Source organism: Malania oleifera, chromosome 6 (assembly GCF_029873635.1).
Source record: "Malania oleifera isolate guangnan ecotype guangnan chromosome 6, ASM2987363v1, whole genome shotgun sequence".
NCBI lineage: Eukaryota > Viridiplantae > Streptophyta > Magnoliopsida > Santalales > Ximeniaceae > Malania > Malania oleifera.
In genome coordinates, this window is record NC_080422.1 from 67,913,081 (window position 1) to 68,057,259 (window position 144,179).

At 36.1% G+C, this 144,179-nt stretch overlaps 1 protein-coding gene across 5 annotated transcripts; it reads right to left on the reverse strand.

The window, feature by feature from the left end:
* Positions 1 to 7,442: 7,442 nt before the first annotated feature.
* Positions 7,443 to 68,013, reverse strand: LOC131157573 (autophagy-related protein 18b). 5 transcript variants are annotated; one of them, XM_058111834.1, is made up of 12 exons: positions 67,793 to 67,984; positions 67,329 to 67,402; positions 58,843 to 58,916; positions 58,610 to 58,719; positions 42,114 to 42,205; positions 41,351 to 41,463; positions 37,032 to 37,151; positions 36,328 to 36,473; positions 12,996 to 13,109; positions 12,026 to 12,091; positions 10,812 to 10,867; positions 7,712 to 7,838 (listed from the first exon to the last, which is right to left on the reverse strand). In XM_058111834.1, exons 1-11 carry the CDS (start codon positions 67,954 to 67,956, stop codon positions 10,846 to 10,848), a joined length of 1,095 nt encoding a protein of 364 aa, XP_057967817.1. In that variant the 5' UTR covers positions 67,957 to 67,984; the 3' UTR covers positions 7,712 to 7,838; positions 10,812 to 10,845. The 5 variants fall into 5 exon arrangements, with proteins under 5 accessions (XP_057967815.1, XP_057967816.1, XP_057967820.1 ...); XM_058111832.1 differs by lacking the exon at positions 10,812 to 10,867 and having other exon boundaries at positions 7,443 to 7,838; positions 67,793 to 68,013; XM_058111833.1 differs by lacking the exon at positions 10,812 to 10,867 and having other exon boundaries at positions 7,443 to 7,838; positions 12,996 to 13,103.
* Positions 68,014 to 144,179: the final 76,166 nt, after the last annotated feature.

The following is a 144,179-nucleotide window of genomic DNA, read 5'->3' on the forward strand; positions in this document are numbered from 1 at the left end:
CCTAAGTATTCTTAGGAAGTTTTTCTAATAAGCCTATCCTAAGAAGACTTGTTAAACCTCCGAGTGTTGCATTCTCATTGTAATAACTTAGGAAGTCTGTATCTGCCTTTGGCTTGCAAAATTATTTTCAAACGTATTCAAATATCTTGTGGTATTCATATTGATATTCTTGTGAAAAGATATTTGTGTGTGTTATATTAATCTTTGTGGCAATATCCATTCAAATCTATATCATTTGCTGAAATACAAAGATTACATATATCTTGCAATCCAAGCATATACATATTCATGTGATTGAGACATTCTATTGATTGATATTCTTGAGGCTTGTTTGATATTCTGTGTGAATACATTTGATTGAATATTTTGAAATACACAAATTATTATTGATACTCTCACGTACTCACTACACTGATAGAAAACATCTTTGAGAGTTAAACTACCTAGACCACACTGATCTTACATTATTAAATCATCTGTGGTGTATGTGATACTGTGCGCATTTGTGGTACAAATTTGCTTTATGTGAAAGCACCCATACATTGTACCTTTTGATTGTATATCTGAGAGATTCTATACATGGCCTGAGGGGGCAGTAATCTAGCCCGGTAAGGATTGGTTAAGGTTGAGGTTAGCCCTGTGATAATTTGACCTAGTTTGTATAGGTGTCGCTCCACCCGTTTAAGTGAGCAAATTATTGTGATAATCCTTGTATTGGTTAGCCAAGGCGGGGACGTAGGCAGTTAGCCGAACCTCGATAATATATCTGCGTGTCATCCTCTCCTTACTGCTTTCTAGTGCTTGTGTGATTATTTAAACTGCTTTATTTAATTTCTGATATATTTACATTATTTGCACTAGATTGACCATAGGCTTGTGAACATACTGCTGTTAGGAGGTATACCTAGGAGATAAATTTTAAAAATACCAATTCACCCCCCCCCTCTTGGGATCACGATAAAGCTAACATTCGACATTGTCAATTTTGATGGATCGAAAAATTTCAGACTTTGGCAGAGGAGGGTTAAGGACTTATTGGTGCAGAAAGTATGTGAAGGCATTATACGGGAGGCAGCCGGAAGGCATGGACGACATGAGTTGGAAAGAATTGGAAGCGAATGTTGTGGCGACTATCAGGCTTTGTCTTGCCGATGAGGTGATGTATCACGTCATTGATGAGGAATTGCCAGTGGCAGTTTGGTTGAAATTGGAGAGCCAGTATATGTCCAAGTCATTGATGAGCAAGTTGTATCTTAAGCAGAAACTATATGGGTTTAAGATGGCATAAGATTCGAATCTAAATAAACACATCAACATATTCAATTAGATCATAAGTGATCTAAAGCGGGTTGATGTAAAGTTTGAGGATGAAGACAAGGCGTTGATGTTGTTGAATTCCCTACCTACATCTCCTACGTATGAAAATCTGGTTACGACTCTGACATGGGGGAAAAAAGTTTTGGAATTAGACGATATCACGAGTGCTCTCTTAGGCTTTCACCCAAGGAAGAAGGCCAACGATGAGAAGGGCTTGTGGTGAAGGGTAACTAGGATCGTGGGAGGAGCAAGTTTCAGAATGGATCGAGTAATAATAAGGCTTGGTCCAATTCCAGGAAGTGGAAGGATGTATGGTTTTTCAAGTGCAGGAAAAAGGGGCACATAAAATCGAAATTGTACAGAGAGAAAGAAGAGGAATGTAGAAAATAAAGAAGGTTTGATCATTAAACTTACTAAATGTATTGGAAGAAGGAGACTTAGGGAGTGATGATGGTGATATGCACTCAATTTCTTTTGGTTTAGATGGTCTCATGGATTCTTGGATCTTAAATTCAACGTTCTTTTTTCATATGATCCCAAACAAAGACTAGTTCACCACTTACAGTTTGGTAAATTCTAGTTTTGTTCTGATGGGGAATGATGCTTCATGCAAAATTTTCAGAATAGGGAACATCAGAATCAAGATGTTTGATGGTGTTGTGAGGACGTTATATGATGTTAGGCATATACCGGAGTTAAAGAAGAATTTGATTTCATTGGGCACTTTAGATTGTAACAAGTTTAGTTACAAGTTTGAAAGTAAGGTAATGAAGGTGAGTAAGGGTGTTCTAACCGTGATGACAGGACAGAAAGTACCAGAGAATATCTATATGCTGCTAGGGTACCACAATTGTAGGTGGAGCTACAACTGTAGAATCTGAGTCGGATAGTATTGTCTTGTAGTATATGCGATTAGGGCATATGGGTGAGTGTGGAATGATGGAGTTTCATAAGAGAAATATTTTGAAGGGGGTCAGATCATGCAAACTCAATTTCTACAAGTACCTATGTGCTTGGGAAACAGAATAGGGTGCAGTTCATGACAACCATGCACATGGCCGAGGGAATCCTTGACTACATTCATTCAGATGTTTGCGGGCTGATGGAAGTAGCATTACGAGGAGGGCATATGTATTTCATGAGCTTTATTGATGATTACTCACGAAAGGTCTAGGTGTACTTCATGCGGCACAAGCCAAAGACATTTACCAAGTTCAAATTATGGAAGGCTGAAGTGAAAAACTAGACCGGGAGAAAAATCAAATGCCTTAGGTCAGATAATGGAACTGAGTACATTGATTCGACGTTCATGGAGTTGTGCTAGCAGCATGGCATAAGGACACATTTCATAGTAGACAAGATACCACGACAAAATAGTGTAGCGAAAAGGATGAATTGAACCATAGCTGAAAGGGCTCAATATCTCACGTTAAATGCAGGGCTCGTGAAAAACTTTTGGGCATAGGCAGTAAATATAACGTGTGTCTTGATTAATAGATCACCAAGGACAGCACTAGATAGGAAAGTTACAGATGAGGTGTGGACATACATCGAGGTAGACTACTCTGGTTTGAGAGTATTTAGATGTCTAGCCTATGTGCACGTGCCTAGTGAGGAGAAATCAAAGCTTGAGGCAAAGTCTAGATGGTGCATCTTTCTAGGGTATCAAAAAGGGGTGAAAGGGTTCAAGCTATGGGATCCGAAGGCAAACAAGGTGGTGATCAGTAGAGACATGGTCTTTGATAAGAAAGTCATGTTGCAGAGTACTCATAAAGAAAAAGAGAAACAGATGCTAGAAAACTGCAGCAGTAATGAGCATGTGGTGCAGGTGGAATCAGAGACTCAAGGTGGAGATGACAATATGCAAAACTCAGGGAGTTCTAGCTCAAGAAACCAGCAGCAATGCAGTATAGCTGTAGACAGACCCGAATGCATATCAGGCCATCGCCCAAGTATAGATTTTATGATTTGGTGTCTCATGCACTTATCACTAATAGGAAGGATCCTACTACTTTTTAAGAGGAGGTGCATAGTTAAAAGGAAAGTAGATGGATGGGTGCTATGGTAGAGGATATGGAATCACTACATAAGAACCTGACATGAGAGTTGGTGGAGCTTCCAGTAAGGGAGAAGGCGATAGGATGCAAGTGGGTGTATAGAAAGAAAGAAATGGTATCAAAAAAATAAGGAGAGAATTTCAAGGCTCGGTTAGTAGCAAAGGGTTACTCACAGAGGAAATGAGTTGATTACGATGAGATCTTCTGCCCTGTGGTTAGACACACTTCCATCAGGGTAGTGTTGGGATTGGTGGCGCATTTCGACATGGATTTGGAGTAGCTGAATGTAAAGACAATATTCCTCTATAGTGATTTTGAGGAGTTGATTTACATGGTGCAGCCATAAGGGTTTAGTCAACGTAGATAAGAGCACTTGGTTTGTAAACTGAAGAAATCTCTTTATGGGCTGAAGCAATTTCAAAGGAAGTGGTACAAACGTTTTGACTCCTACATGATCTAGATTGGCTACAAGAGGTGTGAGATGATTGTTGCATTTATGTGAAGAGTCTTGAGCATGGGTCACTCATTTTTCTATTGCTTTGTGTTGATGACATACTGATTGCTGCAAAGGATATGACTAAGGTAAATCAATTGAAAACTCTGTTGCGTAAAGAGTTTGACATGAAAGATTTGGGTGCAACCAAGAAGATTCTTAGGATGGAGATTCGCAAGGATACAAGTGCAGAGAGATTGTGGTTATCTCAGGGTTGTTATGTGGAGAAAGTGTTGAAGAGGTTTAGTATGGTTAATGCAAAATGGGTAAGTACACCATTAGCAAATAACTTTACGTTGTCTACCACCTAATGCCCAAATATGAACGATGACGTTCGTGACATGCCAAAGGTCCCCTATGCCAGTGTAGTGGGGTGTTTAATGTATGTTATGGTATGTTCAGCAGATAACAGGGTGATCCTTCAGTGGTAGGATATGTGGATGCTGACTATGCAGGAGACTTAGATGATAGAAGGTCTACCCCAGCGTACATATTCACCCTTGTGGGAGGGCCTATTTGTTGGAGGTCCATGGTACAGTCATTTTTTGCCTTATTTACTACTGAATTGGAGTATATGGCAGTGGCTGAAGTTGCCAAGAAAGTGTTGTGTTTTACAGGATTGGTCAATGAGTTGGGAATTCAATAAGGTGGAGTTCAGCTACATTATGATAGTCAGAGTGTCATCTATTTGGCGAAGAACCAAATGTAACATGCGAGAACTAAGTACATAGATGTGCGATTTCACAGGATCAGGGAACTGGTTGCTTCTAATGAACTATTGCTTAAGAAAGTTCACATGTCTAAGAATGTAGCAGATATGTTGACAAAACCTGTTACAACAGAAAAGTTCAAGCATGACTTGGACTTGATCAACATCTCCAGTTGCTAGATGGGAGGCTTCCTAACCTACTGTCTCAGGTGGAGCTGTGGATTATGCTTTCAGGTGGAGTTGCGGGTTATGATTTCATATTTCTCCTAAGGGGTGAATATTTTCCAAGGTAGAGATTCTTGGAATTTGTGGCTCATATTGAGTGGAACGCATTTATAGGAAAAACATGGTGAGCAAAGAACAAGGAAACTGAGCCGTGGAAGAAATCGTCGACAGTTACATCGACGGTTTACCCTTAAGGGAAAACCGTCAACGATTTCAGTTTGTGCAGTTCAATCTCAAAATTAAACCATCGATGGTTTTGCTGAAACCGTCGACAATCTTGTTTGGCACTAATTTTGAATTTTGAATCGTGAAGATCAATAGGTTGGGGATTTCGAAGGATTTTCCTCCGCGGATTGCTACAACGGTACTTAGGAAACTTCCTAAGCCTTTTTTACGTGTATGGTTAGCATATAAACAATATTATAACCCTTGTTTGGTGATTGATAGTGAAATTCAGCTGCTTGCTCCCGTGGACGTAGGCACATTGCTGAAACATGTAAATTCTTGTGTTGTGTGTTTTATTGCTTTGATAATTACCTGTGTGTGATTGTGTTTCCATATATTATTCATTGTTGGTTGTTGCATTGCTTGATCCAAAACGGTTTGTTGGTTTTTCACTTCGCATTGGTAGTTTTACACAACAAGGAGGGTGTCTAGACCTGGATTGATGGTGGAATATTTTGAATGACCAAAGCATTCAAAAAAATAAAAAATAAAAATTGGCAACTTCGGGAGGGGGGGCGCTAGAACAGGCACTCCCCCTCACACCCGACGTATTAAACATGAGCATGTTCACAAGAATTGAATACAAAATATGTAACAACCCATATGTAAGCATGAACAAAACACAAGCATCATAGACAAGTAATGTGATTTATCTTATTACATATACATGGGAACATGTGTTTCACAAGGGAATTAAGTAGATTAAACACATTTATATTAATTACTGATGAACAATCATTCTATCATGAAGAGTTTTATTTGCAATTCGTACTGAGTTAAAAGATAAGCCTTACACTACTAGTGACCTAATCGTTTCCTACTAAATGAGCTGGACAAATGGTCGAAGGCAATTATAAGGCCTTGGGCAAGCTTCGCTCAAGAAACCATGTCTTGTTCTTTTTCTTAACACCAAGGCCTGTTGAAGAAAGGTTGTTGACCTTGTTAAATATACTCTTGCACTGTGACATATATGAATAAATAATTAGTGTCATGTTTATTTGGATGTATGCAACTTTTACAAGTTCTTCTAGTCGGGTTAGGTTGGCCAAAAGATTATTGTTGCCATACCAACCTCAACTAGCACAATATTTCTCAAATACCAATGTTGGGGTTTCCCTTGATGGAAGCTTGTTTCTAGTTCTATTATCCCAACAAATTCTAGATAACTCGTACACAACTACCTTGGAATTTAATTAATTTATCATCAAAGGGAGGTAAGGATGATTTTGTTTGTGACTATCCTGTGTCCTGACTGGTCTAAACTAAATCTATATAGAAAATGCATAGTTGCAATACTATCGGTGTAGATATTTCTCTTTCCCATCTAGTGGGTGAAGGGACCATTAGAAATTTTTCTATAGGTAGTCACCATCTTCAAATCATGATAATTCAAAGCATATTTTTAACTTGGAGGGGGAGGTTAAATTGCGTGGAAGTTCTTTAGTACAATATTTATTCTAAATAATTTGGTCTTGTCACTCACAAACCACTTCCAAAGTACTTTCACTGTTATTACCCCAACCCATCAATAAAAAAAAAAAGAGCAAAAACATCTCTTACTACCTTTAGCTTATATATATAATATTAAAGTATATCATAACATTGATAATATAATACTATTGCATAGTAAAATTTAATGTTATGCTATTGCTTTATTATATTATTATTTAATAAAATTATAAATAACTATAAAATTTTAAAATTAATTCCAATATTCTAAAGTAATTGTATTAATAATTAATATTTGCTATTGTTTATTAACAGAGGCAATTTCCTAGCAGCATCATTCTGATGACAGTGGGAGCCTCGAGAATAAATTCTTTTACATATAAATGTCATGTTCATGACTTTGGGGCAATAATTAAAGAAAACTCATGTATTTTATTATTGTTTCTGCGTATTTTTTATTGCTTAATAAAATTACCTTTTGCCCATCAAAGAAAAAAAAAGGCAGACAATTGACCATCATCAGATATATACCATCTCATAATACAATTTAATGGGGAGAAAAATATCCTAATGAAAGCAGGAAAATAGAATGACAAGGTAAACGCAATGGTAACAAGTAACAAAAATTTCTGCTTTGTATTGAGATATTCAGGTATACGTGACATCAAAAGAATTACCCCTCAGGCAGCCAAAAAAATTTATAAAAAAAAAATCCTCTAAAAGGTTTATCCCTTAAGCAGAGGGGGGAAAAAAAAAAACACACACACACACACACAGAAGAAGGTTTAAATGCGTTCTTTCACAACGTCAGTAGGCATTTCAAATCCTCTCCACAGCTATCATCTACTATCAAGGCCAAGCAATTCAAAGGTATAATGTCTTCTGTATTTACAGTGTGCCCCTCCTTAGGCTTTTTTCATGCTACCAACAGCATTTTTGGTACAGAAGAATAGAATGGAATTAGAGGGAACAAAATAAAATTTTATCTCTTGATTTGATTACTCTTTATTCAAATTGTATTCCATTCTTTTCTACCTTGTTTCATTGCACAAACCAACACATGCCGTAAAAAGTCAGCAATTGTACAGAGAAGGGGTTGAACAAACGAGAACTTAAAAGCCAGCTAAATGGTATTCTTCATTGATCTAGCAACTTGTGAATTATAATCACACACTTCAATGGACGGGGAAATCGGGACAGGCGCGAAATGCAGGATCGTGTTCATGAATTGCTGGCATTACCTGGGATCACTCCTAAAAGATTGAATTCACGCTCCAAACTCCACGAGGACTCGTTTTGATGGTTGACAAGGAAGCTGTACTCCAAGAAGTAGCCATTATAGGTGATTATGTATATACTGGCTCTGGAAAAAAAAAAAAAAATGAAGGGAAAACAGAGAGAAACTTGAGTTGGCAGTAAGAGTAACATTTAATAGTACAGATAAATAAATGAAAATTGGCAAGAAAAATGACAGTTGAGAGAAGCAAGCTGACAATTATTGGAAAATGAGAACTCTAAAAAGTTCATGAGATATCCAGGTTCCATATTATCTTAGGAAATTATATTTGCAAATTTTTACCATCCCAGTGAGCGCAACTAATGCCACCATGCGAGAAAGATATGAGAGGGCGGTTCCTCCGCACAGGAATTTACAACCCACCAATCACACAGTACCACATAAACATCTGCACCCACATCACAAAATACCTCACATACATGGTTGCAAACACAAAATGGCATGTGTGATTGGTGGGTTGATGCGGAGGGGCTCTCTTTCCAAAATATTTCTCATGTAGGTCATCAGCAAATGATATGGAACAATAGCTCAAGCCAAATTTAACTTGCAAAAACTTGGGTTACACTTAGTTTGCAAAATGGATAAGATGGCATTGAACTAACCAGATATAATAGTCTACCGAGAAAAAAGAAAAAAGATAAAAAAGATAAAAAATGGTAGTCCATTTTTAACCCATTACCTTTTACATGTCCCAACAATAGAATAGACAAAGAATGACTATTCACAAAATACCTCGAACATTGGTTGAAATAATACCAATTTTTACAATGTCAATTGTACAAAATAGCATTGTCATTTTAATTGGACAATGGATATACCATTCTCAATCTATTCTATTATGTGAACCAAGCATAAAATCAATGGTAATGGAAATGGGAATCAACACAAAATTGAAAATTGTAATCATTTCAATGATGCCTAATGAGTCTTAACAAATGTATAGACCATGTGTTTGCATTTATGGACTAGTGGTCTTCACATTTAAATGAAACAGAAATAAACAAGAACAAGTCTTCCACGAAATTCTTAAGTCAGTTTGAATAACATTAGTGTATTATCTAAAAGGTAAGATATCAATTTTAGTTTTCAAAAAAAGACTAGGGCTATGTTTGGGAGCATAATTTTCGAGCCTTGAATTTGGGTTCGTAAATATGGATGAAATTCAGCACACTTTAAATTGCATTTTGTCCAAACCTGCACAAACCCAAATCTGAGATTTGAACTCCAAGTCCCAAACATAGGTCAGGGGATAAAAAAAACTTGATTAATGAAGCACATAAAGTGAAGAAAACATACTTCCTACATTATTTTTTATTTTACCATAATCATCTACTTGTTCAAATATGATGCATGACAAGTAAGGGAAAAAATCAGGAAACTTGATTTAGGTCAGGGTTTGGTAAAGAAATTGGGAATAAGTGAAATTAAGGCTAGAAAATTAGGAGTTCAAATCTGGTTTGGAGGTTAGTAACATAAGTAACAACGATAAGAAGACAACATCACACTAATAGGTTCAGCAATCACTCCTAAGACAAGAAGTCTCACTTTCTAGGGTCAAAGCCTTGGCTAAGATTGTTCAATTATGTCTCATACTTGTCAAATTGCTAACAGGTAGAAAGCATAAGATTTTAGCATGGACTTTGTGCTAGTTTTGCCGAAGGCAATTAAAGATCATTATCCTGTGTTAGTCGTGCACAATTGGTTTTCTAGGGCATATCATTTTATCCCTTGTTGTAAGACCTCTGATTCTGTTCATATTGCTAAAAATTCTCTTCAAAAAAGTGGCACATCTACATGGTCTTATGCTTACTGTTATTTCTCATTGTGACACGAAGTATATGAGCCATTTTCTAAAAACTTGGAATGGTGATGTAACTGGTAAAGTCACTGAGTTGGTTAGACCAATGATGTTACAGAGCATGCCACCCACACACACATGTATGTGCATACACACGTCTGAAAGAGGTTTTAATGATGATGGTGGTGATGATGGTGACTGTCATCATCATTATCATCATAAGGCAAACAAATATTAAGAGACGGTTTGATTTCATAAAAAAATTTTACTTAAAGGTAAGAGTTCAATTAATTCATAAAGATAATAAAAAAGGAACTGAGAAATTTTCATTGAATTCTAAAGATAAAAAGTTAAGAATTTAATAAATTATATATATCAGATGTCTGATATACATTATTTGTTCAGTTAATAATCAAACTAAGAGGGGTTCTTTGATAGTGCTTCTACTGAATCTTCAATTCTTCACCAGGTCGTGTCTTCAATTCCCACTAATGGCAGAATTGAAGTATTTTTTAGTGAGGGACCGGGTCAACTCCCCTAAATGGGGCCAGGTTAGGTTGAGTCACCCAAGTCCAGGTGGGCTGACTCTGGTTTGCATTATTTCCAGTTTCCTGGCCATACCCCTGCAAAGTGACCAGTTCCAGTGCAACCTGGTTGGGATCAGGTTTTAAAAAACCATGATATGAGCTACTTCTAAAGGTCTTTGTGGAAGATAATGAATAAAAAGCCTCATTTCACAAGTTCTTTCCACACAGAGGCCCAACAGAAGCTGTCAATTGAAGTTTAGGTAATTTCAAAAGGTTCTTTCTGGGAGATCATGCAACCAATCAGGTTTAAAATCTACCCTAGCTAAGTTTATATATAATAGCTCAGTTAATAAGTCAATTGAGACTGTTGTTGGAATTCAACCTTGTAAGCCATAGATTTGATTCCAATACTGTTCGAGTTGATCGGAAGATTTTGTGCCATATTAAGAAGATACATGATGAGGTGAGACAGAAAAATGCAATAGTAACCAGTATTACAATGCTCAACTCAAAAGTTTTCTGAAGTTAAATGAAGGGAACATGTTGATGGTGAGAATTAAGCCCAATCATTATTATTCATAGGGATAGTATAAGGATATTCAACTGAGAAGTGCAAGGCCTTAAAAGATTCTTAAGAAGATCGGCACTAATGCATGTGTTGGACCTGTCTGATGATATGGGAACCAATCCAGTCTTCAATGTGGAGGGTCTTACCACATATCATGGCCACTATGAGGATATTGATGGGTTAGAAGCGCCAACTCCACTTCCTACAATTCCAAAGTTGATGAGAGAGATCAAACATGTGTTAGATGATCATATTGTTTCAATCAGAAGCAGTGGCTGCTAAAAGTTTGTTGTCAAGTGAAAAGGTGCAAGTTAGATTAAACTTGGATTACTCAGACAGAATCTCAACAGCTTGACCCAAAACTTATATTTCAAACTCATCACAGCTGAGTTTCATCAATATGGGGAGGGAATAGAAATCAGCAATCAAAAGTCCAAAAATGAAACAAAATAAGGCAAAATTCTCAAGCTCAAGGCCAATTTGATGAGATGATGGGGAAGAGGCTTGACTTTGGGAATTGAATTGAGTTTTGAAGTGGAGCACTGTTCACTGTACTATAGCTGGAGCACAGTTTATGCGTATGGTAGCAAAATTGTTCACAAGGGTAGTTTGGGGTTATTTTATTTCACTATCCTAGGCTAAAGGGTATTTGGGGTCATTATTTTCTGTTCTCATAACCTCAATACAGCACCAGTGAGTTAAGCGGCTAACCCCGACATGAAGTATCAAAAATGAAGTCAGATATTAAATATGGCAGACAATGTCATACAGGAAAACATTTTTCTAGTCTCTAATGGAGGTGCATTAATTTACTATCTTCAATGAGAAGGCTTACGTTTGCAACAGTAAATACATCTTTAAGATTTGAAATTTATCAGACTTAAGAACTCATGATGTACGACCCATTGCTACATCAGTTCACAAATTATGCTTCTGGAAAATTTGTTTGCCACGGCTAGTTTTATGGTTCAACCAAACTGCATATTTCATGACTCATAAAAGAAGTCCCACTGGATCACATGGCTCTATGATATTACCATTCCTTTCTAGATAACAACTAAGATCATGCATAACACATCTTTCAGTATTTTCGCTGAGCTTCCTATTTGATTGATTTCCAAAATCAATTTGACAATAAAAAACCGCAGATCAATTAGAAAAAAGACAGAAGGAATGGGTGTGAGGAGAGAATGGGTGATAACAAATTTTCAAAAGCACAGCAAATATCGACAAATTCTAGTAGAGGAAAATGCTTTCAATCAGGTGAATTGAAGGAAAATAATTCATGTAGCCAATCCCACCTAGTGGGACTTAAGGCTTCTTCTTCTTGTTTTTGTACAGAAAATATCAACAAACTCACCTACAAGTACCAGATCCAGATGTGGATGTGTCAGAATCTTTGGTCACTTTGTGAATGACTGCATAGCTGCATCAGTAAAAACTTACATAGATTAATTTGCAAAAGGAAATAACTGCAAATGGGGATTTGTACATCAAAAAGTAAAATAAGAAATGTCCATATTAAGGTTGGTCAAGATCTGCAGGCAATCATGATTCATGATACACAAGAAAGAGAGGAGTTCAGATCAAACTGACAAACAATATCAAGTATCAAATCTCATGCTAATTTCTGGGCTCCCCAAAGTACACCCTAGAGTTTTGTTGTAGTTTGCAATTAAAAAACTTTTCACATTGCTTCTTAATAGTAATTGAATCTCTCTAAATCCAAATTCATATGAAGAAAACAAGAACTAAGGGTGTGTTTTGAGTACTTTAAATGATTTGCTTATCCCTAAACACTATAAGATTTTTACATGCACTCACACATGCACAAGGAGTATGAAGGAAATTTTACAGAAAAAAAAAAAATTCTTTGTACAATATGTATGGGAATTATGTCAGAAATTCATTTTTTTTTTTTTTTTTTAACATAACATTTATACTTTTGGGAACATTTTTGGTCATTTTCTTGATGTCTGAACATCCATTTAAAGGCAAAGGATTACTTGAGTAGTTTTACCACACACAAGCAGAAGCATCGTTTTCTTGACTTCAACTTTTTGCTCTTTTACAGAGGTCAGAATATATGCACTTCCGCATTAAGCACTTATTTTTCAAATTCTAAAACAGCATTCATCAGACCATTTCTTCCCCACAACCATCCAATAACAGATGAGCATTTGATAAAGCTGAATCCCAGTGAGATGTCCAAAGTATGCATACTCTAGAGTTATTCTGGAAGCCCACATGCTTACTGTTACTGCTATGATGTTTGTAGACAGTCCTTAGTGTTCTACTAGCAAACAAATTTTGTTAAATAACTGCCTCACCTTTTGACTTCTGCTGGAACAGCATTATGAAGCACATGATGATGAGTCAGATCCAATGCATCATTTACTGATCCAGGCATGATTGATGCAAGAAAATTACCTGATCTTCTGCTTCTAATAAGGATAAAGACAATAAAGGAGTGATCAGATTTCCCACAAATGTAAATTAAACATAGATAAAAGACAAAAATGGGTGATCGCCAATATGGATTTTGTGCATGCAACATCAGAATAACAGTATATATAGGTTTAGAAATAAAAACATCAATAAAGTGATTGCCAATAATCGTTATTGCAGTGCAAGAGTACTTCAAAGGCATTGTCCCCTAGTGTGTGTGTTGTGTTTTAACAGTTCTGTGACTGCTTCTCATCAACACTTTCACTGTCCTTTTCCTTGGAGCTTTCGGAACAGGCTTTTTCATATTTTTGGAGAAGACTAGGCCAGCCCAGAACTGCAGAAGATCTGTTGGTTCTCTTTTAGACGTTTTAGGAGTAAGGTTGCAGGTCAGTTGTGTAGTTGGGCAGTGTTTTCTGTTTTGTAGTGGATCTGCTTGGAATGGAATGCACGCATTTTTACCAGAAAGGAGCTGAATATTTCTTTGCTTCGTGCTTTGGGCCAGGATATGGTATAGGGCATCTCTATGGGCTTTTCAGCAGGATGTTTTAAGGGGATGCGTTTTTCAGATGAATGGTGGAACCAGAGAGTTCTTTTAGTTTGATTATGTTTTCTTCTCTTTCATTTTTTTCAGAAGGATTTCTCATCCTTCTGATTGCACTCTTATTCTAATAATATCTTCTTTTTAAAAAAAAAAAAAGCATCAATCAGATCAGCTTAGCAAAATGAATGACTATTTCTCTTTGGAAGGGGGGAAAATAAGGCAAAGGAATAATAAAAAAAAAAAAAAATTGAGTGGGTGGATAGAAGATTTTGGTCATCACACAAGGAACAAACCCTAGTACTCCAAATACAATTCATAACACTCAACCCTAATAAAAACCTTACAATTACATATTTGTAGTCCTAATATGCTTAGGAACCCAGCAAATAAAATTAGAAAAACTAAATAATACTAGGATACCTCTTCCCTAATAAATAAAACCCTAGAATCTACTAGATCTTTACCCAATAAAAAGCTATTATAGAAAGATGCTAAAATAAGAAATCCTGAAAACTATTAACTTACAAGATTGTCTAAAAATCTTCAAAATGCCAAACATGATGAATTTGTGTCGCAGACCTTAAATCTCACACTGCATCATCCTCTCCCATAACAACAACAATAAGCCTTAAGTCCCACTAGGTGGAGTCGGTTACATGAATCCTTTTCCGCCAATTCACCCGATCGAGAGAATTTTCCTCTCTTAGATTAAGAGCTATTAAATCCTTCCTCACTACCTCATTCCAAGTTATTTTAGGCCTACCCCTACCCCTTTTCATGCCAGAAATTATAACAAACTCACTCCTTATTACAAGCATTGCACTAGGCCTATGTTTCAAATGCCCAAACCATCTAAGCCGCCCCTCTCTTATCTTATCTTCAACTGGTGTTATGCCTAAATTATTGTGTATGTGCTCATTTCATACTTTATCTTTTAATGTTATACCACTCATCTACCTTAACATTCACATTTCAACAACTTTTACTTTTTGTACATGTTTCTTAGTTGTCCAACATTCTGAACCATAAAGAATAGTCGACCTTATAGCCGTCTTATAAAACTCTCCTATTAATTTTAAAAGTATTCTACAATTACACAACATACCTGATGCACTCCTCCATTTTACCCAAACTGTTTTATTTCTATGTACTACATCTTCTTCTGTTTCCCCTTCCGTTTGCATAATAGGTCCAAGATATTGAAATCTATTAGTGCTAATAATTTCTTGATTATCAAGTTTAACCTTCTCTTTACTGCTACTCCTTACATTGCTGAAATTACATTTCATATATTCTATCTCATTCCTATTTATCCTAAACTCTTTAGACTCTAATGTAGCTCTCTAAATTTCCAACTTAGATTCCACTCCACTCTTACTATCATCAATCAACACGATATCATTTGCAAACAACATACATCAAGGGATCTCATTTTGGATATTCCTCGTAAGTTCATCAATCACTAAAGTAAAAAGATAAGGACTCAAAGTAGAACCTTACCGATTGTGATTGGAAAATCTCTAGATTCCCCTCCTACAATCTTAACACTAGTCACTACTCTATCATACATATCCTTAATGACCTTAGTATATCAACTACATATCCCCTTCTTTTCTATAACACACAAAGGACTTCCCTCGGTACTCTATCAAATGTTTTCCCTAGGTTAATAAAAATCATAAGTTAGTCCCTTTTCTTTTTCCTCAACTTTTTCATTAAACTTCTTAAAAAATAAATAGCTTCTGTTACTGATCTCCCAGGCATAAGACCAAGTTGATTTTCTAAAATCCTTGTTTCTAGTCTTATTTTATGTTCAATTACCCTTTCTTATAATTTCATTTTATGACTTATAATCTTAATTCTACGATAATTATTACAATTTTGAATTAAACATCGCCCTCTTTTTTTTGTATAAATGTATTGACGTACTTTTCCTCCACTCTTCTGGCATTTTCTTGGTTTTTATAACAGTGTTGAATATATTAGTTGACCAAATATTTCCTTTATCCCCTAAACATTTCCAAACTTCAATTGGTATTTTATCTGGTCCTATAAATTGTTCACTTTTCATCTTTTTTAATGTCATCTTAACTTCAAGGACTCTAATTTTGCAAATAAATCTCCTATTTTAAGTCTTCTCCTCATTTCACTTTCAAATTCAATCGATCAATTTTATGTTCATTAAACAACTTACCAAAATATCTTCGCCACCTCTCTTTTATGTCTTTTTGCTCTAACTAAGACATTATCATTCTCGTTCTTTATACATTTCACATCACCTAAATCTTTGTATTTTCTTTATCTAGCCCTAGCAAGTTTATAAATGTCTTTTTCTCCTTATTTTGTATCTAATCTAGTATATAAAGTATCATAAGCTCTATGTTTAGCTTCAATAATAGTCTTTTTTACATTTTTTCTAGCATCTCTATATTTTTCAAGATTTTCTATATTTATACAATTTTGCAATATTTTATACCAATTTCTTTTTTTCTTAATAACTTTCCAGGCTTCTTGGTCCCACTGGCAACATTCTTTACTATCCAAGTATCTTCTATTTCAACATAAACAAAGAAATTCAAATGAGCAAAGAAAATTTAAATATTTCAGAAAATGATGACCAAGAAAATAAAGGTATTAACAAAATAGAAAAGGTTTATACTCATAAATGGTTAACGGAAATCAAAATTATCATTAATCAAGAATTTGTCCTAGAAGCAACCGCTCTAGTTGACTTAGGAGCAAACTTGAATTGCATTCAAGAATGCTGAACAATTAAACGCAGATAATCAAATTAAAATGGGGGTTAAATATAAGCTATCAAACGCTCATATCTACAACAATGATATTTGTTTACAAACTTCATTTATCATTGTTAAAAATCTAAGTCGACTTCTTATCTTAGGAACACCATTCCTCACCTCGATATATCCCTTTGCCACAAATCAAGAAGGAATAAAAACTAAGATAAATGGTAAAGAGATTTGTTTCAAATTCTTTAACCCAATAAGGGAAAAGAAAATCAATAGAGTCAAAGATAATTCAATAGTCAATCTTATTCAAAATAAGAAAATACATTAATTTTCTAAGTAAAGAAATTAAAAATAAAAAGATTAAAGAACGATTACAAAATCAAGATATTCAAAAAAGAATAACTCAATTAACAAAAAAACTTGAACAAGAAATATGTTCAAATATTCCCAATGCAATTTGGGAAAGGAAAACACACATTGTTGAGCCACCTTACGAAAAAAATTTCAACAAAAGAAAAATTCCAACTAAAGCTCGACCAATTCAAATGAATAAGGAATTACTCGAGTATTGCAAAAAGGAAATTCAATCTCTCATTGAGAAGTTGATAAGAAAATCAAAGTCCTCCTGGAGTTGCTCAGCTTTCTATGTTCAAAATCAAGCAAAAATAGAAAAAGGAGCACCAAGACTAGTAATCAATTATAAACATTTAAACAAAATTCTTCAATGGATTAGATATCCAACTTTTAATAAAAAAGATTTATTAGGAAAACTGCACAGTGCAGCAATTTTCTCAAAATTTGATATAAAATCAGGTTTTTGGAAAATAAAAATTGCTAAAAAAGATAAATACAAAACAACTTTCAATGTTCCTTTCGGACAATATGAATGGAATGTCATGCCCTTTGGTTTGAAAAATGCCCCCTCGGAATTTCAAAAATATTATGAATGATATCTTTAATCCTTATACTCAATTTGCAATTGTCTACAATGATGATGTGGTAATCTTTTTCAGAACCAATAGGTCAACACTTCAAACATCTAGAAAAATTTTTCAAAATTATCAAATCCATTGGATTAGTTTTATCTAAATCAAAAATGAAACTTTTCCAAACTCAGATAAGATTCCTTGGTCATGAAATTAATCAAGGAACGATCAAGCCTATCCAAAGAGCCATCAGTTTTGCTGACACAAGAATCAACTACAAAGGTTCTTAGGATGCTTAAATTACATAGCAAACTTTTTCTCCAACCTTAGGAAAATAGTCAAGCCTTTACTTCAAAGATTAAGAAAGAATCCTTCTACCTGGACAAATGAACACACTGAAGTTGTTAAGAAGGTTAAGACTCAAGTAAGAACCCTGTCTGTTCATAACATTCCACACCCTCAAGCCCTATTGATAGTTGAAACAAATGCTTCAAACAAACATTATGGAGGTATCCTAAAACCAAGATGGGAAGGCAAAAAAAGAATTGTAAGATTCTATTCAGGTGTATGTTTTGACCCTTAATTAAATTATTCAACTATAAAACAAGAGATTTTATCAATTGTTTTATGTATTCAAAACTTTCAAGATGATCTTTCAATAAAGAATTTCTTTTAAGAGTTGACTGCAAATCGGAAAAAGAAATTTTACAAAAAGATGTTCAAAACTTGGTTTCAAAACATTTTTTTTCCCGATGGCAAGGAATTTTGTCTAGCTTTGATTTTTTAATTGAATTTATAAAAGGAGAAGAAAACTCCCTTCCAGATTTTTTGACTAGAGAGTTTTTGTAGAACAATGAGCGCCCCGAATAAGCTAAAAGGGACAAGAACGCCCAATTCAAAATTCTGTTCAAAAGGAGATTATGCCTGATAATCTCAAACCCGCCTTCCTCTTCAAAAAGTCAAATTCCTAAGTCTCAATTTCCTCAAAAGAATTTATTAAGTTTACCTTTGATATCTTCCCCAAGATTTCAAATCCTTGAAGCAATCGAGCAGTCCCCTCCTCAATCTCCTTCTTCAAACTACCTTCAAGCTGCCCAGAAGACAAAAATCTCTTCTTCATCTTCTAAGTTTCCTTCAACTCCAGAATTCTCTTCAAATTTCATTAAAGCCCAATACATATCAAAAGAGCCTATGATCATTGTCTCGATCATAGAACCTCACTATTTTGGAGGATCAAACACCTCCATTGCCCAGAAAATTCTTCTTTTAGGACTTTCTTTTATTCTAGATGATTTTTTGAAAACTCAAAAATTCTATGGATTCATTCTTGGGGATTCAAACCCAATTACTTTGAAAAAACATTTTAACAAAGACGATTTGAATTGGATTGATTTCTGCACAATTCGAATTGAAAAGGTTTTAAGCCCAATGGATTGGAACATGTCAATGGCAAAGCAAAAACCATTTTCAGTGACGTTCAATCCCCAAGGATATTCTTACTACGACTATCAAAAGGCTTGGTATAATGCCTTTTATATTTGTAGTTTCAATCATTCTTGGTTTTTCAACTTTAAAAGAGAGCTTCAAAAAACAGTTTCAATTTGGTTTCTCGAATGGTAGATCTATTTCGGCACAACAGAACAGATCATCCCGGAGTTTGCCAAGCCAGGATTTCAATTGTTTCAACAGGCCATGAATTTAGAGGATAATTCTTTGGCATCTTTCAAATATTTTTTCTCAGCTTAACGTTCCTTGGATAGTTTGCTGGGATTTTATCAAAGTTCAAGACCACAGCTTTGCTCTCTCATTAGCAAGACAGTTTAAGATCAAATGGTGGTATAATTTCAACGCCGAGAGACTTCACTCCAATAATGTCAAAAATTGGATCAACCAAGTCAAAGGTTTGGCCGGGTCATCTTCAACAAAGAAGCAATCTAATTTCCTCACTAGACGAAGCCTGTTCGTAGCCAAGCTGGCAACAGCGGAATCAGATGAAGAAAGTGCAAGAATTTTGGAAGAATTCAAGAAATCTAGTCCTCAAAAGACTCATTCCTCATCAGCAGTGAATGATCCATTTCAAGACTCTCAAGATTTGTATGAATCGAATATTGATCCAGATATGTTTCTGTAATAATTGCAAGTCTCTTCAAATTATTTTAGTTGTTCCAGGCATTTGCAAGCGGATCCCAACCATATAGGGATGTCAGTCACTTCAAATTATTATTTTCAACTTTTGAAGATTCCTCTTTATCGGTAGACATAAAAGCAATGGTCCAAATTCATCCACTTCAATTATTGGATAAGATCGCCATCCAATGCAATCTTATCCGATCTCTTTATTATTATAACTTGTATAATGTTGTCAGGAGGGAATCTTTTTCTGCTTTTTCTCCCTCTATATATATTGTGTCATTTGTAAGTGAAGGGCAAGTTTTTTTTTTTTTTTTTCCTGAGTGTTTGGATGAACTAGAAGAAGTTCCTCTCTCTTATGTAATTTTGTAAGTGTATTAAGTTTGTGTTTCTTTTATGTAATCTTGTATTGTATTCTAAAATTTTAATCTTGTATTGTATTTTAATCTTATTTAAGTTTGATTTTATTTTCTAAAATATACCCTTAAAAAATATCCTGGGTAGAAAATGGTATGAGAGCCAAGTTCTATTTTCCTTGTTAACAAATTCATCTACATTCAAACTACACTAGATCGTCTAAGTTTGCATCTATCTGAAAGCCTCAAGCTTTGGTGTCTAGCATTGGTCAGCCAAGGAAAATCTGTTGGTCAGCCCGTTTGGTTTAGGGTGGTCTCGGTGGTGGTCCCATTAGAGAAGTTAGGATTTGGAAAAATGCCTTCTTAGATAGTCAACCTGTAGTTCAAATCAAAATGGATAAGTTAATTAGGAAACTAATTAAAATTTCTAATAGTAATAGAAGTGAAAATAATATGAAAAATATAGAAAAAATTGATGAAAGACTTTATGGACCTAGAAAGGTTGGGTGTGGAGATGGTGGAAGGAAATTACAAGGCGTTCATTGTTAGCCTGGTTATGCAACCGACCTTACGGAAAAGGATCTGGATAGCTCAGACGAAAGATACAAAGCTGGTAGAAGTTATGGAGGGAGTGCAGAATGGATTGAAACCAAATTTCAATATCTCAGATGACGGGGTGTTGAGATTTCACACCAGGATATGCGTACTGAATGATGCTGAGATTAAACGGGTCATTTTAAACGAGGCACATCGCTCGCTCTATACAGTGCGTCCACGTAGCACGAAGATGTATAGAGATCTACGAAAATCTTTCAAGTGGTCCAACATGAAAAGAGAGATCGCCCATTTCGGTCAGCAGTGTCTGACATGCCAGCAAGTGAAGACCGAGCATCAGAGGCCAACAAGACCATTGCAATCACTTCTCATCCCTAAGTGGAAGTGGGAGCACATTTCCATGGATTTTGTCACAGGGTTGCCATTAGCACTTTATGGACAGAATGCTATTTATGCTATTTGGGTAGTTGTTGACAAACTGACGAAGACTGCCCATTTCATCCCGGTTAAAGTCAATTATTCCATGGATAAGCTGGTAGAACCTTATGTTCAGGAGATTGTCAGATTGCATAGGGTGCCAGTGTCTATCGTTTCAGATAGGGATCCGCAGTTTACTTCCCGATTTGGAAGAGTCTACAGGAAGCGTTGGGATCTCAACTCACGTTCAATACTGCTTTTCACCCACAGACCGATGGTCAGTCAAAGAGGACCTGACCATCCAGATTCTAGATGATATGTTGCGGGCGTGTGTACTGGACTTCGGGGGTAGTTGGATTAAAATATCTGCCGTTGGTTGAGTTTGCACATAATAACAATTATCAGACTAGTATCGGGATAGCACCGTATGAGGCACTATATGGTCGAAGGTGCCGATCTCCGTTGTATTGGGATGAAGTTGGTGAGCGGCAGATGTTGGGGCCAGAGCTTGTTCAGCAGACTTCTAACAAGGTCAAGCTCATCAGGAAACAAATTAAAGCAGCACAGAGCCGGCAGAGGAGCTACGCAGATATACGCCGACGGGAGCTAAAGTTTGATATAGGTGATGCTATATTTTTTAGGATTGTTCTGATGAAAAGGGTGATGTGATTTGGCAGGAAGGGCGAGTTGAGCCCTAAATACATCGGGCCATTTGAGATCTTGTAAAGGGTCAATCCGGTGGCGTATAGGATCGCATTACCCCCAGCACTGTCTAGGATTCATGATGTGTTCCACGTGTCCATGCTGAGGAAATATGTTTCAGATCCTTCACATGTGATCAGTTACAATTCTTTGAAGCTCGGGACACTTTAGCATATAATGAAATACCGGTTCAGATTCTAGACAGTAAGGAACGGGAGCTACGTACTAAGAGGATTCTGCTTGTGAAGGTACTTTAGTATAATCATGCAATTGAGGAAGCTTCATGGGAATTAGAGACAAAAATACGCCAGAAGTACCCACGGTTATTTAGAAGGGCTCAGCGTTAAACAAGTAAGTATGACAGCTTAGGTAAGTTTGGTTTTGCATATAGGTTGTTTAGAGTAGGTTTGTTTAAATTATCGGTGTGTTTACGATTTTGGTATATGGATGGTCTTAGGGAGATTTTTATATGGCTATTGTAATCTCCTGAGACATGGTATGTAACCATGGTATTCCTCCGCCATAAATGAGGGTAGGTAATAAACTTGGGATAGGGCTGCTATGTGAGTGGCATCGGCTCTTCCTAAAGTCGGATCAGGAGATCATTAGTAATCCAGTGAATGTGATGGGAGTCGGTCAGCAAATTTCAAGAATGAAATTTTCGTAAGGGGAGAATGTAATAACCCGAATAGAAAAAAATAAAATAAAGAAATAAATAAACAAATAAATATATTGGAGGAGATATTTTTAGATATTTATATATAAATATCTTGGAGGAGATATTTTAAGTTACTTAAGGGCTAAGTTATATTTTTATTATATAACTCTCATTTCCTCTCTCTCTCTCTCTCTCTAAGTCCCCCGGATCACTCACAAGTTCTCCCCGATTCTCTCTCTCTCCTCCTGGCTCATGGGATCTTGTTTTCAGGCCTCGCTCCAAAAGTTAGGGTTTCATTTTTCAAGAGTTCCGAGTCGTTTTTCGGGAATCAAGTAAGGGGATTATATTATGTCAGTTACTTTTGCAAGTTTTAACCAATTGAAATACTGGATATGTTTATATATATATGGTTACGGCTTTTTCGAGGCTTTCGAGCCTAGGGTTCGGTTAAAAGACTTTATTTTCAAAACCAACCAATTAAATTCGAATATGATATTTTTGGATTAAAGTACTGGACTTTCTGAATGTTTTCATCGATTGAAAATTTGGGGTTTCAAACTGTAGGCTTGTTTTAATACGAATCAAAGGCGGTAGGGTTGATTATCTCCGTTTTTCCAGTACTTAACTACGTATCTATATTTTAGTAAAATAACAACTTGGAGATACTCATACCCCTATTTTCAGCAGTGTCTATTCTCTCAAGTAGTTATTTTATTTATGATTTAGCAGGTGAAAAATTGTGTGGCATGAGTATAGTTTTAATTGGCATGAATGAACAGGTTTTGTGTAATACTGAATTGTAACAGCTATGAGCCGAGATTAGATATGATGGCCAGGTGCCGATGTTAGTAAACAGTATATGACAGATATTCCACAGAATTACGAACAGTTTATATTTTATACAGTTTTATGAAAATGAATTATGATTTCAGTTTTAAGATGTAAATTGTCATATATGATTTTAGAGCCCTATGAATATGATGTTATGTTATGAGCACAGTACCGTAGCTATATGTTGGGAGATACTGCAACCATCCGTCTTAGAGAGAGTGTTGGTATTGGATAGTTGATTTTAGAGTCCTGGGGAGTACTCCCCAATGTAGAATTCCGGGACCCATCCGATGCAGAATTCTGAGTGACTCTCCCGATGCAGAATTTTGGGTATAGGGTAGGCACAATTGTACTTACTACTTAGTTATAGCCGGCCGGTTATATGCTAGGTTCAGCCCAAGGGCCGCATAACTCGTCATGGGAGGAAGCATGTCGTAGTAGTATGTGAATGCGTGACGACACTAATTCAGCAATCCAGGTTGTATCTTCTAGGCATATATGGGCATATTTACTATAAAATGGGCTATATTGAGCCAGAAGTATTTTATTATGAAATTATGGGTTTGCCGACAGATATATTGCAATACCGTTTCTAGAATGTCAGTTAAATGTATTTAAATGTTAACAATAATATGTGTACACAACAACTCATGCTAGCCACACACTGGTAATAATATAATCTGTCTTACTGAGAGGTGTCTCACCCTATCATACAAATCATGTTTCAAGTCCTTCAGGGGATCGAGTCTAGCGTACTGTTGGGCTACTGTTAGACAATCGATAGATATTGTCAGAGCTGGTGAGACATAAACAGTAGTTTTGTTATTTTGTGGATTGTAATAACAGGATATGGAATTAGTTATGTATGTATGTGGGAAATAGTTAGAACTCTGGTAAGTGTTAGATGTATTAGTATGTAATTTCCGCTATGTATGTATATGATGATTAGAATGGAACACTCGTTTCCCCTTATTTGGGCGGGTTGTATATGTATGGTATCAGAGAGACATGTATGTTATGTTTTTGTAGCATTCCGGACCCACATAGAGGGTCGGGGTGTTACAAGTGGTATCATAACAAAAGATTCTTCAACAGAAGAAGAAATGCAAAATTTATCAAAACAATTTAAGCAAGTTGAGCTTGATTTACCTTCTTCTAAAAATAAGATTGAAGATTTAATAGAAACAATATCTATTGAATCAGAAAAGTCATTTCAAACTCAAATAGAAGAAATTCAAACCATCTTTAATGGAGAGCCAAGTATTAACAAAGTACATTAGCAAGGTAAGAATTTCTATCATAAACCTACCCCTCCAAATCTTCAAATAGAAGAAAGACATTTTGTCGCTCATGCAAAATACAAGGGCGACACCTACTATGAATGGAATATTGATGGTCAATCTAAGCATCAAATTCTAAACACTCTTTCAAGAGATGATTATGGCATCATCGGCCTATAGAATCAAAAGTAATTCTAATCATCAGATTGCAATTGCCTTAACTATAGGATTCACTGGTGGATTAAAATGATGGTGGGACAATTATCTCACAAAAGCTGAAAGGAAAGAAATTTTAACAAAAGTTAAAATTGAATATCAAATTCAAGGAACTGAAACTGTAACTAGACAATCAGAACATGCATTTTCAACTTTAATCCTCGCCATCAACATCAATATCAAGAAAGAACTTCTGAAATTCTTTCCAATTTATCTTGTAGAAAACTTCAAGATTTTAGATGGTACAAAGATGTATTTTTATCTAAAGTATTTTCTAGAAGTGATTGCAATCAATCCTACTGGAAAGAGAGGTTCATCTTGGGACTTCCCATATTGTTTGCAAAGCAAGTTAGAGAAAGAATTAGGAACAAATATGAGGGATCAATTCCATACAAAGAACTGACTTATGGTGCAATTATCAATTATATAAACCAAGAAGCATTATCTTTGTGTACTATTATTTGAGATTGAATGTGTCCCTTCAATATTGAATATCCCTTTTTGATAATAATTCAATATTTTCACAATTATTTGAGATTGAATGTGTTCTTTCTACAATTTTGACAATTGATTTTGATTGTGGTTCAAAGGAATCTTTTTGATATATTTTTTCTATTTGAATGTTAGGAACATTCCAATTTTTGAGATATCTTTCAATATTATCTATTGAAAGGCAAAGTTGATTATTCAGAGATTGATTTTCTATTTGATCAAGTCTTTCATCAATTTTTTCTATATTTTCCATATTATTTTCACTTCTATTACTATTAGAACCTTTAATTAGTTTCCTAATTAACTTATCCATTTTAATTTGAACTACAGGTTGACTATCTAAGAAGGCATTTTTCCAAATCCTAGCTCCTCAAACGGGGCCACCACTATGACCACCCTAAACAAAAAGGGCTTACCAACAGATTTTCCTTGGCTGACCAATGCTAGACACCAAAGCTTGAGGCTTTCGGATAGATGCAAACTTAGACGATCTAGTGTAGTTTGAATCTAGATGAATTTGTTAACAAGGAAAATAAAACTTGGCTTTGATACCATTTCCTACACAGGATATATTTTAAGGGTATATTTTAGAAAATAAAATAGAAAATAAAGTCAAACTTAAATAAGATTAAAATACAATACAAGATTAAAATATTTAAATACAATATAAGATCACATAAAAGAAACACAAACTTAATACACTTACAAAATTACATAGGAGAGAAGAGCTTCTTCCAGTTCAGCCAAACACTTCGAAGAAAAAAAAAAACACTTGCCCTTCACTTAATAATGACATAATTTATATAGAGGGAGAAAAAGCAAGAAAAGATTCCCTCCTGACAACATTATACAAATTATAATAATAAAGAGATCCGATAAGATTGCGATGGATGGCGATCTTATCCGATAATTGAAGTGGATGAATCTGGACCATTGCTTTTATGTCTACCGATAAAGAGGAATCTTCAAAAGTTGAAAATAATAATTTGAAGTGACTGGCATCCGTATATGGTTGGGATCCGCTTGCAAATGCCTGGACCAACTAAAATAATTTGAAGAGACTTGCAATTATTACAGAAACATATCTGGATCAATATTCGATTCATACAAATCTTGAGAGTCTTGAAATGGATCATTCACTACTGATGAGGAATGAGTCTTTTGAGGACTAGATTTCTTGAATTCTTCCAAAATTCTTGCACTTTCTTCATCTGATTCCGCTGTTGCCAGCTTGGCTACGAACAGGCTTCGTCTAGTGAGGAAATTAGATTGCTTCTTTGTTGAAGATGACCCGGCCAAACCTTTGACTTGGTTGATCCAATTTTTGACATTATTGGAGTGAAGTCTCTCGGCGATGAAATTATACCACCATTTGATCTTAAACTGTCTTGCTAATGAGAGAGCAAAGCTGTGGTCTTGAACTTTGATAAAATCCCAGCAAACTATCCAAGGAACGTTAAGCTGAGAAAAAATATTTGAAAGATGCCAAAGAATTATCCTCTAAATTCATGGCCTGTTGAAACAATTGAAATCCTGGCTTGGCAAACTCCGGGATGATCTGTTCTGTTGTGCCGAAATAGATCCACCATTCGAGAAACCAAATTGAAACTGTTTTTTGAAGCTCTCTTTTAAAGTTGAAAAACCAAGAATGATTGAAACTACAAAGATAAAAGGCGTTATACCAAGCCTTTTGATAGTCGTAGTAAGAATATCCTTGGGGATTGAACGTCACTGAAAATGGTTTTTGCTTTGCCATTGACATGTTCCAATCCATTGGGCTTAAAACCTTTTCAATTCGAATTGTGCAGAAATCAATCCAATTCAAATCGTCTTTGTTAAAATGTTTTTTCAGAGTAATTGGGTTTGAATCCCCAAGAATGAATCCATAGAATTTTTGAGTTTTGAAAAAATCATCTGGAATAAAAGAAAGTCCTAAAAGAAGAATTTTCTGGGCAATGGAGGTGTTTGATCCTCCAAAATAGTGAGGTTCTATGATCGAGACAATGATCATAGGCTCTTTTGATATGTATTGGGCTTTAATGAAATTTGAAGAGAATTCTGGAGTTGAAGGAAACTTAGAAGATGAAGAAGAGATTTTTGACTTCTGGGCAGCTTGAAGGTAGTTTGAAGAAGGAGATTGAGGAGGGGACTGCTCGATTGCTTCAAGGATTTGAAATCTTGGGGAAGATATCAAAGGTAAACTTAATAAATTCTTTTGAGGAAATTGAGACTTAGGAATTTGACTTTTTGAAGAGGAAGGCGGGTTTGAGATTATCAGGCATAATCTCCTTTTGAACAGAATTTTGAATTGGGCGTTCTTGTCCCTTTTAGCTTATCCGGGGCGCTCATTGTTCTACAAAAACTCTCTAGTCAAAAAATCTGGAAGGGAGTTTTCTGCTCCTTTTATAAATTCAATTAAAAAATCAAAGCTAGACAAAATTCCTTGCCATCGGGAAAAAAAATGTTTTGAAACCAAGTTTTGAACATCTTTTTGTAAAATTTCTTTTGCCGATTTGCAGTCAACTCTTAAAAGAAATTCTTTATTGAAAGATCATCTTGAAAGTTTTGAATACATAAAACAATTGATAAAATCTCTTGTTTTATAGTTGAATAATTTAATTAAGGGTCAAAACATACACCTGAATAGAATCTTACAATTCTTTTTTTGCCTTCCCATCTTGGTTTTAGGATACCTCCATAATGTTTGTTTGAAGCATCTGTTTCAACTATCAATAGGGCTTGAGGGTGTGGAATGTTATGAACAGACAGGGTTCTTACTTGAGTCTTAACCTTCTTAACAACTTCAGTGTGTTCATTTGTCCAGGTAGAAGGATTCTTTCTTAATCTTTGAAGTAAAGGCTTGACTATTTTCCTAAGGTTGGAGAAAAAGTTTGCTATGTAATTTAAGCATCCTAAGAACCTTTGTAGTTGATTCTTGTGTCAGCAAAACTGATGGCTCTTTGGATAGGCTTGATCGTTCCTTGATTAATTTCATGACCAAGGAATCTTATCTGAGTTTGGAAAAGTTTCATTTTTGATTTAGATAAAACTAATCCAATGGATTTGATAATTTTGAAAAATTTTTCTAGATGTTTGAAGTGTTGACCTATTGGTTCTGAAAAAGATTACCACATCATCATTGTAGACAATTGCAAATTGAGTATAAGGATTAAAGATATCATTCATAATATTTTTGGAATTCTGAGGGGGCACTTTTCAAACCAAAGGGCATGACATTCCATTCATACTGTCCGAAAGGAACATTGAAAGTTTTTTTGTATTTATCTTTTTCAGTAATTTGTATTTGCAAAAAACCCGATTTCATATCAAATTTTGAGAAAATTGTTGCACCGTGCAGTCTTCCTAATAAATCTTTTTTATTAGGAATTGGATATCTAATCCATTGAAGTACTTTGTTTAAAGGTTTATAATTGGTCTTGGTGCTCCTCTTTCTATTTCTACTTGATTTTGGATATAGAAAGCTGAGCAACTCCAAGGGTACTTTGATTTTCTCATCAAATTGTTCTCAATGAGAGATTGAATTTCCTTTTTGCAATATTCGAGCAATTCTTGATTCATTTGAATTGGTCAAGCTTTAGTTGGAATATTTCTTTCGTTGAATTATTTTTCATAAGGTACCTCAACAATGTGTCTTTTCCTTTCCCAAAATGCATTGGGAATATCCGAACATATTTCTTGCTCTAATTTTCGTGTTAATTGAGTTATTCTTTTCTGAATATCTTGATTTTGTAATTGTTCTTTAAGCTTCTAATTTTTAATTTCTTTAATTAGAAAATTAAGGTCTTTTCTTATTTTGAATAAGATTGACTATGGAATTATCTTAGACTCTATTGATTTTATTTTCCCTTATTGGGTTAAAGAATTTGAAACAAATCTCTTTACCATTTATCTTAGTTTTTATTCCTTCTTGAAGGGATAGATCAAGGTGAGGAATGGTGTTCCTGAGATAACAATTTGACTTAGATTTTTAACAATGATAAATGAAGTTTGTCTACAAATATCACTGTTGCAAATATGAGCGTTAGATAGCTTATATTTAACCTTCATTTCAACTTGATTAGCTGCATATAATTGTTCAGTATTTTTTTCAAAATACTGATTTGGTATAAATCCTTCTTGAATGCAATTCAAGTCTGCTCCTGAGTCCAATGGATTAGTTTTATCTAAATCAAAAATGAAACTTTTCCAAACTCAAATAAGATTCCTTGGTCATAAAATTAATCAAGGAACGATCAAGCCTATCCAAAGAGCCATCAGTTTCGTTGATAGATTTCCTTATGAAATTAAAGACAAGAATCAACTACAAAGATTCTTAGGATGCTTAAATTACACAGCGAACTTTTTCCCCAACCTTAGGAAAATAGTCAAGCCTTTATTTTAAAGACTAAAAAAGAATCCTTTTGCCTGGAAAATGAACACTGAAGTTGTTAAGAAGGTTGAGACTCAAGTAAGAACCTTGCCTGTTCTTAGCATTCCACACCCTCAAGCCTTTTTGATAGTTGAAATATATGCTTCGAATATAGGTTATGGAGGTATCCTAAAACAAAGATGGGAAGGCAAAGAAAGAATTGTAAGATTCTATTCAGGAGTTTGGTCTGACCTCAATTAAATTATTCAACTATAAAACAAGAGATTTTATCAATTGTTTTATGTATTCAAAAATTTCAAGATGATCTTTTCAATAAAGAATTTCTTTTAAGAGTTGATTGTTAATTGGCAAAAGAAATTTTACAAAAAGATGTCCAAAACTTGGTTTCAAAACAAATTCTTTCCCGATGGCAAGGAATTTTGTCAAGCTTTGATTTTCAAATTGAATTTATAAAAGGTAAACAAAACTCCCAGATTTTTTGATTAGAAAGTTTTTGCAGAACAATAATTTATTCAAGAAGGATTTATTCCAACTCAGTATTTTGAAAAAACTATTGAACAATTATATGCAGCTAATCAAGTTAAAATCGGGGTTAAATATAAGCTATCTAACGCTCATATCTGCAACAATGATATTTGTATACAAACTTCATTTATCATTGTTAAAAATCTAAGTCAAGTTGTTATCTTAGGAACACCATTCCTCACCTCGATCTATCCCTTTTTCACAGACCAGGAAGGAATAAAAACTAAAATAAATGGTAAAGAGATTTGTTTCAAATTCTTTAACACAATAAGGGAAAAGAAAATCAACATAGTCAAAGATAATTCAATAGTCAACCTTATTCAAAATAAGAAAAGACATTAATTTTCTAACTAGAGAAATTAAAAATAAGAATATTAAAGAACAATTACAAAATCAAGATATTCATTAAAGAATAACTCAATTAACGCAAAAATTTGAACAAGGAATATGTTCAGATATTCCTAATGCATCTTGGGAAAGGAAAAAACACATTATTGAGCTACCATACAAAAAAGAATTCAACGAAAGAAATATTCCAACTAAAGCTCGACCAATTCAAATGAATCAGGAATTGCTCGAGTATTGCAAAAAGGAAATTCAAATCTCTCATTGAGAAGAAATTGATAAGAAAATCAAAGTCCCCTTGGAATTGCTCAACTTTCTATGTCCAAAATCAAGCAGAAATAGAAAGAGGAGTACCAAGACCAATTATAAACCTTTAAACAAAGTTTTTCAATGGTTTAGATATCCAATTCCTAATAAAAAAGATTTATTAGGAAGACTGCACAGTGCAGCAATTTTCTCAAATTTTGATATGAAATCGGGTTTTTGGCAAATACAAATTGCTGAAAAAGGTAAATACAAAACAGCTTTCAATGTTCCTTTCGGACAGTATGAATGGAATTTCATGCCCTTTGGTTTGAAAAATGCCCCCTCAGAAGTTCTTTCTTGATATTGAATTGGATCGCCAACAAAATGCTTCATGATGGCGAGGATTAAAGTTGAAACTGCGTGTTCTGATTGTCTAGTTACAGTTTCAATTCCTTGAACTTGATATTCAATTTTAACTTTCGTTAAAATTTCATTCCTTTAAGCTTCTGTGAAATAATTGTCCCACCATCCTTTTAAACCACCAGTGAATCCTATAGTTAGGGCAATTGCAATCTGATTATCATAATTACCTTTGGTTCTATACGAGGATGATGCCATAATCATCTCTTGAAGAGTGTTTAGAATTTGATGCTCAGATTGACCATCAAGATTCCATTCATAGTAGGTGTTGCCATCATATTTTGCTTGAGCAACAAGATGTCTTTCTTCTATTTGAAGATCTAGAGGGGTAGGTTTATGATAGAAATTCTTACCTTGCCAATGTACTTTGTTAATACTTGGCTCTCCATTAAAGATGGTTTGAATTTCTTCTATTTGAGTTTGAAATGACTTTTCTGATTCAATAGATATTGTTTCTATTAAACCTTCAATCTTATTTTTAGAATAAGGTAAATCAAACTCAACTTGCTTAAATTGTTTTGATAAATTTTGCATTTCTTCTGTTGAAGAATCTTTTGTTAGAGTATTGATTTTTGATGTTGATGCTTTATTAAGATCAAGGCTTTTTAGTCTATTTTAAATTTCTTTGGCCCATTGTACTTTTTGAAAAATTTTGTATACTCCAAGATTTGGAAATGGAAAACAAAAAACAAAAATGCATATATTAAGCCTACAAATCATAAAAACAAAAAAGCTCCACTTCTAACCAAGTATTGAATAATAAAAGAAAATAACAAAAGAGGAGAGATCTCACTGGTGGCTAAAGCTAAAAGGTAACGACAAACGACTGAAAATACTACAATAAGTACTCTTTGGCATCGAAAATTTGATGCTGCTAAGGAAAACCAAATGAAGAATATTGAAGCAACGAGGGATTGCAAAAATTGTTCAATCTAAATTCAAGATTGGCGATGGAGTTTAGTAGTATATGGTGCTGATATAACCTCTCATAGGGCACACGCCCCCTCCCATATAACCTTGATCAAAGCTGGACCTTTTTTTCAACACAATCTTGAGCTAAAATTTGCAAACTTCTGTATTTTCAGTTGAAATTATATTGACTCAGTCCTTTGGAAGAACTCTAAATTTGGCATTCCTAAAGAGAGAAAAATATGTAAGTGCGAAAAAAAATAAAAAAAAATAATAAAATAATAAAAAGAATTTTTGATTTCTTCACTTCCAAAAAAAAATAAAATTCACGAAGTGGGAGTGTATATGTAACTCAAGATATCAGATTAGACAAGTTGGATGACGAAGAGGAGTACAGAGAGAGAGAAGCTCCGCAAGATGCCAAAGAAACTTGTAAAAGAAACCACCTTGAAAATCACCTAAACAATAGAGAGTGAAGGAAGAGAATGGAGGGCCATGGGCAAAGTCCAAGATGTCAAATTTCTTTGCTATGGCAAGCGAACGCCAAACCCAAAGGAAAACTCATACAAGAACATCAATGAAACATCAAGAGAAATCAAGAAATGTAGAAGATGTAGCACTTGAGGATGTGTTCTTTGAAGAAATTCAAAAATATGTCAACTATATTCTTTTAAATTGCTCTTTTAGCAAATCTTTGTGGGAGCAGGTTTATGCATTTTTTGTTGAAATTGGGTGCAAGCAGGATTTGTTGTCAATGAGCTAAATGCTTTGGGAGGGAAGAGAAGCATAGGAATGGAGCATTTGCAATAGAGCTACTGCTGTAAAAGAAGAAGAAGAAGAAGAAAGAAGACAGTAGAAGGGTGAAGAGGAGAGCAGGACAGAAGAGGAGATCAAAGGCAGAGCTAAATGCATCATTCTCTCCCAATTGATAAAAATTCAACCTCAAATTAAACAACTTTCTTTCTTTTTTTGAAGGATGCTTAACAGAAGAATCAAGCAAATTCTGAATGACATAATCCCAGGCTTAAAAACTAAATATGAATGCAAGTGGGCAGAGTCATTGAAGACAAACTTATCAGGAATGGCAAATTCCATAATGCAATCTCACTTGCATCTTCAGCCTTGAACTCAACTGATTTACCCTCCACAGATGGCTTAATTTCTGCAATTTCCACCTCCTCGAGTTCCTTCATGGATTCTTTGGGCTTAGATGTTAACTTTGGCATGTCCTTTGTGCCCTCAGATCTTTTAGAGTTCTTTCTAGTGGATAGGCTCTCAAATACATAGTTGAGGAATCATACATGAATAGGGCTACAGAATCACTATTATCATTCACACTCTCAAGTCCCTCATCTTCTAGCAGCCTATCTAAATGGGCTATTGCCTTTATCAATTTACTGCTAAGGTCTCCAACATCCCTGCGCAAGCCTGTGACTTCATTATTGAAGTATTGTCCAACTTGATCACACTGCTCTTCGGGGACACAAACAGAGTCTCTTTAGTCCAGTCCTTGGACATCATTGTTTTTTTCTCTTTTTCTTTTTAAAAATGTTTGTTTTCTTTTTTCTTTTTCTTTTTTTACAGTGTCCATCTTGTTCTATCAAATTAGCTCAGACTAGTCCACCTCAACTAACACATTCCATTCAGGGCTGGTCATTTCAGAGTACCAGTTTAGTTTAACTCCTTTTGCTTCTTCCACATAATTCTCTATCAAATTAGCTCAGATTAGTCTGCCTCAACTAACACATTCCATTCAGGGCTAGTCATTTCAGAGTACCAGTTTAGTCTAACTCCTTTTGTTACTTCCACATAATTCTCTCCCATGAGGATAACAATTATTTGATGCAAAGAAGAGTGAGAAGTTATACATGATTTGAGGCTCCCCACACAGTGGTGAGGAAGAATGCAATAACAGCAACATGGGACAACAGTGAAGACAATAATGGGGTCATTGCTATTTGGGTGACAATGGATACTGCTATCTTCTCTGCTATTTGTGATGGCAATGACGAGGCAGCAATGGTTTATAGCAAAGACAACAATGAGGATGCCACTGGTTGATTCATTGTGGGGATCGGGAGAAGCTCACGATTTGTATCAGCAAGGTTTGTTGTTGTATGACGGAAATGTCAGTGGATTGCTGAATGAGGGCCACGGAATCATGTGGTGATGGCTTGTGGCGGTCGTGATGGCACTACAATGATTAATAGTTATGGAGAAGATGGTGGTACAATGAATAACAATGCAACATGGCAATAATATCAGGTTGACATAGGTCCTGAGTCTTCACACGAGGTATAAACACTAGGTGTCATTTCGTTCATAGGATCAAAAGAATTCCCAAGGAATGACATTCTCAGGAATCTCACTCCTAGAAGTGGGATGCTGGCCTTATGGGAAGACTTTGGTTTTATTTGTGTTGTAAGTTTCCTAGAAATGTATATAGAATGCCCATGCCAGTGTGGTTCAATAAGGGAATCCTATCATACCCTTGACATGTGAATGAACAACATATGACGACTAATCACATTTTCAGCACAAAAACCTACTAATAACATGTAACAACTTAAATCCATGTTTTAAAATTTTCTACCATCATAAATAAAAAATAATGAAAGCATAATAATCCAATTAACCAAAATAATCGGTTCAATATGGTCTCAAAATATTATATGTTATATTATAAAACAAGAATACTTTCAGGGTTTGGCAGCATCAAACATATCCCATGGAATGACTTTCTCAAGAATCTTTGAATATGAGATCCCATGCCTCATCGTAATATTTTTGTTTGGTTCGTGTTGTAAGATTCCTAGTACATAGGCATGTTAGTATTTGGTTCAACATGAAATCCTAGCAGGCATTTCAAGAAGGTAACCATTATGCCCTTGGCATGTGTATTAACAATAACTATTTCAATTATACACCTACTTAAATCCATGTCCTCAAACTTTCAAGAATCATAAATTTAAAAAATTAACCGCTTAAAAATCCAATTAACTTAAATAATTCAGGGTAAATATGGTCTCCAAATTTTAACCATTATATTTTATTATAATAATATTTTCATTTTTATTAATAATTTATTATTTTAAACATAATAATAGTGTGGTATAATATATTATGGGGGGCATTGATGTTCAATCAATCAAAATAGTGAAGGCAATTTGGTCTCAAAAGTAGGATTCCCATGAAAATTACCCATGGAAGAGGGTGGGAATGGGATGCCAAAGTTTTGGGGCAATCCTTCATTCCTAACGATGCTAAAATTCCTGCTACGTTAGATTCCAATGCGTAAACAAATGTGAGAGTTGGCATCACATTCTTGGGAATGTTGAATGAAGCTGTGAACAATATGCCCTTGAGTTTTTATTGATTCCTATTTTTATTATCAATAGTAGCATACAATAATAGTATAATACTATGTTATATGGGCATTAATGTCCAACCAATTAAAATAATGGGGGCAATTGGTCTCAAGAATACGTATCATGCGAATGGGATTCCTAAGAAACTCACTTATTAGGGAGATTGCGAATAGAATTACATTTTGTGGGAACCACTCACTCCTAGGGAATATGAGATTAACACCATGTAAGATTCCAAACCAAAAACAAATGCTAGAATATGATGTAATACATATCACAGTCCCAAGATTGTTGAAAGATACCATGAATCAAATGGCACTAATATCCAAATTGAATTCATAATATTCAACTCCAAGTAAAAGCCGTTACAATCACATATCTATAGGCCTAGTATGCTTTCAAATCAAGCAAATAAATTTAAGTAACTTACATACTAGTACTACTAGTATACCTCTTTCGTAATAAATAAACCCTCTACTAGATTATTACCAAATAAAATACTATTGTAAAATACAGTATAAATAGGAAATATTCTTAAAATTAATAAATTGCAAATAAATTTAAGTAACTTACATACTAGTACTACTAGTATACCTCTTTCGTAATAAATAAACCCTCTACTAGATTATTACCAAATAAAATACTATTGTAAAATACAGTATAAATAGGAAATATTCTTAAAATTAATAAATTTACAAGATTGACCAAAAATCTCACAACTGCCAAACATTATGAATTTGAATTACAGGCCTCGAAGCTTACATTGCATGAGAGAGAGAGAGAGAGAGAGAGAGAGAGAGAGAGAGAGAGAAAGAGCTGATCAAAATGAGAGAAAGAAAGAGAGGGGGTGAACAGGAAGAAGGGAGATCAAAATAAAGGAAGAAGGGTGATCAAAATGAGAGAGAGATGGGGTGGCCAGGAAGAAGGGAGATCAAAATAACTACCAACTTGGAAAGAAAAGCCACTAATTATTGTGCAACATATCATAGCCTAGCATACAAAAGCTGCAACATAAACATAAGTGAACACAATCAAATAGCAGAGGCAAACATGATAACAACTCACACCTAAAAAAAAAGACACTATTTGCACCAGAAATAGCAACATTTCACAAATGTTTCAGAAATCAGGGAATAAGTTTAAATAGTGTTCTTTACCTTTGATTTATAGTAAATCCCAGTGAAAAAACATGAACAGAACCTGAAGAGCTTGTGCCTAGAAGAATATCTGGAAATTGCATGGATGACCCAAATGACAATGAAAATATAGTTGAAGGGTATGTACCCCTGCGGAAGCTATACGACTGCCAAAAACAGAATAGTCAGGTTGTGCACCCCAAGTAAAGAAAAATAATAAACACTACCACTCTATGGAATCTAGTTTTGTCCAGCAGAATCTAGCTCAAGAGTTTAGGAATAAGGGGGAAGTAAAAATGCAAATTATTATGCACTACATAAAACTTTAGCTGACGGATGGCAGAGGAAGGCTAGTCCTGACTCCTGCCATTTGATTGGTCCATTCACAACTAGTACTATGCCAATTACTAATAAATTCAAAATTAATTTAATATACAAGACATTGCTGGAATGTTTACAATGTTTTTATGACCATCATGAATGTTAACAAAGAACAGTTATGAACAACCACCAAAGTACACATTTGTACATTTGAATATCAACAAAAATCATTAAATGGCAGGCCTGCTCCCCTGTCACCATCATGCACTGCATGAAGCTGTGCCTGTGCCTGTGATTGACAGTGCCCATTCAGGCTTCCACAGAAAAAGTCAAAAGCACTGTGGGACATTCCAATATGCAAAGCCCCATCAAATGCACACTGAGGTATGTCTTATGACTCTTACCTTAGTTGCTTCTGAAACCAAATGAACTCTAATTACAGTTCCCTGTTCAGATGCTGTTGCTATGTACATCCCATTTGTAGAAAGGACTACTGCAGCCAATGGCGAGCGATGAGCATGTATCTGTAATTCAATGCATTTTAATAGAATTATAAAAGAAAAGAACTTGAAATGTCAATTGTTTAATATAAATTTAGTAAAAAGAGAAGAATCCAGAAAATATAATTCACACATGGCAAAAGCATGAACCAACTGGCACCTAAACTCTTTAAGGTATACATTATACTTGATCCAGGATTAAAATTAAATAAACAAAACAGGAAAACAAGAATTGGAAAAAATAAAAAATAAAAAATTCGCTGACCCTAGATCCATGATGTTCAAGGAAGGAAGATGGAGAATGGTTGGAGAAGCAAACTGTTGACCAAATCATGGACAATTTATCATCTGAGATTAACCGTAGGTGTCTGAGAAACATTTTCTCCTCCCATTGAAAGGTAAACTATGCGTTTATTCCAAAAGCTCTGAGAAGAAAAAGAGAAACGATGGGTTAGTTTATGAAGTTCGGCTCTGTAGAGGAAGCAGAGAGGACAATCAGCCAATCAATCGAAGCAATGGAGCAAAATTACAGCACAAAATTCTTGCAGTTAAATGGCTGATTTTAGGTGGAACAAAACGCAGCTAAGAAACAAAGCTAAGGATTTGCGGAGAACAGAGCACCCAGAAACCAGACCTGAGCTACAACATAAGTTCTTTTGCTAAAAATGTGCTAGACTACCAGCTAGCAACAAACTGAGGGACTATCACGGCAACACAGGGGACAAAACGGAGGTATCCAAGAGGAAAGAAAGGAAATTAAGTGGTTAATTATGAGATCAAAGAGGAAGACTTAAAATGGCTAAAATGTCAACAGTTGGAATGTTTGGCATGTGGTCAATTATGATTCGAAAATTTTTCAAGAATTTTATGGTATTGCGGTAATGCCTGAAAACATAAATTCCACTTTCATCTCTTTAATTTCCCAGAATTTATTGTTTCATTAAGACAGAGGAGGAATACAAGGGCATTTTAGGCATTAACCATTACCACTTTCATCAATTTAATTCCCACTCTCATCACTCCTAATGAGGTAATGCCTAAAATCATAAATTCCACATTCGATTTGAAGAGTCAGGGACATTTTAGATGATACTTTTCTAGTTTGCAGTCAGCGCTTGTAGACGTGAGACAAATTTTGGATGCTATGCCTGTAGCTGATGAGGTTGTTGCACATAGTAAAAGTAAGAAGAAAGTCTAGTATTAAAGTAGATTTTTAGAAGGCTTATGATCAGGTGAATTGGCTTTTTTAACAGAGGTTTAGACCGGCTTTCAACTGAGATGGAGAGGTTACATTAGTGATTGTTTTCCTGCTTCCTTTTCACTAATTATTGTCGGAGCCTAGGCCTTGGTTTTCAGCTTCTAGAGGGGTAATGCATGGGGATCCATCACCTCCTCTCTTGGATTTTTTAGCAGAGAGGGCAGTGTATGGGGGTTAGTTCAGGGCCTTCCTGTGGGGAAAGAGGGTGATTACATCACATTTGCAATTGTCTGATAGCAACTCTCTTGTGTCTGATGATAGGTCTTATTGTAATATTTTTACAATCTCAGTGTCAGGGTTAAAGCTTGATTTGTGCAAGTATCATTTAGCTTCTATTAACTTGTGTGTCTTGATGTGGCTTCTAGCTTTCCCACTCTTGTGGGCTGTTGTATTCAGCAACGGTTTGTGTTCCTTTGGTGGGTGATTCTCACTCTCTGGTTTTGGGATCCACTTATAGCTAAGGTCTCTAAGCATTTGAATGGTTGGAAGGATGCTCTTTTTTCTTTTGGAGGTCCTATTACTTCCGTTGAGGCTTGTCCTTCCACAATTCCTCTTTATTCATCATATATATTTAAGGTCCCTATAAGAGTAGCAGCTAGGTTGAAGAGGAAAACGAGGGACTTCCTTCAGTTGGGGTTGGGGAAGAGAAAGAATCATCCAGTGAGTTGGGAGGTTGTTTATTGGTCTGGGTCTTTGGGATTTGGTGTCTAAAAACATTGCCCTCATAGGTAAGTGGCTCCGGCATTTTCCTTTGGAAACTAGTTCTCTTTAGTCTAAAGTTATTAAGAGTGAATTTGGTTTGCGTGCAAATGGATGAGACGCTAATATTGGAAATAGCATTTTTTATGTAAGTCCGTGGAAATTTATCTCACAGATTTGTACCTTTTTTCAATGGATGAGATGATTCTTCAATGGAGATTACTATGGCGTGAGTGGTCAAGGCTTGCTCTCATACCAAATAATGAATAACAACAGTAGCGATTACTGTCAAGAGAGAAAATATGGTAAGAAATATAAAGGAGAGGGGATGAAGAGGAACGCAGAAAAGAAGAAAAGGAGAAAGAAGAAGATACAAGGGGTGGAGGGAAAACTCACGTGAACTTCCAACTTCAAATTCACCAAATACTTGCTACAGCAACACAAGCAACTAAGATATAGAAAAACTAAAATAATTAAAATTACAACCCCCTAAGACACAAAAACTAAAACAAAACCCCATATAACGTAATCCAAATTAATTATGAATAACAACAGTAGTGGTTACTGTCAAGAGAGAAAATATGGTAAGAAATATAAAGGAGAGGGGAGAGGAACACAAAAAGGAAGAAAAGGAGAAAGAAGAAGATACAAGGGGTGGAGGGAAAACTCACGTGAACTTCCAATTTCAAATTCACCAAATACTTGCTACAGCAACACGAGCAACTAAGATATAGAAAAACTAAAATAATTAAAATTACAACCCCCTAAGACACATAAACTAAAACAGAACCCCATATAATGTAATCCAAATTAATTATTCCAAAAGCAATTGGACTGGGGAAGGGAGCGAATAATTCCTTAATCCAATTCTTCTGAATTAGCCTCGAACAAAGGTCCATCCATGGTCCAAGCGAGAATACTGTCTCATGGTATAATAGGTTCTTTATCTGATTCTGAATCAGACTTGGCCAAATAATAAACCCTCCGAGTCAGACGATGCATGGCTGATCAGAGTTAGAATTTTTACTAGATGCATCTGGAGACTCCAAGCTGCCCAATCCTCCAGATACAGCCATTCTGTTCCCGTTATCCTGCTCCTGAAATCAAGATCCCCATGACCTCAAAAAAAATCCAAGAAATAGGCAGAACAAGACTTCCTCCCAAGACAACCCTTGGTAATTAATAAGGGACAGCAGTAAGAGATACTGCCAACATAAAAAAAGAGGAACAGAAATAGAGAGGTGAGGGAAAGGACAAGAAGGAAGAAAAGGAGGAAGAGAGGAGGAAGAAGAAGATACGAGGGGTTGGGGAGAAGACTCACATTAACTTCCAATCTGTAATTCAGCCAAAACTTGCTACAACAATACAACCGACTAATATATAGTAAAACACAAAATAAATAAATTACAAATAAACCCCTTATTAAATAAAAAAAAAAGTCCTGAGACAGATAAATTGAAAACAAACCCCATGTCAAAATAATCCTAATTAATTAAACCTAAATCTATTGGGCCGAGGACCCACTTATTTCTTAATCCAATTCTTTTGAATCAACCTCAAACGAGGGTCTACCCATGGTCTAGCTTTTGTTCCATGTCATAACACTTTTGCTGCCATTGTAAAAATCCATCTCGGCCATAATTTAGAGCTTAAAAAGTTGAATGGCATGTCCTTACTCCTTCGTCACAATATTCTACTTGTTATGGAAAGAAAGAGGTCGGTAACTTGAGGAGGCTAAAAAACAATGATTGTATCAGTGACCTATAGAAGTTATTGTGATTGATCATCTCATCGAACTTGCATACAAGTCATTGTTATCGTATATACATACATACATACATACATACATACATACATATATATATATATATAGACACACAAAATCTTAAGATTCTTAACTAATAATGGAATCAGGAAACATGCATAAAAAAAATCCAAATACAAGTAGTTCATTATGCAAATTTTTGGTTGCTGCATTTAATGATGAAGATATAGATTTTCACCTCAATAAGAAACATCCTTGTATAGGCTCACAAACTCAAGACAAACACACTGCACACAAATGATTCTATCTTTTACAAATTTTTAAACATTAATGCTCACTAGATCAGACTACAGAATGTATCAAATAGAAAGCAGAAAACAAGGGAACTTGCATTACTGGAAAAAAAAAAAAAAACAAAACAGCATACCAAAAGAGGTTAAACTCATTTCTAACTGCATATTAAGCATGTAATTATAAAGAAGAAATATGAAACGTCACAACCTCACAATGTGAATGAAGCTCCATAACATTGTACACTAGAACAGATCCCTCGGTAGAGCTCGCTGGAAGAGCCAAAAAGCAACCATCCAAACTAGGGGAGAAAGCACAAAGTCCTGAGAGAATAAAATCTAAGTGACCATCTCATATTGAGTTAGTCAAGAAAAAGTAAGTGCTCGTTATTAATCTATTTCTTTAATTCTATGTCGGAATGTTGATTAATAGTCACAATATTATTCTAACATAAAAAACTTCATGATAAACACTTTACCCACCTCCAACTTGAAGTTAAGATAAGGGAGGGACAACTAAAATGGTTTAGGCACTTGCAATGTCGACCACACAGTGCGCCAGTGAAAAAGAGTTAGTTACTGTAAGGGGCAGTAAAAAGGGTAGGAGTAAACCTAAAATAACTTGGAATGAGATAGTGGATAAGGATTTAGTAGCCCTGAATTTGTCGAAGGAAATTGTTTATGATATCATAAATTGGCGGAAAAGGATTCATCTAGCCGACCCCACCTAGTGGGACTTGAGGCTTGGTTTGTTATTGTTGTTGTTGTAACTTGAAACTAAAAACTATTTAAATTGTGAACCATGCTCTCTCTGTGTCACATATTCAAATCCACCGCAGAATTAGCAGCCTAGAGAAGGGGAGCAAATTTGACTCAAGCATTGGGAAAATTTGAATGCCATAAGTCCACAAGATAACACCCCTAAACTAATTTTCAAAGCTAATATAGGTAAACAAGAGATACTTCAACCTTACCTTTTGAATTGGGTACAGTATCGATCGTATCTAGGATAGCAAGACTGTTTAAGTCATATATGTATGCCTTTTCTTGCAAAACAACAATAAGTCTGCATTTATCAAGATTTTATATCAATATCAACAAGGATGGAAAAATAATTAAAGTTCTTTGGCAGAAAGAATAGTATGATCAATGAGAGTAGCCATTAGTTGGAAAAATTGACTACATTGTTGGGATGAATCTAAACTTCTCTAACACAATCAAGTGTGATACTTTGGCAATTTTTTATGCTGATAATAAAGAATACATATTAGAACCTTTTGCTGTTTAGCTTGAAAGCATGCCTACAGTCTAACTTTGTGACATAAAAGAGACAGACATTAGATTCTTTTACTGTTCAGTTTGCAAGCATACAATGGCCTAATGTTGTGACACAAAAGGAGAAATTAAATACTAGGATTTACAATATTGACATGAAATATAAAAGTCAACCCTAGAGCAGGAAACAAGTGAAACCTTCAGATGAAAGAAGAGCCTAGCAGAATGGAACTCCAGCAGCATAGTGGTGCTGTTAGGTTGACATATCCTACCCCTCTGATGAAGCTTACTTCATTTCATGTGAGTCTGCATTATTAAAAAGGGAGCTCTCCTCATGTATTTCCTTGGGAAAAAAGAGAGAGATTATGATTCTTTATTAATATACGACTTGGAAAATTATCCTTATCTCATTTGAATCTACATTACAAAAAAAGAGAGATCTTCTCATGCATTCCCTTCAAAAGAAACTATGTGATGTAGGACAAGTTACAAGAAGCCAAACCATGCATTGACCCTTGTTGGAGATTAGCAGAGAAGAATAGGACAAGGATTGTGTGTTTAATAAATTGGTTTTATTATATTTGTTTAGTATTAATTAGTATAGGGATTATGTGTATTTTGGAGTTGTTTGTAATATTTGTATAATATAGGGGTTTGTTTCGGGATATATGAGTAATTTCATGTGTAGAGGCTTCCTTATAAATGTGTGCAAAAACCATATTGTAGGCAATTGTTGATGGATTTGAATTGAATTGAACATGTGTTTCCCCATTGTATCTCCTCTCTCCCCACTTTGATGTAGGACGGGGTGGGTCGACCTAAGTCCTATTGATTCAACCCTCACAAACAACCACATACACTAAATACACTTTAAATTAAGAATTCAATTATCTGAACATAAACACCATAAATCATGTTATAGCTCACATGTTTAAGGATTTTGAAAAGATGTATGATGTTGTTCAAAGATAAGTCCCAAGAGTTCTTTCACAGAGGAATCAAGTTAAATGCGGAAAGATGCTATTTCAATATTTCAAGAATAAAGTTCTATGTCTAGCAAGCAAAATTCTCACAATTGATTTTAAACTAGCAAGTATCAATATTGAAGTCAATGGATTCAAATGTGGTATTCAAGTATGGAATTTCAGGCCTTCAAGCAAAGTCTTCAATATAAGCAAGGGTTTACAATATATAGGAAGGATTCAAACACAAGTACTAAAATTACCAAGAGAATTGTTTGGATGACTTGACGTTGTTCAACACAAGTCTTAGACCACACTAGAAAATTCCTTGGAACAAGCTTTGAAATGTAATGATAGAAGAGGAACTGCTGTATGCAATGACCCAAATGAATGTTGAATTTACCAATCAAAATGATGGTTGACTTGACAATATTCTACACAAGATAGAACTCTCCTGAAGTCCTTCGTGCAAACTTTGAAATGTAATATGTATGCTACATTGGAATGGTGGATTGTTGGCCTTGGGCGTAACTTGGTGGTGGCCATGTGGGTGATGGAGGGAAGTCGTGAAAGTGGGATAGGAATGAAATCGCTAGATAGGATAGTGGTCTCTCACCACCTGATCTCCGAGGGGAACGATGTAGTCTCTCACTACACAATCACAAGGATTAGACAAAGCTTAACAAGTTTCACAAAGGAAATACCATTTTAATTCAATATCAATATTTTTTCTCTCTTTACATAGTTCTTACAATGAAGGGGTATATATAAGCTAGCATGGGGAGACAAAGCATTAATAAGCTTAGCTAGCATGGGGGGACAAAGATATTAAACAACTAACAATTCTCACACAAGCATGGGAGACACAAATAATAAAGACACCAACTTACTAGACACACTAATCACTCTTACAAGTTACTAACAAAATAAATACTCCAACTTTCTAGACATAATAAATACTAACACAACTTACAACACACACAACTTACTAAGACATGCACATGCAAGCAAGCAACTTGTCTTGCAAAGTTATACATTAAATACAAAACAAAAGTCAAAGGGAGGCCCAATTCAGTGTAGGGCCCAATGGAGCTGTGTGGGGCCCACATGGGTATTGAAATCGGACTTGCTTTGGCATCTCTACTGGGGTCTATCTCACACTGAAAAGTCTTCAAACATTATCAAAATAATCATGATCTGATGTGGACATCTGGAGGTCGTCCATGTGTCAGCATATCAGCAAAGGAAACATGGACATCGGGAGGTCGTCCACGTGTCACTAAATCAGCAAAAGAAATAGGTAAGGCATGCCGATCCCCATCACCCTTCCCCTTCCTTCTTCCCTTCTCTTCTAATTTCTCTCCATAGCTGTAGATCCTTGATGCTTCCCCTGCATCATTTGGTATCTCAGCCTAAAATCGATCTCCATTCTTCCACTTCAATCCCCCATCTTCCCCTATCATTCTCCTCCCCCCCCCCCCTGTGTTTCTGCCTCTGATTTCTGTTCTCTCTCTTATCTACCCTGCTATAATCTCAGCACTGTTCAGCAATTTTTTCTCTCTCCCTTACTTGTTCTTCTTCTTATTTCTTTTCATTCTCTTCGTCACTGCTCTGTCTCTAATTCTCTCTCTGTTCTGCTCATTTTTCTTCTCTGTTCTGTCCTGCTGTCTTCTCTAATTGCAGCAGTTTCTATCCAGTTATTTGTCCCTTCTTCTATCTTCTTTCTCTCTTCTTCATTCTATGCTTCTCCCTCACTGTTATATCTCTTTCATTCTGATAACTGGTTCTCTGTACTGAAAATTTCAGGGGGGAAAAAACCCGTTCTAAAATTCCAATCAAGTCCCCATTTTTGACACCCTAATTTCCAGCCAAGATTTGACACAACCACCCATCCCACTGAAAACAGAACCTCTCAAAACCCTAAACCCAAAATTTTCATCACCCTTCGGCCACCACTGAAGCCCCACACGCCAGCAAAAAATTTCCAGCCACGGCCCCTCTTGAATCCCTAAATTCCCATGATTTACTTATTACACAACCACCACGATTCACCTGAAGCTCCATTGCCTGAGGCTTGCCGAAGGCAACTCACCACTCCACATGCCAGTGACGCGCATGTGGAATTTTTCCCCTTCTCTTGCAACATGCAAACTCGCAAGAAATCAATTCCAGCCTTGAGATTTTGGATTTTCTCTGCAATATTTTGACCTGCAACAAGATATTTCAATTGTGGATCTGCTGTTTTGCAAGCAAGCGTAATAATTTGATACAAAAAACGAGAAATTGCTGTTTCCAGCACCAAAAATAAGGTTTGTTGCTGCATTTTGTGAATTTTCTAAGTGAATTTAGTTACATTTCAGCACGACAATCAAGACTGCATGTGAATTGAAGAAGGTTCTTGAGAAATTAGGAGTTAGGCTTTTGGGTAAATAGTAATAACTATCACAGAATTAACATTATAAGTCATACGATCAAACTGTGGGAAAAAGGTAATTGAACAAGGAATAAGACTGAAAATAAGGGTTTCAAAAAATCAATTTGGTTTTATGCTTGGGAGAACAAAAACAGAAGCTATTTATCTTTTAAGAAGATTGATGGAAAAGTTTAGCGAAACAAAGAGGGACTTGCATATGGTTTTTATTGTCCCAGAGAAAGCCTATGATAGAGTACCTAGGGAAGTTCTTTAGTAGATTTTAGAAAAGGGAACATGCAGTAGGTATACTAAGGTCATTAAGGGATGCAAGATGGAGTATCAACTAGCGATAGGACTGTAAGAGGAGAGTCTATAGAATTTCCAATCACAATATGTTTTCATCAAGGTTCTACTTGGCCCTTACTCTTTTGCTTTAGTAATTCATGAAATCACTAGGAAAATCCAAAACGAGATCCTTTAGTGTATGTTGTTTGCAGATCATATTATATTTTAAAGTAGTAGATTGGAATCTAAGTTAGAACTTTGGAGAATTACTTTAGAGTGTAAAGGTTTTAAAATAAGTATAAATAAGAATAGAATAAATGAAATGCAATTTTAGTCACGTAAGCAGGGGTATTGGAGATAAGATTAATTTTGAAAATAAAGAAATTAATGGTATTAGTAGATTTCATTATATTCGATCTATTATGCAAGCGGAAGGAGAAATTGAAGAGAATGTGATACATAGGGTTAAAGTAAGTTGGATAAAATGGAGGAGTGTGTTAGGAGTGTTGTGTGATCATAGAATACCCTTAAAATTAAAAGGGAAGTTCTATAAGACAGCCATAAGGCCAGCCATGCTCTATGAATCAGAATGTTGGGCAATTAAAAAATATGTACAAAAATTAAAAGTTTCCGAAACGCGACGTTGAAATAGATGAGTGGTATAACATTAAAAAATAAATTAAGAATAAACATATTCGCAATAAACTAGGCATAGCACCAGTCAAAGCCAAGATAAGGGATGGTCGGCTTAGATGGTATGGGCATTTGAAACGTAAGCCAAGCAGCACACCTATGAGGAGTGCGTTAGCTATTGCTTCCGGTATAAGATAGTTTGGAACCAATTATAGAGATTTACTTTTCCAAAAAAAAGTACTAATCTAAAAAAGTACGTATCTAAAAGTAATGAGAGATTACACATTATAATTACTTTTTCAAAAAAGTACGTTTTGCAAAAAAAAAAAAAAAATGACCTTTTCATAAAATATTTACTTTCTTTAAAACAAAGTAGTTTGGAAAAGTAATTTTTGAAATAAGTACCTATTTAAGTGTAAACCAAACACTACTTATTGACATAAGTACTTATAACTTCTCTGAAAAAGTACTTATTTTTTAAGACATTCCAAACGGGGGCTAAAAAGGGTAGTGGTAGACCTAAAATAATTAGAAATGAGATAGTGAGAAAAGACTTAATAACTCTTAAGCTAGCAAAGTAAAGAGCCCTCAATCAAGTGAATTGGCGGAAAAGGATCCATGTAGCTGACCCCACCAAGAGGAGCTTAAGGCTTGTTGTCGTTGTTGTTGTCGTTTTAGTTGCAATATATATATATAGATAAACCCAGGAGCATGGTGACAACTTACTAGGAAAATGAATGGCTTTTGTCACATTATGGGCATAATATCAAGACATTCCATACCTTTCCTAAGTTTGGGAAAAAAATCACAAATTCATTACTGATGGATGTGATTTCTTGAAATGGAGTCACTCGTATGCAACTTCATTCGGAACCTCATCCAAAGCCTTATGACACATTTTAGATTCATAACACTAGTTCAAATGTTTGAGTAATATGTTTGGTTCCTATCCAAATGGATGGCTATTTTGATAATGTTTGATGTGATATATCATATCTATGGCAATTGGACATGTAGTCATGTACTCCTTGATTCCCTTTGGTTGGATGATTTAGGTGTGACTTAAGAGCATGAAACACATACATCTTCCACTATAATGGGACAAAAATCATTTTGAAGTCCGCTCTAGCAATAAACCAAAACAAAGAATCAGTCACAATTACTCAACTCAAAGACACTACGAGCAAGGAAATGCATGTGTTTGAAAACATCCAAAGTATCTCAAACATTCCTATTGTTGAGTTTGTAATCCCCAATATGTTCATTGATGCAAATTCTCAATTCAGGTCCACAATGCTGCCAATGGATGTGGTTTCTTGTATCACCCAAGCACTAGCTTTCAAAGAATCCAAGTTTGCTTCTAACTTATGATCCTCTAGCATTTCAAAATTTGGGACCAATTTTTTTCTAACTGGGGGAGATTTGATGTAGAACAAGAAGCCAAACCATGGGTTGCCCTTGTTGGAGATTAGTAGAGAAGAATAGGACAAGGATTGTGTGTTCAATTAATTAGTTTTATTACGTGTTTAGTATTAATTAGTATAGCATTATGTGTATTTGGGTGTTGTTTGTAATATTTGCGTAATGTAGGGGTTTGTTTGTAATGTATTGTAGTTTTAGGGATATATGTGTAATTTCATGTGTAGAGGCTTTCTTTTAAAGTGTGTGAAAGCCATATTGTAGGAAGTTGACGAATTAGATTTGAATTGAATGTGTGTTTCCCCCTTGTATCTCCTCTCTCCCCCTTCCTTCTTCCCTTCTCTTCTTCTAATTTCTCTCCATGGCTGTAGATCCTTGATGCTGCCCTGGCATCACTATGGTTATTCATCAGACTACGACTTGGATAATTACCACCAATATGAGAACTAAGTCAACGTGCCCATAAGATCCATAACTAAGGATGAGTTTGACCAATGCATTCATATTGCTCAAATATGCTTAACAATGAGAATATTCATTATCGGCTGTCAATCGCTTGAGTAGAGGTTTCTAATCATTTTCCTATTTTGTTAGAGCCTTGCAAGGTTAAGTGGGATCTTATCCTATTTTTGGTTTGAGAAAACATTGTTAGATCATCATTCTTTCACTCTTTGGTTAGGAATGTGTGGAGTGTTCAGTGAGGGGTTGGGAGGGGTTTAGGTATATGAAGAAGATTAAGTATCTTCAAGACGTTTTGAAGAAGTGGAATTTAGAAGTTCTTGGTGATATTAGGGTTAAGAAGGCTAGTTGCCCAACATTGAGTCTTTGTGTTATCAGTTACTTGGTATAGTTTTACGCCAACAAGCGCGAGTTAGTAAGAGTATGGTGGTCGTTGTGATGTACATAACATAATATTGTAAATTGTTATTGATCATAGTTGTCAAATCAAGATTTGAACAATGAATCTAGATTCCAATTTGGGGAATCGAGAATTGAGAATTAAGTCAAATCGCAAAATTTAGTACATATTTTCAAAATCGATTCTAAATGACAAGCATATATTGATTTTACGAACAAGCAGCAAAATAGTAAAAAGCATTTAAATTTTAACAATAAAAAAAAAATTCATACTTCATGTGTATCCTTTCCCTAAACAAATGAAAAGGGAATGAGTCACGAAATATTAATAAAGAAATGAACCTTATGTTGTTTAGGGGACAGGATCGAAAAAAAAAAAAAAAACTGAACTTTTGGTGCTCATCAACAATTTTTAAAAGATGTTATTTCATGCATATTCTTTCTCAAATTAAAAAGACAAAAATAATTAACTTAACAAATGATAATAATTGAACGAACTGCTAAAAAACACAAACTAATCATAACAACACAACAAAACAAGAGACCCACCTTTACTGGTGAGTGTTCTGCCCCTTCTTCTCAATAGCAGAACACTACTCTTTCAAGAGTGAAGAATGGTTTTGTGAAGGCAACATAAGACCTAAAGTTCCATTCTCTCCTCTTTTTCAGCACAAAACTAAAGTAGACAAGGAATGGAAGATACTTGGTAAAAATAAAGAAACAAAAAAAAATGTTCCTAAACCATTTGGTTCAGATCGATTCATTATATTCATAAGGTCACTCTGTGTCCAATAAGTTCGGACATATAATTGCAATTGAGAAACCGTTGTGCTCTAGGGAGAGATTTTCACTGAGGATTCCAGAGGGTCAGGAAGCCTCAGGTTTGCGGATTTTCTGCATATCGCTGAAAGGTGACAAAGGCAAGATGCATCAAAATACTAAGCAAAATCTGGTTTTTCTAGCAGAAACTGCAGATCTTCATACATAGTGAAGAGCAAGGGAAAGAGTCTTGTGTATAATGGGCATCCCAATGAGCCTAGTTATGCAGAGATGGTGAAGAATGGAGGTTCTGATGATCGGAGATCGGAAAATTCCAGCAGCAATATTCAGGAAACACATCAGGGCAAAGCATTGAATTGGTAAGTGTGCATTTGGGAGGGAGAGAATCTCGGGCAGTATTCAAGCCCAAATCTGATTTAAATTTTAAACAATATCCTCCTATGACTAATGGATCAAGTTATGGGCCAAAGGCAATTAAACTTGAGAACAATTGTTATATTACACATTTTGGACCTGGAGGCCTGATTCTGAAGCATGTTTTCCCCATAGGCCCAAGGAAAGGAAAATGGGTTGGCTTAGCTTGGGTGGAAAAAGAGAAAACCCAGATTTGATTGAGGGGTTCTCTCGATTGATGGGGATCTCGGTCTACAAAATTTGAGGAATACAAATATAGCCACAGAAGGGACGTCGGAGGTGCGAGCAAAAACACAGGGAGGGTGATTGTGCAAAACTGGATCCTGGTAACACTCCGCCACTCCGGAAGTTTCATGGAGAGACCTGCAAGAGAAAAACTGGAAAGGTGTTTCTATTCCTTCAACTCATCAGAACAGTGCAATGGAAATAGATCTATAGAAGAATCTACAGAAAGTGAAAACTGTGAAGATTATACAAGGAAGGCTGGGGCTACAGAGAATAATTTGGTAGCCAGAACAACATCAAGCAAGGATATGGGCAGGAAGTCTGGTTTGAAGAATATAGATTCTAATGAACAACGATGCAGCCATACGGTGAACTGAAAACACAACAAGTGGATCCTATCTCCAATTGTGATACTAAAGTGGAAGATTGGTATGAAGAAGAGAACATGTTACAGTAACAGATTCAGGAATATGAGGAATTCCACGGTCCTAAGACAGGGGGAACCCCTTTCTCCTTTTCTCTTTATTATTGTGGTTGATGCCTTGAGTACAATAATTCAGAAGAGGAGTTGATAGAGGCTTGGTGGAGTGGCTTAAGGTAGGGCATGGGGATTGTATCATATCACATCTTCAGTTCACAGACGATACTATCCTCTTCCTCTTAGCAAACTTGGGTGGCTTCTCTAATTTGCTAGCTATCCTACATGCGTTTACGAAAGCATCCGGAAATTTCTCTAAGAGTGGTTTGGTGGGTCTTGGCATTAATGTGGACCCTTCTGTTACGCTAGCTGGTTGTGCCTCTTTGACTGGACCTATTACTTACTTCGCCGTCCCTCTAGGTAGCAATCCTAATGCTGACTCTTTATGAGACCTTGTTTTCGAGAGAGCGGCTTGGGGACTGAAGGGTGGAAAGGAACATTCTTCACCTTAGGGGGTTGTATTACTCTTATCCATGTGTGTCTGTCCTTCATCCCTTTGTTTTATCTTTCTCTTACTAGAGTTCTTGTGAGATTGGCGTGGAAGCTTAGAAATTAATGAAGAATTTGTGGTCAAGCGGGGGAAAGGGTAGCAGAGATCATCTTCTTGATTGAGAGACTGTGTGTACACCTAAAAGGGAGAGAAGCTTAGGTCTTGGTAATTTGGGGTCCAAAAACATTTCTTTGGAGTGCAAATGGTTATAGTGCTTTCCTTTAGAACCTAATTCTCTTTAGCATAAGGTAATTTGCAGTAAATTTCATCTATTACAAAATGGGTCGGATGCTAAAGTGGGAGTTAATATTACTTATTCAAGTCTTTGGAAGTTTGTGCCTCAGACTCGTGTTTCTTTCCTTCCAAAATTCCAATATATGGTGAGCAATGGGGCATGAGTTTGTTTTTGGGAAGACCATTGAGTGGGGGAGATGTCTTTGGCTATTACTTTTCCTCTCTGTTTCAATTATCTAATCTTCATGATACCCCTATCTCCACTATTCTTCTTTTGCAAGGGGCGGATTTTTCTTGGTACTTCCATCTTGGGAGAGACTTCAATAAGAGGGAGATTAATGAGTTGGCTCCCTTAACCAGTTTGCTCAACTCTTTTCATGTTCATTTGGGAGGTGGCAAAAGAGTTTGAAGCTTAGGTCCTTCCACGGATTTCTCTTGTAAATATTTTTCTCCTATTTGACTCATGACTCGAATGCCATACTTCTGCTTTGTACTCTTTGAACTAGAAAGCTAATGCTCCCTCAAAAATCAAAAGCTTTTATTTAGAATGATACTTCCAAGGATCAATACCAATGAATTGATTCAAAAGAGAAGACCTAAATAAGGCCTTGTTACATGATGTTTGTGTCCTTTATTTGAGTGGAGAAACTTGCTAGCATTTGTGTGTTCACTGCCCTTTCACTTTCGCTGTTTGAAATAAATTATTTGGTATATTTGGTGAAAGTTGAAAACTAGGTTTGCCCCCACAACTTGAAGGTAGCGTTTGGTTCATAGTAGGAATCGAAATAGGAATTAGAACTAGAATCAATTGGAATCGGAAACGGAATGTCAGATTCCATTCTATTAGTGTTTGGTATATATAGACATAAGAATCGGAAATGAGTCTAATTTATTAACTATGACATTATAGTATAAAATGTTTATTCAATTAATTTAATATGGAATGAAAATATTATAAATATATAATTATATATAATATCACTTTATTAAATTACATAATAAATATTTTTTACAATAAAATCATTTTGATAATCATGTACTTGATTATACTTTGCATATTATACTTTTATTATTATTTTTGTTATTAGTATTTTGTTTTAAATATATTATTAACATTACATTTTATCTTATATTTTACAATTATTATACTTTAATATGTAATTATTAAATTTAATAAAATTTCACATATTATAATATTACAACATAATTTATATTTAATATAAAATAATATAATAAAACAATAACCACAACATTATATTTCATTAAACAATTGTATAACATTCTTTTGTATGTCATATCATTATTAAATTTTACTATTATATATTTGTATTAATGAAAGTAATAATTAATATTTTATCTAATCTTAAGATTATGCATAATAATATAATAAATAAATAATCATATCACAATTATACCATATGTTTAAATAATTTAATACAATTCTATTTTTTTTATGCATTATAATATTATTATATACATTATAAATATTAATAATAACGGTTATCATATTTTAAATTAATAATATTATTATTTATTTATATTTAACAATATAATAATATTAATATTATTTTTTAGATATATGTAATATGTGTTATATTCATATATTATAATATTATAACATAATTTATATTTAATATAAATAAAAATATAATAAAACAATAACCACAACATTATATTTCATTACACAATCGTATTACATTATTTTGTATATTATATCATTATTAAATTTTACTACTATATATTTGTATTAATGAAACTAATAATTAATATTTTATCTTAGATTAAGATAATATATATAATAAATAAATAATCATATCACAATTACATCATATTTTAAAATATTTAATACAATTCTATTATTTTTTATGCATTATAATATTATTATATATCATAAATATTAATAATAATGGTTTTATTAATTTATATTAAGAATATTATTATTTACTTATATTTAACGACACCATAATATTAATATTATTTTTTAGATTTATGTAATATATATTATATTAATATATTATATTATATTATATTATACTATATTATATTATATACTCGTCTGCACATATTTATTATACAATAGTATTATATTCTTTTGTATATTATATCATTATTATTTTTATTATTATATACTTATAATTGATGACCATAATTATTTTATTTTGCTTGTAAGATTGTAAATAATAATATAATAAATGAATAATCATACTACAATTATATCATAATATTTAATACTATTCTATTAATTTTTATATGCTATAACATTATTATATATAATAACAAATATTAATAATGATGGTTTAATATCTATATTAAAATATATTATTATATATTTATATATAATGACATCATAATATTAATATTTTTTTTTTAAATTATGTAATATATATTATATTATATAAAAAATATCATATTATGTAGGCATGTGTGTGTGTGTGTATGTATGTATATGCATTATAATGAGTAGGGTAATAAATATTGTGTCTTCAAAAATTGGGATTTAATTTCAGAGTAGAGACAAGAATCAAAAAGTAGGCAAAAGGGGGAATCCCATTCCTAAATGAAATGGGAATCAGAATGAGATTACTAAACAAACATTAAGAATGGGAATCAACCATTCCAATTCCGATTCCTAAAGTTGATTCGTAATTACCAAACACCACCTAAGGCTTTTTGTACTGTTACTTCTAGGTGTTTTGGCAAGGGAAAGGATAGGAAAGCCTTGTGGCAATGCACTATTATGGCTATCATTTGGTGCGTCCGGTTGGAGAGAAACACTAGAATCTTCAAAGGTGTGAGTACTTCTAACCACTTGCTTTGGAATAGAGTGGTTTATCTTGTATCACTATGGGCATCGGCCAGTGTCTTTTTTCATCATGTTCTTTGGAAGATCTACAGCGGGATTGGTTGGCTCTGCTTCATTGACCTGGATTTTGGTTTATGCTTCACTTTCTTTGTAATTAGTTGCTTTTTTATGTGAAGGGAGGATTTTTATTCTCCAAGTTCTTTCTTTATTTTGTCTTTTGTCTCTCTCTTTTAAGCTGTACATTTTTTTATTAAAAAAAATATATATTCATAAGGTGAATCGATAGATTTAGAAATGATTTAGCTGTTTCTAGATTAATTATGTGCAGTGCTTTTACTGTATCACAGTAGTCTTCCAACAATTCCTTGATGGAACTTCTTGTTGTGCATGGGATCCCTCCAATAAATCAACACATTTCGAAAGCTTGGCCATCTCTATAGCCACCTAATTGGCAATCTCAACCTGCACCTCTAGCAAATCAATTCTTTTAGTATTAGAGTGCAGCATGGTTCTCCTACCAATGCTTCATGCAATCTCACAATCCAAAGGCAACCGAATCACGAAGCATGGAACTAGCTGTAGCATTCTGGCTTAACTAGTCTAACGAAAGTAAACCGCAATTTCACTGCATGAACAAATTCACAACCATCGAATATAGATAAAGCAGTAGTGGTAAGAAAACATGTATGTAAACAGGAGTTGTGCTGCAAACCGTAAAGCAACCTAATTCATTTGTCATATCTTCATAGGCAAAGTGTGTTTAGTGAGGGAGGCAAGTAAGATAAACACATTTTCAAAAGCTAGTGAGTCATTCAATGATTGATGAGCATTTGCCCTCCCCTAAATAGCCTTTGATATCATTCCCACTCCATCACTAGGAAACATCATGTGGCCAAGAAGTCATACTCACTATTTTCACTAGGGCATTACCTACTCAAAAGAGTAAAAGATACACTTGGTTTCTTGGACACAACAACTCAATGACAAAGAGCATCCTCCAAATCTTAATGCTACGCCTTTGATTTCTTGGTCTAATTATCAGCTTCTATTGACCTTCCTTGCCCGCAAAGGTAAATGCACTTGTACCTAGCATCAAAATCTCTAATTTTGTTTTATGATTCCTTTTCACCCTCCTATTACTGTCTTACTATATAGATTATTTCCTTTTGTAAAGTCTATATGTGAAAGCCTTATCCCATTATGGGCGGATGGTGCCATGGTTAAAGAGATGTGAGCTTTACAAGATAATGATACTGGTGCCTTTTCCTATTGATAAGTCTATAGTTGGATGTCACTAGGTGTACACCATCAAAGTCAATCCATGGTTGTATGGGTCTTGAAGACCTGGCTCATTGCCAAATGGTATACTCAAGTGTATGATTTGGACTATTTTAACACATTGTCCCCAGTCGCCAAACTTACATCAATCTGTCTATCCTCCTTAGCCAGCACTAATAATTGGCCTTTTCATCGCGTTAGATTCGAGAGTGCCTTCCATGCCTTCCTACTGAACTTCAAAAGTAGGTTCTATATGGAGCAACCACATTGCTTTGTTGCAAAGTGAGTCAGCATCAATTTGTCATCTCAAAAGATCCTTATACAATGAAGCGATCTCCCAAAGCACAGTTTGGTAGGTTCAATATAGTAATGCTTGAGTTTGGCCTTCTGCAGGTAGGATTTTACTCATTGTTTATGTGGATGACATTCTGATTACACGTGATAATGATCAAGGTACCTAGAACCTAAAGATATTTCTGTAATAAAGTTTTAGACAAGCTTTGGGACCATTGTAATACTTCTTGGGCACAGAAGTATCCAGATCTCATACAACACCGTCTTGACACACAGGAAGTATGTTCTAGATGTTTTAGATGAGACTGGTAGTTGGGATCCAAACCTGTGAAATGCCACTTCCAGTAAAACACGAGCCTATCTGCTTCCAGCTCATTACATTTTATCTACCCATACCACCACACACTACCTTCCCCACCCCTTCCCCCCAACCCCCCGCGCTCACACACCATTCTAGCCTGACCTTATTACCGTGAAGTATCTCCTCACTTTTACATGAATTGCAGGCATGCTACCTAAATGGCTTACTTTGGGCTTTATTAACATCATATTGGACCTGGTCATGAAGCAAGCTTGGCTGGCCCATCCTCACATTTAAATTCCTCTACACAATAATTAAGCATCCCAGCAAACTCCACCTCATCATCATTACGTGATGCCCCATGGAAACCCTAGCTGCAGCTGGAGCAAATGCTTCCCATGGCATATCATTGCCCACCAACACTGAACCACCAATCTGCTCCACCTTCATCTCTCTACTGCATCTTGCCCCTGGTAATTTTTTATCTGCTGTCACGACCTGATTCTACAGGGGAGCTTTTATTGTTCTTGCTGCAAACCCACTTTTCCATGTTCCTACTGCAGACCTGAACAAACAACACCTGTATCAGATATTACCTCAGCCAATGAACGAAATTCTTGCTCAATTCTCTTCCATCTGACTCCTCTAGATCCAACTGGTATAAGCACAGAAAAATGTTCCCCATTCCAGCCCAACCCCAGCTCCAAAAATTTACCACTTTTGTGGATCTAATCGCCATCCAGTAAACCACCCTCCCTATCCTAAACAACTTCCCAACCACCCAAAACCTGAAGAAAAACCATCAGAGAACCACTTTGCTGTCACCTAGAAATCCTCATCCAATAATTTTGAACTGGGTTATGCTCAAGACAGAGAGAAAATCCCCTTTCCCCCACTTTATCCAAACTTGGATCAAAGGATTTCCCTTTTGTTAGATTACCACTTTACCTAAAAGCTTAAGCTATTGAGTGGTGGGGCAACAATATCAAGCTTTAAGAGCTTCAATTTGGACTGATTGCTGCCTGGTGGCTCCTGCTGTCATGGTATCAGCAGCCATAGCAGTGAATAATAGAGATCAAGTGAGCTACGAGAGTGAACACATGATTAGTAATCGTGAGCTATTCTAGTCTATGTTATAAAAAATAAACTATATTATTTTCTTTTATTTTATTTCATTTATAGTATATAATATATTATATTATAATATTACAATAAACTTATTATATATTTTCATTTAGTTATATCATAATATTAATATTATTTTATTATGTTGTGTAATTTATTATAAAAAAAATATCTTGTATGCTAGTATTTTATATTATAGTGTAATATGTATATGCATATATAAATAATTTTTTATTGATTCTAGTGTATTTATGTGCATGTGTATATAAATATATGCATCTGTACAGGTATATGCAAGTGTTTGTATGTATGTACATGCATCCATACATGCATGTATATACCCTGTGCGTGCTTGCGTGGAAATGGATATATTTGTGTCTATGCATGTACTTAGAACAGAATAAGATTGTAATTTTAAAATTTCCTACAAGTCCGGTAGAATTAAAAAGTGGGCTAAAAAGGGAATCTGATTTGTGTATGAAATGGGAATCAGGATTCCTGCAAACTAAACATTAGGAATTGGAATCGGAATCAGAATCAGAGTCAAATTTGAAATTGATCACTCTGATTCAGATTCCTAGAGCTGGTTCTCCATTACTAAACGCTACCTAACAATAAGATGGCAATGCTTGGTCACAAATTTGAGGAATTATGTAACGTTGCGATTGGCTAGGAGAGGATTGATGATGAGACTTCTTACAGTTCATATCATTGGACAGCTATCTCAAAGTTAATCTAGAGCTAGAAAGGTCATGAATTTCAAGACGGTTATCTTGCAAAGGAATGCCATAACAATAGAAGGACCAAGTTTGCTTACTCCATGAATTCAAAATAGGGAATGAAAAAAATGTTTTTCTTTCCCTTATGTGTAGGATGAGCAACATATTGCCAGGAAAAACTTAAATAGCTCCAATAAGAAGCACATATTCAAACTTCCACCTGCCAAATTCAGAGAAAACAATTCTTACTCGATCATCCCCAATCCTCATTCTTTAGATGCTATCAATGTACTAGAACGTGAGTTGGCCTCTAGTTACATGTGTTTACTTCAATATAAAAAAGAAAAGAGTTTCTAACACGCTGCCATAACAAATAATTTCTGACAAAAACATGTCCCGGAGTGTATTTTAATCACAAGCAGACTGAAAGCAAAGAAAAATTAAGATTAGGTGCCTAATCCTCAATATGAGAAAGATCTTTCACCTTTTCCTATTCAGGCGTACAGCAAGAAGTGATGTTAAGAAATTCAGTTCTCGGAGAGCAGTTCCAGTTGTAGTATTGAACAAACATAAACGACGTGGAGATAAAGATGGCTGTTACAGTCAAACCACACCATAATAATTATTATTAGAAGTTGAGAGAATTACTTGTTTCAACTCATGTTTGACGAGGTGCTGTGCCTTCTTAAGTGTTTAAATAGGTTAAAAAAAAACAACCTGTTCACCGGCCCCAACGATGGCAAGAAGACTTGAGCTGAATAGCATTTCGACAATGATGAAAGCTCCAATAGCTAGAAAATCAAAACAAAAAATAAAAGGCACATTAATTGATAATAAGCTAAATCTATGATTTTCACAGGGCATCATAAATCCCATATACACAAAATATTCAAGTTCATTTCTTCCCAAACAATGCTTAATAAATAGCGCAGCAACTAGTTATTTCCTGATGCAATTTATGATAACACATAATACAAATACTCTATTTCTTATTTGGAAAAGAGTTGAACTAATTACTCCCCAAAGAAAAGAAAAAAAAAAATTGGCGTAGGTTGCTTGCACTAAGCACTTAAGTTTGACTTTTAAGTACTAAACTAGACATTCTATAACCTTAAAATAGTTTTTTGGGCCTTTTGTTCTTAGAAGAAGCTAAAACTGTGCACCTTAAACTTCCATTTCTATCTTATTTTTTGTCAGGTTAGTTGCTTAAATTGTTTAAGTACTTGCTATAAACTAAAAAGATCCCATTATGTTGATTCAACATATATTCAAGTTTAGCTTCAACATGGATGTAGAATTTTTTGAAATTTTTAAATAAATAATGTTGTAAAGTTAGAGATGGAGAAGAGAAGAAGGAAAGAAAAAATCTAGCAGCAGCTTCCTGGAGCCTTACTTACAGCTCCAGGTCTGCCTATTATATATTAATAATAAAAGAAAAAACATGAAAGACAAAAATACCCCCATTCACACAACATAATAATTAAAAGGGCAAAAGACACTGACCTCCCCTGAGGTTTGGTAAAAAGACAATGTCCTCCCTCGAGGTTTCAAAAACTCTAGAGACCTCCCCTAAGGTTTCAAGAATTTCAAGGACCTCCCCTGAGGTTTGCCAAAAAAGACAAAAATCTCCTTATATCTTGCAAAAAGACAAATTTTTTTAGGGGAGGTTTGTGGCATTTTTGAAACCTCAGGAAAGGTATCTATCTTTTTGCCAAACCTCAGGGGAGGTGAGTGTCTCTTGCCCTAATTAAAATAACCTATTCTCTTCTAATATTCCCCTTCAAGCTGGAGGTGTATAACTTGACCCCAACTTGTTACAAACACCAAACAAAGCAGGCTTAAATAAAGCCTTCATGAGAACATCACCTAACTAATCCATAGATTTCACAAAGTCCTCACAACCTTCTTCAACACAGCAGCCCTCAACAAGAAGCCCTCACTAAATGAGGGTCAACTTCAATGAGATTTGTCAACTCATGGAACAATAAGAACAATATAAATGGCAACTTGATTATCAAAAAACATATTTATTTTCTTTGTTACCAAGAACCATAATAACATACATTTCAGCCACATAAGCACACTCACAATATAAAGCCATAACTCAGTATTTTGCTTTAGCGCTGGTCTGCCAGGCCATGTAACAAGATTACCTCTATACCTTCCATCATCCATTGAGCCAGCCATCTGCATCAAAGTATCCATGAATGCACAATTCCTATTACATTTTTAAATCAAACCTCTACAATTAAAGCCTTTGAGATTCTGTAGAATCCTACAATGTAACATCCCAATGCGGTTGTTTGGGGTTTTTTATAAACTAACTCACCATCTGGTGCAAAATCCTTAGATAACTTAACATTGGGATCCATTTCCAACATTCAAATCCCACTTGGCAAGTCCAAGGTACATTTTTTATGAGACAGACTGAATTACTTCTTATACGTACAATCTCAGTACCATGAAAGTAAAGCAGCTCAAATCCTTTATTTGATATTCTTCTTGAAGCCACTGCTAGATATTTGAAATCCAATTCTAGTCATTGCGATTTTGATATCATCAACATAAACTACAAGAAATAACACATGTGTCTCCTTTTTGTGGACAAAGACCATAGCACTTGATAAAACCAAATGCAAAACCAACTAACCAAATTTGTCAACCAAACTTGAGGAGAATACTTAACCAGAAATGGCCTTGCGCAACCTACATGCCTCACCATCCTCCCCACAAGCAACATACCCAAGAGGTTACTCCTTATACAACTCTTCCTACAAATCTCCATACACGAGGCATTCTTCACATCCAGCTCGTATTAGGGCCAATCAAAATTAACTGCCAACAAGATTAGTAGTCGAGCAATAGGAGACAAGGACTCACAATAATCAATACATATGTTTGAGTGGACCTTTTGGCAATGTGACCCTTAAGTCCTGCAATCGAGTGGTCACAAAGATATTTGCAGGTGTATACCCAAGAACACCTAATGAACTTGTACTTGAGAAGAAGATCCACCAAATCCCATGTCCCTTAAGTGATCAAGGTATACATTTCTACATCCATGACATGCTTCCACCCATGGTTAGCAAGTGCTTCTACATGTGAAGAAAGGGCAGAAACATAGGAAAACAAGGCAAAAGAGCGCATAGACTAGGAACGTCAAAAACTGAAACATAGTGAGCAATAGTATATGCAACAAAGGAATGTAGAACACATGTTTGGGTACCTTTCCTACAAGCAAGGTCTCAAATTTCAATTTCAACTAAAATTTTGAAAGCTCCAAAAGTACGGAAATTTCTATGGAAATTTCGATTTCCATTTGGAAAAACAATCAAAATTGGTAATAAAGCATGGAATTCTTTTATGAAACTTTAGAAATGGTTAATCAACATAATAATGTAAGTTTTAGGACTAAAATATTACACATCAAAAACAAAATAGTGTACATTTTAGGATTTTTATATGTTATACATTAAATACATTTATATTGTGTTTGAAGTTTAATAGTTGTAATATAATATGCATATGAAACATATTTATAATATATTATGTGTACTAAACATATTATCAAAAATAATAATACAATATGTGTATTAAACATATTCGATTAATATAAATGAAATTCTTTTTTAAGATAATAAAAGAAGATATATTAAGAGAAAATAGATTACAATCCAGAGAGGAAAATTTATTCTCAAAAAAGAACATAAAAAACAAAGATAGATAACTTAGACATAAATGGTAAAATAAAATGTTCTTGTAAGTTCAATTTTTCAAGTAATTTCAAAAGCCCTTGTAATAATCTTTTGTTTCAATTAAAAATAAGATAGATTGAGAAATTTCACTTTGCATCTAAACCTCATTTTTGAACACCAAGGAAATATTATTCTATAGTTGAAATTTCAATAAGTTTTGCAAAAATTTGAGATTTCAATAAATTTCGGATGATTCGTTGAAATTTCAAGAAAAATTATGTAAGACACAAATTGATTGCCACTTCAATTTCAAGGGGGTTGGAAAGCGGAAATTTCAATGCAAATTTCGACAATTTCATGGAAATTTAAGACCATGCCTACAAGTAACTAAAAAACCCAAGTCAGACTGGGATGGTTCTTAGAACCAGACCAAAATAGTGAGAAAGGCATAAGAGGCAGCTACATGATCATAGTGATGTCTTGGCCTACTTTCCGTTTGTAAACCCTTAATTGTTTCTCCAGGTTAGTAGGTAATGGATTTGGAAAAAGTGTGGAAGTTTTCTCCTAAAGGTCCATGGTAGGAACAAAAGGATCAACACACAAGAGGGGACTAAAAATCGTTGATGGACTCGAAATTGATTCAACAACCTAGCAAGAGAAATAAGGTGTTCCTTAGAAAAGGTAACATCTACATTAACACACTTCCTATGACCATGGGGATCATAACATCTATATCCTTTCTAAGTTCTCAATCACCCAACAAAGACATATTTAATAGCACAAGGAAAGAACTTGGCATGACTTGTATGTGGAACATGAACAAAACATTGCACCCAAAGACACGAGAATGACATGACACAATAGAGAACATGGATATTTCTCAATGCACATTAGACCCAAAACACTAAAAATGAGAAACAGACTTGAACATTGGAAAATTTTGTTGCAATTTTTTAAGAGAAAGAAGACCCAAATGAGCGTGCCGCAAATCTATGGAAACACTATGAGTAAAAATTAAAGAAGTGGTATGACAACAATTGGATCTACCACCACCACCATCAAAATAGTACACGACATCCTTCACATGCCCTCCACCAATCCTCTTCTTTGTCTCAAGATCCTAAATAAAAGGTCGTAGAGCAATTATGAGATTTAGTTAATTGACTAATTGATAACACGTTGTTAGATTCAAGGGAAATTTAGGCACATACAATGTAGAGGAATGGAAGGACACATAAGAATTTGCCACAACCAGAAACAGATGTCACCAAACCATTAGCAAGAGTAACCTTAGAGTGTAAAGTAGTGATCTTCAAGTACTAAAATAAATTAGGATTACTTATCATATGAGAGGAGGCACCAAAGTGAATAACCCATGATTAGGAGGGTGAAGAGAAAAGAAGCCTTGTTACATGGGCCACAGTACCACTAAATGTAAAAGATTGAGTTTAGAGGTGTTGAACCATGCAAATAAGATTGTTATACTCCTTTCAAGACACAATAGATAATGTACTTAACTCCAAGTGGAGCGGCCAGATGCACTTGAAACATCAACACTAGAATCACCCTTGGTAATAATCTTATTAGCTTAAGCTTCCCTATGGATCCCAGTCATATGATTGTCCTTACCGTATGCGTATTGCCACAATGAACTCCTTGCCTTGATACACTCGTGCCATCCAAACCTCATCCTCATCCTCATCCTCCAATGCTTCCCTTGCTATAGTTATAGACAATGCTAACCATGTCTGAACAATCATGGGAAGAAGCTTGAGAAAGAGGACTAAGAACCATATTTGGCGATCCATCGGATTATAGCATATGTTTCGTTCATGGATCATATGGATTCATGCGCAAGAATCTAATTACAAATGGGTTGAAGCTCAGGACTCAACCCAGACAAAAACTTTTGAGCCAAGAATTCTGCCCATCGCCTCTTAATCATCTCAAATTGGGAAGTAACTTTTGATAGATATTGGGTTCCTGCCACAGTGCTAAATGTTCATAGATGAACCTACCTTCTTGATCATGTTTGAAAAAAGTTTCAAAACACGAGTTTTATCTAATGAGAAGATTTTACAAAGATCATCCCATACAGCCTTGGCTACTTGATGAAACATCACATTCATTGCAATTCATAGCCCCATGCCATTCAACAACCACACCAAGCAAATATGTTATTCTCTTTCATCCTATCTTCATAATCCTTGGAGTCTAGAGGTAGAGGAAAATACAACAAACACTTGGACTTCCTTTTCACATTAATATACACACACAGACCACAACAAAGCACTGCAGGAACTTAATAAACAACCTGGCAACAACTAAAAGCATTATGGCGCACAGCAACTAGAAGAGGGCATATGCAAGAAACTGATATTTGAGTGCAAGCAATCGATCACGTACACACACAGCATCAAAACGTGTCAGCATACAGAACGACAGCAATATACCAGGATGAGTATGCAACTGACTTTGCATCAGCAAACTACCCCACGAACACACACAGTATCCAACCGAGGATGCTGCACAGCCTAACAGAGAGAAAAGTGTCCCGAAACGACTACCAAATCAACCAAACAATCATATTTGAGAATCAATTAGGGTAAGGGAAGAAAAAAAAAACTGAGTGTCCAAAAAGAAAGCCAGCGCATCCAAAATCAACTTGGATTAAATGACATTTAGAGGAAAACTTAAATACCATGTCGTAAAGATGGAAAAGAGAACCAGAGATGAAAAACTCTGGCGGTGGTTTCTGGAGCCTTACACGCATACCCTTTCTCACACCACATAATTACTAAAATAGCAGTTAGATTACCACTTTACCTAAAAGCATAAGGTATTAGCTTGAGGGCCAACACTGTATATCAAACATTAACGTTACCCCACACATGCAGCCCAACAGCACGTGGAGAGATAATAAACACATGATGGATAACACCCATTATATTGAATACAATAATTTTTTTAAAACACCACATGATAAAGGTAGGCAACGAGACTAGAACCTAGGACCTTCTGGTAACTAACTCAGATACCATGTTAGATTACCACTTTACCTAAAAGCTTAAGCTATTAGATTGTGGGCCAACATTGTATATCAAGATTTAACAATAGCCTATTCTCTTCTAACAAATAAAAAACATGAATTTATGCAGTTCCAAACCTTCATCCACTGCTTATAACTAACTGCACAAAACATTATTTATTTTTAACAGCTGCATTGCATTTTAAACTTTTAAGCTTACCAGAAGACAAAAAGGCAAAAATCAAACAACAAAATGGCAATGCCAAGTGCAGATTATCAACCAACCAATACAGTTAACACACGAACGAGCCATGCCATCCTCCACACTGATGCTGATTGCACAGATCAGAAAGTCAAATAACAATATGAAAAATATAATAATAAGGTAAATAAACTACTTATTGAGAAATAATAATATGGAAAATAAAATTCAGTGATGAATGGTTCTTCACAGCCCCCTAAACCAACTTATCTCAAGAGCAAGAAATTCAAATCCCAAGTGATACTTCACAATGTTTAACCACCTTGATTTCAGGATTAAAAAAGTTAGTTCCTGTCAGATACATGACATGCAGGAATAAACTAGAGATGATAAGGTTTCCATAATTTGCTTGATATAGAATTGTCTCTGCCCACTTGCATTATATCAAAAGCAAACTCCCAGATTAAGATGCATAAGTGACATATCCAAGACTTTACGGAAAGTAGCCTAAGGTACAGCATGTGCTAGGGAAAATTCGATTTTTGATGCAGAATCTTACTATCAATTGTTACTCTAGGTTGCAATTAAATTAGCAATGCATAACAAAAGTGCCTTGATGAAAGTTTTTTTATAAGATGCCAAGATGAAAGTTCCAACTTCCCTTGGGAAAAGGTGGCAGATGATGGTTGTCAAACTTGTGCTAGTTAGCAAGCTCACCCAAGAACAAACTGACAATATTTTCTGCAGCCTACGAATTTTTCATCCCTTTTAACAACAAAGCCCGTATGAGTCCCACAATATTTCTTCTTTTCTATAAAATAAATAGACTTCGTGAGTTCTAATTTATAGATGCAACTAAAGTGCAAACAAGTATGTGCATGCACTAGATCAATAAATGCTATTGCTTTATAGGATCTCTTAAATCAATATTCTTAAGAAGGAGGTCCAGAATAAATAGATATATACACATATAGGCATACATATATACATATACACATATATATAGCTGGCGAATTCTCAAATTTTTCTTCATCACATTAACTAAAACTTATTTTTACTTTCCTATCGCAACAAGATGGGCTATAACTAGTCTAAGAATGGACCAACTATTAAATCTTGGCTGGAAATCTGTTTTAACTATTTCTGTGGGTAATTTATTATTAACAACCAGGATATGCCCCTTAATTGCCTCAAACAGATATATAACTAAAATATTAAGCAGAAAATAATTGACCAAATAACCCATCGAGTTAAACATGATTACCCGTACTCAGCAGGGCATATGCAATTAAAATCATCTAACAGGATCCATTTTCTTTAGCCTTCACTAAGGCCATTGTCATGGATATCTAAAAAACTTTTTTCCTTTTAATTTAGCTAAGTTAGAAAAGGTTATTCTATTAAAAAACATAAATACCATTTCTAGCTTGAGTTAGTACTAATTTTATGGAGAAGTGCACTCAAGCACTCATTGATATGAGGGCACAGTTGGACGCTTTTCAGAAATAAATATGGCACTGCATTTCACTTGTTGATCTAGAGGGAATCCAAGGTTCTATATAAAGTAAAATAAAATAAAATAAAACAAAATATAAGAAAGAAAACCGCTGCCACAATTGATGGCGATTTGATTTCGAATTTAACTCTAAAGTTTCATTTGGTAGCTAGAAAACATGAAGGAAACTAAAGAAAAATATGAAGGAATCCATTTTTCCTTTTTGATAATCAAGGAAAATGTAGATGAAAATAATATAGCAACAAACAAAAGAATAAATTCTTATTTTACATGCCGCCATTTACCTTTAATTTTTCTTAATTATTTATCATATTTATATAAATTCTCATTTTTTAATCATATTGAGATAGAGAAAAAATACAATAGACAATTTATTCCCATCGTATTTTATTTTCATTTCCTTTTTATAACGATATTCTTAATCCAAACCAATCCTAAATCCATCAGCATACAAAGCAACCAAACAGTAAAATTATTGGGGCCACAAACTCCTATTTCAATTCCAATCCCCAATCCCATGCATCCAAATTCAACCTTATTCCAAAATCTTAAACTTCTACAAGCCAGTCATTTTTTATGCCAAATAGAACAAACTTTCACAAAAAAAAATTGAAACTTAATGAAAAATCTCACTCAACACTCAAATTTACAAATATTATAGATACTACAGAAGTGACTGAAATTTAACAGAATGTAAACTACAAAAAACACAAAGTAAAAAGAATATATATTGAAAAATAAAATTTGCATCAACCAGCTTGCCTCGCTCATAACAGAGTCTCCCCGTATGAGAATCAAATATCTTGAATCCATCCCTCGTCCCTATTGCAAAGCAACTGAAAAGGAAAATTAGTTTCAATTCCATTGGTTATTGTCTAATTAGCAAACTAGAAGTATTTTTCTTGTTCTAACAGCTAGAAAAACTCACATCCGCGAAGCCAAATAGCTGTACTGGGGTTATCCTAAAAAATTACCAAATAAACTTTACAGATTTCAATTTCTTTCCATTCCCTACATTTCGTCTGCAACAAAAAGAAGCAACAAAATTGCAAGAACTCTAATGGGTGCAGCAAAACTTTCAAGTTTAACGCATAAGATCACTTTCTTTTTTTTTCTATTTTTTTCTGCGGCGAAACCCTTTTTCAGGGGAGAGGGGGGAAATCAAAGCCAATACAAGGAAAGAAAGGAACGTCGAGAGAGAGAGAGAGAGACTGAAAGGTAAGTACCTCGTGTCCTGATTGAAAGAAGCGCAGAGGATCGGATAACAAGAGGAGGAGGAGGAGGAGGAGTAATTTGCCATTATTGGAATTCCCGTTGCCCCTTTGCGGTCGCAAAGTAGTTCGCGGGGCTGGGATGAGGGGACCGATAGCTCTCTCTGACCCAAAAGCATTTCTTTGCGTCAGTTTTGGCCTGGGCATTGAGCGTGCTACGTGCTTCAAGATTTCTTATTTTTTCAGTTTTACAAAATTAATTATATATTTTTTATTTTTATTTTTTTGAGTATCACGGGGTGTCCACAACCGTCAACGCACGTCCGTTTTAAGGTCCGCATGCACCGGTCGTGACTAATCCCACGCCCTGTAGTGGTGGCCCCACACACACCACAGAGGGGTTAATTCAGGAGCCCGCCGCAGGAATCGAATCCGGGGGGGAGAAATCCCTGACCTCGTAAAAGGCACCCCCGAAATTCGCCCTGCCAATTGATCTACGCCCTGGGGGCATATTAATTATATTATTGAGCGCGCACCACTTTCCATGTTTTTAAAAATTAAAAAAAAAATTATACAAGATAAATAATTAGAGTTTTTTCCCCTATTTATCATTTTTTTAAATATATATTAAATAATACTTTTTTTGGGAAAATAACTCTTAAAATGACTCTAACGTAAATTCTTCTTCGTAATAAATCGGAAAATAAATTCTTTTATGACAGCGATGAATCTGACAAGAGTAATAAATAGATAATAAATTATTCTGTGCAATTTTTTTTATTTATTCGTTTGCTTTTGTTTTCGTTGTCTTGTTCCAGTGTCTTGTTCAATCATAAGTCATCAATGGACTCGACGCCGAAGACGGCAACGCCCTTATAGGTGGTCATCCCACAACCTGACTGCTTCCAAGAAACAAAATTAATTATAGTAATAACTAATGAGTAATAGTTAATAGTTTTCAACATTCAAAAGTTACTCATTAGATCATGTAATGTACAGCAACTTTTATTTAAAGTTTAGATCAAATCATACAAATACAAATTTGTTAATCAAAATTAAATTATAATTAATTTTTACATTAAATGACTTAGAATATATATATATATATAATATAAAATTTTTGTGATAGCTTTTTAAATACTTATCAAATTAGAATTTTAAAAATAACTTAGTTATTATATTACGAAATAAATTATGATGGTAAAAAAAAGCTTTAACTTAAAATGAGAATGAAAGATTAATCATCATTTGTAATAAATTATCTGGTTCAAATAATCATAAATTCGTTGCTTAATTAAGTTTAATATGAGTTATAATTTCTTTATATAATAATTTGTCTAAACTGTTCTTGTAACTTCTATAAGGTCAGAGAAGGCGAGCGCATTAATAAGCAATCGAACAACTCCGAGGGAAGATTGTGTATTTCCAGAAAAGCATCATCACCACTACAATATCAAAAATAAAAACACAAAAGAAAAATAATTCAATTGTATAACTGTTTGCACACTTCATTGCAGCACACAAAGAGTAACGACCTTGAGATTACCAGAGAGTATCCCTTTAGTCGCTACTTTCATGCAGAAAGATAAGAGCGATGGAGATTCACCCATTGTGGAAAGTTGCAATGTTGCTAGAGAACAGACATGCAAATCGAAATGGCAGGAAAAAAAAATGAAGCGAAATTGGAAGGTACGGATTAGACCGAAACAGGAGTCATTTCAAAAATTAAAAAAAATATATTATTTAAAACTATTAACTATTACTCATTAGTCATTACTATAATTAATTTTGTTCCTTGGGAGTAGTCAGGTTGTGGGATGGTCGCCTATTAGGGCGCCGCCGTCTTCGGCGTCGAGTTCATTGATGACTTCTAACTGAACAGGACATTGGAACAAGACAACAAAAACAAAAGTAAACGAATAAATAAATAAATAAATTACGTAGAATAATTTATTATCTATTTATTACTCTTGTCATATTCATCGCTGTCATAAAAGAATTTATTTCCCGATTTATTACGCAAAAGAATTTATTGCGCAGAATAATTTATTTTTTGATTTATCATTTTTTAAAAATATATATTAAATAATATTTTTTTGAGACAATAATTTCCGAAATGACACGTGACAAATCTCGCTACTTGAAGTAACGAGATTTGTTTAAATCTTGCTACTTCAAGTAGCGGTCATTCCGAGAATTATTTTCCCAAAAAATGTATTATTTAATTTTTTTTTTTTAACTATAAGTTGGGAAAAAACTCTAAATAATTAAGTAGCCTAAAAATTATACAAAATAAATAATTAAATAGCCTAAACACATTTTAGAATAATTATAAGTAATTATAGAGGTATTTTTAAATAATTATGAGTAGTTATAAGGATAAATTTGACCTAATTATAAGAGTATTTTAAAATAATTGTGGGTAGTCAAAGGAGTATTTTGTAGTAATTATTAGTAGTAATAGGAATAAATTTGATATTTTTGAAAAAAAAAAAAACATCAAAGAGAGAATTATAGTATTAAAGAGTTTTTTTTTTAAATTATTTTCATGTTAAACTTTTATTTTAAATTTATACTTCTTTAGTTGTGACACTTTATGTGTGATGAATTTTACTTTTAAAAATTTGAGAAATTCACATCAAAATGTATTAAAATTATATATTTTGTTATACTCATTCAATCATCACTAGCAAATAATTTATGCAATCCGATATGCCTAAAGATATTAGCACATAGTTAAATCTACAATAATATTGTTAATAATGATATTAATGGTTTTAAAGGCTTAAAATGTTCCTTATATTATCACAACTTAAATGTTTTTTTTAGAAAATATAGCATGGCATTATAAGCGCTTATATATATATATATATATATATATATATATATATGTATATATACAAATGCCTACCATTTATTTTAATTCACTTAAATGTATGACACTCATCAATATGCAAGCTTTAAATTTTGTGCATAGAGAGACATGGATTTTGTTATAGGGTGACACATGGTGCAATTTTTTAGTTCGTCATTTTTAATTTCAAAAATTAAAAAGTAGATATATTACCACACAATATCATTTAATTTACAATATTTTAAATTTTAAAAGTTAAATATTTCCATTCACATTCTTAATAAAATTCTAAAAATTAAAATAGTGAGAAATATATTATTATTTTCTTCTTTTTTCTTATTGCTAGCTGCAACAACATGGTTACCATGGTGGGAGAGAACCAGGGGCAAGGCATTAAATCACTCATAGAATTGCATAAATTGGGGAGAGAGGTAGGGGAAGGCCAATATAGGTGCTAGGGACTTGGGCTTGGCCTTGCTGAAACAAATACAAAAAGCTAGGATTTTGAATTGAGAAGAAGATAGAAGAGAGGGATATGTGGCCTTAGAATTGATCCAAACAGTTTGGCTCTGACTAAATTTTTTTTTTAATTCCTCTTAAATAGTTTTAAATTGATAAAAAATATTTAAAAATTAGAAAAAAGTTTAAATTTATATTTTATTTATTTACTTTTTATATTATTATATCATTATTGTTACTATCATTATTATGCTTGTAAGAACCCGACTTTTGATAATGGTTTTTAAATATTTAAAGAGAGGGACATTTTGGTAAAAGAGCAGGCCTCGTCGACGAAGCCAGATTTCGTCGACGAAGTCTTTGTTCTTCTCGTCAACGAAATTCAGAGACTCGTCGACGAGGAGAAACCGAGAAGTGTTAGAAATCGGGAATATCATGATTCGTTGACGAATTCCCCGTCTCGTCGACGAGAAGACTATAGGGCCTCGTCGACGAAGGCACCATCTCGTCGACGAGTTTGTCTGGGTCAAAGGGCTATAAATATCATTTTCCTTTACTTCTTCATTAAGAAACTCAAATTTTATCTCTCTCTCTCTCTAAACCTCTCCCTACTCTCTCTCTCTCTCTAGAATTCTTCGCTGATTGTTGTTGGAATCGGGAATTTGAAGTTACCACGAGGATCGTGGAAGGATTCTCTACAAGTTATACGGATCAGAATCCCGTTTCAGAGATTTTAGGGTTTCAGCGTAAAATCGAGGTAAGGCTCGATTTTCAATTCTGATCCGGTAGTTTTGTAGGAAACAGTCTTGTGAGTATATTCTATACTGTGATTTGTAGGTTTTGGAACTCGGTTTGCTGTTTAGGAGCCTTAGAGTTTGGGATTTGCTATTCAGGGAAAAGGTAAGGGGAACTGTGTTTATATTGGTTATTTTGAAATCGGACTCGGTAGAATTGTGGTTTACGGTCCTGTGTGTGTTTTGGCTACTCATTTGGGGGGATCCAACGAGAAAAACTATGGGTTTTTCATCATTACAGTTTTGGAAAAAAGGGGGCAACGGGCTGCATCCCTGGTTTTGTTGAAAACCGAGGTATATGTTGATTTATATTGTGTTATTAGGATGGTTGTGCCTTGACTTTGTTAAACTATATTTGTTTGGAAAACCATAATTTAGATTACCAAATGGGTGTGGTTTATTTGGTTATATGAGCATGCATATGTGTGTGATTGGTTAAATGGCTAGTAGGAATGGGGTTCCGAATTGTTCCATGTATTGAGAGTGTCCGGCTCTATATCCGAGGGCGTGTGTTTATCGCCTGCCACGTAGGCAAGAGTGTCCGGCTCTATATCCGAGGGCATGAGTCTATACCGAAAAATCAGGGCGAAGGGTGTGGATCCACTAGTTAGCGCTGGTACGATGCCATGGGAGTCAGGGACTAGTCAAGTGCCGATGGCGCCGTGCTTCGGGGGTTGGCTACAGGCCAACTCTAGATTGTCGCGGATCGGGTTCAGGCCGAAGGGTGTAACGACACCAAGATTACTGATCATGTGTATGTGTGCGTGTATACACTGTGTAAATTAGTCCTGGACTGCATTTAACTGCATGTATGTTGCATCATGATAACACTCAAATGCCACACACCGATATAATATGTGTTCTTCCTTACTGAGAGGTGTCTCACCCCTGTTGTACGTACATTTTTATAGGTCCTTCGAGTAACCGGAACTAGCGTCCTGGTGTAGGGTGCGTAGTGGCCGGTGTATTGCGTTTAGCGCTTGGGTAAGTGCTAGGACTGTATTTTGGATGGGTTGTCATTTTGGGATGTGTTGGGCACCAAGTTATACGTTGTATGATAGAGCTGTGTTCTACTCTTGTATAGACTCTGGTATGGTACTGCATATGTATATATAGAATGACCTTTTTTCCGCTGCGTATATGTTTGTGTTTGGATGTGTTCAGGGTGCCTGGTAACCCCACGGGTCGGACCCTCATCCTTTGTACTGTATATGTGGGTGATTTGTATGATACAGGGACAGGTTAGGTTACATATTCACCCCCGGGTCCCATTTCTGGGTTCGAGGCGTGACAATGCTTCTCATCATTGTTACTAATTGATTTATTGAAATTTTCAAAAAAAAAAAATTGAAAAGAAACAAAATTTTAAAAATTCATAGACTTTTAGGGTTTTTTATGGTTTGTCATTACTACCATTATTATTTATTTGTAGTGTTATTATCATTATCAATATAAGGACAGTCCCTTATCCTTCGGGTGAAGGGCTCGGGAAAGGAACCCTTAAGCCCCTCTGGAGAGTAGTCCTCATTGCTTGTGGCATAAGAGATAGTAAATGACAAATTAATAGTCCAAAAAGCAAGACTATAAAAAAGAGTGTTAAACTTTCACAAAGTGATGAGAATAGGAAGGACATCCCAAAGTGTTTGTGAAAGCCCTTGTACGTAAGCGCAATACCATGAAATACTACGAATACCATGGGGACTATGGTCATAATTCGAAGGAATATGTTCATCTAAGAAATGAGATTGAGTCCCTAACTTGGCAAGGGCATCACTTAAAATATGTGAAAAAAAAAAAAAGGAAAGAAATATCGAGGAGAAGAATATAATTTTACTAGCTACACATTTGGAGGAACCATTTGCTAGAGGAATTGCTATGATTTTTTAAAGGGCCTATAACCATGAAAGAGTCCACATATGAAAACCTGGAAGGAGGAAGTGATGAAAAGTATAACAAAGATAAGAAATTGGCATTAGAAGATGGTATGTGGGAAACTTTTGTTGTTATGATGGCCTTAGCTCATCGCTTATGAAATATATTTCTTAAAAGTTGAATTAAGAATAGTAGTTTATTTTATCCTCCACAAAAAAAAAAAAAAAAAACAATTATGAAGTGTTTATTGTTTATTGTATATGTATCAATCAAAAAGGTTAAGCTGTGAAGTTTAGCCAAAGATAAAGAGGTAAAACAAGAGGTCCATTAAAGGCCTAATATGTTAAAGCATTACTCCTTGTCCCCTTCATCTAGAGCTTTCTCCTCGTCATCATCATAGCTCGTACAAGGAAAGAACGGGGATACTAAATTCAAGAAGTCATCTTGGGAGACTACAATACCTTAGAAAGGCTCGAAAACTTAACCAATTTAATTGATGAGCAACCCACGTCCAAAGTGGTAACCTAGACAAATAGCCTTGTGAGTAGGCCACCTCCTAAGGCAGTAACCTTGGCAACTATCTTTGATGCACGGGGCGACCTCCCAAGGTGGTAACTTTGCTTTGGCCTCCAAAAGCAAGGCATCTCTCGAGGGGGTAACCTTGGAAAATAGCCTTGAAAATTAGGTCAATTCTTGAAGGAACCTAGGCAAATAATCTTGAAGAGTAGGCAACCTCCCTAAGTGTAAATCTTGGCAAATAGTTTTAAAAAGTAGGCCACTTCTCGAGGTGGTAACCTAGTCAAACAGCCTTGACGAATCAGTAGCCTTGAAAAGCAAGCCACGTCCCAAGGTGGTAACCCAGGCCAGAGGCCTTAATGAGCATGCTACCAACAATGCTACATGAAAAGGTGACAACTTTGGAAAATGCCCATGAAAAAGAAGGTTATCTCAGTATAAAGACTCAAGATGGAAACCTTGTGAATGTCGTTCATGAGCAAATCCCCATCCTTGGTAAGGTAGAAGGGGATAACCTAGGGGAAAATACCCTTGAGAATAGCCTAATAAGCCACCTCAGTTTAGAGAGGAGAGCTTCAACTTGCATCAAATAGATGAGCTTGACCTAAACTCACAAAGATGAGGCCAATTTTGGCTCAAATAGATAAGCTTGACCTTGGCTCAAAAATATGAGCTTGACTTAGATTGGATAGATAAGCTGGACCTATGATCAGATATATGAGTTTGACCTTAGCTATAACGATCCAAAAATTCATACCATTTTTTTAATAAAACCATAGTACTCTGATAACATAGGAGAGCTCCTACATTTATTTTGAAGTAACGAAACCTATAAAAAGGGGCAACTGTAGACACCCTATTTTTGCTTGAGCCAAATATAACAAAGGGGTCTCTATCCATTATTATTATTATTATTATCATTATTTTTATTATTATTACCTTACTATTATTATTATTATTATTATTATTATTATTATAAAAAGATAAAAAAAACAAAAAAGGGGGCTCTTTAGTGTTTTGAATTTTTTTTTTTATATATAGCAGGATACACACGGCCGGGGGAGAGGGGGGCGGAGGCAACCCTAAATCTTTTTTTTCTTTTCTTTTCATCTTTCCCTCACTCTCTGTTTCTCTCTGTTCTATCACGCCCTCCCTTTCTCTCCTCTCCCTCTCATCTCTCCAGCCCCATCAAACAGCCGCTGGGAGCTTCACTTCCAGACCATCTCTTCTCCCTCTCATATCTCTCTCGTGTCTCTCCAAAACCAGCAGCCTCCCATTCTGCAGGCTCCATAGCCTCTTTCTCTCACCGCAACCACCATCACCCATCATCATCCTCCTAACTCTCCCCTTCTCCTTCAGTCTCTCTCCCGCAAGACTCCCAACACCAGACCTACTGCCAGCCGCGAAGACCAGCCAGGCCACCCTGCTCCTCTTCTCTTCCGCCGGACGCTGCTTCTGATTCCTCTCTGCTGCACCTCTCCCCTGTTTCAGTCACAGCAGCAACCACCCGATAGCTCCAGCAGCAGCCGAGCACCATCCCAGACTTTCCACCATCATCTCAGGCTCCTGTGCTCCACGCCCCTCCAACAGCAGCGGCACCGTTCGTCTCCACTGGCAACACGAGCAGCTTTCGGGCACCCCTGCTCCGGTCACCCATCTTGATCACCACCAGCCGTGAGTCGCCCTTCACCACACCGGCATCACCTGCTGCACACACACACGACTACCAGCCAGCACATACGCGCGCGCGCACACACACTCGCGGCTGCCACTCCAGAGGTAAGATTTTTGGGCATTATTGTTGTAGGTAAGTGGTTTTGTATTATTTAGCATATATTTTTAATTAATGTTGTATTGTTTTACGATTTGTATTGTTTTAGTATTATTTTAAGTTTTGTTTAATATGTTAATATTTAGGTTTTTAGAGGTTAGATTTATCATGTTAATATGGTTTAACTTTTCTTTTAGTTTATTATGTGTTATTTAAATTCGTTCAAGATTTTGGTTACGATCGCTCATTATTTAAATCATTTCATATTTTATGTCTAGGTTTGTTTAGGATTTTAGTAGTTTTTATGTTTTTAGAAGCTTGATAATTTTATGTTTAAGTATTGTTTTAGAGTTTGGTTATTTTCCTATTATTATTGGTCATATTATTGCATATTGATTTCTTTCCACATCATTGCATATCAATTTCTAGTATTTCCATATTATTGCATGCATCTTGATCTTTAAGGTCACCATGTTATTGCATATTAGTTTTTAGGTTTCCATATTATTGAATACTGCTTGATAGAACTCAATTTATTTTCATATTTATTTTTAGGGTTCCCATCTTATGGTATATTGATTTTTTTAGAGTTTGTATATATTTCATATTAGATTCATGATGTGAATTATTTTCCATAATCTTATTCTTTTTCTTTACATGTTTATAAAATGTATATAATTTCTTGGGTTTAATTATTTCCATACTAGGATATAATATTAGGGTTGGATTGATTGTTAATACTTGGGCTTTATCATTAAGGTCTTGACTATTATGATATATAACATTTACGTGTTATGATACATAGTATTAGTATTATATTATTTTCTTTATTAGTTATTTAAAATTTCAGTAAAACACAGAAAAATCATAAAAAAATAATAAAATTTGGAGAAAAATCTAAAAATATTTTTGACTTGACTTTCACTATTTTCTTTAATTGTCTTTTTGTCATTTCAAAATTCAGAAAAATGTGGAAAAATATAAAAATTCATAAAAATAGAAAAAATCAAGAAGAATATTTTGAGACTTGTAAATCATTTTTTGTCATCATTTGAATTCCAAAAACCTCCCAAGCTAGTATTTTCATACTTTGAAAAATCCTATAAGATTTTCAAAATTTGGGAGTGTATTTTGTAAAGTATTTTCTCGATTTTCATCCCTATGATTTTAATGAAATGGTATGAGCTCTTTCGGGCTTCACATACCCCGGTTCTGAGGGAATATATATTATAAATATTTTTGTATGATATGTTTCTTTAAATGTGTATTTTAAAAATTCACTAAAATGAAGTAATTTTAAAGACTTTTTAAATTTACTTAGGGATAATTTCATAATTAATTAGATATCGTTCGTAAGAACAGGCGCGTAGGGGGTGCTCGTACCTTCCCCTCGCGTAACTGAACTCTCGATCCCAGTTTTAGTAACGCAAACTCATTCTACCCTTAATTGGGTAGTAATTAAGTGTTCTAACCACACTAAAAGGTTAGTGGCGACTTCATTTCTGTTTTTTCCGAAAATTTAAACCACATTTTTTATTTTGCCACCCCGGGGCACCTGCGCTCCAGAACGTTGTGACACCCACCATGGCTCTGATTATCATATCCGTAGCAAGTCATTCGAGGAAATTTTTGCCTTATGTCATCGAACCCGCTATGGCTCAGATTATTACATTCGTAGTAAGCTATTTAAGGAAAAAAATTTTTGGTTCATCGAACCCGCCATGGCTCGGATTATCATATCTGTAGGAAGCCATTTGAGGAAATTTTTGGCTTCAGTTATCGAACCCATCATGGCTCGGATTATCACATTTGTAGCAAGCCATTTAAGGAAATTTTAGTTCAAGTCATCGAACCCGCCATAGCTCGGATTATTGCATTCGTAGCAAGTCATTCGAGGAAATTTTTGGCTCGGGTCATCGAACCCGCCATGGCTCAAATTAACACATTTGTAGGAAGCAATTTAAGGAAATTTTGGGCTCGGGTAATCAAGCCCGCCATGGCTCGGATTATCACATTCGTAGCAAGCCATTTAAGGAAATTTTTGGTTAAGTTATCGTACCCGCCATGGCTAAGATCACCACATTCGTAGCAAGTCATTCATGGAAATTTTTTGCTCAGGTCATCGAACATGCCATGGCTCGGATTATCACATTCATAGTAACACATTCGAGGAAACTTTTGGATCGAGTCATCAAACCCGCCATGGCTCAGATTATCACATCCATAGCAAGCCATTCGAGGAAATTTTTTGCTCGGGTCATCAAACCTGCCATGGCTTGGATTATTGCATTTGTAGCAAGCCATTTGAGGAAATTTTTTGCTCAGGTAATCAAACCCGCCATGGCTCAGATTATCACATTTGTACCAAGCAATTTGAGGAAATTTTTTGCTTGGGTCATCGAACTTGCCATGGTTTGGAGTATCACATTCATAGCAAGTCGTGCTCGGGTCATCAAACCCGCCATGGCTCGGATTATCACATTTGTAGCAAACCATTCAAGGAAATTTTTGGCTTGGGTCATTGATCCCGCCATGGCTCGGATTATCACATTTGTAGCAAGCCATTTGAGGAAGTTTTGGGTTCAGGTCATCGAACCAACCATGGCTCGGATTATCACATTCGTAGCAAGCCATTCGAGGAAATTTTTGGCTTGGGTAATTGAACTCACCATGGCTCCGATTATCATATTCGTAGCAAGCCATTCGAGGAAATTTTTGCCTCAGATCATCGAATCCACTATGGCTCGGATTATCACATTTGTAGCAAGTCATTTGAGGAAATTTTTGGTTTGGGTCATCAAACCCGCCATGGCTCGAATTATCACATCCATAGCAAGCCATTTGAGGAAATTTTTGGCTCCGTTCACCGAGCCCACCATGGCTAAGATTATCACATTTGTAGGAAGCCATTTGAGGAAATATTTTGCTCGGGTCATTGAGCTCGCCATGGCTCGAATTATCACATTCATAGCAAGCTATTTGAGGAAATTTTTGGTTCAAGTCATCGAGAACGCCATGGCTTGGATCATCACATCCGTAGCATGCCATTCGAGGAAATTTTTTGCTTGGATAATTGAACTCACCATGGCTCGGATTATCACATTCATTGCAATCCATTCAAGGAAACTTTTGGATTGGGTCATCAAACCCGCCATGACTCATATTATAACATCCGTAGCAAGCATTCGAGGAAATTTTTGGCTCGGGTCATCGAACCTGCTGTGGCTCGGTTTATCACATTCGTAGCAAGCCATTCGAGGAAATTTTTGGCACGGGTCATCGACCTCGCCATGGCTCAGATTATCACATTCGTAGTTAGTCTTTTAGGGAAATTTTTGGCTTGAGTCATCGAACCCGCAATGGCTCGGATTATCACATTCGTAGCAAGCCATTTGAGGGAATTTTTGGTTCGGGTCATCAAACCTACCATGGCTCGGATTATCACATTTGTAGCATGCCATTCGAGGAATTTTTTGGCCTGGGTCATCGAACCTACCATGGCTAAGATTATCACATCCGTAGCAAGCTATTCGGGGAAATTTTTGGCTCGGGTCATCGAAACGGCCATGGCTCAGATTATCACTTTCGTAGTAAGACATTTGAAGAAATTTTTAGATCGGGTCATCAAATCCACCATAGCTCGGATTATTACATTCGTAGCAAGTCATTCGAGGAAATTTTTGGCTCGGGTCATCGAACCCGCCATGGTTCGGATTATCACATTCATAGCAAGCCATTCGTTGAAATTTTTGGCTCGGGTGATCGAACCCGCCGTGGCTTGGATTATCACATTTGTAGCAAACCATTCGAGGAAATTTTTGGCTTGGGTCATCAAACCCACCATGGCTCGGATTATCACATTCGTAGCGAGCCATTGGAGAAAATTTTTAGTTCGGGTCATTGAACCCACCACGGCTCGGATTATCACATTCGTAGCAAGCAATTTGAGGAAATTTTTGGCTTGGGTCATCGAACCCGCCATGGCTTGGATTATCACATCCGTAGCAAGACATTTGAGGGAATTTTTGGCTCAGGTCATCAAACCCGCCATGTCTTGGATTATCACATTCGTAGCAAGCCATTAGAGGAAATTTTTGTCTTGGGTCATCGAACCCGCCTTGGCTCGGATTATCACATTTGTAGCAAGCCATTCAAGGAAATTTTTGGTTCGGGTCATCGAACCCGCCATGGCTCGAATTATCACATTCGTAGTTAGTCATTGGGGGAAATTTTTGGCTCGAGACATCGAACCCACAATTGCTCAGATTATCGCATCCGTAGCAAGCCATTCGAGGGAATTTTTGGCTCGGGTCATCGAACCTGCCATGGCTCGGATTATCACATTTGTAGCATGCCATTCGAGGAAATTTTTGGCTCAGGTCATCGAACCCTCCATGGCTCGGATTATCACATCCATAGCAAGCTATTTGAGGAAATTTTTGGCTTGGGTTATCGAACTGGCCATGGCTCAGATTATCACATTCGTAGTAAGAAATTTGGAGAAATTTTTAGATCGGGTCATCGAATCAACCATAGCTCGGATTATCACAGTCGTAGCAAGTCATTTGAGGAAATTTTTGGCTTAGGTCATCGAACCCGCCATGGTTCGGAGTATCACATTCATAGCAAGCAATTCGAGGAAATTTTTGGCTCGGGTGATTGAACTCGCCATGGCTCGAATTATCACGTTTGTAGCAAACCATTCAAGGAAATTTTTGGCTTTGGTTATCAAACCTGCCATAGCTCGGATTATCACATTCGTAGCAAGACATTTGAGGAAATTTTTAGTTCGGGTCATCGAACCCACCATGGCTCGGATTATCACATTCATAGCAAGCAATTCGAGGAAAATTTTGGCTTTGGTCATCGAACCCGCCATGGCTCAGATTATCACATTCGTAGCAAGACATTTGAAGGAATTTTTGGCTCGGGTCATCGAACCTGCCATGGCTCGGATTATTGCATTCGTAGCAAGCCATTTGAGGAAATTTTTGGCTTGGGTCATCAAACCTGCCATGGCTCAAATTATCACATTTGTACCAAGCAATTGGAGGAAATTTTTGGCCTGGGTCATCAAACTTGCCATGGCTTGGAGTATCACATTCGTAGCAAGCCATTCGAGGAAATTTTTGGCTTGGGTCATCGAACCCGCCATGGCTCGGATTATAACATTTGTAGCAAACCATTCGAGGAAATTTTTGGCTTGGGTCATTGAACTCGCCATGGCTCCGATTCTCACATTTGTAGCAAGCCATTCGAGGAAGTTTTGGGTTCGGGTCATCGAACCAACCATGGCTCGGATTATCACATTCGTAGCAAGCCATTCGAGGAAATTTTTGGCTCGGGTCATCGAACTCGCCATGGCTCCAATTATCATATCCGTTGCAAGCCATTCGAGGAAATTTTTGCCTCGGGTCATCGAATTCGCTATGGCTTGGATTATCACATTTGTAGCAAGCCATTTGAGGAAATTTTTTTTTTTTTGATTCATCGAATCCGCCATTTCTCAGATGATCATATATGTAGGAAGCCATTTGAGGAAATTTTTTGTTTGGGTCATTGAACCCGCCATGGCTCGAATTATCACATCCGTAGCAAGCCATTTGAGGAAATTTTTGGCTTCGGTCATTGAACGCACCATGGCTCAGTTTATCACATTTGTAGGAAGCCATTTGACAAAATTTTGGGCTTGGATCATCGAGCCCTCCATGGCTCGAATGATAATATTCGTAGCAAACCATTTGAGGAAATTTTTGGTTCAAGTCATCGATTCGGCCATGGCTCGTATCATCAAATCCGTAGTAAGCCATTCGAGGAAATTTTTTTCTCGGGTCATCGAACCCGCCATGGCTCAGATTATCACATTCGTAGCAAACCATTCGAGGAAACTTTTGGATCGGGTCATCAAACCCGCCATGGCTCAAATTATCATATTCGTAGCAAGCCATTCGAGGAAATTTTTTGCTCGGATCATCGAACCCACCTTGGCTCGAATTATCACATTTGTAGCAAGCCATTTGATGAAATTTTTGGCTCGGGTCATCAAACCCACCATGGTTCAGATTATCACATCAATAGCAAGCAATTTGAGGAAATTTTTGACTTGGGTCATCAAACGCGCAATGGCTCGGATTATCACATCCGTAGCAAGCCATTTTTGGGATTTTTTTGGCTTTGGTCATCGAACCCGCCATGGCTCGGATTATAACATCTGTAGCAAGCCATTTTTGGGATTTTTTTGCTTGGGTCATCGAACCCACCATGGCTCGGATTATCACATTTGTAGCAAGCCATTCGAGGAAATTTTTGGCTCGGGTCATCGAACCCGCCATGGCTCAGATTATCACATTTGTAGAAAACCATTCGAGGAAATTTTTTGCTTGGGTCATCGAACCCGCCATGGCTCGGATTATCACATTCGTAGCAAGCCATTTGAGGAAGTTTTGGGTTCGGGTCATTGAACCAACCATGGCACGGATTATCGCATTTATAGAAAGCAATTCGAGGAAATTTTTATCTCAGGTCATCAAACCCGCCATGGCTCCGATTATCATATCCGTAGCAAGCCATTCGAAGAAATTTTTGCCTTAGGTCATCGAACCTGCTGTGGCTCGAATTATCACATTTGTAGCAAGCCATTTGAGGAAAAAAAATTTTGAGTCATCGAACCCGCCATGGCTCGGAATATCATATATGTAGGAAGCCATTTGAGGAAAGTTTTTTCTTGGGTCATTGAACCCACGATGGCTCGAATTATCACATCCGTAGCAAGTCATTTGAGGAAATTTTTTGCTCCGGTCATCGAACCTGCCATGGCTCAGATTATCACATTTGTAGGAAGCCATTTGAGGAAATTTTGGCTTGGGTCATCGAGCCTACCATGGTTCGGATAATCACATTCGTAGCAAGCCATTTGAGGAAATTTTTTTTTTCTAGTCATCGAACCTGCCATGGCTCGGATCATGAAATCCGTAGCATGCCATTCGAGGAAATTTTTTGCTCGAGTCATCGAACCCGCCATGACTCGGATTACCACATTCGTTGCTATCCATTCAAGGAAACTTTTGGATTGGGTCATCAAACCTACCAGGGCTCAGATTATCACATCCATAGCAAGCTAGTTGAGGAAATTTTTTGCTCAGGTCATCAAACCCACATGGCTCGGATTATCGCATTCGTAGCAAGCCATTTGAGAATATTTTTTGCTCGAGTCATCAAACCCGCCATGGCTCGGATTATCACATTTGTAGCAAGCAATTCGAGGAAATTTTTGGCTTGGGTCATCGAACCTGCCATGGCTCAGTTTATCACCTTTGTAGCAAGCCATTTGAGGGAATTTTCGGATTGGGTCATTGAACCACCAAGGCTCAGATTATCACATTCGTAGCAAGCCATTCGAGGAAATTTTTTGCTCGTGTCATCAAACCCACCGTGGCTTAGATTATCACATTCGTAGCAGGCCATTCGAAGAAATTTTTGGCTCGGGTCATCGAACATTCCATGGCTCGGATTATCACATTTGTAGTTAGTCATTTGGGGAAATTTTTTGCTCGAGTCATCAAACCCACATTGGCGCAGATAATCACATTCATGGCAAGCCATTTGATGGAATTTTTGGCTCTAGTCATCGAACTTGCCATGGCTTGGATTATCACATTCGTAGCATGCCATTTGAAGAAATTTTTTGTTCAAGTCATTGAACTTGCCATGGCTCGGATTATCACATCCGTAGCAAGCTATTCGAGGAAATTTTTGGCTCGGTTCATCGAATTGGGCATGGCTCAAATTATCACATTCGTAGCAAGTCATTCGAGAAAATTTTTAGATTGGGTTATTGAATCCAAGATAGCTCAGATTATCACATTCATAGTAAGTCATTCGAGGAAATTTTTGGCTTGGGTCATCGAACTTGCCGTGGCTCAGATTATCACATTCGTAGCAAGCCATTCGAGAAAATTTTTGGCTCAGGTCATCGAACCTGTCATGGCTCGAATTATTGCATTTGTAGCAAATCATTCAAGGAAATTTTTGGCTTGGGTCATCGAAACCGCCATGGCTTGGATAATCACATTCGTAGCAAGCCATTTGAGGAAATTTTTTGTTCAGGTCATCGAACCCACCATGGCTCTGATTATCACATTCGTAACAAGCCATTCGAGGAAATTTTTGGCTTGGGTCATCGAAACCGCCATGGTTTTGATTATCATAACCGTAGTAAGCAATTCGAGGAAATTTTTGGTTCAGGTCATTGAACTCGACATGGCTTGGATTATCACTTTTGTAGCAAGCCATTTGAGGAAATTTTTGGCTCGGTTCGTTGAACCTGCCTTAGCTCAGATTATCACATCTACATCAAGCTATTTGAGGAAATTTTTGGCTCAAGTCATTGAACCTGCCATGGCTTGGATTATCACATTCGTAGCAAGCCATTTGAGGAAATTTTTTGTTCGAGTCATTGAACCCGCCATGGCTCGGATTATCACATCCATAGCAAGCCATTTGAGGAAATTTTTGGCTCGAGTCATCGAGCCCGCCATGGCTCGGATTATCACATTTATAGCAAGCCATTTGAGGAAATTTTTGGCTTGGGTCTGTAGACACCCTATTTTTGCCCTAGCCAAATAGAAAAAGGGGTCCCCTCTTATTTTTTTCATTATTATTATTATTACCTTATTATTATTATTATTATTAGTATTTTCATTATTACTTTCTTATAATTATTTTTATTTATTATTATTTATTACCAGTAGTATTATTAGTATTACTTTACTATTATTATTTTAGATATATTTATTATTATTATGATTATTTTTATCACTTTTATTATTATTATTATTATTATTATTATTTTATTATTGTCATTATTTTTAGTATTTTTTACTATTACTATTAGTATTATTATTATTATTATTATTATTAGTATTTTTATTATTATTTTACTGATAGTATCTTTATTATAATTATTTATTATTAGTAGTATTATTATTATTACCTTATTGATCCTTATATTATTATTATTACTATTTTCATTATTACCATAATAGTAAAAGCAAAAAAAGAAAAGAAAAATAAAAATAAAATCAAAAAGGAAGTTTTTTTTTAGGGTTTACAGAATTTTTTTTTTATTTAAGGGGGGCACAGCCAAGCCAAAAAGGAGAAGCACAGACCAAAGAAAAAAAAAGAAAGAAACCCTACCTTGCAATCTCATGCTGCAGCAGTGGAGTCGTTGGCATTTGCGCAGTCAACTAGATGAAACCAATCGAGCAGCAATTTCTTATCCGATGAATTCGAAACTTTACGAGGTCATTTTTAACCCTTTCCTCTTAATTGTCACCGTTCAGATTCTTCTTTTGAGTTTTCCCCCTTTGTGTTAATTTCTTGCACAGCCATATCACCGCTGCAGCAGTGGAGTCATTAGTGTCTGCGCATTCAACTGGACGAAGCCAATCGAGCGGCGATTTCTTGTCCGATCAATGTGAAATTTTACGAGGTCGTTTCTAACCCTTTCTTCTTAATTTTCACCTTTCAGATTCTCTTTTTAGTTTTCCCCCTTTGTGTTAATTTCTTGCACAGCCGTATGACCGCCGCAGTAGTGGAGTCATCGTCGTCTACGCATTCAACTAGACGAAGCCAATCGAGCGGCGATTTCTTATCAGATCAATGCGAAACTTTACGAGATTGTTTCTAACCCTTTCGTATTAATTGTCACCATTCAGATTCTTCTTTTTAGTTTTCCCCCTTTGTGTTAATTTCTTACACAGCCGTATCACCGCCGCAGCACTGGAGTCATTGGCGTCTGCGCATTCAACTGGACGAAGCCAATCGAGCAGCGATTTCGTATCCGATCAATGCGAAAATTTACCAGGTCGTTTCTAACCCTTTCGTATTAATTTCCACCATTCAGATTATTATTTTGAGTTTTATGACTTCATTTTAATTTATTGCACAACCGTCTCACTGCCGCAGCAGTGGAATCATCGGCGTCTGTGCACTCAACTAGATGAAGCCAATCGAGCGGCGATTTCTTATCTGATCAATTTGAAACCTTACTCGGTTGTTTCTGACTCTCCCTTGTTAATATTTGCTAGTTGGATTAATTTCTTTGAGTTTCGTAATTTTATCTTCATCTCTTGGACAACTTGTTCACACACCCACAACACACACAGCACACTGCTTACATGTACACTGCACACGCTAAATATAGGTTGTATATTATTATATTTATTATAATATTGTCAAGTTCTTATATTTCTATTATATTGTATTATTCATAAGATCTTTTAAGGTGTATATGTTAGTAAGTTAATTGCTTTTTAGTCATAGTATCACTTATATCTATCTTGAGTTTTGGGTTTTTATTATTGTGGTATTTATTGTAGACATTAACTAGCCTATTCTCCTTATGGTAGGATTTTAATAATTTTCTTGTTTACATATATTTGTTGTAGATGTTTATTGATTTATTGTTATTCTCGTTATTTGTTTTATTATTTATTGTTAAAATTCTGTCTGTTCGTTTTTCCCGTATTGTCATGTATTTATAATATGTGTTGATTATTTTGCATTTAGAGTTTTTGTCATAATTAAGGTTCACATGTGGGGTTATTATTATTTTGTATATTTAGTGTTTATATCATATTTACATTAATTTTTGATTTGATTTATTTCCATAATTTCCCATTTGATGGTCATATTGGATAATTACATATTAGTATTAGCTTTAAATTGTTTCCATAGTTTCACAGCTTGCTTACCCTTTGTATAATTACCTGTTAGTTTTAGGATTACTTGATTTAATTTGATGAGTAGATTGTTTCCTTAGTTTTGGTAATTTTGTTTATATATGTATTGATTGTGTGTTCCCATTAGGTAAGTTGTTATTATAATATATAGAATATTATGGTATTACTATTATACTTATATTAAGTATTATCTATTAAATTTTTTTTTAATTTCTAATATATATGGTATTACCTTTTATGATGTCTTTAGTATCTTGATGCATATATTATCTTATGATAATTTGTTACTTATTATCCTATTATTATATATTAAAACCTCCCATACTAGTATTTTTCTATAAAAAATTTAATACAATTTCAAAATTTGGGAGTGTATTTTCTTAAGAATTTTCTTAATTTTTTAATCTCTATGATTTTAATACTAGGGTATAAGCTTTCGGGCTTCACGTACCTTAAGCTCTAAGGGAATATATATGTATATATTACATTTATTTATTTATTTATTTATTTTTTATGTGTATTTATAATATCGTTAGAGGAATAATTTTAAAGACTTTTTAGATTAACTTAGGGATAATTCTAAATTAATTAGGTACCATTCGTAAGAACGGGAGCGTAGGGGGTGCTCGTACCGTCCCCTCGCGTAACTGAATTCCCGACCCCAGCTCTGATAACGTAGACTCATTCTACTCCTGACGGGGTAGTAATCATGTGTTCTAACCACACTAAAAGATTAGTGGTGACTCTGATATTCTTGTTTTTCCCGAAAATATTAAAAATGAATTTTGCCGCTCGGGGCACTTGCAGAGTCGCTAAGCTGTAGCGACGTTCCGGAGCGCGTGTGCCCCGAGTGGCGAAATAAAAATCAATTTTAATATTTTCAGGAAAAACAAGAATATCGGAGTCACCACTAACCTTTTAGTGTGGTTAGAACACATGATTACTACCCCGTTAGGGGTAGAATGGGTCTACGTTACCAGAACTTGGGTCGGGAGTTCAGTTACGCGAGGGGAAGGTACGAGCACCCCCTACGCGCCCGTTCTTACGAACGGTACCTAATTAATTTAGAATTATCCCTAAGTTAATCTAAAAAGTCTTTAAAATTACTCCTCTAGTGAATTTATAAATACACATGAAAAATAAATAAATAAATAAATATAATATATACATATATATTCCCTTAGAGCTTAAGGTACGTGAAGCCTGAAAGCTCATACCCTAGTATTAAAATCATAGGGATTAAAAAATTAAGAAAATTCTTAAGAAAATACACTCCCAAATTTTGAAATTGTATTAAATTTTTTATAGGAAAATACTAGTATGGAAGGTTTTAATATATAATAATAGGATAATAAGTAACAAATTATAATAATATAATATATGTATCAAGATACCAAAGACATCATAAAAGGTAATACCATATATATTAGAAATTAAAAAAAAATAGTAATACCATAATATTCTATATATTATAATAGCAACTTACCTAATGAGAACACACAATCAATACATATATAAACAAAATTACCAAAAATAAGGAAACAATCTACTCATCAAATTAAATCAAGTAACCCTAAAACTAGCAGGTAATTATACAAAAGGTAAGCAAGCTATGAAACTATGGAAATAATTTAAAGCTAATACTAATATATAAATAACCAATATGACCATCAAATGGGAAATTATGGAAATAAATCAAATCAAAAATTAATGTACATATGATATAAACACTAAATATACAAAATAATAATAACCCCACATGTGAACCTTAATTATGACAAAAACCCTAAATGCAAAATAATCAACACATATTATAAATACATGACAATACGGGAAAAACGAACAGACAGAATTTTAACAATAAATAATAAAACAAATAATGAGAATAACAATAAATCAATTAACATCTATAACAAATATATGTAAACAAGAAAATTATTAAAATCCTACCACAACGAGAATAGGCTAGTTAATGTCTACGATAAATACCACAATAATAAAAACTCAAAACTCAAGATAGATATTTAAGTGATACTATGACTAAAAAGCAATTAACTTACTAACATATACACCTTAAAAGATCTTATGAATAATACAATATAATAGAAATATAAGAACTTGACAATATTATAATAAATATAATAATATACAGCCTATATTTAGCGTGTGTAGTGTACGTGTAGGCAGTGTGCTAAGTGTGTGTTGTGGGTGTGTGAACAAGCTGTCCAAGAGATGAAGATAAAATTACAAAACTCAAAGAAATTAATCCAACCAGTAAATATTAACAAGGGAGAGTCAGAAACAACCGAGTAAGGTTTCAGATCGATCAGATAAGAAATCGCCGCTTGATTGGCTTTATCTAGTTGAATGCGCAGACGCCAACGATTTCATTGCTGCGGCGGTGAGACGGTTGTGCAATAAGTTAAAATGAAGTCGTAAAACTCAAAATAATAATTTGAATGGTGAAAATTAAGACGAAAGGGTCAGAAACGACTTGGTAAATATTCGCATTGATCGGATACAAAATCGCGCTCAATTGGCTTCGTCCATTTGAATGCGTAGACGCCGATGACTCCACTACTGCGTCGGTGATACGATTGTGCAAGAAATTAACACAAAGAGGGAAAACTCAAAAGAAGAATTTGAACGGTGACAATTAAGACGAAAGGGTTAGAAACGACCTCGTAAAATTTCGCATTGATTGGATAAGAAATCACCGCTCGATTGGCTTTGTCCAGTTGAATGCGCAGATGCCGATGACTCCACTATTGCGGCGGTGATACGGTTGTGCAAGAAATTAACACAAAGGGGGAAAACTAAAAAGAAGAATCTGAATGGTGACAACTAAGAAGAGAGGGTTAGAAACAACCTTGTAAAGTTTCGCATTGATCGGATAAGAAATCGTTGCTCGATTGGCTTCGTCTAGTTGAATGCGCAGACGCCGACGATTCCACTGCTGCGGCGGTGAGACGGCTGTGCAATAAATTAAAATGAAGTCATAAAACTCAAAATAATAATCTGAATGGTGAAAATTAAGACGAAAGGGTTAGAAACGACCTGGTAAATTTTCGCATTGATCGGATACAAAATCACCGCTCGATTGGCTTCGTCCAGTTGAATGCGCAGACGCTGATGACTCCACCGTTACAGCACGAGACTGCAAGGTAAGGTTTTTTTTCTTTGGTCTGTGCTTCCCCTTTGGCTTGGCCGTGCCCCCCTTATATAAAAAAAAATTCTATAAACCCTAAAAAAAAAACTTCCTTTTTGATTTTATTTTATTTTATTTTTTCTTTTTCTGCTTTTGCTATTATGGTAATAATGAAAATTGTAATAATAATAATTATTATAATAATAATAATATAAGGATCAATAAGGTAATAATAATAATAAATAATTATAATAAAGATACTATTAGTAAAATAATAATAATAATAATACTAATAGTAATAGTAAAAAATACTAAAAATAATGACAATAATAAAATACTACTACTACTACTACTACTACTACTAATAATAATAATAATAATAATAATAAGTGATTAAAATAATAATAATAATAATAATAATAATAATAATAATAATAAATATATCCAAAATAATAAATATATCCAAAATAATAATAGTAAAGTAATACTAATAATACTACTGGTAATAAATAATAATAAATAAAAATAATTATAAGAAAGTAATAATAAAAATACTAATAATAATAATAATAATAATAAAATAATAATAATAATAAAAATAAGGTAATAATAATAATAATGAAAAAAAATAAGAGGAGACCCCTTGTTCTATTTGGTTAAGGCAAAAATAGGGTGTCTACAGGGTCATCGAACCCGCCATGGCTCGGATTATCACATTCGTAGCAAGCCATTTGAGGAAATTTTTGGTTGGGTCATTGAACCCACCTTCACTTGGATTAATCTCATCGCATGCAAATGATTACCTCTAGATCTCATACTACCCACCAGCCACAAACCCCCACTAATCATTAACTACTAAAAAAAATAAAAAAACAATATATCTCCACTATGCCTCGTTTCTCTCCCTAGTTGGCACAAGCCAGTTGTAGTTGATTGACCAAAGATGTGGTCTAATTAAAATAAGTGTCTTTTATCTTTGCAAACTTGTTGCTTCAAATAACGTAGGAGAGTTCCTACTATTATCTTGAAGCAACGAATCCTACAAAGAGGGGCATCTATCGACACCCCAATTTTAACCAAGCCTCCCTGACCTCAAAGAAGTCCGGTGAAATGAGATTTGACTTTGAGCCCTGAGGAACTCTAAGTTTCAAAATTAAGGTTTTGAATCCCCAACTGAGTCCTTTTGATTTAAAAAAGTCGAGCCCATTAAAAAGACACACCCAAGTTTTGAGCTTCCAAAGTAGAGTCTCTTAATTTAGGTCCTTTGACTTTAATCAGTTCTCATAATCAGGTTAGTTGCAAAATTGATCTGTCTTAGTCAAAATCCCACAATAAGTGTTTCTCAGTCATAGTTTGTCTGGTTAAGTCGCTAAGGGTTGAAATGTTATCCTCATGAGTTTAGATTCTTCAACTTGGTTAACTAGATCTCTTTCATCAGTATTAAGTCTTGTAGTCGTGTGTTCTTAGAACTTGGAGCGAAACTCTTCAAATTTCCAAATCTTGTTTCATCAAAATAAAAGACCAATTGAGTTTTGTAATTGATTTTTAATTTTAATTTTTGTTTCATCAAAATTTTGTTTTATTGTTGAGAGATCAATTCTTGTGAAGTCATGAGCTGTTTGGCCAAACTCTGAAGTCAAAATTGAGTTTCATTATAAGGGGGAGGGGGCACGTGTGCACTTGTGAAGTACAAACAGTGTGAAATAAGAGTTACATGTAAATTTACAATAGGAAAATATAGTAAATGAAATGTTGGTACAAAGAAATGTTGCAGGAAAGAAAACATGGGGGTACATACATCAGCATACAAAATACAAGGAAATGAAAAAAATAAAAATAAAAAAAATACAAAATACAGAAAACCCATAAACAAAAGATGCCAGTCCCTCCTCTTTTACACTGCTACCTGGATTACCCAATGCACCTGCGCAAATAGGAAAGATTAAAATCCATTAGTAGCAGAGAGAAAAATAAAACAAATAAAGATGCAAAATACAAAAAGCAAAAGCTATTTCAGAACCCTCCACTCTAGGCTACAACCTGGGAGCACCCAAAAGCCCTCCATTACCCATCTGCCACCTGGAGCTCCAATTCACCTGCGCATAGAAGAATAAGAGTTGGTTAGCCATAAAATAAATCACACGCATGAAATTAAAAAGGGAATTACTCCCTGACACAGGTGGTTGGTGGGGAATTGCTAAGGAAATTGACGCCAAAGGTCACCCCAGACTCCCTATAAATAGGGAGTCCCAGCACTGTAGCAAGACACCTCAGAGGAGGATAGGGACACCCTATCAAATTGAGAGGAAGTGAGAGTGAGAAAATTCTAGGGGAGAGGTTCTGTCAAGATATAGGGCAAACCCAGAGAAGGTGAGAAAATTACAAAGGGAGAATCAAAAGAGAGGGGGGAGGTCTTACTGAGTTGATAGCAGATAAAGGCTTTGCATTAACCAGTGCGGGAAGCAGAGGAGAAAACTATGAAGGGTTCAGAGCATAGAGAGCAAAAGGAGCAAATTCAGGGTGTTGTAGAGCACACAGACGAATCCAGAACAAGGAAAACAAGGCTGAAGGAGAAAGAGGGAGAAGGTAAAATCAAAATTACTCCTTGAAAATTTTCAAATTCAAGTTATTGTGCTATGTGTGTGTCTGTGAGTGCAGGTACCGCCCCTTTCTCAGGTCTTAGAACCTGAGCTCAGACCCAAACCCAAACTCAGGTTCGGATCACTGCATCTGAAACCAACCCAGGTCCATTTGAGTTCATACTTGAACTCCTCTTTGGACCCCCCCAATTGTCCAAGCCCACAATGTGTCCTAAAATTTCCCCAAATTTCAAAGTCTCAACTCGGCCTGTTTTTAAAGTCCTTTGGGCTTTGTTTTTTAAATCCACACAGGCCAGCCCGTTTTAAAAAGTCCTTTGGGCTCTGTTTTTAAAATCTATTTGGGCCGGCCTGTTTTAAAGTCCTTTAGGCTTCGTGTTAGAATTGGTGTATTCCCAAGAGAAGGGGGGGGGGGGGAATTTGAATTTTAAAAATTTATCTCCTAGGTTAAACGAGATAGTCGTATTATACAACCTAGGGTTTTTCTATGTAATTCCAAATGCGCCGATAAATATGATATGCAGAAATTTAAATCATGCTCATCATTCACACCATAATATACATGTGCGGTAAATATAAAGTGCGGAAATATAAGCAAACATACGATATGTTATCGAGGTTCGGCCAACTGTGCCTACGTCCCCGCCTCTAGCTCGCAAGCTCAAAGATTCCACTAAAGGCTCACTTAACGGGTGGAGCGGCACCAATTACAACCAGGTCAATTAGCACAGGGCGGACCTCAACCTTTATAACCAGGTCAATTAGTAGGGCTGACCACAACCTACACCTTAATAGGTTAGTGCACCTTGCTTTCCTAATCGGGTTTAAGCCAATCCGGGACTATTCCACAAGGCTAGTCTCCCTTTTCAGGCCCGTGCCTGGTTATACAACAATATTTTTCTCAATTAAGTTGGAACAGTGATTCTGCTTTCATGTAAAACAGATATGTACCCAATACGCGCAAGTAATAATCAATGCACACCAAACATGTAAGAACTATAAGCTCAGTGGTGTAATATGTACTCTCAAATAAATATTTGCTATCGATGTAATCACTGCGTGAGAGTGAAATCACTATAATCTTTGTATCACAAGATGTATTCACTCTAAGTGCTTAAACAAAAATATTAGCAAAACAATATATATGTATATTTCAATCAGCAGATTTTCTCAATCGTATGATGCTCTGGTAATGTATATGTTTGGTTTGCAAAAAGAGTTTAATCTTTGTATTCAACGAATGATATAAATCAATGAATATTGCAACAAAAATTTTTATCACACAAACAAATATCTCTTTAAAGATTTATCAAGATGAATCACACTAGATATTTGAAAAGATTTTGCAACCAAAAAAAAATACGAACTTCACAAGATATTGCAATGAATATGCAATACTCAGAAGTTCAATGGAAGTCTTCTTAGGAGAGACTTATTAACAAAGTCCCCTAAGAATACTTGGGTTGGCTCTCAATAAAAATCATCACAATCAATCACAACACTTGGGAGAGAAACCCTTCTCAACATTCAAATCAACTTACAAATGATTTTTAGCAATATGGGAAGGTAAGATTGAGTATATGGAGTTATGAAATGAGTATTATGGATTTTGGGAATTTCAAAGAATTTCTCCTAATCAAGATTACTAATCCCATGCTAATTATTCCAAATGAGGGGGTATTTATAGACTTCCCTTGAAATATAACCGTTAAGGACATGATTAGAATAATTAGAAAAGATTTAATGATATTTTATTAATTTAAACCCGTTTAACAAGTTAACCACGGTAAAAAAATAGGTCCAGCTCGAGAGCATTGGTCGACCAGGACAAGTTGAGTCGACCAGACTTCTTGGAGTTCAATCGACTGGGCAAAAAATGAACTGCCCATTCGGTCGACCAGACATGTATATTCGAAGCAATTTTTCAATATTTCCGAGGTTCGGTTGACTAGGGTCAATTTGACCTAGACTGGTTGGTCGAGTAGACCGTTGGGTTCCTATACGTGGGAACTCGGTCGACTAGGAGGTCAATAAAGTTGACCTCATGGAGGTTCGGTTGACTAGGGTCAATTGAACTAATGAAGTTTGGTCGACCGGGCTGTGGTCGACTTGTTGACCCGGACCAGGTTTAGTCGATCGGGGCCAGAATGAGCTACATAGGTTGGTCGATCGAAGGTGCACATTTTGTGCATTTCGATCCTATTTCATCCAACCATCACCCTATTCAAGTGCCTAATACATACATGTGCAATAGTGAGTGTCCTAGGGTCATTTTAGGCCTTTTTGACTACACCCAAAAAATTTGGTATCGGTTGACCAAAGGGTGTTCCCTAAGGTCATTTTATGGTCATTTTGATTTTCAGGAGATGTGTAGGGACCTAGAGTCGTTGTAAGGTCTTTGAACTTATGGTTCCTACATGCATGAAATTTAGATTATTACAGACCTTTTCTTAATTAAATCTTACAAACCCAAATAGAAATTATAACAATTAAATTATAACTAGGGTCTTTAGTGTCTTCATTTTCCTTCGGGTCTTCGAGTGCCATCATATGATACCGCAAAGATAAACTTGCGTATCAACTCAGCAGACATTAAATACCTAAGTATTTGTCATAATCAAAACAGGGTATGACCGAGAGGGTCAACAATCTCCCACATTTTGATGATGACAAATACTTGCCTACTTCTCCCTCTTTTGGCAACAACAAAAAGAGTCTAGATAAACATTCAAGTATATATAGGCAAATAAGAGGAAAATATCATTTTTATACACAATAAGTTTGGAAAATTTTTGAAAAAATTTGGCAGCTTGCTGTTTGAAAATAGGACTTTCCAAAACAAATCTTGTATAAAAAGGACCTGTTTGAGTTTATAAAACCTAGTAATTTATCCATAACTACTCAAATAGTTTAGTATTCTTAACACATAAAATAGAAGTATAACTTTCAGTCATTCAAAAAATGGAATTTCCATACAGTGCAAAATGAATAACAAAGATAACTTCAACAGTTTAGCTCATAAATAATACAACTAGTCATTTAAATGATTTAAATGACATGAAAAACAGAATTAGACCATAAATATGCACAACCCATTACAATTGAAACATATCATAAGACTCGTGGAAGATTTGAGTTAAAAGCACACGACATAAGATACCAAAAAGAAGGTTTAAGCATAAACATAATCTAACTAGTTTACATGCATTTTTATGTGAAGTTACCAAACCAGTTATGCAAGTTAAAACCATATAGTAAATAATAATAATAATAATAATAAAGCAAGAAAGAAAAGAAATTTAGTTTTGAAATTAGTTCTTGCCTAAAGTATTAAAATAAATATATATATATATATGTATATGTATAAATATATATCCCCCTTATGATGTTTGCAAAAAGTACTGGGGGTGCCTGCTGAGAAAGAAGCTTTAATTTAAAACAAACAAACAACATTTTTCTGGTTTTAGCATTTAAGTACATTCATAACACAACCAGAAAACCAAAACCATAATGATCCTAAAAATTCAACAATCACATTCAAGATCATATGGCACACACAAATAACATGTGGCAAAGAAATATATATCAACTTAAGATTTTCACAAAGATCATTTCGGTTAAGCACTTGCCACAATAAGTTCACAATAGATCTAAGCTAAAAATATTTGTGAGCATAACAAGATAGGAATTTATGCTTAGATGCTCCCTATTTCAATTTGAGTACGTGCTTAGATTCTTTAATTACTTATACTAACCAAAGATTAATTTCATTATGCTTAGTAGTATAAATCATCAATCCAAATCTTTAAAATCAACTATACCGAGTATTTGTCAATTACATTTGTCACTTGATTAGTATAGTTGTCCCTATTGACCATGGATGCATCAAAAGAGTGTATATTAAGGCATACAATAGAGTTCATGATCCACGAACATTCCATATCAAAACATAAAGTTTTAAGCACAAGATATAATGTTCAGGGATATCAGTAGAGCCTCAATATTTCAATAAACGAAATATGGATCATTTATGCGCTTCTTATAGGGATGAATTTGAGTCTTTCTAAACAATTGATGATTATGTTAGGATGAAGTTTAATTATCTAATTGGTTTCACTTATCTTTTCAAAAATGTTTTAACATTAATTTTATCATAATCATCTTTAGCACAAGGTTTTATTTTGGGAAAATTCCTATCAAAATTTTGGTAGCATGCCGTTTGTAAATCGAACATTTTCCCATGAAACCTGTACCTAATAGGTTCAATCAAGCAATTTATATTTTACACAAGAACCTATATCCACTACCAGCATGCAATTTTCATCAACTACATCCGCCATGCATGAGACATTCTAAACTAAGCATGCAATCAGGTAACAATCAACAAAAGATAAACTATCCATTAGAAGATATACTCATTTAAAGCATAATGAATAGTAGGAATTCAGTGCTTTTCATATGAAGGCATATGGGCATGAAAGATAAAAATCATAAGAGCATTTAATGTATAAATATATTCATGAAGAAAAATGCTCCCCCTGAGTTATGCTCTTATTCAATTTATGTCTTTTCTTATTTTTCAGGTTCTTTAGCCAAGTGTATTAAGATTTTCAATGATATATATCTTGGATTTAGATGCTTTCAGCTTAGAGGACCAAAAGGTCACAATAGATATTTCTTTGAGAGTTCTAAGCCTATATTTGCCTATTTCCTTATAATTTACAATATGTAAGAGGCCCCAAGTTGGAATGAGACTTTTGATTTAAACTGCATGTGCATGGGTCTACTTGAATTTTGATACATTCATCTGGATTGAGACCTAGGCAACCAATTTAGCCATTCAACTCATCTCTAAGTATATAAAGCTTTAATAGATTTGATTTTAACTTGAGAGCTTATAGCTAAAAAGAGTAAATACTCTTAAGGATTAAAATTTATGTTAAGTTTGAAGAGTATTCAATATAAGTGGACATGACTCAAGATATTTTTATGGAAGTGGATATGTCCAATCATTTAGGCAAATAGCATTTATGAGTATTTGAATTTTCTTGAATAATGCTCTTCGGAGAATGGAAAGTATCCTATAAATGTTATCACAATTTAGAATAAGGATACAAACCAAGGAAAGGATGAATCTATACCTGATATGATCGTGGTTTGGTAAAGATTTCCTATGGAGCAATTAAACCAAAATTAAGGGTTTTACAATTTAAACTCAAAGGGACCAATCCCTTAGTGGATACCTCTAATTTGTTTATAGCTATGAGAAGCACTCAATATATATTAGTCATTTATGATCAATAGTACTTTAAGCCTAGAGTGATGACTTGATTTTGATTTAGGCTTTTCATATTCAAAAATGAGTTTAGGGTATAGTGATATATGATATAAGATGGAACCCTAACACTCAATTTTGTACAATGGACAACAATGACTTAACTTAAAGTATTACATTTAAGCATGAGTTAAGCATTTGAATTATTTACCAAGTAAAAATGTTTTGTCCATTTTGAAGTGGATTTTCATTCAAGTATACTACAACTAATGTTTTCATATTTTATCTAATCATCATGATATTTCTTAATTAAGTGAGTAGATTGGATATTTTTCATGACTTTTCATGTTGGCTAAATTTTCAAAGAATTTTAAGTACGCACCACTTCCCGAGCCTATCGTCATCACTACCCCCTAAACCTAATCCTAAGATCTGAGGAAGAATTAACTAATTTGATAATCTTAATTTAAATCCATTTTTCCTTAGGTTCTATGGGGTTTGCTTTCATGATTACCCACATCATTTCTTTTTCTAACCTTATGACACTTTTAGATGAGAAAATAAATCTGTTGTACCATTTTCTTTTATAATGTAAGCAGGTTTTGTAAATGCGTGAAAGGATATGCTTACAATTCTTATGATTGCTTGTTGAGGCATGATAGTGGGGATTATGTGATAGTCCTAAATCCTTTTTGAAAAGATTTTTCTTTTTAATTTCTAAGGATTTATTATGATTATTCTTCTCATTTATAACTTTAAGTGTAGCCTTAGAATAATCATCAATTTCTTCTTCTAAGTAGATAATTGTTAAGATCTTCTTAATCTTTCTCTTTTCTAAGATGGTGTGATAGTCTTTTAGATTTTTTAATTGTGCTGCCAACTTTTTACTTTTGTTTTTCAGAAAGATTTTTTGCTTAGACATCCTAACTGTAATCTTATGAGCATTAGGGATTTTCCTTTTCGATTTTTCATAAGATGTCATGCTTCCAAATTTTGATGCACATGATTCAACAAAAGATTTAATACACTCATTTTCACATATATCATTGCATGCATCATCAACAGATTTATCACAAAATGCAACAGATGATTCATTCCATAATATATTGCAACATTCAATATATAAATCATCACATGCATCATTAAAGAAATTATTATGATATTCAATAGATGATTCAACATTTGACACATCACATGATTTGGCACGAGAATCATCACAGTAAACATCAAAACAGTCATTAAAGGCAACTGATGATTCAACATATGATATATCATGAGTTTCAGTAAAAGAATCATCACATGCTTCAATACATGAATTAGTAAATGAGGTAGGGTAAGATTAATATACCTCATCATCTACTAATGCAACCTGCTCATTATCAACCACTACCTGATCATCGTTTGGAGTGGCAATTTCTTTTACATGGGTCTCTCCATATCTCTTTTTCAGTTCATCCTAGATTTCCTGTGTACTGTGACATGCCACACACTCAAGTAGAATATTAGAATCTAAAGCACAGTATAACATGTCCATGGCATGTGAATTTGCATGCAACAAATTAATGTCATTTTCTACTGACATACAAATTCCAATGACAATCACCTACCAGGACCTCCAGTCCATTGATTTTATAAATATGTTCATTCTAATTTTCTAGGCGGTGTAATCAATACCACAAAATAATGGAGGACTAGAAGGTGACTGTCCCTCTTTGAATAGGGATACACCAATATGAGCCATCGCGATCTTTTTGCAAAAAACGTTTAAGTCTAGTGCAACGAGACTTTGATACCAATTGTTAGAATTGGTGTATTCCCAAGAGGGAGGGGGTGAATTGAAATTTTAAAAATTTATCTCTTAGGTTAAATGAGATAGTCGTAAACTACAACTTAGGGTCTTTCTATGTAATTCCAAATGCACCGATAAATATGATATATGGAAATTTAAATCATGCGCATCATTCACACCATAAAATACACGTGCGGTAAATATAAAGTGAGGAAATATAAGCAAACACACGATATGTTATCGGGGTTCAACCAACTGTGCCTACGTCCCTGCTTGTAGCTTGCAAGCTCGAGGATTAAACTAAAAGCTTACTTAATGGGTGGAGCGGCATTGATTACAACCAAGTCAATTAGCATAGGGCTGACCTTAACCTTTACAACTAGGTCAATTAACGGGGCTGACCTCAACCTGCACCTTAACAGGTTGATGCACCTAACTTTCCTTAACCGGGTCTAAGTTTCGGGGACTATTCCACAGGGCTAGTCTCCCTCTTCAAGCCCGTGCCTGGAAATACAACAGTATTTTTCTCAATCAAGTTGGTACAGTGATTCTGCTTTCATGTAAAACAGATATGCACCCAATACGCGCAAGTAATAATCAATGCACACCAAACATGTAAGAACTATAAGCTCAGTGGTGTAATATGTACTCTCAAATAAATATTTGCTATCGATATAATCAGTGCGTGAGAGTGCAATCACTATAATCTTTGTATCACAAGATGTATTCAATCTAAGTGCTTAAACAAAGATATTAGCCAAACAATATATATGTATATTTCAATCAGCAGGTTTTCTCAATCGTATGATGCTCTAGTAATGTATATGTTTGGTTTGCAAAACGAGTTTAATCTTTGTATTTAACGAATGATATAAATCAATGAATATTGCAACAAAGATTTTTATCACACAAACAAATGTCTCTTCAAAGATTTATCAAGATGAAACACACTAGATATTTGAAAATGTTTTGAAAAGATTTTGCAACCAAAAACAAATACGAACTTCACAAGATATTGCAATGAATATGCAATACTCAGAAGTTCAATGGAAGTCTTCTTAGGAGAGACTTATTAACAAAGTCCCCTAAGAATACTTGGGTTGACTCTCAATAAAAATCATCACAATCAATCACAACACTTGGGAGAGCAACCCTTCTCAACACTCAAATCAACTTACAATATGGGAAGGTAAGATTGAGTGTATGGAGTTATGAAATGAGTATTATGGATTTTGGGAATTTTAAAGAATTTCTCTTAATCAAGATTACTAATCCCATGCTAATTATTCCAAATGAGGGGGTATTTATAGACTTCCCCTGAAATATAACCGTTAAGGACATGGTTGGAATAATTAGAAAAGATTTAATGATATTTAATTAATTTAAACCTATTTTACCGAGTTAACCACGGTAACAAAATAGATCCAACCCGAGAGCACTGGTCAACCAGGACAAGTTCAGTCAACTAGAGTTCTTGGAGTTCGGTCGACTGGGAAAAAAATGAACTGGCCGTTCGATTGACCGGACATGTATGTCCGAGGCGATTTTTCAATATTTCTGAGCTTCGGTTGACTACGGTCAATTTGAACTAAACTGGTCGGTTGACTAGACCGTTGGGTTCCCACACATGGGAACTTGGTCGACCAGGTTGGTGCAATACACAAATCACTTTGTCGACCAGGAGGTCAATAAAGTTGACTTCATGGAGGTTCGGTTGACTAGGGTCAATTGAACTAATGAAGTTTGGTTGATCGGGCTGTGGTCAACTTGTTGACTCGGATTGGGTTTGATCGACCGAGGCCAGAATGAGCTACATAGGTCAGTCGACCAAAGGTGCACATTTTGTGCATTTCAGTCATGTTTCATCCAACCATCACCCTATTCAAGTGCCTAATACATACATGTGCAATAATGAGTGTCCTAGGGTCATTTTAGGTCTTTTTGACTGCACCGAAAAAATTTGGTATCGGTCGACCAAAGGGTGTTCCCTAAGGTCATTTTATGGTCATTTTGATTTTCAGGAGATGTGTAGGGACCTAGAGTCGTTCTAAGGTCTTTGAACTTATGGTTCCTACATGCATGAAATTTATATTATTACAGACCTTTTCTTAATTAAATATTACAAACCCGAATAGAAATTACAACAATTAAATTATAACTAGGGTCTTTAGTGTCTTCATTTTCCTTCGGGTCTCCGAGTGCCATCATATGATACCGCTAAGATAAACTTGCGTATCAACTCAGCAGACATTAAATACCTGAGTATTTGTCATAATCAAAATAGGGTATGACCTGAAGAGTCAATGCTTTGCTTTTAAACCCACTAACCCAGGCTGAGCCCATGTTAAAAAATCAAAGCCGAGCCCATTTTAAAAAATAAAACTTGAGCCCGCCAATTGTTTTTTTAAAAATTGAGCCCATTGACCCTCAATTTTAAATATGCCCACCAACTTGTTTTGTTTTTTTTTTTTTTAAACTGAGCCCATTGACCCATTTTTTAAAAATAAGCTCGCCAACCGTTTTTAAAACTGAGCCCATTTACCCTTTTTTAAAATAAGCCCACCAAATGTTTTTAAAACTGAGCCAATTGGCCCATTTTTTAAAATAAGCCCAGTTCTTGTTTACCAAACCAAAGCCCCAAAACATTTTTCTAACCCAAGGCCCATTAACCCAACTTTTAAACCGAAGCCCAAGAACACTTTTAACCCGAGGCCCAAGAATAGTTGCTAACCCCAGACCCAAATCTTAGAGCCCACACGTGCTCCAAACACGTGCCAACCCACTCACCGGTTAGCTCACTTAACTCACTTGAGTTCGTCCAGATCAACACACACACACACGCACACACACACACACACACTCACTGGGTTGACTTGCGCGAGTCAACCCTGACACTCACTTACCAAGTCGAAGATGAGTTGACATGTCTTCGACCTCACCAACCCACCCGAAACCTTAATCCAAACAGGCCCTCATATAGACACCCAAATTTGAACAAACATCATTTAGATCATCACAAATATCACACACACCTCTATCCGAATCACACATATACCAGATTTCAAAAGGAGAAAAATTGATTAAAAAAATCAAAAAAGAGAAAACAAGGGGACTTAGTTTTTTAGACTTCTGGATCTTCCTGGGTACGCCTTCGTCCAACCGATCATTCACCACCGTCTAGGCGAACTCTATCAGCTTAAAACACACTCATGTGTTTAGTAGCTTGTTGACAGCCAAGGAATAGTGAGGATGGGGGGTTCATCAATATAAGAAGGGAAAACATGTGGTTTGAGAGTCAAGGTTCTTTTTCAAAGGGGGTCTATTTGAAACAAAAGAAGATAGAGAAGAGTGGAAGACAAAAAAAAAGAGTAGAGAGGGTGAGAAAAAAAAAATTAGGAATAGAGAGGGTGAGAGAAGAGGGTGGGAGAAGAGAGAAAAGAGGAGAGAAAAGGAAACAGAGAGGGTGAGAAAATAGAGAAGAGAGAGAGCGAACACTCGAGAGAATTGAGGAATGAAAAAATGAATAGAATAAAAAAAGTGGGTTTAAATATCTAAAGCCTCGAAGCCACAAGATTCAAATGTGTGGCGTTCCATCGTCTGATTCGACCAAAAAAAAACACGTTGCTCCCTTGCGTGCGTCTGTTTCCATTTCCCATCAATAGCCCAGGTCTCATCGTGTCAATACTCAGGATAGCCATCCGATCCTTGTAGATCAGCAACGGCCAAGATCATCTCGTTTGAAGAAGCCATCATGAGAGTCTACACGCGTCTCCACTCGCCAGGTAACACATGGCAAGTGCATTGCCCTCATCATTAACGCGCACAGAAGCCTGCGAGCCCTCTCTATAAGCTGTTGGATCAACTCCCCATTGGACGGACTAGATCATGCCACGACAGGAGATTTGTGTGGGTCAAATCCCCATCATCGGATTCCTACAGTGCATCAACGGTCAGGATCTTCCTTATGTCATGTGGCATTAAATGACAACTTGCTTCTTTGTTCGCTCAGCGCCACGTGGTGATCTGGTTTCCCACATGCGCAAGTATGACACGTTTCCCCAAGATTTGTCAGAGGCATTAAATGACGGCTCGCTCTCCCGTCGCCACGTGGCGATCCCATCCCCTCGACCAAATCCTGACCAGTGGTTGTTGCCCGCATCCACATTCTAAGTCGTGGCCACGTAGGTCTCCCCCAGCCGTCAGATCATCTTCCCGGATGGATAGCCATGATCCGCCCACGTCATCAATACGTGCCAATTCTCTAGCTCCCACTTTCCAGACGACACGTGGCGCCCCTAATTCACTCTTAAACCGGCCTCCCCCACTCATTGATTGGTTCCCAAGAACCGTTGACCCTATGACCTTGACCGGCCTTAAATGAGTCACTCTTGGTCCGATCAACATTTGACCAGTCCTACCCTTTCCCAAATTGGTTCTTATCGGTTTTTCTTTTATTTTTATTTTGAATAATTTATTTTAAACTTCAAATAATTCATAAAAAACTCATAAAAATTTAGGAAAAATACCGAAAAATCTAGAAAAATGAGAGAAAATTCCCAAAAATATTTTAAGTCAGTTAAAAATAATTTTGTCACATTCATTCTTACACATGCACATACACTCACACACACACACACACACACACACACACACACACACACACACACATGTACACCCTCATGCGTGCATGCATGCATATGATCACCATCACCCTCACAATCATGCATGCTTAAAGCTCATGCACTCCAACTCTCACACACGTACACCCTCATGCATGCATACGATCACCACCACCCTTGTACTCATGCATGCTTACAATTCGTGCTCTCTAACACTCACACATGTACACCTTCATGCATGCATAATCACACTCTAGCATTCCAACATTCACACCACCACCTTCATACACGCATGCATATTCACACCCATGTACGTACACATCTATGCACATGCATTCACACCTATGCACGTACACACCCATGCATGTGCACACATATCTCCCCACTTATTTTATACACGTGTTCATGCACACACCTGAAACTCTTGGTCTCAACCAGACCTCAAACAGGTTGACTCTTCCCCTGTGACTGGCTTTCTCCCTAAACCGGTCGGGTTTCTTGAACCGCGATTGAGCTGGTTCAGTTTGTATCATTACTACTTTAATAAATTCCAAAAATTCACCAAAAATCACAAAATCCATAAAAATGTCAGAAAAGTCACAAAAATTTTAGAAAATTTTGAAAATATTTTCAAGCCTTGATTTCCATGGTTTTTGTCTTAATTTTATTTGTGTTATTTTAAAGTTTGCGAAAAATATTGAAAAAATCCTCAAAATCAAAAAAAAAAAAAAAAAAAAAATTTCACACTTAGAAAAAATCACAAGAATATTTTTTAGGCCCAAAAAATCGTTTCCATCTTGAACAAATTCCAAAAAACCTCCCTAAATATTATTTTTCACTTAGAAAATTCTATAAAGATTTCAAAACCCCGAGAGTGTATTTTTGTAAACTATTTTCTCGATTTTCCATCTCGATGATTGCAATGGGAGGCATTGCGCTCTTTGGAGTACAGTATGCCCCGGTTCTAAGGGAATACTTATATAGTATTTTATTTTGTACATTTTCTTTGATTTTTGAAAAGGAGTAATTTTCAAAGGTTTATTAACTTTATTTTGGGATAATCTTTTATTAATTAGGTACTGTTCATAAGAAAGGGCACGTGGGGGGTGCTAATACATTCCCCTCGCGTAACCGAACTCTCGAGCCCGACTATGTTAATACGAACCGATTCTACCCTTAATTGGGTAGTAATCAAGTGTTTTAATCACACTTCAAAATGTTAGTGGAGACTCTATACACCTTGTTTTTCCAAGAAAATACTTGTTCGAAATTCACCCCATTTTTCCCAATTCGCAGCCGCACCCGTGCCATTGTTTGGCGGGTTCGGGTCGTCGCAACACGACCATAAGTTGATATAAACTTCCTTTGGTCAGCCTTAAAAAAACAATTCGAACGACTCAAGATCCCAATTATTTCTTGCTTCTTCATCCAAAGCTTCATTTTATCCTATAGAGCACTTTGAAAATATAATGGAATAACATCTCTGTCAATTTCATGTTGCTTTTGTGAAAGGTATGCCTCCTCTACATCATTCACTGGTCTCATCAACATGTTGTGCGCATATGCAATTCAATTCTAATATAAGTAAGCGAAAATGTATGTCATGACATGTTAGCATGATCCTAAGGATCTATGGCTCCTTGTGTCTTAACATATTTTCCTCCAAACATTGAGTAAAGCTATATCTTGAGTTAGAAAATAAAGTTTTTCTGGTGCATGCCAAAGCTCTACACAAAACATAACTTCTAAAGGCTCTCAGATTGTCTTCAATAAGAACAAATTGAGTGAAGGAATTTTTATGAGACCTAAATATGAAGGCCTCACTATTTCTTCTTTTTCCTACAACCTAGAGGAATAGGAGTTGATGTATAGGACTCATGTTGTGTAGTGTAGGTGTGTGAACTAAAGCACTTATGAAATGCAAAAGATGCATAAATATGGCTAAGCATACATAACATGGCATATCATCTCATTTCAACAACATAAAAAAACACTAGTTACATTTAAGCACACACACAAAAAACACACAATCACATAAAAGGCAGAACTCTTTAAGTCCCCAATGCTCTCAATTCTAGGCTTAGTTAACCTGTTTTGAGTTGCCAATATTTGGTAACTATATGAAAATCAAACAAGTAAAGAAAATGAAACCCATGGTTCCCTTACCTTTTTTTGAAATGAAGTCACCCCTTTATTTTAGTTTTGAAAAGGAAAACCTTTTGAAATGAGATTTTGGTTTGAAAGCACCATTCTGAATGGGGAAGGTAGACTTTTAAGCCTTTTGTTAAACAAGGTTTAAAAGTTGGCACCTTAAAACACCCATCTAAGAATGGCAACTATTGATAGTCATTTTTAACTTGATGTTGATAGTAATCATACTCACCTTATGTGAGTGTGTTTGTCTTCCATTTTGAAGTTCATTTTTTTGAATAATGTATTAAAAAATAGGAAAAATACCAAGATATAGCAATGTCTGGTCGACCACCTGCAGAGGCTGGTCGACTGTGTTGTGCCGAGCACCCCACTTGTGTCAAACACAAATATTACAACTAATACTATTGAAAATATAAAGAACTAAAGCAATGCAGAAACTAATAGTAAAAGCAATAAAAATAACAAGACAAGAAATTAACGAGGTTCGGTATAGAATTACCTGCGTCCTCGGGCGCCGACGATCAATCCACTACTTCTCGACAAAGTACAACTTTGAGGTGTGTTTTACAATTGGAGAGTTGAGCCCTTTATATAGCTTCAACCTCAAGTCCAAAAGAAACTTCTCACCAATGTGGGAAAAAAAGAAAAATTCAAAACAACTTTTTCTACCAATGTGGTACAAAAAACAACAAATCTCCACCTTGACAATAAATTCAGCAAATTTTTCAATCACCAACATTTTCTGAAGTTTCATATCATCGACGCCTTCCAAAAATATTCAAACTTGCAGGATATTGATCAAGTCCAAACAATGTTTAAACTTGATTTTTGTCACAATCTTGGTCAACATATCTACAGGATTTTTAGCTGTAGCAATCTTCTGAAGAAGTATCTTGCCTCCATCAATATCATCCTACATAAAATGAAAACGAACATCAATGTGCTTCATTCGTGCATGGTAGACTTGGTTCTTTGCCAAATGAATAGCACTCTAACTATCACAGAACACAATAATGTGCTTCTGAACAACTCTCAAATTTTCAAGTAAACCGTGCAACCAAATAGCTTCCTTAACAACCTCTGAAGTCGCCATGTACTCTGCTTCTATTGTAGTCAAGGCAATGGTAGATTATAAGGTAGACCTCCAGCTCACTGTACCATTAGCAAATGTAAGCACATTTCCAGTAGTTGATCGACGTTTATCTAGATCTCCTGCAAAATTAGAATCCACATATCCAACAACCCATTGATCAATGGTATTATTTTTCTTAAATACTATACCAACATCAATCATTCTCATAATATATCTCAAAATCCATTTCATAGCTTGCCAATGTCCTTTACCTAGATCATGTATATACCTGCTCACCATACTAACAGCTTGTGAAATATCAGGTCTAGTACAAACCATTGCATACATCAGACTACCAACAACACTTGTATAAGGAACTTGTGACATATACTTACATTCCTCCTCTGATTTAGGAGATAAATTTGCACTAAGTTTGAAATGAGGAGTAAGAGGAGCGCTTATTGGTTTTGACTGCTCAGACATGCCAAAACTCTGTACTACCTTCTTCAAATATCGTTTCTGAGACAAACTAACTCTTCCTCTCATTCTATCTCTATGAATCTCCATGCCAAGTATCTTCTTTGCTTCACCAAGATCTTTCATTTCAAACTCTTGATTTAACTGACTTTTCAACTTGTTGATTTCTTTCCTATTATTTGAAGCTATCAACATATCATCAACATACAAGAGTAAATATATAAAAGATCCAATAATTAGTCTGCAAAAATAAACATAATGATCATGTTTATTTCTGATGTACTTGTGACCCATCATAAACTGATGAAATCGTTTGTACCACTGTCTTAGAGACTGTTTTAAACCATACAACGATTTACCTAACTTACATACCCAATTTTATTTTCCAACAACCTGAAATCTATCTGGCTGAGTCACATAAATTTCCTCTTCTAAATCACCATGTAAAAATGCAGTTTTTACATCGAGCTGAACTAGTTCAAAATCAAATTGTGCTACCAAAGCCAACAAAATTTGAATGGAAGAATATTTAACAACTAGAGAAAATACCTCATCATAATCAATGCCTTCCTTCTATGTGTAGCCCTTAGCTACCAATCTAGCTTTGAAGCGAACATTATTTGCATCTTGAAATTCTTCTTTCTTTACATAAACCCATTTGCAACCAATTTCTTTCTTACCCTTAGGTAGTTGGGCTAGCTCCCAAGTTTGATTCTGATGAAGAGACAACATTTCTTCATCCATCGCTCTTTTTCACTTGTTTGATTTAGAGTTCCTCATTGCTTCTTTAAAAGTGTAAGGAACATTATCCTCCACAACTTGAAGTGCATAGGCCACCATATCAGTATATCGAGCAGGTTTTTGAATTTCTCGTCTTGGCCTTTGAGAAATAATTGATTCTTGGTTCTATGAAAATTCTCGAATTGAAATCTCCTCTTCTTGTACGCTATACCACAACTGGAGAGTTACGTTGTGTAGTCTTATTTCTCACTGGGTTTCCTAAAATTGTCTCATCCTCCACCTGTTGTTAAGTACGACTGGTCTTCTCTTCAACTCGTGACTCCTTGCGTATTGTTTTCTTCATCATCGTAAGTTCATCAAAAGTCACATCCCTACTTAAAATCATTTTTTTATTCTCAAGACACCAAAGATGGTATCCTTTAACTCCTGCACTTATCTCCAAGAATATTACTTTCTTGGCTCTTGGATCCAACTTAGATTCTTTAGCACGACAATAAGCCATAGTACCAAATACAAGTAAAGAATCATAATCACTAGCAGGCTTTCCATACCATACCTCATAAGGTGTTTTTCCCCCTATTGCAGATGATGGTAGACGGTTGATGAGATGACTTGCATATCTAATAGCCTCAGCCCAAAACCTTTTGGTTTAACCCAACATTAGACAACATACTTCAAACTTTCTCCAGCAAAGTCCGATTCATGTGCTCTGCCACCCCATTCTATTATGGTGTATCTTTAACTATTAAGTGTCAATCAATACCTTCATCCTGACAAACCTTCATAAACGGGTTACTCTTGTATTCACCACCATTATCTGATCTGAGTCGTTTAATCTTTTTGCCAATTTGAGTTTCAACTAATTTTTTCCACTTAAGGAAAATATCACACACTTCATTTTTATGCTCATAGAATACATCTAAACTCTTCTGGAAAAATCATCAATAAAAGCGACAAAATAATGCATACCACCCAACGAAGCCGTTTTTGTGGGCCCCCATACATCTGTATGAATGTAGTCTAAAATACCTTCAGTTTGGTGGATTGCAGTGCCAAATTTCATCCTAGTCTATTTTCCCATAATGTAATGCTCACAAAATTCAAGTTTGCACACATTTGCACCCTTTAACAAACCTCGCTTAGCTAATTGTTGTAAAGATTTTTCTCCTGCATGTGCTAATCGCATATGTCATAACCTGGTTGTATCTGAACCTACATCTTTCTCAGAAACAATAGCTTCTGAGCCAATAACTGTACTACCTTGTAAATAATACAAGTTATTTTTCCTTGTTCCTTTCATCACCACCAGTGCACCTAATTTAATTTTTAAGGTTCCATATTTTAAAGTGATAATGAACCCTTTAGATTCTAAGACACCTAATGAAATCTGATTTTTCTTTAGGCTTGGAACATACCTAACATTAGTCATGGTTTTAATAGTTCCATCTTGACATTTCAACTATATTGATCCTATTCTAGTTGTTTTATAGGTATTATCATTTCCCATAAAAATAACCCCACCATCTAATTATTCAAAATTAGAAAACCATTCCCTATTGGGACACATGTGATAGGAACAATCAGAATTCAGAATCCACTTACTAAAATAATGTGACGAAAATGTTCCAATAAGAGAAAAATCTGACTCACTTCCATCATCATTGGCAATATTGACATTAGAATGTGCTTTGCCCTTATTCTTTTGCTGTAATTTAGGGCAATCTTTCTTCCAATGTCCTTTCTCATGACAAAAGGCACATTCATCTTTAGGAGGTTTCCCATGAGATTTACTCATCCTTCTAGGCATACGACTCTGAGAATGTCCCTTTATTGTTAGTGCTTCCGCTGTTTCCTTATGGACCCTTTGATCATTCTTTCTGCATTTAGCACTAATCAATGCAGTACAAACAACATCAAAAGTAACTTTATCTTTCCCATATAATAAAATGGTGGTCAGATATTCATAATCATCAGGGAGAGAATTTAGAAACAACATGGCTTTATCCTCATCTTTCACCTTTTCATCCAAATTTAACAAATCTGCCAAAATTTTATTGAAAGCATTTATGTGGTCATTAATCGAAATACCTGGTTGATATTAGAAGCGAAACAATTTCTTTTTCAAATGGAGCCGATTTTCCAGACTCTTGGTCATAAATATATCTTCTAATGTCTTCCACAATATCTTTGCAGATGTCTCCTTCATAACACAATATTTTTGTTTTTTAGAGAGACACAGACGAATCGTACCACATGCTTGACGATTGATCTTTTCCCAATCTCTGTCACCCATATCCACTGGTTTATCATCCAAAGCAATATCTAACTCTTGCTGATACAGAATGTCCATCACCTCACATTGCCACATACTAAAATTATTGGTACTATCAAATTTCTCCACCTTAAATCGAGCATTAGCTATCGTCTTTGATGATGATATCGAAGCCAAAGGGGTTGGAGTTCATGTGGATAGAGTTTCTTCTACTGGTGCACTAGTTTTTGCCATCTTTTATATATTCAATAGCAACCAACAAAGCAAAAGGCCTAAGATGAATAGTACGTACTAACTATGTCTACTCTATTTTATCTTATGAAATTGCACTTTGACCAGGCTGACCTCTAGGGAGCGACTGAGTCACAATGGTCTTTGAGCACTTGCTTAGACAAGTTCTTTCTTAGACATCAAATATGGAATCAAGGATCCTAATAGAGAAACACCTCTGTATCATCACTATTCAACCTAGCTCTGATACCAATTGCTGTGTCGGACACCCCAGTTGTGCCAAATACCAATACTATAACTAATGCTATTGAAAATATAAAGAACTAAAGCAATGCAAAAACTTATAATAAAAATAGTAAAAAGAACTAGACAAGAATTAACAAGGTTCAGTATAGAATTACCTATGTCCTTGGGCACCAACGATCAATCCACTACTTCTTGACAAAGTACAACTTGGAGGTGTGTTTTACAAATGGAGAGTTGAACACTTTATATAGTTTCAACCTCAAGTTCAAAAAATACTTCTCACCAATGTGGGACAAACAAAGAAAAAATTCAAAACAACTTTTTCTACCAATGTGGAACTATTCTACCAATATCGGACAAAAAACAACACTAATAGTAAGCACACACACTATTGTAAATACTTATGCACTCATTAGCTAGCACTCTACTAAACATACATCTACACTATGTTAACATTGGGTTTTGCAAACCCGTTTTGGGTTGCTAACAATTGGTGACTTTTATGAAAACAAAGTAGGTAATATAACCCTCTTTGTTTATCTTATTTATTTTATTAAATACGATGTGGCCACTTTATTTTATTTTTAGAAAGGTAAAAAATGAAGGGAAAATCTTTCTTTCTAAAGTCTGATTTGGGAGTATTGTTGTGAATAGGGAAGGTAGGCTTTCAAATCTATTCAATTTGAGATTTGAAAGCCCTAGCACCCTAAAACACTCACTTTAAGTTATAGCACTTACCTTATGTATGTGTTTATTCTCTTAAAAAAGTAAGATTTTTTTTTTGGAAAAGTGTTTACTTTTTTAGTTCAATCCCTGTTTTGATGCTGACAAAGCAGTTGTATCTCATGTGTGTATTTAGTGCATGAGCAGGTTTAAAAATTAGCGCGCACACAAATGAAAGGTATAATGGAAGCCATGAGAATCCAAAATCTTACTTCACCTTGCATATTCCATGAAGAATCAGAAGAGCAAAGAAGAAGAAGACATTTGTTATTTTATTTGTAATGCATTTAGCTTGTATTTGGTCTGTAATAATGCATATCATGCAAGGTGGGAATGAAAGCTCAAACATAGACCATAGACTGACCTTAGGGAACCCAAATTTTCATGAAAAATCCTTCACTTAAAATGTCATACTCATACACATAGGGTTGGAATTTTTCAAGGTCAAAATTAGGGTAATATCTTAGGCTTTCACTGATGATCGGTTTACCGACCCCTTCACGTTCAAATGGGCTCAGTCAACTGACCATGCCATGAGGACAAAAGTGTAACTTTGTTCAAGGTTAGCTGACTGGCCGAAAAACGAACATAAATGGATAGTCAACCGACTATAAATTTCTCGGCAAATCTAACGCTTAGTCAATCGGGCTAAATGAACTAAATTCATCCTCATCCAACCGACCTTCATGCCTAGCTGACCGTTCATAAGGCTTAGTTGACGAACTATCGTAACTTTGGAAATCATCTAGGTTAGTTGACTGGCCTCTTGCTCAGTTGGTGAAGTCCTAAGAAAATTCAAAATTTGACCTAGGTCAGTCGACCAATGCTTTCATTAGTTGACTGACCTTCTCGGGTTGCCCAATATTTTCAGCGCTAAACATGCTTAATTTAGTGTTTAAACATTTCTAAAATGGCGAGCGTGCCCCCAAACGGTCATATTTTTTTGAGGTCTATATATAGCCCTTTTTAGAGCATAATTAGCAAGAGATTTAACTTAGGAATTCTCTGAATTTTTTTTGTGCTATTTCTTATACTCCCACATACACAAGCTTACATTCTTTTCTCTTTCTCATATTACTTTGCAAAATCATCTTGGAAAGAGAGCATTTTATTCATCATCTTCATTTGTAAATCTATTGCTACTTGAAGATTTATTGAACAGTCATTCTTGTGGGCATTGTACATTCTTTTCAAAAGCCTATACTCTCTCATTCATTCATATTTGTAAATCAAAGCGAGTGAGTTTGAGTTTTTCCCATACTATTTCATTGATAAATATTGTTGGGAAAACTCTCTATAGCTTGGGAATCTTTGCACACTCATTGCAAGATTCAAATCTAGTCTTTGTGCTTATTGGAAAATATTTTTGAAAAGCTAATCATCATTATCTCCTACACTTTATTGTTGAAAAATATTTTTGGAGATATTATTTGAGTCTTAGATCTTTGAAATAAACTTAGTGAAATATTACATATTTGAATCAAAGATAATTTTCATTATCATCTCTCACATTATTTCATAAAATTATTTTTGAGAGATATTACATAAACCTTACCGAGCTTAAACTCCCATCATACTAGAGTGCATTGCTTTTATTGTTGTACACATCTTCTTAGTGAAGAAGCATTTTATTTGTGCAAAAATCATTTGATTATCTTTGTATTCCAGGCGTGGCATGAAGAGGAATTCACCTTCCTATAAGGTGTACCGGTTTGGCTTTAGCCCAGTTAGGTGAGCTGAGGAAACTTTGCCTCATAAGGAGACGAAGCGGCTTATTGGGATCGTCGACGGGTACACGTGTCTCGTCGACGAGGAATTGCTAAGAGGGCTATTTCAGGGCCTAAAATTTGTCAATGAAGGTTATGAGTTTGTCGACGAATTCCTTTCTTGACCGCGTTCGTGTTTGTTGACGAAGCAACTTATTGGGATCGTCGACGAGGACATGTGTCTCATTGACGAGGAATTACCAAGAGGGCTACTTCAGGGCCTAAAATTCATCGATGAAGGTTATGAATTCGTCGACGAACTCCCTTCTTGACTTCGTCGATGAAGTGAAGTGTCTCATTGACGAAGCCAGGGGCATAAATAGCTCAAACCTGGGTTTTTGGCAAGAAATTTTGCATGTGGAGTCTCTCTCTCTCTCTAGATTTTTGCCCTCCTCACCTTATTTCCTCCATTCTGGCCCCGTTGTTTGCCAGATTGACGATCTGAAGCCGCCACGCTACTCCTGGGAAGTTTCTCTTTATTTCTGCAGGAGTGGATCGTTGGTTAGGCTAATTTGGGAACTATACTAAGATTTGGGTAAGTTAGTTAATTTCAATTTATTGGGTATTTGGTGTTTTTTTTTTTTTTTTTTTTCTGAGGAGAATATGTTAGGAAAGCAAATACTGAAGTTTTTTTGGGGAAAATGTTGATTTCAGGGTGTTATGCTGGGAACACTGCAGGTGTAGGATTAAGTGTTTTGTGGGCTTCTCAGTAAGTCAGGTAAGGGGATAAACTGAGATAAACTAAGTCAGAAATTTTTCATGAAATTATTTATTATTTTACAACATTAAATTTCAGGAAAGTATGTATATTATATAATTATGTTTGGGAAATACTGTTATGCATAGGAATATGATTTAAACATGATTAATTAGAAAATATGATTTTGGAACAGATTTTACATTTAGGAGATTACCCTATTTCTGTGTGGCATGAGTTTAATTTTCATATAATGTGTATATCATAATGGAATGTTTTTTTTCCAGATCAAGCATGATATAATAGTTTTCATGGTAATTATAAAACAGTACAGGAATCATGATTTTACATATTTAAACAATACAGGAAAATTATGTTCAGTATATTATATTATATCGGCGTAGATGCCGTGATTCATGTTATGTATGTCGGCGCAGATGCCGTGTTTCATGTTATGTTATGCTAGCGTAGATGCCGAGATTCATGTTGGTGTAGATGCCATAATAGAGTATGATCAGACAGAATTTATGAAATATGTACATGACAGTTATTATTATGAAATACAAAACAACTATGTTCAGTATATGGAACTTATTATATGTTATCAGAACTCGGATGGCATGCTTTAGTATAGTTTCAAGAGCACGATACCGTAGCTATATGTTCAGAATTATGATAGTGCTACCAAACGACCAGTAATGTGGGAGATGGCAGTCGATGTGGCTTCAGTGTAGAGTGGAGTAGTCCCTCTGGCAGTCCAGGACCAAGTAGGGGCGGGCTCATCGTACTTACAGACTTATGTTTGATCTAGCATGGTCGGCCAACCATTGCTAGTTCCCGCCTTCGGGTTGCACAACCTAGTCATGTGAGGGGTAAGACATGACATCAGTTAGCTATCCATCCTGGGTGTAGTATTGTACAGTTATATAAGATGATTTTCATGTATAACAGTATAGTATGCTTTATTATGATATGAAAAATTATGTTTTACTTAGTTATGCTACAAACATATTTTATCATATATGCTATTTATACTATTTATATGTATAACATGAAAATACTCATAATGCCACACACTGATATTAGTTTATTTCCCTTACTGAGAGATGTCTCACCCTAGCTGTATAAACATTTTAGGAAATCCAGGTAGAGGAGTGGATAGAGGTCCATGACAGTAGAGACCGGTGGGGCTACCTTGCTATAAGGGTGAGTTGTAGAGCCAGGGTTGGATTTATTTTTGGGAAGTGACCCTAGGTTACTTTTGGTCTTTTGTTGATGATTGTATATGTATTACAGTTTTAATGGGACTCTGGTATTGTGGTTGGTTGTAAGGTATGTTGTAATTTACATTTCCTGCTACTTAGGTATCTGAGTTATATTTTGGGTATATCCCTGGTACCCATGGGTCCAAGTTGTATATGTTATTCTATTGAACAGGATATCAGATTTATTATGTTAGATGTTATTATGGAAAAAAAAATATATAGTAAATTAGGCAAGGCATTACATAAGGATAGAACTTTTTAATCACATATGAATTACAAGGTTGATCTATTATCCCATTTTCCATATCGGCTAAGATCACTACATCTCTTGAGAAAGCCTTCTTCACTATATAAGATCCTTCATAGTTTGGAGCAAACTTTTCTCTAGTGTCATTTTCGTTATCTAGATTTTTCTTCAACACCAAGTAACCTTCTTTGAAGTTTAAAGGCCAAACTTTCTTGTTATAAGTCATTGCAATTCTTCGCTGATATAGTTTTCCATGGTGTATGGCTTTTAAGCTATTTTCGTCAATGAAGTTTAACTAATCAAGTTTGTTTTGCATCCATTCTACTTCCATCAATTTAGATTCCATGAGCACTTTGAGAGATGGTATTTCTACCTCTATTTGAACCATTGCATCCATCCTATAGACCAAGCAGTATGGAGTTTGCCGTGTTGAAGTCCTAATAGCCATGTAGTAGGCATGTAGTGCGAATGACAACACCTCATGCCAATCTTTGTAGGAAATTGTCATTTTCTCCAAAATATTTATAACATTCTAATTTTTAGCTTCAATGACTCTGTTCATCTTGGTTCAATAAGTAGATGAGTTTTGAGGCTAGATCATGAATGAATTGCATAATTCCTTCATAATATTATTATTTAGATTCTTGGCATTGTTTGAGATGATCTATTCTAGCAGGCCATATCAACATATTATTCTTTTTTGAGGAATTTGATTACTACCTTTCTTGTTATGCTTGCATAGGATGCAACTTCAACCCATTCTGTAAGGTAATCAATAGCCACTAAGATAAAGCAATGACTATTTAATGCTTTGGGTGGAATTGATCCAATTACAACCATGCCTCATATTGAGAATGATGAAGGAGCCATAATGGAATGCAATGGAACAAGGGGCGCTTTAAACTTATTTGCATTTATTTGGCACTTATAACATCTTCTAACAAAGTTAATGCAATCAATTTCCATAGTGGTCCAATAGTATGCAGCTCTCAAAATTTTTTTTGCCAACATATGTCCATATAGGTGCGTAGAGCAGGACCCTAATATGAGCTACTTATTTTTGCATCTATACATCTTAATAGTGTAATTTCTGACCCTTTTTTGTATAGGGTATGGAATGTTATATAAGGTAAATATTGTAGCACCCCGAACCTAGTGGGGATCAGAGTGCTGTTCACCATACATATATCCTTGATACCATCATTATAATGACCTGAGCCCATTGTGGGGTACTGGGTACACTTGTCCATAACTCAATTTAAAATTATGCAGCGGAAAATATTTTAAACGTCAAAAACTATAACAAAGTTCTAAACCTTCTCATTTACATAGGTATCTCCCAAAAGTCATATTACAGCCCAAGGTATACAAAAACATATCTATATACATATCAGTGTCTCACAAGCACTTACTCTAAGCTATAGTATCTAAGCCCCCCTCTCCCGAAGCTCGCTAAGCTTGGTTCCTTGTATTTCCTAAAATATGATAAAATTATTGGGGTGAGACACTTCTCAGTAAGACAGAATAAATTATTATTAGTGTGTGGCAAATAAGTTTTTATGTAGGCAAATATATCCATTAATTAAACTTTAACTGAGATAGCATATAAAATTGTACTCACCTATTTATTTGACAATAAATATTTCCTTCTCAAAACATACTCTGGCTCAATAAATATGTTTGTTTATATAAATCTACATATATGTATTTTCCATAATACAACAGATAACATGATCTCAATTCTGAACACATACTTCAAAGCAATCCCCCTCATCGTTCTTAATACATACTGAACATCTCTCCCCATCATTCTCAGTACAAAAATTTTCATATTGAGCATCCCTCCCCATCGTTTCAGTACATACTTCACAACAAAATTTCCATACTGAGCATCCCTCCCCATCGTCTCAGTATAGATTTCACAACAGAATTTCCATACTAAGCATCCCTCCCCATCGTCTTAGTACAGATTTCACAACAGAATTTTTATACTGAGCATCCCTCCCCATCGTCTCAGTACAGACTCATTTTTCTCAACATAGAATTATCAATAACCATTTCACAATATCCACTTATTCTCAAAAATTCGAGAACCAATGTAATACCACCACTTTTACCATATAATACCATAAAAATTCTGACAGGTTTAATTATGTAATATCATAAATTATTCTCATGCCACACAATTTGTATAATAATTATAATTTCATAAATTACCTAGGAAATTCTTATAAATATATATACACAGTAAATTTAAATAAAGACGCCGGTATGATCAATTCCACCTATTTAATTTAATTCCAATATATTCCTAAAAATTCGAGTTGATCAAATCCCCATAGTTTAACTTAAATTAAATATATTCCCCAAAAACTCGATCTGATTAAATCCTCTCAGTTTAACTTACCTAAGGCATATGGGAATAATGAAATTTAAAAAATAAATTTAAATCAGAAATATATTTTCAAAATAAACTGATATAATCTATTCCCCTTCCCTTAACCCTGGAGTGGTGCTTACAACATCCAAACGACGAAATCACTCTCAAGAGTGGAGCTGGGACCCGGAAATGGTATTCGTTTTTCAATTTGACCGGGAAACGAAGGAGAAATTAAGAGAGAGAAAGAAAGAGTGAAGAGAGAGAGAGAGAGAGAGAGAGAGAGAGAGAGAGAGAGAGAGAGAGAGAGAGAGAGAGAGAGAGAGTGTGTGTGTGTGTATGTACGGTTTTTAGGGGGTGTGTGTGTGCAATTGTAATCAAACTCTAATCTTCCTAAATGTTCAAGAAGATTTCTTCTTTACATACATATAATAATAATAATAATAATAATAATAATAATAATAATAATAATAATAATAATAATAATAATATTATATTATATTAATATATTATTTAATTAATAATTTTTTGTAAGGAGGGGAGGATGTAGTGATCCTAAAAAAAAGTTAAAATAATTAAATTTTTTTAGGATCACTACATCCTCCCCTTCTTATAAAAATTTCGTCTTTAAAATTTACTAACCCACACTAATTCAATCCTTTAGAATTTTCTTGGTGCGTAGTTCCTGCTCTTTTCGGTTTAGAATTTGAACTGACACTTCATTATATGCTAAGGTGTCATTGACTTCCAAAGACTTGTAGCTTATCACGTGCGAAGGATCTGGAAGGTACATTTTCAACATAGACATGTGAAACACGTCATGGATCCTAGACAATGCCAGAGGTAACGCTATCTTGTAAGCAACTAGACCAACCCTCTCCAGTATCTTGAATAGCTCGATATACCTAGGGCTTAGCTTACCCTTCTCTACAAATCTCATAATTCCCTTCATTGACGCAATTCTAAAAAATATCTAATCCCTTACATCAAATTCTACCTCTCATCGACGAGTATCAGCATGACTCTTCTTTCGACTTTGAGCTATTTTAATTCTTTCCCGGATGAGTCTGATTTTGTCAGAAGTTTGCTGTATAATTTCTAGCCCCTAAATTTGCAGTTCACCAGCCCCATCCCAATATAGTAGAGATTGGCACCTCAAACCATATAATGCTTCATATGGTGTCATCTCGATGCTGGCCTGGTAGCTATTGTTGGAAACGAATTCAACCAGTGGTAGATACTAAATCCAATTTCTCCCAAAATCCAGCACACAAGCCTAGAACATATCCTTCATTATCTGAATTGTTCTCTTTGATTGTCCATCCATTTGGGGTGAAACGCTGTACTCAAGGTTAGCTGAGATCCCAAGGCTCTCTATAAACTTTTCTAGAATTGGGATGTGAACCATGGGTCCTGATCTGATATGATGGACACTGGCATGCGTGAAGTTTAACTATCTCATTAACATACAACTCTACCAGCCTATTCATGCAGTAGTTAACTTTGATTGGAATGAAATGGGCAGTCTTTGTCAAACGATCTACAACTACCCAAATGGCATTTTGCCCATGAAGTGCTGGTGGTAATCCCGATACAAAATCCAAGGTAACGTGCTCCCACTTTCACTCGAGAATGTGAAGTGGTTGCAATGACCCTGCTGGTCTCTAATACTTAGCCTTCACTTGCTAACATGTAAGACACTGGTCCATGAATCGGGCTATTTCTCTCTTTATATTATTCCACCAGAAAGATTCCTGTAGATCTCAATACATCTTGGTGCTCCTTGGATGTACGATATAAAGAGAATGATGAGCCTCTTCCAAAATGGTTCTTTTAATCTCAGCATCATCGGGTACACATAATCTGGTGTGAAACCTTAAAACCCCATCATCTGAGATGTTAAAATTAGCCCTCAGTCCACCCTGTACTCTATCCACAATTTTCACCAATTCTGCATCTTTCATTTGAGCGGTCTTAATCCTTTCCAACAAGGTCGGTTGGATTACCAGACTAGCTATGAACGTCTAATGATTTCCTTCAACTATTTCCACACAAAATCTTTCCAGATCCATCCTGATTTGATGTTGAGCTACCACTATTGATACTAATGCACTCACTGACTTCTGACTTAATGCATCAGCTACAACATTAGCTTTCCTTGGGTGGTATTTGATCATAGTCCTTTATTATTTCAAACCATCTCCTGTGTCTCATATTTAGTTTCTTCTATGTGAAGAAGTACTTGAGGCTTTTGTGGTCTGTAAAGATCTTGCACCTTCCATCGTACAAGTAGTGCCTTTAGATTTTCAACATAAACCACTGCCGCCAATTCCAAATCATGCATGTGATAATTCTTCTCGTACTCCTTGAGTTGACAAGAAGCATAAACAATGACCTTCCCCTATTGCATTAAAACACACCCAAGCCTTTTCTGAGACACATCATTATAAATCACAAAACTACCATCTTCTGAAGGAATAGTTAGAACCGGAGCAGTGATGAGTCATTGTTTCAATTCTTGAAAACTCTGCTCATAATCATTAGTCCACTCATACTTCACATTTTTCCTCGTCAACCGTGTCTGAGGACTTGATAGTTTAGAAAACCTTTCCATGAGCCGGCAATAATACCCTGCTAGTCCTAAGAAACTTTTGACCTCGTGAACATTCTTCAGTCTTTCCCAATCCACTACCGCCTTTATGTTACTCGGGTCCACAGAAATACCATCCTCGGAAATCACGTGCCCTAAGAATGCAACTTTTCCCAGCCAGAATTCACATTTCCTGAATTTAGCATAAAACTTCCTTTCTTTTAGCACCTGAAGTACCGACCTCAGATGAGTCTCATGCTCCTCGGGACTCCTTAAATAAATCAAAATAGCATCGATAAAAACCACCACAAACTGATCCAGATATTTATGGAAGACCCTATTCATTAGGTCCATAAATGCAGTAGGAGCATTAGTTATTCCGAAAGGCATAACCAAGACTTATAGTGGCCATACCTGGTTCGAAAAGCAGTCTTTGGAACATCCTCTGATTTGACTTTCACCTGATGATACCCAAATCAAAAATTGATCTTAGAGAAGACCTGTATTCCCTAGAATTGGTCAAATAAATCATCTATATGAGGAAGTGGATACTTGTTCTTAACTGTCACCTTATTTATTTCTTGGTAATCGATACACATCCTCATCAACCCGTCTTTCTTTTTTACAAATAGAACCGGTGCTCCCCATAGTGACACACTAGGTCTGATGAATGCTTTATCCAACAACTTCTATAACTGTTCTTTTAATTCTTTCAACTCTACTAGAGCCATTTTGTATGGAGCCTTAGAGATTGGTGCTGAAGTAGGTCAATGGCAAACTCAATTTTACGGTTGAGAGGCAACTTAGGTAAATCCTCTAGAAATACATAAGAGAATTCCTTCACTGCTGGGATATCTTCAAACTTTAATTTTCCCTCTGGTGCTTCCTTCATACAAGCTAGGTATCCTTGGCATCCCTTCAGGAGTAGCCTTTTTGCTTGAATAGCAGACAAACTTTTTTGGTGATGAGCGCACGCCTATCCCTACAAACTTGTACTCCTGCTCTCTAGGAGGTATAAATACTACCTCTTTCTTGTAACAATCAATATTGGCATAAGTGGAGGCTAGCCAGTCCATTCCCAAAATCACATCAAATTCGTGCATGTCAAACACTACTAAATTGGTGGGTAGTATCTTTTTCTGAATATAGATCGGATAGTCTCTAAGCACTTTTCTACATATCATTATAGTTCCTGTCAGTGTGACTATAGATAATTCAACGTCTAATAGCTGAGTTTCTATCCCACACAATTTGATATACCCCAAAGATATGAAAGAATGCGTTGCTCTTGAATCCAATAACACAATAGCTTTATTTGAAAACATAAAAATAGTACTTGTCACCATGTCACCAGCATTCTCTGCATCCCCTAGAGTAAAAGAATAAACCCGCGCCTGGGCGGTGTTCCTCTGGTAGTTGCCTCGGGGTGCCTGATTGTTTCCCCGGAATTGACTAGGAACGGATGCATTACTTGGCAGCACACGATAGTCTCATGCAATGTGGCCGGGTCTACCGCATCGATAATAGATCACCACTCTAACCCGGCATTCCCCCTAATGCCACTTATGACATAGAGGACAAAGAGGGGGTGATGGATTACCCTGATCAGCTCGATTCCCCATTCTTGGTCTCTGGCCAATATTGTTGTCATTTCTCCTCCACGGACCCTGACTGGTACTTGCTTAAAAACCAAGAGGCATGAGCTTCTTCCTCTGATTCTGTACCCTTGCACTTCTATGTAAACTCGTCTCCACTACCATGGCTTTATCCACCAACTCTGAAAAGTTATGAACCTAGAAAGCCACCACCTACTCGTAGATTCCTTGTCTCAAGCCTTTCTCGAACCTCTGCGCCTTCTGCAGGGGTGAAGCGGGACAACTCAACAAGTTTGGCTGCATACTGCTGAACAGTCAAGTGCCCTGAGTCAAGTTCAAAAACTCCTCTGCCTTAGCATCTTTGCTGGTAGTGGGGAAGTATCGATCAAAGAAGATTTCTATAAAACGGTTCCAGTTCAGAGTTGCAGGTCCTAGCCTCTGATCTTCTGGTAGCTTCACTGATCTCCACTAACGCTTAGCCTCCCCAGTCATTTTAAAGGTGGCATAAAAGACCTTTTGTTCATCAATGCAACAAAGGACTGCCAGTATCTCCTCGATCTCCTGAACCCAGTTCTGTGCAACTATTGGGTTAGCTCCTCTTGCAAATGTTTGGGGATTCATGCGGGTAAATTGCTCGATAGTGCAGCCTTGGTCAACTGGTGGGCAGTTTTGTCCCCTAGAGTTCCGTGAAATCTCTGCCATAACCTGCTGAGTTATACCACGCAGCACTGGATTAGAATCATTGCTATCCTCGGCTGGTAGCCCCTACATTTTTAACTCCACCAGCATTTGCATTGCCCTCACTAGGGTATGACAGAAACTAATCTTAGAATCCTATATCATAACACGACTGGTACAATCATTTAACTAAGAAATTATAAAATATACTATATCCTCATGCTAACATACTTAGGCTTTCCCTTTAGGAACTTCCCTCGCATAAACAAACCAATTTAACGTCCAAGTTTCCCATTTCAAGTTCCACTCTCATTGCTCAAAAGCAAAACCTTTGATGGTTTTACTGTGGTTTTTCTGAAACCGTCGTTTCAGGAAAATCATAGAAGACCGTCAGGGGATTTCTGCCTCTAGGCTATGAAACAAGACCCAAATTCCCAATTTAATCTCCAATAATGACTTACTAAAATCATAATCTATCCATTCTTATCCTCATCATAATTCATACCTATATTCTGGTATTATTATCCGTTAAAGTCTGCAGAACCTAACAACCCAAGCTCTGATACCACAATTGCAGCGCCCCGAACCTGATGGGGTCCCTAGTGCTATTCTCCATACATATATCTCTGATACTATCATTATAACGACTCGAACCCAATGTGGGGTAACAGGTACACCTATCCATAACTCAATTTAAAATCAGGCAGCAAAAAATATTTTAAACCTTAAAAACTATACCAGAGTTCTAAACCTTCTCATTTACATCGGCATCTCCCAAAAACCATATTACAGCCCGAGGTATACAAAAACATATCTATATACATATCAGTGTCCCACAAACACTTACTCTAAGCTATACTTCTAAGCCCCCTCTCCCAAAGCTCGCTAAGCTTGGCTCCCTGTATTTCCTGAAATATAATAAAATTATTGGAGCGAGACACTTCTCAGTAATACGTAATACATTATTATCAGTGTGTGGCAAATGAGTTTTCATGTAGACAAATATATCCATTAATTAAACTTTATCCGAGATAGCATATAAAACTGTACTCACACCTATTTATTTGAAAATACATATTTTCTTCTCAAAACATACTATGACTCAATAAATAGTCCTATTTACATAAATCTACATGTATGTATTTTCCATAATACAACATATAACATGATCTCAATTATCAACACATACTTCAAAGTAATCCCTCCCCATCATTCTCAATACATATTGAGCATCCCTCTCCATTGTTCTCAGTACATACTTTACAACAGAAATTTCCAAACTGAGCATCCCTCCCCATCGTCTCAGTACAGACTTCATAACAGAACTTCCATACTAAGCTTCCCTCCCCATCGTCTCAGTACAAACTTCACAACAGAATTTCCATACTAAGCATCCCTCCCCATCATCTTAGTACAGACTTCACAATAGAATTTCCATACTGAGCATCCCTCCCCATTGTCTCAGTACAGACTTCACAACTGAATTTTCATACTGAGCATCCCTCCCCATTGTCTCAGTATAGACTTCATAACAGAATTTCCATAAAGCATCCCTCCCAATCGTCTCAGTATAGACTTCACAACAGAATTTCCGTACTGGGCATCCCTCCCCATCATCTCAGTACATACTTATTTTTCTCAACACAGAATTATCAATAGTGATTTCACAATATCCACATATTCTCAAAAATTCTAGAACCAGTGTAATACCACAACTTTTACCATATAATACCATAAAAATTTCAACAGGTTTAATTATGAAATATCATAAATTATTCTAATGCCACACAATTTTTATAATAATTATAATTTCATTAATTACCTAGGAAATTCTTATAAGTATATATACGAAGTAAATTTATATGAAAGCGCGGGTATGATCAATTCCACCTATTTAATTTAATTCCGATATATTTTCGAAAACTTGAGTTGATCAAATCCCTACAGTTGAACTTAAATTAAATATATTCCCCAAAACCCTGATCCAATTAAATCTCCGCAGTTTAACTTACCCAGACATATGTGAATAATTGAATTTACAAAATAAATTTAAATTAGGAATATATTTTCAAAATAAAATGACATAATTTATTCTCTTTACCTTAACCTTGGAGTGGTGCCTACGATGTCCAAACAACGAAATCACTCCAGTTAAAACGATGTCCACACACACACACACACACACACACACACACACATATATATATATATATATATATATATGTATATAATAATATAATAATATAATATTATATTATATTATAGTATTTAATTAATAATAATTATTAATTAATTAATTTTTTTATTTTATTTTATTTTTTATCTTTTTTAGGATCACTACAAATATTGTCAACGTTTTGACTGCCTGCTTAGCCATGTAGCTAAACTTAATTGTCGAGTAATACTTGAAAGTTCTTTCTACTTTATGGATTACATGTGTTGACACCCTTTTTATCCTGGGTCAATTTAGCTAATATCTAGGTTACTTTAGAGTTAATTGGGCAATCACGGGGTGAATTTGAAACTAAAGCAGTTAACTTGTCACGCCCCGAACCCGATAATGGGACCTAGGGGTGATTTAGTAACCTAACCTGTCCCTATATCATACAAAACATCCATGATATACCATAAAATGAGGGTCTGACTCTATGGGGTTCCCAGGCACCCTATACACATCCATATACCAACCATATACACAGAGGAAAAAGGTCACTCTATACATACTTCGTACCATACCTGAGTCTATACAAAAGGAGCCAGGATCCATAATACAAAATGCAATCTGAGTGTCAACCAAAAACCACAAAAGACAACCCAGCGTAGTCCTAGCACTTACCCAAGTACCACTTGAAGTACATTGACCACTATGCTCCCACACAAGGACGGTAGTTCCGGTTACTCGAAGGACCTGAAAAATATGTACATAAAGCAGGAGTGAGAAACCTCTTAGTAAGGCAGATCCAGGTTATATCGGTGTGTGGCATTTGAGTGTTATCATAACACAAAACATACATAGTTCAATGCAACTCCAGTTTTTTCACAAAATAGTCCCAGTACAGTGCATACACACACACACACACACACACACACACATATGATCAAGTAACCCGGTGTCGTCACGCCCTTCGGCTCGAAGTCGGCCTGCATTACACGTCGTCTCCGAAAAATGGCGTAGTCCTAGAATCCCATGGCATCGTACCGGTACAAATGGTGGATCCACACCCTTCGGCAATCAGCCGGTAGGGCTCACACTCTCGGATATAGAGTCGAACACTCTTGCCACACATGGCAAGCAATATTTTACGCCCTCGGATATAGAGCTGGACATTCTTTCAGTACTTGGAACAATTCGGAACCCAGTTCCTATTGCATTTAAAAAAAAACACAACCATGCATGCTTATATAACCAAACAAACCACACCCATTTGGTAATCTAAAATCATGATTTTCCGAACATATATAGTTTAAACAAGTTAAGGCAAGACTATCCCTATAACACAATATATATCACAATATATTTACGGTTTTCCAACAAAACTAGGGATGCAGCCTATCGCCCCCTTTTTCCCAAAACTGTAACATGAAAAACCCATAATTTTACCCATTAGATTTTCCTAAATGAGTAACCAAAACACACATAGGACCGTGAACCACAGTTCTATCGAGTCCGATTTCAAAAATAGCTGACATAAACATAATCCCCTTACCTTTCCCCAAACGACAAATCCCAAACTCTATGGCCCCTAAACAACGAACTGACTATAGTACAGAATATACTCACAATCCTATTCTCTACATAACTACCATATCAGAATTGAAAACCGAGCCTTACCTTGATTTCGAGCCAAAACTCAAAAACGCTTGGAACGAAGATCCGATCCATAGATCTTGTAAAGAATTTTTCCCTGATCCTCGTAGTAACGTCGGATCAATGATTCCTACAACGTATGATGAAGAAATCTAAAGAGAGAGAGAGAGTATGTTGAGTTCCTAGAGAGATAGAGAGAGATTTTGAGATTTCTTAACTGAGAAGTAATGAAAATGGATATTTATAGCCCTTTGACTCGGCCACCCTCGTCGACAAGATGGCGTCTTCGTCGACGAGCCATTGAAGACAGTTTGTCGACGAGACGATGGCCTCGTCGATGAGCCTGAGATTTTTGACTTCCCAAAACTTCTTAGCTTCTCCTCATCGACGAGCCTCTGCATTTCGTCGCCGAGGAACCTGAGGCCTTTGTCGATGAACTTTGGCTTCGTCGACAAAGTTTTCTTAATTACCATTTTACCCTTCTTTTCATTCATTTAATCCATATATCACGGTTCGGGTTCTTACAACCTCCCCTCCTTACAAAAATTTCATCCTTGAAATTCGCAATCTCTCATTCATGAACACATTTACCCAACTAACACACATACTCAACTCTAGAGAGAATCGACGACTACTAAAACGCAGCCCCATCACAGTATATACATACCCTCACTTATGATGGAGGAATACTGTGGTTACATACATAAATCGTCTCAGGAGTTCACAATACACACACCCCCTAAGACTAACCACCTATTCCAATACAAAGTAGGGTAATGCACATATACTCAGAACAACTGTGGATACTTCTGGTGTATCTCCGCTTCCAGTTCCCAAGAAGCTTCCTCAACCTCGTGATTCCGCCACAGTACCTTCATTAATGGTATATCCTTGGTACGTAGCTTCTGAATTTTACGGTATAAAATTTGAATAGGTACCTCCTCGTATGCTAAAGTATCCCCAATTTCCAAATCTTTGTAACTAACAACATGCGATGGATCCAACACATACCTCCTTAACATGGATACGTGAAACACATCGTGGATCCTCAAGAGTACTGGGGGTAGTGCAATCCTGTAGACTACCAGACCCACTTGCTTAAGAACCTCGAATGGTCTAATATGCCTCGGGCTCAACTTGTCCTTCTTCTCGAATCTCATCACCCCTTTCATCGGAGCGATCCTTAGAAATACCTTACCCCCCACTTCGAACTCTAACTCACGGCGACGAATATCCGCATTACTCTTCTGCCGACTCTGAGCTAATTTAATCCTATCCCAAATCAAACCCACCTTCTTAGACGGCCGTTGCGCAAGTTCAGGTCCTAACACCTGACGTTCACCAACCTCATTCCAATACAGAGGAGATCGACACCTCCGACCATACAAAGCCTCCAATGGTACCATCCCGATACTCTCCTAGAAGCTATTGTTATAGGCAAACTCTACTAGTGGCATAAACTATATCCAGTTACCACCGAAGTCTAACACACAAGCTCGTAACATATCCTCCAGAATCTGTATTTTCCTCTCCGACTATCCATTTGTCTGGGGGTGGAACGCCGTACTGAAAGTAAGCTTCGTCCCCAATGCTTCCTGCAAGCTCGTTCAGAATTGAGAGGTAAATCTACGGTCTTGATCTGACACAATGGACACTAGTACTTCGTGTATTCTATCTATCTTATACACGTACATGTCTGCTAGCCTACATAAAGGGTAGCTAACCTTTACCGGTAAGAATTGAGCAGATTTCGTCAACCTGTCCACGATCACCTAGATAACATTTTGCCTATGAAGTGCTGGCAGCAATCCAGTCACAAAGTCCATGGAAATATGCTCCCATTTCCATTCCGAAATATAAAAAGGCTGTAATGGCCCGCCGACCTATGATGTTCAGCGTTCACCTGCTGACACGTTAGACACTGCTCCACGAACTGAGCAATCTGCCATTTCATACCACTCCACCAGAAGGTCTTGTGCAAGTCCCGATACATCTTTGTATTACCCGGATGTACCGTGTACAAAGAATGATGCGCTTCCTCCAGAATCGTCCTTCTGATCTCTTCATCATTCGGAACACATAGCCTAGTTCCAAACCTTAACACACCTCCCTTAGAGATGTTAAATTCAGTAGCCAACCCTTGCTATACTTTCTCCACAATCTCAGCTAACACCACATCACTAGCCTGCGCGGCTTTAATACGCGCAAACAAATTCGGCTGGATCACCAAGCTAGCAATGAAAGCCTAATGATCACCAGACACCAACTCTATACCAAGGCTTTCCAGATCCCGTCTAATATGATGCTAAACTACAACTGCAGATAATGTCGCATTATCCGACTTCCGACTCAATGCATCGACTACCACATTAGCTTTTTCTGGGTGATAACTGATGGTGCAATTGTAGTCCTTGATCAACTTAAGCCACCGTAATTTGCCTCATGTTTAACCCGTTTTGTGTGAAAAAGTACCTGAGGCATTTGTGATTAGTGAAAATCTCGCACTACACACCATACAAGTAGTGTCGCCAGATCTTCAATGCATATATAACAGCAGCTAATTTCAAATCATACGTAGGATAATTTTTCTCGTATTCCTTCAGTTGCCCAGAAGCATATGCTACTACTTTACTCTGCTACATAAGCACACATCCCAAATCTTTTAGAGACATGTCGCTATAAATCACAAAACTGCCATCCCCAGAAGGAATGGTCAAAATCGAAGCAGTAACCAGCCGGTGCTTCAACTCTTGAAAGCATTGCTCGCAATCACTGGTCCATTCAAACTTCACCCCCTTCCTGGTCAATCGAGTCAGAGGCCCAGACAACTTAGAGAACCCCTCCACGAACCGACGATAATAACCTGCCAGTCCTAAAAAACTCTGAACCTCCTGCACAATCTTCGGCCTCCCCCAGTTGACCACAGCTTCGATCTTGCTAGGATCTACTGTGATACCGTCTTTAGACACGACATGGCCTAAGAATGCAACCTGATTCAACCAAAATTCACACTTGTTCAGCTTAGCATACAACTTCTTTTCCCGCAGAATCTGTAACACTAACCTCAGATGGCTTTCATGCTTTTCTGAACTCCTCGAGTATACCAGAATATCATCAATAAATACCACTACAAACTAGTCCAGGTACTCATGGAAAACCCTGTTCATTGGATCCATGAACACTACTAGAGCATTCGTCAACCCAAAAGGCATGACCAAGAACTTGTAGTGGTTATATATGGTTCGGAAAATAGTCTTCGCAACATCCTCATATCTGACCCTCACCTAATGATACACTGACCGTAGGTCAATCTTCGAAAAGACCTGTGTCCCTTGTAGCTGGTCAAAGAGATCATCGATACGAGGCAAAGGGTATCGGTTCTTCACAGTTACCTTGTTGATCTCACGGTAATCAATGCACATATGCATCAATCCATTCTTCTTCTTTACAAACAAAACTGGAGCTCCCTAGGACAAAACACTAGGTTGAATGAAGCCCCTATCCAATAATTCCTGCAATTGCTCCTTCAACTCCTAAAGTTCTGTTGGAGCCATCCGGTATGGAGCTTTAGAGATTGGTGCCTTGCTAAGCAGCAAATCTATCACGAACTCCACCTCACGATCCAGGGGTAAACTGGGTATATCTTCTAGAAACACATCCGAAAACTCGCTGACTACCCGAATATCCTCGAACCTCAACCTATCCTGCGGTAGTTCCCTTACGCAAGCCAAGTACCCTTGACATCCATCCAAGAGTAACTTCCTCGCCTGTAGTGCCGATAGAACCTGTGGCATCAAATGTACACACGATCCTATAAACTTATACTCTTACTCCCCAAGAGGTCTGAACACTATCACCTTCCTACGAAAGTCGATCACAACATAACTGGAGAATAACCAATCCATCGCAAGTATGACATCGAACCCTGACATATCATAGACTATAGATTCGCCAATAGAAACTTCCCCTGAATTACCATTGGGTAATCTCCTAACATCCTCCTACAGAATGATACACTCCCAGATGGTGTAGTTATAGACAATCCATCTTTCATGACTTGGGTCTACACTCCACACAGTTTCATAAAATTAGCAAATATAAAGGGGTGGGTCGCACCAGAACCAAATAAAACCACAACTCTATTTAAAAGCAACATCATAGTACCTGTCACCACATTTCCCACATGCTCAGCATCCGCTGGAGTAAGCGAGTACACCCTCATCGGAGTTGTGTTCGCCTGATAAGTTCCTCGGAATACCTGATTACTTCCCCGATTATGACTTGAAGAAGGCGTGCCCCTCTTTGGTGCGTGACAATCCTGAGCCATGTAACCTAACTGGCCACAGTTGTAGCAGTTACCCCCAAATGGCTGGCATTCACCGCTATGCCATCTGTGGCACCTTGTACAACGATCACTCGACTCGCTTATCTGAGAACCGTGATGCTCGGTATTCTGATGATAACCTGAGCCCCTGTTCCTCTTCTTCTGTGATCCTTGGAGAGATCCAGACTGAGAACTAGAAGGTACTAGCCTCTACTTCGGTTCCTGATCCACCTCATCCTCCCGGATGCAGGTCTCGATCACAGTGGCCTTATATACCAAGACCAAAAATTCATGAATCTGAAGCATTCCCACTAACCTGCGGATGTCTTTCCTCAAACCCTTCTTGAACCTCTGAGTCTTCTCATACTCGTTCGAGATCAAGCACGGCATGAAACAGGATAGCTCTATATACCGAGTAGCATGCCCTTGCACCATTATATTCCCTTGAGTCAGAGTAGAGAACTCATCCGCCTTAGCGTCGCGTGTGGAAGCCAGGAAGTATCTTTCAAACAACACCTCTTTAAAACAGCTCCACATCATCTCCATAGGACCAGCTCTCTATTTCTCCAGCAGACTCACTACAGTCCACCATCGCTCGACCTCTCCAAACAGCTGGAAGGTAGCATAGAGGACTCTATGCCTTTCTGTGCAGTGTAATACCTCTAGAACCTCTCGGTCCTCTCAATCCGGTCCTTAGCTATCATCGGGTCAGGTCCTCCTGAGAATGTCAGAGGGTGCATGCGTGTGAACCTCTCAATGGTACACCCCGCAGACATTGGAGAGCGTTCGCATCTCCTAACACTCCACCCAATCTCCTGCAAAACCTACCTCGTCAAATCTCGAGGCACGAAAGGAGACTCATCATTCGCAGTCTCCTCGGAGCCACTTCCCAGGTCGTTATCCTTGGGCTCTATTATGAAAACACAATAGGAATCTATTAATACTCCTATGACATACAATTAACACAATTATCTACAAAAAATCATGTTAACTACCACTTCACGGGTCTAGGTCTGTCCTATCACACTGACACGAATATCATCAATGGTTTGCCGTGATTTTACTAAAATCGTCATTCCAGGAAAAATGCAGAACACCACTAATGAGTCCCTGTCTAGCAACAAAACAACCCTCACCCTACTCTACCTATTTCCAACATCCTATACTCTGGTATGTACACATAACTATGCCTAACCAAGTCTACAAGACCTAACAACCTCATTAGCTCTGATACCAAGATGTTATGCCCCGAACCCGATAATGGGACCCAAGGGTGATTTAGTAACCTAACATGTCCCTGTATCATACAAAACATCCATGATACACCATAATGAATGAGGGTCTGACCCCATGGGGTTCCCAGACACCCTATGCACATCTATATACCAACCATATACACAGCGAAAAAAGTAACCCGGTGTCATCACGCCCTTCGGCCTGAAGTCGGCCCACACTACACGACGTCCCCGACACATGGCGTAGTCCCATACTCCCATGGCATTGTATCGGTACAACTGGTGGATCCATTCCCTTCGGTGATCAGCCGGTAAGGCTCACACTCTCGTATATAGAGCCAGACACTCTTGCTACACATGGTAGGTGTAACGACCTGCTTATCTTATCATATATTAAAAGATAATTAATAACAAAGTCAACCCAAACCCGTGGGTATCACAGACACATCTGACATTCATAGCGGAAACCTAAGCAGCAGTAAATTTAAATCACAATCTCCAAACCACAAAATATATAATACCAGAGTTAATTATAAATCATCAAGTTTTTGCATTTCTATATAATCTCCAAAATAACCAAAAATACCAAAAAGTATTCCTAGGATCCTACAATAAAATTTGTTAATCCTAGTTCAACACTTACCCTCCTAGTGGGGTAACACCAACCTAACTCAACGGCGGCCTCACTCCACCTGTCTGTCTGGGTTTCCTGAAAATTATTTAAGTTTGGGGGTGAGACACTTCTCAGTAAAGGAAAATAAACTAAATACAACTATGTGGCAACATGAATATTTGGTGCTATCATACATATACAGTACATTTCATAAGCTGGAAAACATTCATCATAACATACTGAATAATCATATACTTTCATAATTTTTAATAATTCATATTGATCATGAAATGTCTGATATATCTGATAATACTAAAAATTTACCTGTGATGGATAGCTAGCTGATGTCATGTATTACCCCCTATTACGGGTTGTGCAACCCAAAGGCGGGACCCGACAATGGCTGGCCGACCACTATCGAGTCAAAAATGTCTGTAAGTATGATGGCCCGCCACACCCTAATCCAGATAGCCTAGTGGATGTCTATAACTCTACAATGAAAGCCACATCGACTATCCATCTCCCACCCCCTTATGGGGTGGTTAGCACAAGTCTGAACATAGATATCTGATCTATATAGCAACGGTACCATGCTCTTGTAACTAAACTGAACTATTATCGGGGTTCTGACAACATATTATACATGATAATATACTTGTTTAACATAAAAAATTGATAGCATTTTATGTAATAACATACATGCATATATACGGCCTTGCACCGATTTCTTTCGTATCTGCAACCTTACACCAAACATTTCATAAATACGGCCTTGCGCTAAAATCATACATAAAACATGGCCTTGTGCCGACTATCAATGATGACCTTGTGCCGAACATTTCATACATATCATTTTGAATAAATAATTCATTTATAATGTATTTTGAAACCATAATGTACTACATTATTTCACAATTCTTGAAAACATACTTTATTCATAAAATTGCCATACCATAATACTTCCCACGTAAAATAATATTCATGCCACACATTACTGTATAAAACCATACATTATATTCTAAAATCATAATTTCTGGTATTTCATACATATATATACATTTCAACATAATAGCAGTATTTTCTCAAATATGCATTTTTTCCATAATATACAAATATAATACATGCTTTCCTGAAAATTAATTTGTTGATAAATAATAATAATTTGCATGGAAAATAATTGTTTTAGTTTATTCCCTTACCTGAAACTGAAAAAAAAACCCCCTAAATGCACTAGTCCTGCACCCGCAGGATTCCCTGTTCAACCCCCTGAAAACGACAACTCACAGAACTAAACTTCAGCATTTTTCCGTGAATATCATTTCCTATAACTATGGAAATACCAAATTTCGCATAAAAAGTCTTACTTTAAATCAAGGATGATTTCCAACTCTGCCTCACCAACGATCCGCTCCGACAAACTTGGAGAGAACTTCCCCAAGAACGTCGTGGTGGCCTCAGATCATCGATCTGGCGGCGAATGGAGTAGAATTCAAAGAGAGAGAAGAGAGATTTTCTAATTTTTTTCTACGTAAAAACTAAGTTTTGCACTATTTATATTATGGGCTTCGTCGACGAGCCACGTCACCTCGCCGACGAGGTCAAGAGGAAATTCATCGACGAACTCTCCCCTTCGTCGACAAAATTTAGAGTCGCTCAAAACATCATCTCAGTATCTTCTCATCGATGAAATGCACCCTCGTCGACGAGCTTATAGTGCCACGTCATTGACGAACGCAAAGTGTTCATCGACGAAGCTTGCTGCTTCCTTCTGTTTATGTTTCTATTTCCTATTTCCCTTTCTCTTATTATTTAAATACTATTATTCTTCGGATCATTACAACAGGTGATATTTCATGCCCTCGGATATAGAGTCGGACACTCTTTCAGTACTTAGAGCAATTTGGAACCCAGTTCCTATTGCATTTCAACAAAACACAACCATGCATGCTCATATAACAAACAAACCACACCCATTTGGTAATCTAAAATCATGATTTTCCAAACATATACATTTTAAACAAGTCAAGGCACAACCATCCCTATAACACAATATATATAACAATATATTTACGGTTTTCCAACAAAACCAAGGATGCAGCCCCATCGCCCCCTTTTTCCCAAAATTGTAACATGAAAAACCCATAATTTTACTCGTCAGATTTCCCCAAACGAGTAACCAAAACACACACAGGACCGTGAACCACAGTTCTACTGAGTCCGATTTCAAAAATAACCGACATAAACAGAATCTCCTTACGTTTCCCCAAATGACAAATACCAAACTCTACGACCCCTAAACAGCAAACCGAGTTTCCAAAACCTATAAACCATAGTACAAAATATACTCACAATCCTATTCTCTACATAACTACCGGATCATAATTGAGAACTGAGCTTTATCTCGATTTCGAGCAAAAACCTGAAAACGCCTGAAACGAAGATCCAATCCGTAGATCTTGTAGAGAATTCTTCCTTGATCCTCGTGGTAATGTTGGATCAACGATTCCCGCAACGTACGACGAAGAAATCTAGAGAGATAGAGAGAAAGAGTATGTTGAGTTCCTAAAGAGATAGAGAGAGATTTTGAGATTTCTTGGCTGAGAAGTAATGAAAATGGATATTTATAGCCCTTTGACTCGGTTGCCCTTGTCAATGAGATGACGTCTTCATCGACAAGCATGAGATTTTTGGTTTCCCAAAACTTCTCGGCTTCTCCTTGTCGACAAGCCTTTGCATTTCGTTGCTGAGGAACCTAAGGCCTTCGTCGACGAACTCTGGCTTCATTGACAAACTCTGGTTTCGTTGACGAAGTCTGCTCAATTACCATTTTATCATTCTCTTCATTCATTTAATCCATATATCACGGTTGAGGTTCTTACATAACTAGACCTTTTTTTTTTTTCCTTCTGGCATTTCAATTCGCAACTCATGTGTCTAGAGTAGTTTGGAGTCTCAATGTCATGTTTAGAAGTTATCATAAGTTAAAATTGGGTGTTATCATTGTTTTAGTTAGAAATTTAATTGATGATAAGGTGATGGAGTGCTCAAACACCCATTTAGGACAAGCAAGGAAGCCTTTGTTGCTCTTGAGGGCATTTTTGCAAAGTGGGAGTGGTAATATTGGAAACCCTAGTCTCGTTCTATTTAAAGGAGATTAAGGTTCAATAAAAATGGGGGAGAGATGTTCTTAAGGAGAAATACATGCTCCCAATAGGCTAGACATGTTAAATTGCAAAAGGATAGGGGTTCAAGAAACAACACACACATTGAAACTTAGGAAAAAACACTTCCAAAGAGAGGCTACACACATTCAATTGAACATAAACATGTTCAATTGGTTGCACACTCAATTTGGGGAGAGGAAAAAAAAGGAAATGGAGAGAGAAGATGGAGAGACATCCATACCTTGAAGAACAAGTTTTTCCATCCATTTCGCTCCAATAGAAGACTCTATTGGAAAAATCAAGTTTGGAGAAGATAATTTAAGCTTCTTGCTTCTTTATTATTTTTTTCCTTTTGAATTATCAAGTCTTCTTAATATTAAAGAGAACAAGGTATCTATCACAATCTCATGTATCTTAGTATACTTGTACAATTACATTCTTGAAGCTAGTGGTACATTTGGAGTGAACCATCTTGGATTATTCTTGGTTATTTAGTTAATGATTGTGTTTTTCTTTTATATATGCATTAAATTTCCATCTTTATTTACACTTCATATGGAATCTCCAAGATTTATTTTATGATAGCGTGAAAAGCATGCCCTTTATGTCGTATTCATGCAAAAGTTACAATCTCGATTCCATTTTTGCACAAAATCTATTTGAGATGTCACGTCAAAACTTGAACTTTCATTCATGCTTTATGTTTGGCATTTATGAATCACCATGCTTCAAGATTAAATGTAAACTTTCATTCTTGCTTTTATTGGCTCAAATGACAATTGAAGGAGGGGGTGAATTGGGTTTAATGAAAATTAAAAGGCTTGATACAAAATATAAAGCAATTAAAACAACCAAGAAAATACACAAATATAAAGCAATGAATTCAAAGAAGATAAGGGAAGAGAAATTGTGAACTTTTTTCTATAGTGGTTCCGAAATTGGCCTATGTCCACTCTCTCAAGGTAAACCACCTTAAGGTTCCACTATTCTCCTTATTTTTCAAAGACCAAGGAAACCAATTTATACCCCTTGATTTCCATAGAGACAAGGAAACCAAAAACACCTTGCTTTGATAAAGGCAAGTGTGGATGGCCATTTTGATCGAATGCCCAAAATAGAGATTGACAAGTCTTTTGAATTTTCTTACCTCTTACTTTTGTGTTTGTTGATGGACAATTAATAGTAATCAATGGGTTTAAGAGAGGTTTAAGCCCCTCTAAAGGCTTTAACTGCAATTTAGGGCCTTTTAGGGGCTTTAATTGTATCTCAAGGCCTTCTAGGGCTTCATTTGTGTTTCATGGCTTCTTAGAGCCTCATTGGGGGTCACAAGGGCCTTCATTCTAGTTAATTAGGCTTTTGTTAGGCCTATAAGGCCCCAAGAGTACTCCTAATAGCCTTAAGGGGTAAGGAAGTAACTATCCTTGCCCCCTAGGGACATTCTAGGCATTTATAGAATTTATAAAGGAGTCCTGGCTCCCTTTTGCCTATAAATAGGAAGGGGAGTTAGGGGAGAAAAGGGGAATGGATGTAAAACAAGGGAGAGAAGAAAGATTACATAGAAAAAAAAAGTAAGAGAAGAGACAAAGCAAAAGGAGAGAGAGAGAGAGAGAGAGAGAGAGAGAGAGAGAGAGAGAGAGAGAGAGAGAGAGAGATTTATAAAACATAATGAAAAACCCTAGAGAGGAGGGGGAGAAAAAGGAAAGAAAGAAAAGAGAATATTAGAGGCATTGTATGGCCACACAGAAGGAAGAGGGGAGAAGAGGCAGAACAAAGGAAGAGAATAAGAGGAAGAGGAAAAGAAAGGGTGAGAAGAGGTGATATATCCTTGAAGCCACTGGCAAATCTTCAAGGAAAACACCAAGGTGAGCAACCTATAATCTTGCATCCATAATGTTTTAAACACATGTTCTTGATTCTTTGGTAAAAATTCATGAATCTACAACTATTTTTATATATATATTTTTTAGTTAAATACATGCACATATCTCTCTTATTCACCCACACACATGGTGTAGCCTTGTTTGTCATGATTTATGGGTTTCGACCTTGAATACATAGGGGATGATGGCTTCGGTTTTTTTTTTGGGGGGGGGGGGATGTTTGCGTATGAAGTACCTATTCATGTGAACAAGATTTCTATCTAAAAATTGATTTGATTCCATAATAGCACCACGAGCTACAACCTTGACTATAGGCCAAACATAGCAGTAGCAGCTACTGTTGTAGGTTGTTGCTGTAATTGATTTGGATAGATTTTGTTTACAGAAAATAGAGGTCAAAGGGGATGGGGAAGGTGTGGGACTACTACGGTTCCAAGGAAACCCTAGCTGTAGGCTAAAGGGGATAAGTAGCTGTGACAGCAGGTACAAATTGTAGCTACTGCAAGCGAGTATTTAGGCTAGTTCATGACCAATAAAGGGTAGAAAAGGTTGAGGAGAAGGATATTTTGTGTGAATGTGTGTGAGTGAAAGGAGAAGAAGAGTTATAGTAGTACAAAGGCAACAACAACAGTAGAGATAATAGCTGCGAACCATGGCTGCTATATTTAGTTTAGGAAAGGGAATCATTGGGTCAGTTAGCAAGATGAAGATGACGAAATAAGAGCGTAGGCAGAGGCCTAGGTTCCCAAAGAAACACTAGCTATGTGTGTGAGATTAAGTAGATGATTAAGAGTCTATTTAGGGTGTTTAAGGGGCTGCTACCATGGTTTATTTTCAATAGCTGCAAGTTCTTTTAGCCTTTACAATTGGTGGCGACTACACGCAGTAGCAGTTGCAAGTTCTTTTGGGCCTTTACAATTGGTGGTGGCTACGATTTTCATGAAAACCTAATGCAAGGTGAGAAGGAGTCCCATGGGGTATGGGCGGCCCATGCAATTAAACTCCCTAGAAAGATTTGTTGAGTTTCTTTTTGGGTTAGATCTCTTGGAATACATTCATTTGTTTAAATGATTACTTCTATCTTTTCATGATGAACCTCATTTTTTGTTTCTCTTTTAAACCTTACATAAATGTTTGGAAAATAAGGGTTTAGTCTCTTAGCATGAATTTTCTTGCTCATTATTTTCTTATTGTTAGTTTAATTATATGAATGCATGAACAAGATTGGCTAGGAAATATGGTAAAAATGAGGTAAGCCATTGAAAATGCTTTTTATTTCAATGACTTTGTTATTACTAAATCTTATTTGATTTTGGGAAAATCTCTCATTCATGCGGGGTTTAAGGCCTTAAAACTTGAATGTAACCAAGGTTCATACTAATGAAGTTTCTTGCATGGTATAAGTATGATTTGTGTGTTGGTATGATTGATGAGTGATAGAAACAACTGGCTTACTCTAGGTTAATTCATCTCTATGTTTGCCCTTTCGAATATCTTAACCTAGCTAATGATGGGATGATGGGGGAGATCTCATCATATGGTGACCTCTCCCTTCTCAACCCTAGGCAGGGACAATTATCAAAATATTCTCTTTTCAAATATCATTCAAATTATTTCTCTCTATGACCAATGATGAATTTAGGAAGTTTTCAAAAGATCTTATCTATTTTTTCAAGCATCCCTACTCAAAAGGGAAACTTTCCTTTTTATTTTCAAAAGTAAAATCTCTCTTTCGTAAATATTGATTGCCCAATTAAAGAAACTCAATCCACCAATTAAAATCCTAATTGACAATCAGGGGATTTTTCAAATCTCCTAGTTAAAGGGTTGACTTCTATCAGTCACTAAAACCCTAATTGGAAAACTAGAAAATTTTCAAACCTCCAATTAAGGAGTTGATTCAATCAATCATTAAAACCTTGATCGAAAATTAGGGATTTTCAAACTTCCAATTAGAGGGTTAACTCAAATTAGTGATTAAAACCCTGATCGGCAACTAAGGAATTCTCAAACCTCCAATTAAGGAGTTGACTCAGTCAGTCATTAAAACCTTGATTGGGAATCAAGTATTTTCAAACTACCAATTAGAGGGTTGATTCCCATCAGTTATTAAAACCTTGATTGGTAATAAGGGATTTTCAAACTCCAATTAGAGGGTTGATTCTAATTAGTCATTAAAACCCTGATTGGCAAATAGGGAATTTTCAAATCTTCATTAAAGAGTTGACTTGATCAACCATTAAAATCCTGATTGAAAATTAATGATTTTCAAATCTCATTAATAAGTTGACTTGATTATCCATTAATGCCTTGATTGACAATCAGGAGATTTTCAAATCTCCCATGTAAGGGTTTACCTTAGTTATTAAAACCCTAATTATCAATTAGGAGATTTTCTAACCTTCGCCAATGATTGACTTCAACCACATTTAAATCCCAATTTCCATTTGAGAGGCTTTTCAATTTCATTAATAATTGATTGACTTCAACCCTCCATTAAAATCATGATATCAATCACAAGATTCTCAACTTGTCAACATTAAATTCTCTAACTTCAAGCATGGGATAGGGACCATAATTTCCAAAAATCAATCAGTAATCCCATGCATCTCATTCAACCCTTGACTGAAGTTAGATATTTTGATGTTGACTTTTCCACAATCTTAATTTTTAAATGAAAGGGTAATTTTTTAATTTACCAATGGAAATGAAACAAAAATCTTTTTCCATCATCTCTTTTTTTACTGATGGGTCATCTTCAATTCAACCTTAGGATGGTGATGCATTCCCCATGGGTGGTTCTTTTTATTCTTCCCTAAGTTGGTGGCATATTCCCTATTAGTGGTGTCACGTACTGAACCCAACAATTAGACGTAAGGGTGACAAAGTAACCTAACCCGTACCTGTATCATACAAAATCAAGATACAGTACAATGAATGAGGGCCCAACCCCGTGGGATTCCCAAGAACCCTATACTCATTCACATACACATCCAGAATATACACAGCGGAAAACGGTCTTCCTATACATGTTTTGTACCGTACCAGAGTCTATACAAAGGAGTCAAACTCTACAAAATACAACACAAACCCAGGTGTCAGCCAAAACAACCAAAAGACCACCCAGTACAGTCCTAGTACTTACCCAAGTACCTCTCGTAGTACACTGGCCATTACGCTCCCAACACCAGGATGCTAGTTTTGATTACTCAAAGGACCTATAAAGTATGTACGTACAGCAGGGGTGAGACACCTCTCAGTAAGGTAGATATAAGTTATATCAGTGTATGGCATTTGAGTGTTATCATGATAGTAAAACATACATAGTTGAATGCAATTCCAATACTTTCACAGAACAGTTTCAAAATAGTGCATACACACACACACACACACACACACACACACGATCAAGTAACTCGGTGTCGTCACACCCTTCGACCTGAAGTCAGCCCGCAATACCCTACGTAGGTCCGTAGCCGGCCCGCGATACACGGTGTCCCCGGTACATGGCGAACCCCAGACTCCCATGACATCGTACCGGTACAAACTAGTGGATCCACACCCTTCGGTGATTAGACGGTAAGGCTCACGCCCTCGGATATAGAGTCGGACACTCTTGTCAACATGGTAGGCGATAAACACACTCCCTCGGATATAGAGTCGGGTACTTTTTTAGTACCTGGAAAAACTTGGAACCCAGTTCCTATTGCTTTTCATCAAAACACAACCATGCGTGCTCATATAACAAACAAACCACACCCATTTGGTAATCCATAAATCATGATTTTCCAAGCGTATAAATTTTAACATAGTCAAGGCACGACCATCCCTAACACAATACATAACACAGTATACCAAAAGTTTTCCAACAAAACCGGGGAATGCAGCCCAGTACCCCCTTTTTCCCAAAAAATGTTACATGAAAAACCAACAGTTTTACCCATTAGATTTCCCCAAATGAGTAATCAAAACGCACGCAAGACCGTGAACCATAGTTCTACCAAGTCCGATTTCAAAATGACCGATATAAACTGAATCCCTTTACCTTTCCTCAAATGGTCAATCCCGAACTCTACAGTCCCTAAACAGCGAACTGAGTTTCCAAAACCTACAAAACACAGTACATAAGATACTTACAATTCTATTCCCTACATAACTACCAAATCAAAATTGAAAACCAAGCCTTACCTCGATTTCGAGCCAAAACTTGAACATGCCTATAACGAAGATCTGATCCATAGAACTTGTAGAGAATCCTTCACTGATCCTCGTGGTAACGTCGGATCATTGATTCCAATAACGACCGGCGAAGAAATCTAGAGAGAGGGAGTATCCATTCGAGTTTTAAAGAGATAGAGAGAGATTTTAAGTTTTCTTAACTGAGAAGTAATGAAAATATCTATTTATAACCCTTTGACCCGGCCACTCCTCGTCGACGAATGGCGTCTTTGTCGACGAGACCATATAGACAGCTCATCGACAAGACGATGACCTCGTCGACAAGCCTGAGATTTTCGGTTTCCTGAAAACGCTCGGATTCTCCTCGTCAACGAGACTCTGCACTTTATTGCCGAGAACTACAAAGCCTTCGTCAACGAACTCTAGCTTCATCGACGAAGCTTGCTTAATTACCAATTTACCCCTCTTTAATTAATTATTTTCCTATATCACCGTTCGGGTTCTAACAACCTTATTACTGAACTCATTCATACATTTCAAATACGCACTCGACTTTAGAAAGAAAACTGGCAACTATTACAATGCAGCCTCGTCACAACATATACATACCATACATACCCTCACTTATGGCGGAGAAATACCGTGGTTACAAACATAAATCGTCTCAGGAGTTCCCAAATGCACACACTCCCCAAGACTAACCACCTATTCCAACACAAAATAGGGTAATGTACATAACTCAAAATAATTGTGGATACTTCTGGCATATTTCTGCTTCCAATTCCCAAGAAGCTTCCTCAACCTCATGATTTCGTCACAATACCTTCACCAAAGGTATGTCCTTGGTATGTAACTTCTGAACTTTATGGTCTAGAATCTGAACAGGTATCTCCTCATACGCTAAAGTATCCCAATCTCCACATCCTCATAGCTAATAACATGTGAAGGATCCAACACGTACCTCCTCAACATGGATACGTGAAACACATCGTGGATCCTTGAGAGTGCTGGGGGTAGTGCAATCCTGTAGGCTACCAGACCCACTCGCTCAAGAATCTCGAATGGTTCGATGTACCTTGGGCTTAGCTTGTCCTTCTTCCCAAATCTCATCGCCCCTTTCATCGGTGCGATCATAAAAAATACCTTACCCCCACCTCGAACTCTAACTCATGGTAGCGAACATCTATGTAGCTTTTCTGCCGACTCTGAGCTGATTTAATCCTTTATTGGATCAAACCTACCTTCTTAGATGCTTGTTGCACAAGTTCAGGTCCTAACACTTGACATTCACCAACCTCACTCCAATACAGAGGAGATCGACACCTCCGACCATACAGAGCCTCGAACGGTGCCATCCTGATACTAGCCTGGAAGCTGTTGTTATAAGCGAACTCTACTAGTGGCAGAAACTATATCCATCTACCACTGCAATCTAACACACAAGCCCCCAACATATCCTCCAAGATCTGTATCATCCTCTCCGAATGTCCATCAGTCTGCGGGTAGAACGCTGTACTGAAAGTAAGCTTCATCCCTAATGCTTCGTACAAGCTCATCCAGAATTGAGAAGTAATCCTTGGGTCTCGATCTGATACAATGGACACCGGTACTCTATGCATTCTCACAATCTCA

Excerpts from the sequence above, each read along its gene's own strand:
- LOC131157573 (XM_058111832.1), bottom strand. The coding sequence starts at position 67,956 with ATGCTTTTGGGTCAGAGAGAGCTATCGGTCCCCTCATCCCAGCCCCGC. Across the intron at positions 42,206-58,609 it reads GTACGCCTGAATAGGAAAAG|ACTTATTGTTGTTTTGCAAG; the intron begins GTGAAAGATCTT and ends TGATAAATGCAG. Across the intron at positions 41,464-42,113 it reads TACTGTACCCAATTCAAAAG|GACTTTGTGCTTTCTCCCCT; the intron begins GTAAGGTTGAAG and ends TTATTCTCTCAG.